The following is a 144,179-nucleotide window of genomic DNA, read 5'->3' on the forward strand; positions in this document are numbered from 1 at the left end:
AAACGAAAGTAAAAATATGGACTGTTGTTAGAGGAGCTATGGAGAAGAATGGATTGTAGAGAGTGGGGCTTCCCCTGTCTCTGTCCCTGTCCCTGTCCCTTCTTCAGTGGGTTGTGATGGTAGGGACCAGTGTTTCCAGGGCCCTGCTTTTACCTGGAAAGATCAGGACATCAAATAATATAACAAATGCTTTGAAAGTGATGAGAGTTGAAGTTTTCCATGTCATATAAAGGAATTAAAATGAAATTAAGTGGCGTAATAATAAACCTTAGGCTGTAGGGATAATAATTTCTCAGGCACCTATCAACAACAGAATGTAGAAGATAGCTTAAAACTAATTTTAGAAAACTAGTAAAATAGATCCCAACGTAGGGTTCTTATATCTTATTATCTGATCATTTTAAATGACTTTACAGCACAAAAGCAAAAACAACAACAACAACAAAACAAACCCAAACAATAAACAAAAAAGTCTAAAACTATAAAACCTAAACAATAAAAAAGGAGAAAAATGGCTTTAGAAGATTTTACAAGTTAGAACCACTTTTTAAAGAGTTATTTTATTTTTGTTACAAAGTCAGATATACAGAGAGGAGGAGAGACAGAGAGGAAGATCTTCCATTCGTTGTTTCACTCCCCAAGTGACCACAAAGGCCGGTGCTGCACTGATCCGAAGCCAGGAACCAGGAACCTCTGCCGGGTCTCCCACATGGGTGCAGGGTCCCAAAACTTTGGGCCGTCCTCAACTGCTTTGCCAGGCCACAAGTAGGGAGCTGGATGGGAAGTGGAGCTGCCGGGATTAGAACCGGTGCCCATCTGGGATCCCGGTGCATTCAAGGCGAGGACTTTAGCCGCTAGGCCACGCCGCCGGGCCCAAGTTTGAACCATTTTTGAAGCTGTTGTAAAAAATTAGAATAAATCTCTTGGAGAATCAGAGTTCTTATTAATCTGCGTTGACCTTGAACTCCTCCTGTCTCTGTTCTTCTTTGCCTTATTTGGCACAATGGGAATCCCACTTCTACACCTTGCACCTTGTGACTGCCCTGGGCTTCATGTTGGACTGGCTGGTGGCAGGTAACAGCAGGAGACTGGAAGAGGGGAGAGATGGGTGATGGAGTGTTTCTTCCTCTGTTTTCTCCTTGCTACATGCTAAAGCCCTGATACTGTAGGGTGTGTTTTGCACATTCTTTGCAGGTGTATCTCCCGTTGGGAATACCCTATCCATGATTCTGGCTTACCTAGGTTCTATAACACATTTTTACCACTCCATTTTATAACTGGGAGTATCAGGACTTCCCACGATTGCCCTCCTACTCACTCAATGCTGTTCCTCTGTTCTTGCATCACCCCCATAAAATAATCCTGTTATTAATTTTCTACCAAATGTCTACTTAAAGTGCATTTTGTTTCCTGCTGGGATATTGAATATAACCTAAACTTTTTAAAATAATAATTTTAATGGCAAATTTCATTAATTCTACAATTACATCCATGAATGGATGCAACCAGAATGTAGCAGTTTGTGTTTTGAACTGAATTCAACACATGTTATTAAGCGTCGTACGGATCACTTCGCTATTTAGTAGCAAAAAATCACGAATAATAGTAGTCAAGAAACAGTGGTTATCAGACTGAAGGTTGCTGACAGCCTAGTTAAAAGGCCAGTCCTTTGCTTATGCACAAATAGAATACCCACTGTTTATCATTGTATCAATGATAGATCTCCTGTAATTTAGGCTGTATATTAGGACAACATTCACTAAGTATCACATGTCTTTTAGACAGCTTTTCTGTCATACTATAGCATCTTAAGAAAATAAAGCTATAATAATAGTTCATTATTGACTTGTTATGGAGTTATCCTCAGGTGCTGACACTCAGTGTGGACTCCTCAATGTTGATACCTACATAGGTTCTGGATAACAGTTTGGGAAGGTTCAGAGATAAAATAGTTAAATTTTTAGTGTGTTACATTTTGAAATGGTTGGTTCTTCCCTAACTTCTTACAGACTTACATTATTCCTGAGTGAGTTAATTGCATCTTGCCATATCTCTTTTCACCCTTAACTACTGTGAAGAGAAAGATAACCATTCTTTTATTTGTTCTCAATAGGTTTTATTATATTGCATTAGGAAAGACCTGAACAAACAAGTTCTTCCTGATTTTTGCCAGAAAGAAATGCTACAGTCTTATTATATTTTTTAGCTTGACTTATTATTTTTGCTGAATGCTGTTGAGGAATAAATAGCTTTATTTCAAAATAACTTTATTTATCTTGGCATACATTTTGGAAATAGTTGGCTTTGTAGAGTACATCAGAAAATAGTCTTGCTGAAAGCTGGGAAATTGATAAATGCTTTACTGAGAACTTGTCTTGGGGAAGGACAGTTGCTGGGATTTCTCTGCCTTAGAACAATTTCGAAGTTTAAGCTACTATAACTGTGATTTCTGTAATAAAATGACGAGGATCCCAACACTCACTAGTCTCTGTGTTGGAGTGAAATAGAAGTGAACTTCTTTTGGCTGCTGCTCAGCTGCTCTCACCAGGCTAGTCCCAACAAGAATTCCTTTCAATTCATTTTGTATGACTACACAACATTACACTGTTTAGCTGGAACTCAACATTCTTCACCAATCTTTTAAAACTTTCAGCTGTTTCTAATATTTGCTCATTCCTACCGATGCTTCAGTGATAATATTTATCTCTCAATCTTTATGCACATTAATGACCAACTCCTTCCAAGGTCTATAACCAAGTTAAGAATAAGCAAAGTCTGTGAGGCTTTTGATAGTATTATCAAATTGTTTTTGAGAAAGGCAAACAACATTTGCTTTCCTGCATACCTCTCTAACATCATTTTGAATTTTTATCTTTTTTAAATGAAAAAAAATTAGACATCAGTAGAAAAGCTGTTTTCAAGTAATTATTAGCCATTTATATTTCTTTGTTCTCTCCTTCCTCCCCCACTCCACCCCACTCTGCTCCTTCCTTTAGCAGGTGTATCATTATCATGGGTACCGTAACTTGCTTCCTCAAAATCCATTCTCACTTTCATTTTGGAGGAAAAAATATCAATTGAACCTAGAGTTGTCATGTGCAAAACTGAACTGCAGCAGTAGCAACTACATCTCTCAACTGATCTTGCAGCAAGAGTTGGCCGTATCTCATATCACAGTCCTGGCGAATCAGAAGTTACTGGAGGTTGTTAAGAAGGCCTTTGGGGAAAGCCCTCTAAAATGGAATAGATAATCCAGGTTGTTTATTTTTACTTTCTTCTATGTCTTTCCTCTTCATTCTTCTTGATATAAGCCTGCACCACAGATCTTGCCACTACCAAGTGAGAGTGGAATGAAAGTGACTTCAAGCTGACACAATGGGAACAGCCTGGTAAAATTTTTACCTTGATGAATCCACAACAGACCAAATACCTTATTTTCACAAATATTTTGCATAAAAAGCAAAACCTTCCTAAATTGGTTGTTTTCTCAGGTGCAGCTGATTTAATGAACCTACCCATAATTAACTGTAGAGGTCATATTTTATTTACCCCAAAGCAGTCTTCGAAGTACATAAAAATTTAAGGATTATTAGTGAATAATTCCATTTTTATTTCCTTTTTTAATGGTTTACCTCAATATTTTAAAATTGAGTTATCAATTTTTTTAGTCTTTTGTTTTAAAGTTTCTGCCTTAGTGTAAAATTGGGGAAGACATGTTCCAGTACATGATTATTCAATAATATATTCCTCAAAACTGTGGCTTCGTGTATTTTTACATTAACAAACTGATGGCATTTCCATAATCATCCTCTTCCATCTTCATGGTAGACATTACTAATTGTGGCACTCAATGCGTGTTCATGGATGCTACACATTTCTTTTTACTAGATATCTTGAACCTTTTTTGGACAAGATGGAGCATAAATAAATAAATAAATAAAGGGACTGGTATACCACTACATTTAATAATATGATGAATATCACTGACAACAGATAACCTGATATTAATATTTCAGACTAGAAAAGCTGAGAGGAAAAAACTGTGTAGCTATGGTCTATCAAGAAAGTCAGTATAATTTCAATGATGATGTGCTTCAACTGACAAAACCTTCAGTCCACCTAAAGGAATTAGCAACACTTACTCAGACACACACATACCCTGTCTTTTGATTTCTTAGTTCTGTGCTAAGGGATATTGTTTGCACTATCTATGTGGTTGTGGAATGTCTAGGCTAGATCATTCCTAGATCAATTTAACCGGGAGAACTTGAGATGGGCTTCTTTAAAAAATAACTTGGAGATAAGTAATAGTTATCCACGAATCAGAAACAATAAGCATTGCCGCATAAGGAGTAGAAGAATCATTTTTAAGGTCACCTAAGAAACAAGTTTTACGAAAGAGGAAGATCATTGTGAATCCTCTAAATAAATCATCTAGAGTATGATGCTGAGAATGATAGATTTTTCTTCTTGACCTTTAACTTGGCCAATTTCCTTAATTTTTCCTTTTGTAACCTGCCAACCTATTGCTTAATACACAGGATGCTGATTTCTCTTACGATTTACCATCTAGTTCTTTGTAATGACACAAGTAGCACTGCAGGTGTAGCTGCATATAAATTTAAAAGTAAATAATTCTTAAAGGTATACATTCCATAGTTGCTTTCAGAGTTAATTTATATCTTGAGTCCTGAGGGGAAATGCCTAGACAACTTCTCAAAGCTCCTCTCTAGCCGTTGTCTGCCACTTGGCCACTACCTGAAGATTAGTGGCTGGCTGCTCTGATGTTGTCGATGGTGATACCGCAGTACAAAGTAGGAAGAAATAAATGGGACTGGGCTTCATTGGTTTAACCTCTGAAAGAATCATGGTGCTAAGAAGAGGGATTGTGGGAGGGGATCAATAGTTGACAAATGAGAAGAGTCTCAGTCAGTTGCAAAGGCATTTATTTTCCCATGACGTAGCAGAATAAATCACTTGTACAATCCAACAACTCAGGATTGTCTTTTGCAAAACAACACTCTGGTTTTCTTTGTTCAAAATCTTTGAGAACTATCATGCAGGTTTCCTGCCCTGCACTGTATAACTGCAAAAGTAGAGACATTACTATGCAACTTGATTCTGAAAGAGTAGTGAATCTATTATCGTCACCCTTACCTTAAATGAGTATTTACTGCAACAGACAGAATATGTGGCACAACAATAGGTATCATAAAGTCTGTCAAATAAAACTGACTTCTGTTCCTATCAAATTTTGCCCCCAGTAAGAAAGATGAGAGCCTAACGATTACACAATCTTTCCTTGGTTATTTTTAATGAGAAGAGTCATATTCTCATGTTTCTATCACATTTCTTATTTGTCCTTGACTGCTGGTTGCTTAAACCAACTTAAAATGTTTGGGAATTCTTCCACATTTCTCCTCTCTTTCCTCCTTCTCTCTTTCTCTCTCTCTCTCTCTCTCCCTCTCTCTTTCTCTCTCTCTTTTGCTGTGGACAACAGCTGAGAACAGCAGACAACAGTGTTATAATAAAACATTTGGGCTATATAGGTTTCAAGTGGCTAAATTTTGTGTTTTCTCATTCTGCATCTCAGACTGAAAGGACATGGTATCTTTATAATGCAGGGAAGAAGCAAAAGAGATCCAACACAACCCCACTGTTTATGATAAGGTTCCCCCTAGATAGGGCAAATGTCAAACCCATTCACATCCAAGTGCCTGACACATAATATGATCAAACTTAAAATTAAATGAGTGGGAAGATAAACCTCTCCATAGGATTCTCAGATCTGCTGGGTTGCGTTTGCTACCTAACAAGTCTCTAAGTAACTAATACAGTTATTTAAAGGAAAAGTATTTACATAAAGGAAAGTTTTTAATGATGACCCATAGAACAATGCTATGTTCTTAAGGGCCAGGATTGTGACTAGTACTCCTGAATAAACCAAAGGAGAAATCCAAATACTTTGCGGACTTGCCTTTTCTCATCTCTGCACCTTTGTGCTTAATTCCTCTTTTTTTTTTTTTGGTGCGACAGTGTCATTTGCTTCTCTTTCCTGTGTGTTGGAAAATGTCACAGCTAACAACCCCTACAGGTACTGCCCAAGATGAACTGCTTGTTGGTTCTCTTAAATTAATCTTAGGTTTGTAGTTTGTAATTTCTGTTTGATCCCAGACTTCGGCAAAATTAATTTGTTTCAGGTTTTAGGACACTCTGTTGAACCCCTATTTGTCACAAGATGGGTGACAAGAAAGCAGAAGGTAGAAGGCTGAAGGCATCCCATTACAAGCAGAACCCTAAGACCATTCTATTCACAGGGCAGGTGCAATGGCTCAACTCGCTTATCCTCTGCCTACAAGCACCAGCATCCAGCATGGGCGCCAGTTTATGCCCCAGCTGCTCCATTTCCCATCCAGCTTCCTGCTTATGGTCTTTGAAAGCAGTGGAGGAAACCCTGCCTCCAAGAGAGTGAGGGAGAAGAGGTTCTTGGCTCCAGACTTTGGATCAGCTCAGCTCTGGTCCTTGCAGCCACTTGGGGTGTGAACCAACGAATGGAAAACCTTTCTCTTTGTCTCTCCTTCTCTCTGTAAATCTGCCTACCCAACAAAAGTAAATTAATCCTTTTTTTCTAGAAAAGAATATTACATTCATGACTGCATAGTGAGCCTGTATTTATTTCACACATGGTTTGCTTAGGGAATCCTTTTGGTATATTTCAGTACCAGCCATAAGTTTTATATATCAGATATAATGACTTATCTTGTTACTGTTCTTTGCAATATTATAACCCCATAAAATTATATACTCATGGTTTTGCATCTTGTGTACATATGCATACATATAAACAAATGTCTTCATTTATGGATAAAGATCAGAAGGAAAACACAAGAAGCTACCTGTGAACCATCTCAGAGTATCTGGGTCCAATACTGAGCCTCGGCTTCTATTCCATTTCCCAGATCAATTATATCCTGGGGGGCAGGATGCAGTGGCTCAAGACCTGAATTGAACTCCTAGCCTGGCCTGGCCCAGGGCGATTGTAGGTTATTTGGGGAAGTGAATCAGAAGATGGAGCCTGTTCTCTTTCCATCTTTGTGTTTCAGATAAATTTTAAAAATGCTTCAAAAATATTAATCACCTCTGTGAATCTGTGAAAGAAATTTATGCTATAGTTTGCCTCTGGACATAGGAACAGAATAGCTATTAAGAGATGGAGGGAAATCTCCTACCATGCATTATGTCCCTACACTTTGAATTATGAATCCATGTAAATGCCACTCCAAAAATGATAAAAATTTATGCTCTTTTCAGGGAAGTAAAACAACCATGATTCTTGACTTTTGTTTCCTTTTTTAAAGAATCTGCCTGTATTTTATATGAATTGTTCATAAAATAACAGTATTATTAAAAATAATTCAAGATGAGGAGAGAAAAATTGAGATACAGAATGAGACTGCGACACACACAAAAAGTAGAGACAGAGATCTCTCTTGCTGGCTCACACTGCAAATGCCCACAACAGCCCCAGGCCATAGCTGAAACCAGGTCTCCTATGCATATGGGTGGGCAACCCCCTATTAGTTGAAGTATCATTGCTAGTGCCTAGAGTTCACAGCAGCAAGAAGTGAGGATCAAGAGTGAAGCTGGATATCCAATTCAGACACACCACTATACATAAGGCACCTTTCACAAAATGCTCATACCAAACCAATGTATAATCTTTACTTTTTAGAAACCTTAATCAGTTTTTTAAATTTTATTTTTGAAAAGGGAGGGAGAGAGACATTGATTTTATCCACGGGTCCAATCTCCACATGCCCTCAACAGCCAATGGTGGCAGGGACCCCAAAAATATGAGCTATTACCTGCTGCTTTGAAGGGTGCGCATTAGTATAAGAAGCTAGATAGGAAATGGAAGTGAGGCTTGCAGTTTGATTCCTGGCACTCTGATACAGGATGGGTGCACCCCAAGTGGCAGCTTAATTCACTACACCAGGAACCAACATGGTACAATTTAACATTATGAATGCATCACTGAAAAGGCAGCAGCTTTAGCCTGGTAATATGTGATACTTAAAAAGTATAGCCTGTGATCTTTCAGTTTGCTGAGTCTACTTTTCTTCTGGCAACAGAGCACATGAGAAGGTGCTAATGCTTAGGCAAATAAAAGTGTAAATGAAATTGTCACTGCAATGCCTGATATATACTCAAAGAAACAATTCAAAAAGATGAAGACGAGAGTGGGCGATGGTACATATGCAATATTTCTATTAGGTCATACCAATCTCAGATAACAAAAAAAAAAACTTCAAAGATTTGAAAAACAATGTCGAAGTATTTTCTTGACTCTCGTTGAGCAATCTAGATTGGGTTTTGGTTTTGAGTAATTCTCTCCCATAGTGAAAATTCATTTCACTTTCTGTGTTGCAGTGTATCTTTCAGCTTGTTCTGCTAAGAACTCATCATTCAGTAGTAGGGAAGGAATTGTTAATGCATATGTATGCAGAGTCCCTCCTAGAAGTGTACATACCTCTTCCTATCATACTCCATTATTTGGTTCTCTCCAACTAGGCTACACTGCATGAGAGTCAGCGACATGCAATCTAGTTGATCAGCCTCATTTTTGATATTATGATTTGGCTAAGGGTTGAGAGGTCCCTCACAAGCCAACATACAGGAGGTTGGATGTTAAAGTCTAATGGTAATGGATTGAAAGTGGAGACTTCGTCTAATCATGGCATCTAGAATAATGTGTGTAGGTCACTTGGGGTTTGACTCAGAAAGCAGTTTTCATGAGTAGGTAGTTCTCACAGAGTAGCTTCTCTGTCTCTGCTTCCTGGCTCTCCACCTAATCACTTCTGTGCCATCTTTTGGCTCACAAATATAGAATATAGAACATCTGTGATTTGGGGGAATAAAGAGGAGAAGGAGTGGCTTTAACGAGGCAGGAAGAACAGTAAGAACAATCAGGTTGTTGAACCTCATCAAACTTCCATTTCTTTAGCTGATAAACAAAACTTTAAACTCTAGATGATCTATAAAAAATAGTTCCTCAGTTTTAGGTTTAATTTTCACGGAGCTAATGTTCAGTGGGCAGTGTGTTCAAATAGAGCAGTGTCGAAATTTAAGAGAACTCTGGCATTATGTGGCTAGAATTGATTTTGAATAATATGTATTGCACTGGAGATTTTTCAAACATCTACTGACAGATTTTGATCAGGTACCTGCTTGTGACAGTTCATTTTTTGTGTATCAGCTCGGTGGAGCTAAGGGATACTCAGATGGCTGATAAAACATTTCTGGGTGTCTCTGAGGATGACAGACTAAAGAAAATGAGATATGCTCTGGTCAACATGGGTGTGCATGATTCATCCCACCGAGGGCCTGGATATAGCACAAAGGCAGGACAAGGGCAGATTCCCTCACTTGCTCTCTCTTTAAGCTAGGACATCTAATTTCTCCTGTTCTGGGACATCAAAGTTCCTTGTTCTTAGCTTTGATCTTGGCCCAAAGAACCTCAAAAGGTCTCCTGATTCTCTAGATTGTGCACAGCAGACTGTGGGCTCCCTTGGCTTCTGTAATTACATGAGCCAATTCCCATAAATCTTTCTGTTTATCCACTCATCTATCATTTATGTATCATCTGCATCCTGTCTACAGATTCTTCTCTTCGAATGAGCCTGATGCTCTTACATATCAGATGCTTTACCAGGTGCTATGGTGTGCACAAACAAATCAATTCACTCTTTTATGGAATAGATGGCCCAGTATTTGTAGAGCAGCTGAACCAGATGAAGAAAGGGGAAGATTAAAAATGAAGCAGATTAGGATATATTCCCAGATTTTCAAATCTCACAATATGGGATAGGAGATTATGTGAATATGAAATTATCCTTGAATATCTTCCTCAAGTTTTTTTCTGAAGGAAAAAAGCCACCTTGTTAGGTGCTTGCCTTCCAGGGATTTATCTGTTATTACGAATGATATTGAACTGAATTCACTGAAAGTTCTGAATGATCAACTTTAACTATAGTTTTAATGCAAGTAAAACTTCATTCTCGGTCTTATCAGCTAGTTAACCATTTAATATCATCTATAGGATGAAATAAGACTTTTGACAACCAAGGAATTTCACACAAAATTTATCAATTTCTATGAAAATAATTTTCAAGTGCTACAATCATGTGAAAACTTTGATGAGTCTTATGTTCTGCTATTCATTTGCAGCACTCTCATCTGTAATATATTATGGGACACACATCATTGGTGTAATACCTCTATTCTGACTATTTCCCTGTAGTTTTAACTTTTAAAACTTTGTGGTATGAGAAATTGTAATCTTGATGGCATTTCCCCATTTTCACACTTAATTTTGGTTTCTGGTTTATGCTTGTTATAAACACACATAGATTATTTCTATTGTCTTGAATACCTGGTTCAGTTTGCCTTTGTTATGTAATACAAGATTTGGCATCACGAGTCAGGGGAAATGCATTTCAACTGGGCGTACCACTGACACATCTTTGGGCATCATGGGGACTTGTCTGTTAAATGAGCGTATTGAGAAATAATGTAGGCTGCACTCTCTAAAATATTGCTCTGTTAATGCTGGGCTGATAACTTTTTTATTGCAAATCTGCTTATTAACTTAATTATAAATATTTGTCAAATGACTGAAGAGGAATTATGTACGACTGGTATCGTAATTAATTTGTGACTTTTAAAATTTAGTTTATACGAGCCAAAGTTGAAAGTCCTTTTGTTTGGTTGTTGTTTGCCGTTCTTGCCTGCTTTCTATGGAATAAAGCCTTTTTACCTGCTGAATTCTTTATTTATTTAGCAGAGTCACTAAGCCTTTCACTATAACACAAACCAAAAATACACGATCTCAAAACAATGCAATTAAAAATAATTCAGAAATTTAAAAGCGAGCTGCTCCTTTACCGTTGAACATTTTGTGACTGTGTACTAAATGAGCTTCCATAAAAGTCCTTCTCCTCAAATGCAGTTCTAAAAGGCAAAACTCGTTTCATACAAATGTGTGCATTTGCATGTTTAAATGGGTCCTGATTTATATTGTGCCAAGTACCATTACTGACAATTATGTAGGCTATGAAATGAAATTATGACTTAGAACTATATGTGACATATGTTCTACTCCAAATTAAAAATATGCCCAGGGAAAATTAAAAAAGAAAAATTCCACCAACCCTGCTAAAACCAAAGAACTGTATAAATTGATTTACAGTATCTTTACTTTCCATAGGAATATTATTTCTGCTTTGGAGCTTTTGATGATCAGATAGTTTTAAATCTCATTTCCAGTCATAACGTTTACAGCAGCCAGACTGACAGCTCACATTCCAGATCTCCTCCCTGATGTCATGCTATGTACCAGATGTTTTGGGTGAATTATCCCTTTACTTCATAATCTCCACAGCCAAGCTGCTGTAGTTAATATGCACACAGAAAAGTCTTACTGCTCAGCTGGTATCACACAGACACTCCCTCCTCTACCCCCAGCAGCAACCACACACGCAAAGAATAACATTTGTGAGGAAAAGAAACAAGGAGAACAATGCATTTTCACAAAATAAGCACCCTGAATCATGGGACAGATCTAGCAAATCCCTTTTATTTACATAGAAATGTGTACACATACTTTCTATGTACACAGAAAACTCTTACGTATATATACATATACGGGTCCCACATATTTTACAATAAATAGTATTTTACTCTTATTTCTAGGTGAAAACAAAAACATGTCTCAAAATTTTACTCACCAACCACAAAACTTACAAAAGCACCTGATGAACTCAGAGCAAATATGTCAAACCTGTACTACCACACACTAAGCCTAGTACAATTTTACAAACGACAAAACTCGAACACTGTGCAGATATTACCAGTAAAAAGAAAGGAATTGAGATGTAAAATAGAGAACAGAGTGGTTTGCTGTTTGAACAAGGTGGGAAGTGCATTTGTGTGAGTTAGGACTTACCTTACTTTAGTCCTCAATCTAATGTTTTACTTCTGTTGGCATTTTACAGACAAGAAGGGAGAAAGAAGTTCACATCTATTAATTAAAAAAAAAGGAACCACTCCATGAGTGCTGGGTTCTAGCAACCTTGTTTCTGCCTACCAAACCTTGCTATGCCAGTTCAGGGATTGCCCAATTACACCACGCAGGATTGCCATTCAATTTTGCAGAGATTGGAAGTGGCCTGACCGGGAAGCAACTTTAATTTGGATGTAATTTCAAAAGTCTAGTGAATGAAGTACCAGTATTGCTAGCACTTAATTAAAAATGTTTAATTTAGCCATGTTTCCATATAGAGTTTGATTCCTCTTTCAGTTAGTTAAATGCAAGGAATTGCTTAATCTGTGATGCTAGATACAATGAATTCAGTCAGCATCCTGGATTTTTTCCTGCCTCCACTTCTAATTCTTGTTCCCACTCCCAGCAAGATAGCAATGACTTTCTTCAAATTTTAGGATTACTGTACACAGATCTGTAAAATCACAGTATCTGATGAACTGAATGAGGTTTTAAGAGTAAGGGTGAAAGCAAGTTTTGCTATTTTTGATAACCTCATAGCACTGAATTTGACAAAAGGATTCAAAGAGTGTAGAGCTTTGTTACTGTGCAACAAGTTTACTCCTGATGTACCTTCCCAGGATTTATATTCGGATGAGCACACTAAGGATGGGGGGTCAACCTGAGATCAAATGTTGAAATCTCATTCTATCAACTCCAGCTCATGGGACCGTACTCAGTTCCACTGTGACACTGTCAGTACTCACAGGGATTCTGCAGACAAACCGGGCCCTTCCATCTTTAGTATCAACACTGGCACAGATGTGGGGAAAGCAACAACAACAAAAAGGAATTCAATGTCAGAAGCACAATTCATTGCGCAAAAACAGGTTTTTTTGGGTCACTTTATCCTTCAAGTTTTAAGGTAACCTTCCAAAACATATTTCAAAAGCTGGTTCATTTTCAGAACAATGTGAACCACATGCATCATTTGATTCCTTCTTGTTACATATGGATGGGCTCCCTTGATGCTTCTTTTAGAAAGACAATGAGATTTTTGGACGTTGGTCATCTGACATGAAACTGATGGTTCCATTAGCAGTTTGTTTCCTTAGATAAAGGTACTTAGGAGCAAAATAAACACATTCCACAACTGAAGATGTTTCTTGTTCTTTTTTGACTCAGAAAATCTGATAGAGAATGATGGTTCACTGCCCGAAACAGAACTGATCAAGTTTCACGGTCATCATTCTACTGAACACCTGCGTCTCTGTCATTTCCATCACTGTGCAAAGATTCAGCCAGAAGATAAGTATGGGGTCTCACTATGATAATTGTAGTCAGGACAGACCTTCTGCACCAGTTTGTAATCAACACTGTAGAAGGCAATGTAAATGCAAATGACCTTGAAGGGCTTGGAGCACAGCCAAGACACGTGGCTCTGAGTCTGCTCCTGGTAGCAGATCTTGGAAGGGTCGAAGTTGCACAGGGCTGTCTTCTTTGCCCGATCTGTTTTTTCATATTCAATGCGACAATTGAAAGACTTGGATTCCTTGGTCTCCAAGGTGGACTGAGGGGAAACTTCAAATTCCACCACTTTGGACGGGGGTACCAAGCTCACTGAGACATTGCCTAGGCCTGTGGAGTTATGTCGGAAGTAAACACTGAAGGTTCCATTCCCATGGTCGACAATTTTCCCTGTGATAAGGAGGTTCAGTTTGACAGTTTTAATATTGGAATGGAAGTCACCCCATCCAAACATTTTCTTAAATTTTCCTGTTTTCACTATTGGCCTCCGTTTAGTTCTGGCCAAAGGCTCTTGAACCTCTGTGATGTTAGCCAGCCAATCCCAAAAGTTTTCCATGTTGTCTGCATATGTCATGGGACCAGGTTTTGGCACTGGAGACTGCTTAACAAAGAGGCGCAGGGGGCTGATGATCCGCGAGTGCACCACATTGCCCACCAGTGTTCCTGGGGCATCCTTGTCTTCCCAGTCTAATCCCTCTGCGACAGGCACCACTTCTTTACTGTCACAGAAGAGCTGTTCGAAAGAAGAAAGAAAAACAAACTTCAGGTTAGGCTTTGAGCCTGCACGTGAACTGAAGTCAAGCACAAGGAAAATTCTTTCAAGATTATTCTAATTCTTGCTAAGTAGCATTTCACATGCACACATAGCTGGGCTCAACAACATAACAATATGAGTGCTTAATTCAAGTAAGACCAAACTGAGTACACAAATTTAAATGAAGAGATAAGGAAGAGAGTATTTCATTTTAATGGGCTTAGATGATTTTAGTCTTTCATTTCTTGACTTTCATAATTCTGTTTTTCCAGATTGGTGAATGTAGTACGTTCTGGCCTCTCATTTACAATCATTAAGTTTGTGAAGTCTTTTCCTCCAAGAACACTCTAGACGGCTTAATGGTGACATCAAACAGGTAAAAAAATGTGAATATGAGATACTGATAAGTCCATTAAATATATTTGGAAATATTCAGAATATTATTATATTCAAAGGCTTATGACATGATTTCATGGTTTAACGTAATTCCATTTCACTTTGTGTAACAAAAGGTTTCTGATGAATTTTAGAAAGTTTTCAAAAATTTATTTGAAAAATATCATTATGTATATAATTGCCTTCATAGAAGCAGAAATTAACATTGCAAAGTAGATTCTGGCTGAATTAGACTGCATGTGATTTGATATCTATCTGTTACAATGGAATTATGACCATTCTTAAGTAAGAGTTGCATGCACGTGTTTTCAAGTTTCTGTATATTTTGGACCAAATCATAGCCACTGAAACATAGCACTTTATTTGCATTTGATTTTTCTTTTCATTCTTTTTGTAGTGTAAGACTCCTCATGATGCATAAAAATCATTTAGTTAAATTAATATGGATCCTCAGGGAAACAGTCATTATATATGATGTTGCATAAAGTGAATATTTATAATAGACAAATTAGCAAGTCTTGATAATGGAGGTTTCTGCTGGAAGCAGAGAGAGCTTCTTATCTTTACTGGCGCAAACCACTCTTGCAATCATTCCATGGGAGCTGTCAGCATGACAGCAAAGAGTGGGAAGAGAAGTGAGGCTTTGTTTGCACTGGCTGTCTGGCCCCTTCAAAATTGGAAAAGTTCTTGGTAAAACTGGTTTTAGATTATTCCAAAAATTGTAGCTTTTATTTCAATATTGAAAAAACAGAAAAAAAAAGAGAGAACAAGTTTGCCTTGTACATTTGGTGCTCAACTGTATGTTAGAATTTGATAACCCAATGTTCATTTTTGTGTGTTCAACCACAAATATAAAAACACTCCTTACTATCAGTAGTAAATACCCATTTTTTTCCTTAAAATGTTTGCATTACATTACATAGTTTTCAAATTTTTTTCTTCTTGATCATTTTTCTTAATTCGGAGATTTTTTTTCTTCGTTCTCTCTTACAATATTGAAACATACGAACATTGAACTCATCATCCAATCATGAGGAAGTTTTGTAATCTTGTTAGGTCAGATATTCTTCGTTCATTTTGGTTGCATTATTATTTTTATTTATTTGGGACAATGAGTCAAAAACAAAATAGAGAGATCCCATCATTTGGCTAACCCACTCAAACTAAAAGGCTGGTACTGAGAGCCAAGAGCCCTGTGCCACGGGTGGTGCGAGCCCAACTTCCTGAAGCATCACTTGCCCACTAGCAGGAATCTGGAGGCAGAACCCCCACTAGGAAAGGGATCCACGTATTCTGATATGGAACAAAGGCTTCTTAGATGGTACACTCAACACTCACTTCCTGTTACACTTTAAAATTTATTTTATTGTATCTTATCCACTGATTTAGTTTTTGTAGGCACAAAGCACTTGATTTTCCTTGTGTAGAAAACTAGGTTGTTACCAGTGCATCTACTTCAAGGTCTTCATCTCCATAGGGGACTACAACAGCCCAGCACATTTTAGAATACGTGATAGACCCAACAATGAGATCCTTTTCTTATTCCCCATGACTTGTGCTGTGATGGTCCTGAGATTGCTCAATAAAATGATTATAAATGGTCTCCTATTAAACTTCTCTTTAAGATCCAAGGATTATCCTGGTGGTAGTTTGTGTGGTAAAAGAACATGACCAAGCACTTGATTCACCTGAGAAATGTGAGTGTAAAAAATCTCTAAGGTTATAAAACTGAGTTGAATGTAATTATTTGCTTTTACAAAGGCTCCTTAACTCTTCAGAGAGGATTCTCCACCTCAAAAACTGAAAATGAAATACACAGACCAGCTCCTGAAAAGCTATCAGACAATGATGTACTAGTAAAGGAGTCTGACAGAAAGGATAAGGATATTTCTTAATGTCCTTAAAAAGCTGAAACCTGCATCTACTCTCTCCACCTCTTTCTATGTTGTTCAGCTTTTCTGTTGTCATAAATCATCACATGAGAGCTGCACTGCCGAGAGGGGGCCTATCACAGACAGTGTGTGACCTAAGTCCCCAAGGCTTATCTCAATCTCAAAAGATCTACTCAGAGATGATTGGAGGCCAATGAATCATACCCATGTCTCGCACTTATCAATCACTACAACTGGGAAGCAGCAGAATATCGTGAGAAAAGCTTATGTTCAAAGCCTTGTATGACTTCTCAGGCCTCCAGGGAATTGACTAATTGATGGTTGAGCAAGTTCTTCATTGCTGCATGATAGATAAGTGATCAGGGGGCAGTCAACCCTCTCAAATTCACACTTCCATCAAAGGTTTCTAGTCTCCCCGTCTTCTGAGTCACAACCAGATTATGGGCAAGGATTAGCTCTCTCTGCCAACAAAACATGTCTGTGGAGCTTTGAATCCAGCCTACCAAGTAAGAAGTGGTAACTAAAAGTACAGTGAAGCTCCAACTACTCTCATCTCTGAATAGACAGCTTCCGTGACATGACGTACAGGAGTACAACACTAAGGCATCAGAAATTGTGGGTAAAGAACTCTGTCCATGGCAAGTTGCAATCTACCAAACACAGGACTAGATGGCCCCACTGACTTTTGTAGTTACTGGACTCTTCGTGCTAATTTCAGTATCACTGCTGTCTTTCGTCCCATCATATTACACAAATAATAATAAAAAAAAAGCATTTAACCATCTTAACTAGTCCAATCTTAAAATGGAGTTTTAAAAAGGAAAAGAGAGAAGAATTGCTGTGCTTTATCTCTTTGAACATTCTCTGATTTGAACACATTTATCAAAGCTTAAGTAATTTATGTCTTGGCAGGGTGTATCAATTTCACAAAGCACACACATTAGCTAGATACAATGATATCATATTCGTTTTTCTGCATCTTACAGAAGAGCTCAAAAAGATTAATAAAAGCTCAAACCTTCATCAATTAAAAGAAGCAGGTGGAAGGAAGGGCGTAGAGGAATAAGACTGTATTTTATCTCAGTTCTTTTGTTTTTAGAAGGGAGAAGCTGACACATTCAAATCATTCATCACAACAAGTGAAGTTGAATTTCACTGATAATTAAATGCATTTTTCCCAGGAGGCAGAGAAGCTGCAATGAATTTTATAGCAGCAGATGTGGGAACTGTCACGAATTATGAAAATAATTTATAAACTAAAAGCATCTTCCTCTGCAAACATATCAGAAGAGGTTTTTTCAGCTGTGTATGGATCTGCCATGTATTTCTTAAAACACATTTTATCTTTAAATGATTTTAGTTTATGGAGAAGTTGCATAGGACAAAGTTCCCATACACTCTGTATGCAGTATCCTCATTAACATCTAACACTACTATAATTCATCATAATTAACGAACCGATATTGATGCATTATTTTTAACCAAAAATCATACTTTATCAGATGTCCTTAATTTTACCTCAATGCCCTTTATCTGTCCCAGAATTTCATTAAAGATCCTGAAGTACATTTTTACATGTTGACTATTAGGTTTGCCTTGACCATGGCAATTTCTGAGGCTTTTGTTTTGGACCAATGGCATTCAATGCTTTGGGGAGTGCAGGTCAGACATGTTGTAGCATGCCTCTCAGTGTGGATTTGTCTGATATTTTTCTCACTGTGTGATTGTCTTTGGGGCTTGAAGGGGAAGAACGCAGAGGTAAAGTGCCTCTCCCATCATTTCATCATGGGTACATAACCAGCAACATGGCTTGTGAATGCTGGCACTGACCCTAATCTCCTGGCCTAGACTGAGAAAACATTTTCTTACAATCTTCTTTCACAATTCTGATAAGATTTGCAGACTTTTTAAATTAACTTCAATTTACATTCAGTTCAGTGGCATTTGGTTTAAGACTACTTACTTTTATGTTTTGTTCAGACATTTTTTTTTTTTTAGGAGACACAGTCCATCTGCTGGTTTACCTGCCAAGTGCTATAATCTTCTACCATCCTCCTGCTGCAGGGCCAGAGGCTGGGCTCTGAGAACTCCATACAGGTCTCCCCTATGGGGCATGGAAACCCAGGTACTTGAGCTGTCACTGCTGTTTCCCAAGATCTGCATTAGCAGAAAGCTAGCCAGGAACCAGAGCTGGAAATTAAGCTCAGGCATTCCCATATGAGATGTGGTCATCTTGGCTGCTAAGCTAGATCCCTGCCTCTGGTTATTATTTTTTAGTTGCAAACTCTCAAATATTCCATTTTTATCACTCTACAACATCACTGGATTATCTGAAATAGTCACCAACTACTTCTAAATTATCATAGCAATCTTCTGTGTCATAATATTCACCCTTATCATTAGTGTATTGTTACTCTATTTTTATTTAATATTTATTTAATATTCCCTCTCATTTCTGAGCATGCAATAAATAAAATAGAGTACTATAAATGTCTTATATAAAATTGGAAGTATTGGCAACCTGCATTAAAATAAACACCCCTTCTTAATTTAGGAGCCAGATCATTATATTTGATTCTACACACTCAGAATGTATCAACTATCAGATGGACTTTCTTGGCAGGTCATGCTATTAGCCAAAGGGAATGGTGCTAAGAAAGGAAACTCTCACACAGAACAACTCTATATTCATAGTGTTTCTCTTGAGGAAGCACCAGGAATTCTGCTTGGTGTACTCTGAGTTCTATGACAGTCCAATTTTTGCCATACTTTTGAGATAACTCTTCTTTATGTCCATTGTTGTGTTAGTTTTGCTCCTTTGCTGTCACTACGCTAACACTTCAAGGGGAAATTTTTTCTATGCATTCAGTGAGTGATGAAAAGGAAATGAAGACTATTTAAGACTTAGAATTTCTGGGCTTCAAAGTTCTACACAAAAAATCTTCACAGAATTAATGAAAAATGTATATAAAAGTACGCATTGATTTCAAATCTTGCCCAAAACAAGCCTATCTTTGAATAGCCTTTTTCAGTGGCCTTTTTGAAGTCCCTGGTTTCATGCCCTGAACAGTACATGTCCTGCTCTCCTGGAGCAGTCCTGACACATGGTATTTTCTTGAGGAGAGACCAAGGGAAGGGAACATCACCTCTGATGTCTCAGGTTGGTGTTCAACAATTCTGATTGACATGTTTGTTCTCATCTACTGACGCTTCACTTACATGGCACCTGGAGAGTAGGAGACACCTGGATTTCCCAAGTAATTCAAGCAGAGCCTGTTAAGCCACTGCCTCTAAATATGCTTCTCCTGGCTTAACAAAAGAAGTCTCAATAGTATGATCACATCCTGTTTAAGAAAACTTGAAGCCTAAAACAGTTGGGTAATGGTTGCACAAAGGAAGTGCTTTATTTTTTGCAGCATTAACAAGTATTGCTCCCCTGACTTTTGCCGGTTCCAACAGTCACAGTGATGCTATTGTATTCCCACACTGTACTTGCAAATCCTTGAACTGTGAGGAGAAGCACAGTGTCCCAATCAAGCCTGTGCATTGCAGAAGCGAATCTGTTGCTACATCCTCCTGTGGCTGCATTTGCCAATTAATAAGAAAACTGGTGCCAAAAGTGAAAGAATGAATGAGAAAAGCAGAGGAAGCCAACCTGGATTAAGCAAGGAAAAAACAGGGAAAATGCTTTCATTTATTGGAAGGTCTCAGGATCAGGAAAATAGGAGTGTGTGCTTGGCAGAGTCATTTAACCATCCCAGCAACCCGTACAAGTGATAAAGTGAAGAAAAGCAACAGGTAAGATTTCACCTCAAGAAAGCTTAGTAGTGGAAAGACAGTGCTGATAAGCAGGAGTGCAGGCAGGAATACTGGGTTAAGAGTGAGGAGACCCTCATCCTGTCTTACACAGCCCTCCACTCATTTTCTCCGTCATTTATTCAGTACACACTTTTCAAACACATGGCAGATGCCAGCCTAGCACTCCTGGAACTGGGAGTACATGGACATAGCGCCTACTTTCCTGCAATCTGAAGAACAGTGAAAGAAACATTAAGGAAATACTCATACATAAACAGTGATTCACTCACCTATCAATGTTGCATTTATACACCCCTATGCATACATCTGTAACAAAGGACTTGAAGAAGCTCATGGAAGGGAAGACTAGCTAGCCTATCAGTTAAAACTTCTACATTGCATATCAGAGTGCCTGGATTCCTCTCTGCTCCAACTCTTGACTCCAGCTTGTATCCAATGCAGAAGCTGGATAGAGGGTGATGGCTCAAGTAGCTGGATTCCTGGCACTCACATTGGGTGCTGGAATTATGTTCCTAGCTTCCAGCTTCAGGGCTTCCCCAGCCCTGCATGCTGTGGGTATTTGGGGATCATATAGGAACTGCTGTCTCTCTCTAACAAATCTGTAACAAAGTAAATAACTGACAGCTTGTGCTTTATTTTTAAAGATAAACTTATTTTAGTGGAAAAATATTTTGAAATCCACAAACACAAGAGACCTTCAAAAATTCCTAGAAAATATATATTATGAGAGAGAGAGAGAGAGAGAGAGAGAGAGAGAAACGAACCTCCCTTTGCTGTTTTCACTTTCCAAATGTCTGCAACAAATGAAGTAGGGCCAGAACCCAAGCTAGGAGCTGCCAATTCAGGTTAGTTATCCAGTTTGAGCGCCAAGAAATCAATTACTTGATACGCCATCATTATCTTTTAGGATCTACAATGGCATGAAATTGGAGATGGGAAACAGACCCTAGTATGCTGATGTAGGATGTATATTTTCTAAATCCCATTTCCATGAAATTTGAGGTTTTCTGGTATGTGGATGTGTGTGTAACAAGGAGTGGGAGGGCTAACTGAGTTAAGGGATTAGGGTAAACAACAGGGCAACAAGTGAATAGAATTAAGCAATAAATCTCTATTCGGATAAGAGCAATGAAATCCAAGACTCACCAATTGCTACCTGATAAATAATGAATTAGTGGCTAGAAAACAAATCGATCTTGGTATTTATATTTCTTTATCATCTGTTCCAAATTGTATATTGATTTGTTTGTAACCACTAATGAAAGTGGGATACATTGTAACACAATAGTGTTTCTAGTGGAAGGCTAATTTGGTGATTTTTGCCACACCATAATCAGACTGTACTGATCAGTGTGTGCTGAGTTTCTGTCAGCTGTAGTCTTGCGAAAGTGATGACCTTTCCCGTCCTTGTCTTCATCTTTCAACCTCCAGAGAGCTGGGTTCTGGGTAGGACAGTGAGAACTGTGCCACGATTAGAGTATATTCTTGTCCTATCACTCTTCATCATGAATGTCATATACATTAACACTGTTGGAAAATTAAGTGTGAAATGGATAAATAAGAATATTCTGAAATAATTTGTTTGACTTTATGTTCACAAGTGTCTTAAAAATACACTGACAACAACTAATGACCCTGATTTTCAAAAGAACTGATGAATCTTTCAACCAAAAGAGAGACCAACTTCTCTTGTTGTCACAATGTTTTAGAAATATCTGTTTTTCAAGATGTTTTCAGTCCTCTGTTTACAATGAACATAAGAAATTTACTGCTTATATTAGCTTACTATGTAACCTACACTTGCATAATACACAAGGTATAAATTGCACAGATCACCCACGATTAAGAAGCAAGAGCATGACTAATTTATAATGTATCAAAGAAACGTAGTCCTCTACTCTTCAAAGAAGAAACTTTAAAACTTCCAGCACTAGGCAAAATGGATTGAATGCCTCACACATGTGAGTTTATAGCAACTTTGTTAAGTTTTGCCTTGATAATAGGACTTGAATATGCAAAAGGGACACACTGATACAGTTCTGTACAAATATTTTTAAAAGCAGTCGGCTTGTTCCTCTTGAATTTTCTGGAAGCATTTATTAACTTACTAATGTTTGAGTGACAACCTCTGCTATGTTTGGAAGAATACCTGGCTTGCTTTGTGGGTTTGCACATAACATTAGTGTACGATCCATTATAGCTAATCATTAATTATTTCACTGGGAGTATTAATTTCATCCATGAACCATAAAATAAATATTATACAATCTAGAGGTAGCTTGAGGATCCCATTACATTTGAAGAATTACAAGATCAGTAATACAGGGTGAAATGAAGCATTGTTTTTGTTGTTTGCATAGAACTTACGTAATTGGATTCTTTAACAGCTCTGTCTTGTATACTGCAGTTAAAATTAAAACAACAACCTTTTTATCAGAAAAAAAAAACACAACAAAATCCCCTGTAACCATAATCAAGTTCAGCACCCTACTATTTTTTTTCCTTGTAAATGAATCTTAGAAAGCATTTTTCCTGAACTGAAATTTTATAGAACATTATCCTTGCTGACAAAACATGTATTTTCTGAACAACACTCCATGCTACATTGATGATTAGTTGTGTCGCTTTCCCTGGAATCATGCTTCTGGGGCTCCATTATGGAGCTGTCATAGCATTTTAAAAAAAGAATGACAGGAAACAGGAATGAAGAATGACAGACTCAAACATACACCTATATATTAATTGTGCCTATTAATATTTTGGGGGAATAATGTGGCACTGCTTCAAAATTCATTTTGCAAGTTGTGAAACAAATGATTGTTTAGGAGAGGAAAGGAAGCTAAACAGTGGGCGACAGCCTTTCTGCTGAGTGCCAAATTCCTTTTACCTTCCAGATATCTTTTAATAGCTACCCTTTACATTTTCTCTAAATTGATACAGGAACTAACAGGATACATAAATGTGAGGACAGAACTCTTAGCAGAAACAGCCAAAAAGCTAGATTGCAACGCTTGGCAGTAGTTTTATCGCTAAGGTTAAATATGGCAATCCTTATTTTATCTTGATGACAGTGATCTGGAAAGCAGGCAACACAAGCCTCTGCAAAAGAAAAAATATCAGCGCATACAATACATGATGACATGCAAAAATACCGTGTGTAAAACATGCACGTGCATGTACATGACCCTAGGTCTTTGCTAATACTTAGGGAGAATCATGTATAAAAAATTTAGAATTTTGACTCAGAAAACTAAATAAAGGGAGAGCTGTGAAATTATGAGTAGGTTGGAAATAAACATCACTGAGGCTTGTGGTTAAGGTGCTGCTAAATAAAATAGGCTACATTTCCTGTAAAACAAGGTCAGGTGACAGTGTAATTTAATTCAACTTTTACAAAGTCATACAAAGTGCTTTTCTGATGATACAGTGGATGGAGGCCGTAAATGAGTAAATGATTCAGCATGTTAAATAGCACCGTCCACTTTCAGCCACATGTTCTTGTTAACCCCATACCAATTTTTAGTGAGATGAGCTTTATCAGATAGAAACACATACATGTTTTAGAAATATTGTGTCCTGAGAGATAGCCAACCAGAATTTGGGTCTTGATCACACTAAAGTTGGCATTTAGAAACAAAAAATTAATTTGGGGAAGGGCAGTTGAGTGAGGGGTGGAAATGCGAGGTCAGTTTCTAATATGAGGGATGTTTGGGAGGGGTGTTTGGGATACAGGAATGAGGTGGGGCTAGTGGAGGCCCACAGGTTTTGTACTTTGCCATCAATTTCTTTTGATGTTTCAATCTTCAGGTATTACTAATTTGGCAGTTAGCTTCTTGTGCATGTGAAAGGCAATTTTACAATCAATTTGACTAGGCTGTAGCTCCCAGTTACTCAAGCACTAATGCAAGTGCTGTGTGAAGAAATTTTGTGGATGTTAACATCCTTAACTAGCTGGTTATTTATTTATTTATTTTTTTAATTATTTATTATTTAACTTCAGTAATTACATTGTATTATGTGACACAGTTACATAGATACTTGGGTTCTCCCCACCCCTCCCCAAACCCTCCCACCATGGTGGATTCCTCCACCTTGTTGCATAACCACAGCTCAAGTTCAGTTGAGATTTCCCCATTGCAAGCGTATACCAAACATAGAGTCCAGCATCTTATTGTCCCGTCAAGTTCAACGGCTTCTTAGGTATACCCTCTCTGGTCTGATGACAGAGCCAGCAGAGTATCATCCCAGTCAATTGAAAGCTCCAACATTAATTCCATAATGATGTAAATTTTTGCTGATGGTTATTTATTTATTCATGTTTATTCACTATCAGTACTTATTGCTTGTACTACTACACCAAACACTGGTAAATTTAATTGGTAATTTTTAAAAACATTTATTATCATTTTTTGGAAAGACCAATTTACAGAGAGGAGAGACAAAGACCTTCTGTCTATTGGTTCATTCTCCAAATGGCCATAATGGCCACAATGGCCACAATGGCCACAATGGCCAGGGCTAAGGCCATCTGAAACTAGGGGTATGCAGCCAGCTCAGGATCTCCCATGTGAATACATGATCCCAGGGCTTTGGGCCATCATCCATTACCTTCCCAGGTCATAAGTAAGGTGCTGTATTGGAAGTGGAGCAGCCGGGACACAGAATGGTGTCCATATGGGATGCTGGCACTGCAAGATGGAGGATTAGCCAGTTGAGGTATTGTGCCAGTCCCTAATCAATACATTTAAATGACACTGATGAGTTTAATTTTTTTCAAGGCTTTTAATATACCTAGAATAATATCTCACTTAGATGTAAACATTCACAATCTAATATAAATTTTCATAGGATTCTACCTAAATGTGCTGGTTTACACTCATCCAATACAAGTGTTCTTAAGATTGGTACCAGTTTATGCAGTATAAAATGTCCACTTAACGAACGTGTAAATGCATGTAAGTGATACACATGAAATTAAAACTTGTGTTACAATTATTCTTGCAACCATCACTCCTGACATTTATACTGAGAATGATAGAGTCTTCATAAATAACCTCATTGGATTCTTACATCTACTTTGTGGGAGATGTAGAACAAGAAATAGCCTTGGTGAGGTTAAGAGGTTTGTGCACAATCCAAGTATTGAAAGGTAGCAATAAATTCAGAAATCAGGGGTTTTATTCTTTTTAAGGTCAAGATGTCTTTTTCTCACTAATGTGTAAATGGGCCTGACACCAAAAAACATAACACAATGGAATAAAACATCTTTATGAATTTAAAAATGAAATAACACATTTGCCTAATAAACTAAAAATGAGATTTATTCTAAAAAAGAAAATTATTAAACTTAACATTCTCCTTGCTAATATTTAAATATTTCATTTGTACATTGATGGGTCATACAAACACTAAATCTTTTATATTACCTTTATATTTAAAGAAGACAAAAGTTCCTTTAGCTGCATAATAGTTAACATGCTCTGCCAGAAAACAAGTCTTGAGATTATTAAGAGTAAACTCTTAGTCCCACTCAGTGGCAACTTGATCTAGATTTCCCCCAAGCACTCTGAAGGGCAAGTTGCTGTTTCAGCACTTGTCCTCAGATTCCATGCCCTAAATCCTGGCTGGTTTCTGCCTGGGGCAGGCCACTGGACTCTGCAGCCTCTCTGCACACCACGAGGTCTCAGCAGAACAGATCTTTGTACCTCTGCACTGCCCACTAAGGCACCCTTCCGTCCTATCTTCCCTTCTGACCTTTCAGCCTGGGCTGAAAACGTTTCTGGTAACCAAAGGGTCCTCCACACGTCTTATCTGGTAACGATATCTGAGCTCCAGAGTACTGCTGAGACAGTCACCGGGCTCCATGGCCATACACCTAAAACATGTTGAGTACAAGTTGTCTAGTCACACCTGTGGCTTTTTTCTCCAGGGCCATTTGCTGACTCAAACTAAAGGGGATTTTTAGTTCTGAGTGTGGACTTTACTTAATCATAGGAGGATCTTAAGCAGCTACACTGAAATTTCCCTGAAGGAGGTGCAATTCTGTCTTCAGACTGCAGCTCCAATGGCTACCAAAGACCTCTAGCTTTCAGGCCTTCCTGGTCAAGTTTGGGTTTGAGAGTGCCCAGAATCACAGGAGCTAGTTCCTGGAAATGTAGCTCTGTAATACTCATCCTCTCTAGCCTTCGTGTCTGTATCTCTGGGGAATTCTAGTTACTTTAATAATGACATTCATGTGTGAAAATCTTATTTTCATGCCTTAGTTATGCGCCTTGATTTCCTGTATCCACAGAACCAAGGGTGTTACTGGGGTACTCGAGATGACTTAATCATAAATGTTGATTTATGTCAATTATCCTTCCATGTTGCTCTCCTGAAAGCATAGGTCCACATATTGGCCACACACAATTATTATTGCCATTTTTGTGTTTTTACTTAGCACTTCCTCTTGTAAACTCCTGATATCTTATTCATGTCCTTAATCTCTTTCACAGTGCCTGATTCACAAAAAGTTCCTAATAAAAGCTGAAAACCTAAACTACTTATAGTATGTTTACTTCCTGGACTGTTCACAGATCTTTAATTCCCCAGATTTTACTTTTGGCCACTTTTGAAAATGTTTTAAATCTTAATTAAAGTTTAATCAATAAGGCAGTCAAGTAAAAATAATGGAAATTGGGGTTGGGGGGGCAAGTCAGAAGTTGGAGGAATGGAACAGAGTAATACATAATGATAATTTAATAGAAGAGTAACAACACCTAAACCAAAACATTTGAAAAATAATATTGTGAACAATTGGTTACAATTATTAAGTAGCTTAATTTACAGGGTGTTACACAATAACAAATTCTATGACTTTCAGGGAATAACCATCCACCCTCTACAGCTAAGAATGCAGCAATCAGACATCACTGGAGTCCAGGGTCTCTCTATCTAGTGTTTTAGAGATAGGTTTCCCTTAATTGAACCATGGAAAAGTACACCATGTCAGTTTTGCACCTTGTAAAGTACAACATTAATTCTTCTCTGGTTGTGTAAGTGGTAGTTATAAATGGAGCTAGAAATGTTACAAACGAAAGGAAGGTACTGGGACCGGACACTGTTGTTACTCAACTGACCGTAACACTTCCTCCTACAATCTCCACCAGGCTGACACTCTGTTTGCTCAGCTCCTTGGCATGGGCCTCTTTGTCATTGGGCTGACAACTGACAGGGCCAGGTGTACCAATGGGGAGCTCTCCTTCAGTCAGCAGATACTTGGCTCAGAGAGTTTCTGGCTTCTTACTTGGCATCTACAATTATTTGCACATGAGATCAAAATCTCTTTTATCTGGCAATCTCTGAGTGCCATTCTCTCATTTCTCTCCCATCTGAACCTCCTCCCCACACTGGATGTGAAAGTCGTGGGGAAGGTCAAATAGGACGTCCCTGGAATTAGAAGATGGCTCAGGACCACAAGCAACAGCATAGGCTCTGCCAGCCTTTTATGTCAAGCCACACAGCCCGGGCTTGTGGCCCAGTGAATTTTGTAAAATACAAATCTAATTCCTAGCTTGAATCCTTACCTATGCTGGTGTTTTTGTACATTGAGAACATTGGAATTCCATCCACGACCCTGACACACCCACACAAACACACACACACATCCCATGTAAAATTTTCTAAAATTCCAAGATATACCAGTGCCATTTATTAATGAACAATTACATGTGAGTTCAAATGTGTAACATTACTCCTACAAGCAACAAGAATAAGGACGCTACAACAAATAAGGAAAGCATGAAATTAGAGGTCACAGATTTCAGTCATAATCAGTCTCACAACAGCTCAGGAGAGCTTCCTTCTGTAAAGTGTCCCTTCACACCCTGAGGCACACAGTGTTTCTCAAGTTCTGGGCCCCTACTGTTAGAGACAGAGCTGGTGTTTGTTTCATCAGGCTGAATTCCTTGAGACATGGAAGTTTTCTTACTCTTTGCTGTATTTCCAAGGCCAAACAGAAAACACATATCTTTAAGAAACGTACTTTGCTAAAAGCAGTGTGACCCTACCCACAAAGCTGCAACATCACTTTCCTTAATTGAGTACTTTGAATTGAATGACTTTCCTTAAAATTGAGTACAACGTGGTTAGGGCATCCAGTCGCAGAGAAACTATCCTGAAGAATAAATCTTTCCTTAGCAATGCCTGGGCCTCATGCAGTGACAGGGTCATCAGAGCTTGTTTCCTTTCGAATTTCCTCCTTCCAAACATATTCTCCTCCTGTTCCACGTAGCACATCTCTCAGTCTCCAACTCAGCACCTGAGTTCTTGAGACCATCTTTGTTTCCATCCCCTTTCCATGTAATCCATTTCTAATACCACTATTCTATTCCCATGTCTATCTTATGCCTATCTGCCTCCCTCTGCGTCCACTGTCCCCTTCATCATTGACGTGACCACACTCCTGGATGCCTTCAGAACCCCCTGTAGTTCAGCTTTATGCATACATGTCTGTGGTGTTCTACATGGAAGAGTGTTGTGAGGTTGCCACGTAAATTTTGAATTATTGATTGTGGCCATTTCTTGATTTTTTTCCCCATCAAGATGTGATAAAACCTAAGGCTGAACTATGGGAGCAATTCTGGTATGTCTACAGGACTGACCAACAGGAACATGTGACAGCTGTAGTGGATTGTGCTGCAAGCCTAATTATGCAGACTACAGTTTGGTAAAAGGAAGAAGTTTCTAATCATGTGGTCTGACCCTCAGTAGAGGAGCCTGGTTCTATGATAATATTATGGACTGATTGTATTCCCCCAAAAGACAATGTTGAAGCCCATGGAATTAAATTAAAGTGGAAATGAACATGCCTGAAAATTTTCTGAGCCAACAAAATCAACTAACTCTTAAAAATCCAGCTTTAACCTTACTTTAATTGCAAATGTAAGCAAGACTTAATTTGAACCAATTGTAGCAAGTGTTTGTACTGAAGAAAAACAAAACCTAACCACAGTCCATTAAAAGCAGACAACATAGCATGGCATAATCAGACCTTCCAACAAAGCAAACCAAAAATGGCAATTTTATAACTGTGATGAATCAAATCATTGGTTGGTTTTACCTCTGCATTCACTCAGTAAACACTTGCTTTTCATGTTTTGTCAGCAGAGCACTAAATCCTTCTGGTTGGCTGCTTCTCTACTCATCAAGTGTTACTTACTCATACAAACCCTTTAAGATTTTATGTTGCCTCATTTTTAAAAAACAAAGTTTATCAAGTGTCTGTGAATGTGACTTCACTTGGGAATAAGGTTTTAGCTGGTCTAACTAAATTAGAGAGAGTGGGTAAATCAGGTCCAATTCAACATGACTGCAGTCTTGGTAGGAGGAGAGTAGAGCGCAGGTGGAAGGCCATGGCGCAGATGGACAGTCAGGTGCAGTCTCAGAAGAGGATGGCAAATGGAGTCAGGCTGCCACTGCCAAGGGAGTCCCAAGACTACCAAAAGCTAGAAGACCCCAGAAAGAATCCTCCCCTCTAGGGTTTGCAGCAGCCACCTACGCTTTACTCCCAAACTCACAGCTCAAAAACTGTGAGAACAAATCCCCATAATGTGCTACACTGCATTCCCCCTATTACCTGTGTTTTCAGAAACCCACAACCAACTTCACTCTAAAATACTAACTTCTAACTTTTCTTGGAGACATTTTTTTTAGGACTCAGTGTGATGACTCAATGGTTAAATCCTCTGCAAGTACTGGGGTCCTATATGGGCACCAGTTCATGTCTTGGCTTCTCCACTTCCCATCTGGCTCCCTGTTTGTGGCCTGGGGAACCAGCAGAGGATGGCTCAAAGCCTTGGGACTCTGAACCTTCATGGGAGACCGGGAGATTCGGAAGAATTTCCAGGCTCCTGACTTCAGTCTGGCTCAGCTCTGGTCATCATGGCCATTTGGGGAGTGAACCAGTGGATGGAAGAGCTTTTTCTTTGTCTCCTTCTCTCCGTTAATCTGATCAGCCTTTCCAATAAAACCAAATAAATCTTAAAAGTGTGTGTGTGCGGGGGTATTGGCACTGTAATGCAGTACATTATGTCTCACCTACATTGTCAGCACTTGCTAAGGCTCTGACTGCCATATCAGCATCACTTATGGGTACAAGTTTTAGTCCCAGCTGCTCTGATTCTAATCCAGCTTACTGATAATGCGCCTAGAAAAGCATCAGAGGATTGCTCAAGTTCTTGGGTCCCTGCACCCATAGGGAAGATTCGAAAGAAACTCTATGCTCCTGGCTTCAGACTGGCCCAGCTCCAACAATTGTTGTCCTCTGAGGATTGATACAGCAGATAGAAGATTCTCTCTTTAAATCTTCAAAAATAGGTTTGAAAATCTATTAAATATTAAATATGAAATATCTTTTGCTATCAGAACTCTAATAAGGTTAAAATGCAAATATGTTAGTAAATTATTTGCTACATGTGTGGTAGAAAAAATCTTCATATCCTTTTTGTATGAAGAGATTTTACATTTCATTAAGAAGTAAAAATCAAAATGGAAACATAAGAATAAAAACACATGGTTCACAAGAAAAGACATACAAGTAGACAATGAATAGCTGTAGAGATAACTAAAAATAATGAAATGAAATTTTAAAACTTGGATATGTTCAAAAAATAAAAATAATAATATTTTATAAACATTAAATTGACATAGTTTTGTTTTTTAGCCTAGTATATCAGTATAGAAGTTTGGCAAACTAATGTTGAAAGTGTTTAGAAGAATTAATCAACGCAATTTTTCCCAAGAGACATTTGGGCATATCAATGAGTACCTGCATTAGCCCAACAGTGGCCCAACCCTCCGTGTCTAGAACTAACCATAAAGCAAAATTATGCCCAAGGTACTGGTATCTGTAGAGACTGGAGATCAATGAAATGTTCAACAAAAAGCTCAAACTTAGTACTAATCAAATAAATAAAAATAAAACAATACATACACTGTGACTATGAAATTAGCAAAGACAAAATGTGTGGAAATAAAACATTTGTTTCAGAATAAAATGAGAATATCTGTACTGTAAAGGAAATAGAATAGCCTCCACCCCCACCTAATAAAGCAATAGTTAGTAGAACATTTCTGGGACGCAATTAAATGTGCACAAAAAGCCTTAGAGTTCCTCATTCCTTTCTATGTAATAATTGCCCTAGGAAATTTTCCACAATACCAACTGCAATGTATGCACCATGTTCATTACAGTGATATTTATGCTATGAAATGTGAAAGCAACCAAAACCTCCGAAAAAAATCAAAGAACACGGCTGACTTTTATGCACTAACTTAACAAGCCTATTACCTGATATCGTAAAATGATACGTGTTTTAATGCACAGAGAATACTTATTACTATAATGCTTGGATAAAATAGTTGTGAAAATATATATAAAGTATTACTACAAATACCTTGTACATAAAAATGAATGGGATATTAGAATTAATATAAAATATTAACAGGTATAAATATTACTGATAATTTTCCTTCTGTTTTTATTACTGATAATTTTCCTTCTGTTTTCAAAATATCCAACAGTAAGCAGGTATTTCTTCTTTCAAGTAACAATGTGAAGCTAAGATCTACCCAAATGTAGCTACTATCTGCTGCAGAATCACTCAGTCATCCAGTTTGGCGAAACTGAGATGGTAACAAATTGTGGAATTCAAACTGCTTTGACAGAGTAAACAATGAGGCATTTGGTATGTTTAGACTTGTATATATGCTGTTTAGTATAACACCTGGAGCGTGGTGTGTTATAAATGTTGATCACAATGAATAGAAACATAAAATATTGAAAATGTATATAAATGGGTATTTGCACATAGCCATACAACATATACATAAAATGTAACGCACTCTCTCAAATCGATCAACAGTACGTAGCTAAGTTTCAATTATTTATGGAGAGAAGTCTAAAAGAATGCAAAGCCACTTTGTAGTTGTCAAGGAAGTAGAAATCTTATATATATATTATTCTTTTGTGGGCAGAAGAAAGAAAAATTAACTGTTGAACTGAAAGTGCTGCTCTGTACCCTGAGAGGAAAACAACAATGGGAGCCGTTGTTCTTTTTCCTCTTATCCAACCATGGCTGGCCCTAGGGTGGAGCTGTGAGAATACAGAAGGGAAAGAAACAGTGTAACTAGGATTACCAGTTGCTTTCTTATGAATAAGTCATAAAGAATCACCCTTAACAGAGTAGTCGAGATAAAGTGAGAGACTGCTTTCTTGGTCTTAATGTATAATCTAGCAGCAGCTTCCAGTGCCAAGGTTGGCCAACCTGTGCTAGGGACAGTAAGAAGAACAGATGAACAATTTGCAGAGGGAAGTATATGAACAGGAAGAGAGTGGGAGCAAGCGCCAAGATCCTTGGGCCAGGCCTCTGAGGCAGAGAAATGCTCGCATAGGGTGGGCAATTTCTGTGGACAATCAGGTCAAATCAGAACTTTGGGTCGCCCATTTTCCTATCTGATCCCAGGCAGTTTCCTGCTGAATGGCAAAGCACCAGCAGCGGAAATATTTCATGTGTATTTTCTTGATAATAGCAGACTTTAATTCCAAATTCAGCAGGAGGCCACATTAGATAAAGATAGAAATTGAGGCCTGTGTCTTCCCACATGGCCAGTCTTCCTCAGTGGACACTACACATAACAAATTGTTCGTGCACTTCCCAGTATCTCCTCGTGCTGGTCTGTGCTGCTGAAGGGCATCAACAAGCTCTGCTTCTCTATTTCCCAGTAAGCCAAGGAAGGCAAATGGTAATAACCTCATTTTGTAGATGAGAGATCAGGGTGGCGAGGGCTTAGGCAATGAATGCAAGTTTCTCCAGCAAGTGAGCCATAGAAAGTAAACAGAGTCCTCTGTAACTGTTAAAGGGCTGCATCTAGTAGTCCACATTAATCCAGCATCCAAATCATTTTTAACTGTATCTATGGCTTTTCTTTTAATTCAATTTTGTGTAGTAACAGTGTCTTTAGTCAAACACATACTTAGCTCTGTAAACATTTTAAAAATAAGCCTCTACAATTTTCCAATCTTTCCATCTACCAGCATCTGATTGTAACATTTCTGCTTTGCAGCAACAGTTTATGGCATTGCTAGCAATTACGGTTGGATATCAGGTCCCATAAATACTTAATGATATCATTAATTTCTGAAAGGGAAAAGGGAACCTTGATGGTAGGTTTAAATGGATAAGGAATTTATTTCCTCATATTTTGCACTGATACTTAATTTCAGCTGCTGAGATTGAAGTCCTCCTATCTGTGATTGATGAGAATTTTCCACAGCTGTAGCCATTTCTATTTTCCTTTAACTATTTACTGGCTTCCCTCCCCCCTTTGTGCAGGACTTGCAAGGTTGAGCACTCAACCCTATCAGCATAGCACCTGCTGACCATGGTGTCTGTAGGGTTTCTTAATAAATGTCCTCCCTCCTACTTGTTTCTTGAATGCCTGGGACATTTCACTTTACATTTGTTAAGACTGGTTCATTAAAGCACTAATTTTAAACTGTAATTATCTGTTGGTTCATATCAGCAGTTGAGCCACAGTGGCTTCTAACTGCAGGAGAATTTCACATCTGTTTTCATCCCCTGAAGCCTCAAGCAAGAGTTACCATGCACAGTGTGAAAGAGATGTAGAGACTGTTGCACAACAGACAGCAAAGGCAGGAAGGAAGAGTTGGAAATAAGGGAAATAGACACAATTGTAAAACTGTTCATAATAACAACTCCTGGGTTAAAAAAATCAAAAGAAATCAAATAGGAAGCATGACAGGTAAATAGGTATATTGTAAGGTGGAGAGGATCTTTACTGTGCAACATCTAATTCCAGGAGAATCTGCAATTTGCAGTCCCAAGGAGGTGGGAAGCGGAGCAGGGTGTATTATCCCTTGTTTTACAGAAAAGGTTAACGACATGGGTATTCGTATCACGGAGTGTCATCCACCAGCTTGGTCATCAACCTGCCTAAGGCTGGCAGAACTGAGTAGAGTTCTTATATTTAAGGCATAATTGTTCAAGAAATCAGTGGTAAAAAGGGTAATCTAAGGAAGATTGAAAGAGTTTTAAATGGATAAAAGAATAAAAAGATGGAGAGGAAAGATGAAGAGAACACACGTTCTGGTTAGAAACTGCTGCGTTTCTTCAGCACCCAGTGCACACTATGTTATGTGAAAGGAAGGCTGACGTGTCCTTATTAAGTGTTTCTTGCAGGCCTGATAACTTGGAACTTTGACTCTGGTGAGTATTACTTGCACCGTACAGATGAAGAACCAGAATTGAAGAGATCAGAACTTGGATTGGCATTTGGGATACTTTGCCAGATGAAGTTTTACTGCTTCCTGAAGAATGTATATCTTATATGAAAAGCAGGAGAGGGGAGAGAGAGAATCTCCCTTTTCCTGCTTCTACCCCAAATGCTCCCAACAGCCAAGGCTGGGCTAAGCCAAACTAGAAACCAGGAACCCAATTCCCATTACCTCACATGGTACACCCTAGAAAGAGCTGTAATCAGCAGCCAGGACTCAAACACAGGCACTTTGGTGTGAATGGAACACATCTTAAGAACTACATAAAATACCTATCCTGATAACATTTCACTTTTATGTAAACAATGCACACAATGGCACAAGGCTAGCTGTTGCAGGGAGCAGATCTGCCCATTATAGGAGAGGAGAGGAGAAAGTGCATCATGTTGCTCTGGTTTGGGACAAATGAAAAGAAGAAGAAACAGTGGGAAAATTCTCTGCAACACTGAAGCCATGTATCATTTTCTAAATACTATTTCTATCTTTTAATTCATTCCATACTTAGGTCCTAGTTTGAGATTACCGCATAATTCCTGCCATGACCCAGCCACTTCTAGGAACAACTGCAGAAGACCCACATTCTCTTTTTTTCACATTGTCTATTTCCCTTCCTGGGGGGAGAGGGGAGAATAGACATATCCAGCCTCACAACCACCCCAGGGTCCCCGATATGGGGCATACTCCGAAGGTCCTGCTCAAGTGGTTTTCACTGTTCAACAGTTCTGAATTGCTGTTGATCTTGCCACTGTAAGCACGATGAAATCCCTCCAATATCCACTGGCTGACACAGTCCACCTTAGTCTCATTTTGCCCAGATATTCACTACCAATGCCTAGCTGGGGTATTTGATCAATTTGTTCTGTCCGCCATCCTCTGTTATGGTACCAGGTGTCCTCTGCAGGCTCCAGTGTACTGCCATATTCTCCATGTTCATCTGGATATGCTATCTACTGCTCTAAGCCACTGAGGAGGCTCAATCTGACACACGCACTCCATGGTCAGACGATGAAATCTATAATTCTCTCCATGGTTGGAATTCTGAGTCCATTGGTTCAGTTGGGGGATCCCCAAAGAAATCTCATCTGAGGTGATTCCAGACCTGATTCTTATGTGTGCTTGCCAATACAGGGTCCGGCACATTCCATCGCCCAAATCAGCCTCTGCGCACACTGCTGGTTGCAATTGCTGGGTCACATCTGTCTCCAGCCCTGTATTCTACACAAACCAATCGGTGTTGTAGCCCAGCCCAATCTTGCCTACCACACACTCAGCCTTCATGTAAACCAGTGGGAGCTACAGCCTAGTCAGAGTAACTCCCAATAACTCCCACCAAGCCTGTCCTCTGCCCTGGTTCCCATGCTTGGCTAATATGTACAGCAGTCTGTCCCACATCCAATTCAGCTCTCATACATGTCAACGGGCACTGAAGCCTAGTGTAACCCAACCAGCCCCACTATCCAGCCCACACTGGTGCCAGCGGGTGATACTCTCTGTCTAGCCCCTAGTCCTGGGTCTCATGCTCACCAGTGGGAGTGACAACCCAAGGGAGAATTACCCATTCTTTCCCTAATGGGCCCACTCTTACTCCTGGAACTTGCACTCTCCAGGTGGTTGTGTATTTAGCTTGACAGATTTTGCTCCCCCTGCCCATGCCAGCATCCACCAGCTGATGCTGTGGCAAAGCCCAACCAACCCACACCCACTCTGACTTATGCATACACCAGCAGGAAGAGTCAACTCAGCCTGGTTTTCCCCTCACCCAGCTCACATGTAGGCCAATAGGTGTTGTAGCCCTGCCAAACCTGGTCTGCCCAGATCCCAGCACTCACACTGGTCAGTGGGAGTAATGGTCTAGCAGAGGAGCCATACACAGTTTCCCTACTGGATTTGCCAGCCACCTCTCTGCCCCATGCTGCTCTTCCCAGAGTCTCACGTATTCTCGTTGAGTGCTGCAACCCAATCTGGCATGGCCTGCCTCACCTCGGCATTTGCCAGTGGTTCTGTAGTTTGGTGTGGGTGGGCTGGGCCCAGCCCAACCAGCCACCAAATTCTGCCCTAATGTAAACTGGCTGGTATTGCGATCTGACCTGGCATGACCCATACACCTTTCTGATTCTCTGATTTGCCAGTGGGTGATATGAACTGGCCCAGCCCGGTTTACCCCAGACTGAGCCAAATATGTGCCAGTGGGCAGCATTACCTGGCCTGGTCTGGGCTGCTACCTCTTAGTTCTTGACCTCACCTGCATGGAATGTGTCCTGACAGAAGAGTTCCCCAAGCTCTTCCACCAGGATCTGTCCCAATGTCAGATCTCATGCACATCGGTGGATACATTGGCCAGCCCTATTTAGTCCACTTCCTGTCCTAGCAGGAATAGTGTCCTTTCCTGACTGGCTATCATCGATTCTGATTCTTATTGTTGGGTACTACTACTGTCAAGCCTGGTCCACACACAAACACAGCTCACACCTGGCTCAGCAGAGACAGAACCAAGCCTGTCTTATACCCAGCCTGGTTCTCATGAGCATCAGTGGGCGTTGGAGTCTAGCCCAGTCTTGCATACCCCAGACCCAGCCCACACTTGTGCTGAGGGATACTGCAACCATGTCCAGACCAGTTTGTAGCCCCCGCTCCTGCTCTTATGCTTACTAGTGGGAGTCACAACCCAGTCAAGGTGTCTCCTTAGCTCCCCAACCAGGCCTGTTCCCAGCCACAGATCTTGTGCCTTGCAATGGTTGCTCTGACCCAGTTTGGCATAGCCCCTCACCTGCTTTGGCCTTTGCCATTTGATGCTGCACCCTGACCTGACTTGGCCTGCCCCTAGTCCCAACTCTTTCTGGTGAGTGCTGCAACCTGGCCCTGGTTAGTCTGCTCTCATCCCTGGCTCATGCAAACTGGCAGGTGTGATAGCCTATCTCAGCATGACCTGCACTCCATTCTGGCTTCTGCACTTGCCAGCAGACTGACAATTCGTAATTCCCTATTCCTCCCCTTCCTATATCCACTTAGTGTGAATAACTCAAACTGAAGAAAAACAATGATTGAAACACAGGAACATATGAGGCCAGAGGGGCAGATGATTTCTTTGAAAAATATTAAAGATCTCAAATACTATACAAAAGGCTGTCCTTGTAAAGAGATTTCATAGACACAAATCTAAAGCAGACAATCACACTTCCCACTCTCCCTCCTTCCGTTTTCCTTTAACTTTTGCAATGGAATAATTTCGACTTGCTTCACAATCACACTTACTGCACCATAATGTTCAACAAACAACTCTGTTTCACAGAAATAGCACAAGGATTATACACAATAATCAAATTATAATATGTCAGTTTCATTCACACACATTGTGTGTGTTCTATATTAACTATCAAAAATACAGAAAACCTGATATTTGTCTTTTTGGAACTGGCTTATTTTGCAAAGCATAATGTTGTCTATTTAGGAGAAATAAATTGCATGTGTTAAGAACAAAAAGAATGTGGAAAGATCTTTACATGTTTGAGCAATAAGAGCCTTAATAACGGCTAAAGCAAAGAGAATGCAGAGAACAAAAAGGGCAAAACACTATCTCTATTCTGAGTACAGAATGAGGTAAAGCAAATGAGAACCAAATCCTGCCTAATGAGAGCTAAATCAATGAGCGTTCTATTGACAAATTAATTTGAAAATCTTTAAGGAAAAAAAAAACTATGCTTCAGTTCCTAATTATCTCCACTGGAAAGAGTGGGTCGCGTCTTCTTTCTTGTGTTAAATAACAAGTCTTTAACGTAAGAAGTTAAAGTCCATTTTTCTTTTAAAGCTCCAGGACCTGGGTATTGGGTTGAATAATTTAGCTATTTGTGTAAAACCTAATGTTTCAAGTCTCGAAGCAGGAAAATAAAAATCAAGATTTCCTGTAGATATAAGATGAATAATATTTAATGCTTCAGAGATTATCAGTAAAGGAAAATATTGCAGCCATACATACCCTCTGAGAGTTTAACTAATGAATGTCTCCAGCTGCTGCTGAAAACCGACAGTAGCATCACACCAATTTCAAGACAAAGCATAGCTGACAGATGTTTGAAGGGATAAATCGGGCTGCACAAGGATTAAAATAATAAGTCCCCAGTGCCTCGTAAAGGTAGAGGTGCCACAGCAAACAGTTACAACTGAAGGATGACTCCTGTGTATCATCACCGAGAATCCCAGGCGGTGTCTGAGTGGTACATTAGTAGAACCTGGCCCATATTCTAACCACATCAAGTCTTAAGTAGAAGACCTTTTATTATTATCTGTTTCAAAGGGAGTCCACGGTTTTCACTTCAGGTTGAATGGTTGAGATGAGAAAGCTAAATGCTAACTGAAGGGAGTAAATTGGATGACAGTGAACCCTTATGGCACAATGATACAACTTAAAAACACGGCAAATGGCCTTCTAATTCAGAGAGATGTACTTTACTTGTTGAGAATCCAGCATTTGTATGCTTCTAAGCATTCTTTAAAAGGTGAGATAAGAAGCCAGCATATGCATGCTTTCAAGTTTTCTTCAAGAAAGGCAGGTTACAGAGACCTTTGAAACACTCCAATGGTTGGACTTCAATTTACACCTTAGGGAATCTCTGAGAGTCTCAGGCTTTTCCTACACCTCCTCCTTATATTTGATTTTCTGATATTACCTATACTGCCTGGGCAGTAACGATTTGAACGCAGGCTTCTTTAGCCATCCCACCTTGTTCAGACTTCAGTTTGAGTCTCCCGAGGGCACAACCTGGGTCTGAGCCATCTTGTGCCTCTCAGAGTCTTAGATATTGCCCAGGACACAGAAAATTTGGTAAGAGTCTAACATTTTCCTATGTGCTTTGGTTAAATGCAAAGTGCATATCCATGGACTTGACTGAAAGAGGTCCTCTGGCTACAGAAGTATAAAATAGCCACATAGGAGATATATAAGACATCACACAGAAGCCAGTAACTGACACAACCTGGTCTCCTGAGGCCCACAGTTGCATTAGAAACAATTCTCCCTAAAGTATACTCCATAGACTTGCCCAGTCCAAGATGAATACTTCTGGGTTTAAAAACCTTTGTAGCAATCGGACAGATATTCCTACCTCTGGGCCAGTCTCACTTCAGATGAAAAGTTTCCACTTTAACCATAAAGCATCCTGCAATTCCCCAAACTAGGCCAGTGTGAATTCCTTTTATATTGTGGCTACATTTCTTTATATTCCCTTTTGAAAAAATAATGCCATTAATTAATTCTGCAGACATTGTTAAAAAATTTATATTGTAGAAGGAATGCAAAGTTAAAGACCAGAATTCCTGCTCTTGGAATTTACAGTTTTAATTCAAAGTTGGGGAGAGGGCAGTTTTAAAGGAAAACAAACTACTCCCTTTGTCACTGTGGCAAAACAGGTGATGTCTATTGCCAAGACAAGGAATGTTTATTGAATTCTCCCCGTCCTACAGACTTGGTTATCCATTTGGGCCTCACAATAACTCTGTGGTTTTACTAGTCCATTCATACCAAAGGCATTTCACAGACAAGGGAATCAAGGTCTGAGAGGGTAAGTACACAGTGCATGCTGTACAGTGGGGAAGCTGCTGGTCTGTATTAAGATGGTATGCTATGGAACAGACCAGGATGGAGTTCCTGGCTCCAGGTTTCGGTCTCTCCCAGACCTGGATGTTGTGATCATTTGAGGAATGAACCAGAAGGTAGAAAATCTCTGTTCCAACCCACCCCTTCCTCTATGGTGTTGCCTTTCAAACACATACATACATACATACACAAATCTTTAAAAGTGGGAAAATAAAATCTCTAGTTAGGAGACTTATACTCAAAAAGAATTACAAAACCCGTGGCAACTAATCAGAAGACATGCCAAGAGACAGGTGAACAGAGGACAGTCACCATCACAAACCAAGCCATGTCAGTGTGTCCTGGTTGAAGATCAACTCCACTGTCAAAGAAGAATGAACGTTCAAAGTCTCAGCTAAGAAGTTAGTGCACACTGTATATTGTAATCCTGATCTGGTGCGAGGAAAGCTGCTGTCACACCACAAGCCAGGGTCTGAAACATGGTGACATGACCCCAAAGTGTGTGAGCTTGACATCTGTGTACTCTGCCTCAAAATGCTGCGTGCTATCATTTCCCTCCGGTTAAATACCAGAGTCTATGAATACAGCCTAGGATTACATAAGCATTCTGGAAAGCCTAGCCTAGCTTTCGCCATATTGATGATTCACAAGTTTAGTTTATTTTCAACTAAAAGTTTTTCATACTTGCTAACCATATATCCTTTTCCTCTCGTTGTTGTGTTCTTTTTGTATCTAAGTCCCAGACCTTAAAATTCTTCCTTCTAACTTGCTTTTTTTCTGGATTTGGTTCATCATTCCAGCCTGCTGAAATTCTTTTGAATCTTCTCAGCCAACATTCCTCTTCTCTGTCTCATGTCATCAGATAATTTAATAAGTAAGACTTGTGTCTGCCCTTTCAGAATCTGACCTTGTCAGAAGTCTCCCTGGACAGTCCAGCTGATTACCATAGACACCTCCTGCGTGTCTTTCTAACTGAAGCCATTTGGGATGGCAGTCACAAATCTAGCTGTCTCAAGATGCCATGGCTGTCTTTTTGTCTAAGAGTGTCGTGTGTGGCACTGATTGCCCATGATTGCATTTAACTCAGTGTGCAAGGTATTAAAAATAAGTTTACATCTGAGAATTTCTTCTGTTTTCTGGCACAGAATAATAAGGAAATTTCATCAGAAAAACGCCAATGAGAAGCAGCCATGGCTTTCCCTGGTTTTCAGCCCCTCTTGCCACCTCACAATGTCCATCAAAGCCACACTCAAACTTCAGAGAAGTATCAACATGGATGAATTAAGATGTTTCAAAAATTTTTGCAATAAAACCTTGAGCCTGTGCTATGCCTAACATTGGGATGGGAAGATTGTGAACGATTTTATCGCTAGCCCAAATCTCAAAATAACTTCATCAATGAAGGCCAACTTATGGTGCTTTAACATGCCAAGTAATGAATGCTGGCAATCATTGGAAAATATTAAACCAGCCCACTTAGCAATCGTACAAAAATTTTCTACTACATCTCTAGACAACCCCTTGCTTCCTCCTCAGTCTTACTGAAAACTTTTGAAAGACAATAAATGACTTTTAGTTTAGAGCATTCTACATAGTAGGCTAGAAATAGGGCAAAACTAATGTGAAGTGTAGTGCTGATTATACTTTGAATGTTGTTCTAAATTAAGGAGACAAGTTGCTGAGAAATTAACTACTGTGAACTGGAAAACCTCCAATTAAGTAGTTGGATTCCAACCTCTCCTTGACTCAAAGGCTGGAGGACACTGCTCAAAGCAGAGGGAATCCAAGACTGAAAACAAGGACTGATGTAGACAACAATAACAAAACTCTGATTCATTCTCTCCATGTTGACAAAATATATGCTGTGCCCACAAACCTAAGCTGAGTCCACACACACACAAACCAATTTAAAACAAAAACGAGTGAGCATTTAAATTTAGACCAATTATGACAGCCAAAGCTGTGTTCTCTGGCATCCGACCAGCAAAAAGCTTCAGAAACTGGCACGTCACATATTCTTCTGGTCCACATGTGCATTGTAGCAGCAGGCAGTGGCAGTGGAGCTCATTCCAATCAAGGAGCAGCTATTTAGGTCCTACATGGCTGATGCTGAAAGTGGTGGCGGGTGCTGTGAGACAGTTCCATTTGAGAGGATGCTACAGCCCCCTCCCTGCTCTTAGGATATCATGGGTTTCTGTCCCAAGAAGCAGAGGGTGGGCCCTGAGCAACATTAGGCTCAAGTGCATTTTCTCTCTAATTCTTAACCCCACAATATCTTCTGCGATTTTTAAAAATGCTTCCATCATGCTAAAATATGTATGACAAAACGTGTTGTTAATCATTGAGCAGTTTAAGGTTCACAGCAAAGTGGAGTAGAAAGTGCAAAGGTTTTCATATATCCTCTGTTCTCACACATGCTTAACTTCCTTACTACAAGTATAATTTCTCACATCATCAACTACCTCTCTCACACAGGCACACTGGTTACAGTTGAAGGACCTTCATCAATACATCATCAATACCGTAAGTCCACAGTTTTGCTTAGGATTCGCTCTTGCTGTTGTATGTCTCATGGGTTGTGAAAGATAGATAAGGTTACTTCAAAATGTTAACAAAAATTAAATTAAAAGGTAAGATTATTTTGGTGCAATTTTTAAAATACCAAGCATATTGTTTCTCACTAACCACATTTTCCATAACTTTTTAGAAGTGCATCCATAAAATGATAGACATCCATCTTTACTGTAAAACAGTTTTATAGTCCAAAAATCCTCTTGCCACACCTACTTATCCATCACCTGTCCCCTGGTATCCACTGATCTATTCACTGTATCTGCAGTTTTGCCTTTTCCATAATGTCATCAATCATAGAATTATCCAGGGCTTAACCTTTTTAGAGTGTCCTCTTTCATTTTGTAATGTGCATTTAAATTTCCTCTGGATTTTCTCACAACTTCATAGACAATTTCTTTCTTTTTTGGTGTGTGCTGAATAGTATATTCCATCATTTCCATCATGTATGCCACAGTTTATTTATACATCCACCCATTGAAAGACCACTTGAGTCATGTTAGCATGCACCCAGAATGAACTCCACTTGTCAAAGATGAAATAGTTCAGGCATCAGTTAAGACAAAATGACATTGGATTAAATAACATCAAATGTGTTTCAAGGGGCCTGGTGTGATGACTCAACTGGCTAATCTTCCCCTTGCAAACGCCAGGATCCCATACTGGCACTGGTTCATGTCCCAGCTACTCCACTTTTCATCCAGCTCCTGTTTATGGCTTGGGAAAGCATTAGAGGAAGGCCCAGTGCCCTGGGACCCTGTACCCCGAGAGACCAGGAAAAGGCTTCTAGCTCCTGACTTCATATTTGCTCAGCACTAATTCTTGTGGCCATTTGGGGAGCAAACCAGCAGATAGAAGATCTTCCTCTCTGTCTCTTCTTCTCTCTGTAAATCTGTCTTTCCAATAAAAATAAATAAATCTTTTAAAAACGTGTTTAAACACATGGCTTTATAATATTGTAGAGCATCAAGAATAGCTCACAGATGACTTTTGATGAGTCAATATTTTTTAACAAACTTTTAAAGAAGAGAAATTGAGCATTTGCCCTCCACTTTTGCATGACTGTATATCAAAGCAACTGAAAAATTGATAAAGGAACATTTCGCTACACAGAAAAGTTTTAGCTAACAGGTGAAAAGGGATGACAAATAGTAATCTGTTTTATAAGCCCTAATGAATTAATACACCTAAAATGTAATCATCAATAATTGGTAACATCCAAAAGTAGAGACAACCATGTGTGACTTGATGGAAGTATGAAATTGTACGTGTGAAGAAAATTTGCCAAGAGAATAAATCTGAATCTTATCAAGCAACTATATTTAGCTATCAATGAACAGAAAATAGAGGTTGCAAAGAAATTCAGTCATTTACATGGTAGGAATAGAATCAGCATGATAAACTTCTGAAAATGCTACAGGTTAAATGACCTAGTTCATTCAGTAACAACAAAATGAAGGCAGGAAATAAAAATAGTAGGAGACCTTAAAAACAGAGCGTGATGTATGAACATTGTTTGGATCCTCATTTAACTGAAAAATCTATTAAGAATTTTGACAAGAGGATCTACATTGGTAAACAAGCTTTCTGCAATGGAACAAATTTAATTATGGGCAAAAAAAATGGATGAAGAAAAACAACCTATTTGTATATATACAATTGTGTTGGGAAAATGGGCACCTGGCGTGGTCAGGGGATCTCTGTAAACCCTGCTGCTTTCCTCATGCCCTGTCGTTGGCACTGCTTGTATCTGGCTGCTCCTGAGGTGTATCTTTTACAGTGAAGTGGATAATATCAGTAAAAAAATAAACTATTTCTACATGTACAAGTCAGTAGACAATTATACTGAGAACACCGTGCAACAATCATTGCAATCTATTTTCCAAACTTTTCCCTCATTCCCTACAAATCATCAAGCAAGAATTCCACATTACACATAACCTGGTATCCCACCCTTTCTATCTGAATTTGCTTATTACTGGTGTTTTATACAACTGGAAATGAAAATTTTTCCTTTGGTTTCTGACTTACACCAGTTAGCATAGTGCTTTTAGGATCTTTCCATGTTGTATGGATAAAATCAGCACTACATTCCTTTTTATGGCTAAATACTATTCAATTATATGAATATAGCATCATCGCCTATACACTCTTTTGTTGATGAAAACCTGCCTTGCAGCCATGTTTAGCAAATGTGAATCATGCTGCGATAATGACTGGTGTACATGTAAGTATCTGCTTGAGTCCTCGTGTTAAATTCTTTTGGGTATAAATCCAGAAGAAGAATTGTTGAATCATATGGTAATTCTATGTTTAGCTTTTGGAGGAACTGCCAAACTTTCCCACAGTGACTACACCATTTCACATTTTCAGCAACAATATGCAAGGGTTCCAAATTATAGTTTCTCTTGAGACCCAAACAGAATGCTTAGTTGGTTTGAGAGTTACCTTGAAATGACCTGGCCTACTGTTTAACTGGCATCCTTATTCCATCCCAGGTTCCATAAGATAAAGTTTACTATCAGCTATTATAATTTACTTACATTTCTCTGTGGGAGTTTACCTCTAAATCTTTTGCTTCTATGACAGGAGTCTCATTATTTTTCTAGGATTACAACCTTATTCACAGATCCTGCTTTTCTCTTGACTTAAGCTATACAACTCACCTCTGACTCCTTAACTTACGCAAATCACCCACATCTCACTGTTTCAAGCCTCACATCCAGCCACTTCTTCCACTTTTCCTCTTGCTTTCTTTGGGCCACTCAGCTTCTCTGGGTAGCTGTAATGCTCTCTTTGCACATGACTTAACATTGACCTTGCGGTTATCTTGCGAGGGCCAATTCCCCATCTGTTAAAGTCAGGCGTGATGCTCCTTATGACTTTGATCATGCACAATGGTATCACTGGTATAATTCTACTTAAAAATCTTAGCCAGAGAAAGGAAGGTGAATAATTAATGGGATCTTAAAAATATTTGTCTATGTATTTATTTGAAAGGCTAAAAGAGAGACAGAAACAGAGATGAGACAGAGAAAAAGAAATATAGAAAGATACTGATTGGGCCTGACATGGTAGCCTGGCAGCAAAAGTCCTCACCTTGCACATGCTGGGATTCCATATTGGCACCAGTTCTTTTTTTTTTTTTTATTTATTTTATTGTATTGTTGTTGACAATCTTTACATAGTTAATTACGGTTAAAAAAAAAGGTTCGGGGGTATAGGGAAGTGGGTAATACTATTATGTCTATATTGTTTCCATCATGTATCCGAGGTAAAGGGGAATATTGAAGGAGAAGCTTCACCCAGTTTCCTGCCCACCCCAAGTCCTGGATGTGGGGCATGTTCTGAGATATTTGCTGAAGTGGTGTTAATAGTTCTCCAGTTATGAATCGCTGCCAGTTTCGCTCGATGAGGTCGTCCACTGATTCATATGGTCCATCATAAAGTCTCCGTTCGCCCCATATTTCGCTGCCAACAATATACAGCTGAGATGAATGATTGACCTGTTCTGTCTTCTGTCTTTTCTTGGTTAGAGTTCTGAGTCCAGCAGTTCGATTGGGGAGAAAGAAACTTTGAGGTATTCCCAGACCAGATTCTTGTATGTTCTAGCAAGCACAAGGCCCGGCACAGTCCATCACCCCGATCAGCTGGTGGTTTCAATTGCTGGGTTGGTTCTGTTTTCAGTCCCGAGTTGCACTGGAACCAATGGGTGTTGCAGTCCAGTCTGGTTCTGTCCAGCACATACTTGGCCCTTACATCAACCAGTGGGAGCTGCAGCCTAGTCGGGACGACCCACAATAACCCCCACCAGGCCTGCCCCCTACCTTGGTTTGCCAGTATGTGTAGCAGACTAGACCAGTCTATCCCCTATCCCATTTGGCTCTTGTACTTGTCACTGGGTATTAAAGCTTGGTTCCATCTAACCAACTCAACCATCCAGCCCTCACGGATGTTGTTGAGTGCCTCTCTGTCTAGCCACCCCAACCCCCGTCCTAGTTTTCATGCCCTCCCGCAGGAGTAGTGACCCAAGAAGGGGGAACCCACTTTTTCCCTCCCAGGTCTCTCTCAGTCCCGGTTTATGCACTCTTTAGGTGGTTCTGTGGTTTGACTTGACAGAAGTCCCCAGTGCCAGCTGATGCTGCGGCTAAGCCCAAACATCCCTCACCCACTCTAATTTATGCTTGCACCAGCAGGGAATAATCAGCCCAGCCTGGCTTTTCCCTGATCTAGTCCACATGTAGCGCACAGGTGTTGCAGCCTTGCTTACACTGGTTTGTCCCCATCCCAGCCCATGCTCTCCGGTGGGAGTAGCTGTCCGGCGAGGGGACCAGCCCCTTAATCCCCTTGCCAGCTCTGCCCCTCCCTTCCTGGATCTCACATGCGCTGGTTGGGTGCTGCAGTCAAATCCAGTACAGGCAACCACGCCCTGGCATTCCATAATGTGGCACAAGTTCTAATCCCTGCAGCCCTGCTTCCCATCCAGCTCCCTGCTTGTGGCCTGGGAAAGCAGTTGAGGATGGCCCAAAGCTTTGGGATCCTGCACCCACATGGAGACCCAGAAGAGGCCTTTGGATCAGTGAAGTTCTGGCCACTGCAGATGCTTGGGGAGTGAATCAATGGACTGAAGATCTTCCTTTCTGTCTCTCCTCTTATCTATATATCTGACTTTGAAAAAAAATTCTATATTTTTTTTAAAAGAAAGATACTGATTGGTCTTCCATATGTTGGTTCTCTTTCAAATTTCCACAAAAGCTGGGACTGGACTAGGCAAAAGCCAGGATCCCAAATCCTTATCCTGATCTCATAAAGGCAAAAGCTCAAGTTCTTGGGCCAGATTTCACTTCTTCAGGGAGGTATATTAGAAGCAAAGGAGTCAGGGCTTGATTTGGCATTCTGCTATGTATCCCATGATGCCGGCATCCCATGAGGTGGCTCAAGCTGCAGCACGGTGCCATCCACTGTTAATGGGCATGCTAACAGACATGTCTTATTTTTTCAGCACTTACACCTTCTTTTCATTCATTCATCTGCTTCCACCGTGTTCAAGGCCACAGTTAATTGGTGGTAATAGCGTCCAAACATGCCTTTGTTTCTAAATTGCATTTCAGTTGAATCCATTATGTCTGTTGCACAGCATATCTCTTACCACGACTTTTTTTTCACTTAACCCATACTTGAACTCCATTCGATATGCCCAAAGCCTGATTCTGGCTATGCAGGTCTCCCACAGTAGTGCAATACGTCTTTCCCACTATTTCCTACAGAAGTTTCCTATATAGTGTCTGACTGCCCATGCTGACTACATTCGCTTGCATCTGGTTCATGGCTCTGTGTTTGCCATTCAGCACAGCACCTTGCCTAATGAAACTGCATATTTTGTTCTAGGCTAGAATTCCCAGGATGACTTTGGATGACTGGTCTCACAAAGTTTGTTAACATTTTACATACTTTTAGCTTGATTGGGTAAGCATCCATGAAGCCTTGAATGTCACTGTAAGGGGCAAACGTCTGGCTGACAAATAGCCTCACGTCAGGGTTCTTGGGGCAGTCACCAACATTAGGTTCTTACCCTTAGTTTCTTGATTTATTCAGTCTGACTTTGAACAGCCCATTCTGGATGAAATTCTCTCTGAGAGACGGATACACATTACCTGTGCTCATGGGACTGATGTGATACTGCAGAATATCATCAAATTAATTAATTGACAATGTCAGTTATAATCTATGTGATGGAAGCATGCATGTCACATGAATAAAAGTCTCTCTCCCCAGTGCATCGACTCACGCTCGGGACCAATTTATAGTACGAATGCATAGACAATGTGGAATCAAAATAAGCTGCAGATGGGATGAGAGCATCCCTTTGCCACAAGGATCACTGCTCATGTCCTTGAGCCCACTAGCTCACTGGCTCATAGCTTAGGAGCCCCTGGCCTCTTCCCATTTCTGGACTTGGGGTTCCTCTTCTCTGGGCAGAACATCTTCTTCCAGAGCATGTTTACTCCAAAGAGCAAACAGTAATTCACCACAGCATTATCCCCATCCTGAGACTTGGAATTAAGCATTACTTCACCTGAATTCTTCAGAAGTGTGCCATCTTTGGTTCACCACCAGACTCAATTCAACAACTGCTTGAGAAAAGGAACAATCAAAGGCTAAGATAGCAAATATGCTATGACAGATTCATTCTAATTCTTCTTTTCACTATTCTTACTATTAATGATTACCATAAAATAACTTTATCATTTAAAAACATTCACTTATTTGAAGGGTAGAACAATAGAGAGAAGGAAAGAGGTATAGTAGATAGATTGATTCATCGATCTTTCCTCTGCTGGTTCATTCCCCTAATGGCTCCAACACTCTAGTATTGGCCAAGCAGAAGTCAGGATTCAAGAAATCCACCCATGACATCCAGGTCTCCCATTGTCTGCTGCCTTCCTAAGCACACCAGAAGGTAGCCAGATCAAAAGCAGAGTAGCTAGGACTTGAACGGCACCAGATATGGGAGGCCAGCGTTGCAAGCACCAACTTAACTATGACACAATGACTGCCCAAGACAATTTTAAATATTGATTGCTGAGCAAAATGTTTCAAAAGGAAAAAACACATATCCCACTGGGTACAAAATGGTTCTTACATGTATGGCCTGTGTGAGGGGGATGCCCTCAGCTAGCAGAGCCTGTGTGGAGCCAGGCCTGTGTGAAACCCCGGGGCTCCCCAGAACACATCCAAACCTCCCTGGAGAGCAGGTGCACCCCATGTTAAAGATTCTGACCATCTTTTTAAAGGAGCCACTCTGTACTTGCCTGGGGGCCAACTGCCCAGCGGTGGGCTCTATAGTGCCACATGAGCAAGGAGCAAAACATTCCAGAACCCCCTTGCTCCCATACTCTGCCATAAGAGCCAAGCCACCCCGACTCCTCCATGGCTCCCTCCTGTCCTCAGGTGCAGCCAGGGACATGGAGGGGGACTCCATCCAACTTCGGGGTCAGGTACATGCACGTTTTCCAGGCTCCACCCAGCGGGGGAGATGCTGGCCTGGACTAGAGCGCACTGGATGGGTGCTTACAACGGATATACAACATGGCTTATAGTAGGGCAAGGGGCCAATCCATGGGGCTGCTGGGGGCTGCCACCTGCTAACAAATGCCAGGGGAACAGAAGGAAGAACGGCGCAGGGGTGATTCCAGCCTCTCTGTCCCCTGACTCCTGACCTGGTATACCCTACACGATTACTCCCAAAAGGCCTGCTGGTGGGGTGTGCTCAGGGGTGGCATCTCTGGTCACAGCATCCCCTGTCTGCCCAGGTCAGGGGGAGGAGAAGTCTAGGAGGTCTGTTTTTGACTGGTTTCTTTTGAAGGTGGCTGAAGGGGGTTGTGGCTCCCAGGTTATGGGAGCCCTGAGGTCTCCAGAGGGCAGGGGCAGTGCTGGTTGGGATGGAAGTGAACAGGAACAAGTGTGTGCATAGTTGCTGGGAGATTCCGGCTCTTCAATAGTTGAATACAGAAAAGCAGTCCTTACTGAATTTAAAGGGGTTCCTGCTGGGGGAAAACTGGATTAGGAAACCATTCAGCAATTGCACCACCACACCAGGAAGCTCTTCTTACTGGGAGTTGAAACTGGTTTGCTGGCTTCTGATTTTGGTCTGGCCTCTCTGGAGTTCAAACAGGAAGTATCAAACATTACAGGGGAACATGCTGAGTTATTTCATAATTCTTTCTGACTGAAATGGTCTGAAAAGGACCTATGCACAGTAGGAGCACCAAGGTTAAAGAAGTTTCCATGGAAAAGAACACAAAATAAAATATGAGTTATCTTCCCTAACAGCTTTGTTGTGTGGTGTTGAGTTAGCCGTTGTGCTCAATATTCATATTTTATAAATTTAATTGAGAGAAGGAGACATGAGAAATACAAACCCTTTTCTAAAATCTGGCTTTAAAACATCCAAAGTCAGTAATGGTTGAGCAGATACAGGCAACTTTCCATTTTCCCAGGATCCCAGGAGAGCATGACCATGATGTCTGTTTCGTGCTGAGGCCTTGGGTCCAGACAACAGGGCTGGGACAGAACAGGGTACCCCTGGGAGCCTTCCTCGGCTTTCATTTCCCACTGAGTCACAATGTACTCATCAGGGAAATCCAATGTGTTTCTTATCAAACTTTACTGCTTTCCATGTGAATTACTGAACAATCCTCCAGATAAATGATTTATCACTTCACGAGATAAATTTTACGTTTTTTTGTTGGCATTTCCCTATTCAATGACACTTGGCAAATTATGTTATACATATGTATATATTAAAAAAAAACTGCAGTTAGTGGAATAAAACAGACCAGAATGATCAGTGTGAAGAACTTTTTTTTTCTGGTTGCAAAAGTATAAAAGCTTAAATGTATGTCTTAACATAATAAATCATTCATTTATACTGTAATTACTAATTACTGAGGCTTCAAAATTCATACTGGAATGACACAAGTTTATTTTGTCTCCATACTTCCCTTTCTTGCTCTGTATATGTGTATACTGGCGTAGAGCACATGTTAAATAAAGTTCTAGCTTAGATCATTACTAGCATTAAAAAAAACCACTTGCTTATTTTTATTGGAAAGTCAGATTTACAGAAAGAAGGAGACGCAGAGAGAAAGATTTCTATCCACTGGTTCACTCCCCAAGTGGACACAATGGCTGGAGCTGAGCTGATCCAAAGCCAGGAGCCAGGAGCTTCTTCCGGATCTCCAGGTGCGTGCGGGATCCCAAGGTTTTGGGCCGTCCTCAACTGCTTTCCCAGGCCACAAGCAGAGAGCTGGATGGCAAGTAGGGCTGCCGGGACAAGAACCGACGCCCATATGGGATCCTGTTGCACACCAGGTGAGGAGGATTTAGCCACTGAGTCATAGCGCCAGACCCAATACTAGCAATTTTATTAGCTATTTTCAAGTATGTTTAATTCATTCTCTTATTCAATAACTAATAATCCACACTGATGTTAAATATAACCTCATTTAGCTGATGTTCATATCCTGAATTATAGGAAATGGATTAACACTTTTCCTATAACCATAATACTTTGCTGTCTCCAATATCCCCAAGAACTTGGAGACTTACTGAAGATGTTGTTCAGTGAGAAAATGCTGAACTCTTGTGACGCAAGGTAGGAAGCAAGCTGTGTTCATTCACCTAGAATTTGGAAATAACCCACTTTTCTGGCACTTGGCTGACAAAAACTAATGAAGAATTAAAGAACCAAGTCAATCTTCTAGGCTGATAATGTTAAACCAAACTACTTTCCTTCAACTACATTCTCCCACCAAATTATCTATTCTGTTAGACTGATTAAAGTAGAAAACCCAAAGAACAACATCCAATTCCTGAAAAAAAATCAGACTATACATGAAAAGAACTGGATTTCATATTACAAGCCAAATATTATAATGTCCAAGGGCATTTGTGTGTACATATATACATATATCTGTTTTTATTCAAAATTATTGTTATTCATTAACATCAGCTCTGCGATTCCTTTGAGAAACATAAAATAGAACCATTATATGTGTCCAATAGAACCAATAAATTTACTTGTAAAATTAGTTAAGAAGCTTATTAGCACATTTTTCTCACACTTTCAAATGAAAATCATAAAACACTACTGTCCAGCAAATTAATTTGGAAGTCAATTTGCAACATTAGAAAAGAGATGCTGGAATCATACAAGATACCAGAGAGAAATATTTTCACTATATTTACAAGACTGCTGCCTCGTTCCAGTTTATCCATATTTATCAAACAGATTATTTCATTTCTATGGTCATTTACTTTTTTTTTTTTCATCACTCATGGCTTCCCAGAACATTGCTAAGGGTTCATCAAGATAAGGACCTAGTGTTGCTCTGCGCAATTCACCTGCTGCAGGAAACATGGACTTTAGAATGTGCTTTATAGTGATCCAGAAACCCAAACCATGAGCTGTACAGAGCTGCAACGTGTTTGTCCTACTCTGCTTTCTCTCTCCAAATTTTCCTTAAACTTTCTGGCTTACTTCTAACTCCACACTTTTAATGCATGCAGTGAAAAGCATTAGTGGGTCTCAACTTCTTCCATCAAAGTAAATTTATCATTTTATTTCATTTTCTTTTTTTAATTATTTATTTTATTTTGATAATCTTTAGATAGTTGATTAGGCACAAACGGTCAAGGGCTACAGGAAAGTGGGTAAGACTATTATTTCTACATTGTTATTATTATTTTTTCTAGATCTGGGGTAAGGGAAGAGATAAAGGGAGAAGCCCCACCCAGTCTCCCACCCATCCTAGGTCCCTGATAGGGGGCATGCTCTGAGGGCCTTGCTCAAGTGGTTTTGATAGTCCAACAGTTCTGATTTGCTGCCAATCTTGCCATTCCAAGATTCGAAGCACGATGAAATCTCTCCAGAATCACTGCCAACTCATGGTTGTGATAGATATCGATTTGTTCTGTCCTCTGTCCTGTTGTGGTACCAAACTGTCCTCTGTAGTTTCAAAAGGACTGCCATATCCTCCATATGCACTTGGATTTGCTGTCTTCTGTTCTGTCTGAACCTCTTAGGAGGTTCAGCTTTGACACTTGCACTCCATGGTCAGACCACGGATCCTGCACTTCTCTTCATGGTTGGGGTTCTGAGATCAGCAGCTCAGTTGGAGGGATCCCCAAAGGAACTTTGTCCGAAGTGATCTCAGGTCTGATTCCTGTGTGTGCATGCCAGTACGAGGTCTAGCAGAGTCCACTGACGCAATTGGCTTATGCATATGCTGGCGGTTGCAATTGCTGGATCAGTTCTGTCTCCAGTCCTGTCTTCCACATGAACCAATGGGTGTTGCAGTCCAGCCTAATTCTGCCCATGACAAACTCAGCCCTCAGGCAAACTAGTGGGACCTGCAGCCTAGTCGGGGGAACTCCCAATAACCCCCACCAGGCCTGCCCCCTGCCATGGTTCCCATGCTTGCTAGTATGTACAGGAGATTGGTCCAGTATGTCCCATATCCGATTCAGCTCTCCTACATGTGAACGGACATTGAAGCCCACTGTCCAGCCCACACATATGCTGGTGGGTGCTGTTCTGTCCAGCCATGTCTGCCCCAGTCCTGGTTATTATGCTATCCTGTGGGAGTGGTAACCCAAGAGGGAGGTTCCCACTATTTCCCAGTGCCAGCCTCAGACACCTGATGCTGTGGCAAAGCCCAACCAACCCACACCCACTCTGATTTATGTTTGCACCAGTAGGAACAGTCAACCCAGCCTGGTTTTTCCCTGATCTAGCGCACATGAGGTCCACAGGTGTTGTAGCTCTGCCCAGTCCGGTCTGCCCCCATCCCAACTCACGCTTTCCAGTGGGAGTGGTGTTCCAGCAGGTGAGTCCTCCACATTTCCCCTACCAAGTTTACCCCTTCCCCACCACCCTTGGGTCTTGCATGTGCTGGTTGGCTACCATGGCCTGATCTGGCATGCCTGCCTCACCTCAGCTTTTGCCAGTGGGTGCTGTAGCCTGACCTGGCCTGGCCTGCTCACAATTCCAGTTCAGGTGTTGCAGCCTGAAGCCTAGCCCAGCCCAGCTGGCACCCAGTCTAAGCCATAATGTGTACTGGTATGTGTTGCAACCAGAATGGGCCCAACCCACACTCCATTCTGGTGCTTGGATTCACAGTTAAGTGATGTGAACTGGCCCAGCCAGGCTCACCCCTAATCTGTGTCAAATGTATGCCACTGGGTACAGTTCCTTGGCCTGATCTGGGCTGCTCCCTATCATGGTTCTTGAGTTCACCTGCATGGACTATATCCTGACAGAGGAACTTCCCAGGATCCTCCATCCGAACCATTCCCAATGCCAGATCTCACGTGCAAGGGTGGGTCCATGGGCCAGCCTTACACAGTCCACAAACTGATCTAGCAGGAACAATGGCCTTTCCTGACTTGCCTTCAACCCATTCTGGTTATTATTGTTGCATATTACAGCCCAGTATAGCCTGGTACACACGTAGACACAGCTCATACCTGGCTCATCAGGGGCAAAAACCTAGCCCATCCTATACCTACCCTGGATCTCAGGAACACCAGTGGGTGCTGGTGTCTAGCCTAGTCTTGGACACCCAAGTTTTACTTGTGCCAAGGTATGCTGCAGCCATATCCAGACCAGAATAAGGCTCCCGTTCCAGCTCCGTGCTTACTAGTGGGAACCACAACCCAGCCAGTGTGTCCCTTTAGCTCCCCAACTAGGTGTGTTCCCAGCTATAGATTTTGCAAATGGCAGTGGTTGCTCTGACCCAGTTTGGCCTAGTCCCTCACCTGTCATGACCTTTGCCTTTGGATACTGTAGCCTGGCCTAACCCAGCCTAAACCAAGTCTCACCACTCGCTGGCAGGTGCTGAAACCTGGCCCTGCTCTGTCTGCTCCCTTCCCAGTCTCATGCAATCTGGTATGTGCGATAGCCTAGCTAAGCTTTACCTGTGCTCCAACCTGGTTTCTGCTCTTGCTGGTGAAGTAAGGTTGGCTCTGCCCTGCCTGGTCGCCCCCCATCCAAACCCAACCCACACATCAGCGAACATTTGGAGTTATCCTGCTCAGGCTGCCCAACACTCAGGCCTGAAACACATGCTCACCAGCAGAAGCTGTGATCCCCAATTGGTTCTCCAAGATCTCAGGTTACTCCACTTGGTCCACTCCCTGATTCAGAGCTCACATGCTCCGGCAGGTGCTAAGTTCTTGCCCGGTATAGCCTGCCATTCCATCTTGGCCTTTGTATGAGCTGGAGGATGTTGCGGTCTGGCCCGACTTACACCCTATAGTAGAGTGCACGTGCAGGTGCTGCAGCCTGGACCTGCCCAGGCTGTTAGCAGCCCCAGCACCCACGAGTGTCAGCAAGTTTCACAGTCGTTCCTAGCTTAGCCCATCACCACCCCTCTTAATCTAACCGGTGGACTTGTATTTTCACAGGGTTGGGCCCATTTATGCCCTGTAGAATCTACCCCAAGACCTGGTTCTCTCACGCACTGGTTGGTGTCATGACCCTTCCTAATGTGACTCACCCATGTTCTGACACTCACTCAGGTGCTGGAATCAAACCTTGCCAGACAGGCCCTCAGCCATAGCTTTCATGTGGACTGGCATGTGGCAGTCAGCAATGTTCTATGCTAACAGCCCAGCTCAGGATTCCCATGTTGGCTTGTGAATCAATCTGACACAAACAGATTATATGGACTCTCCCTTCCAAATGGCCAAGTCTCAGTCCCTACGTTTGCCAGAAAGTTCAATGACCCCTGTTGTTGGGGGTCACACAGAATTCATCCCTCACCTACTCCCATATTGGTCATATCCACTGATGTCTTTAGGCAGCAATTACATACCCCAAAAACCCTATAGCTCACTGCTGATTGGCCAGCAGGCAGAGCCTGTCACCCATTGGGTGCACTAGCTACCCAATAGCCAGGACTCCTTCACCACACGGCGATGGTGTCCATGGGCTGAGTCCCAACTACTGGGTCCAACCTGGCTCGCGTTCTCTCCACAGCCTCCATGCTGCAGAGGGCTCCTTTCCCCCCAAGTCTCCCAGGTTGAATTCCCACCCTCTAGGTTCCTCCTGCCACAAGGTGGTGGCAGCAGGGTGAGGCCAGAGACCTAATTCTGTTCCCGAGATTCCCTCATGGCTTACTCACCATGAAGGGAGAAATCTCTCTGGCATCCCAACAGCCAGGACTCGCTTACCACGTGGCGACAGAATCCATGGACCAAGACCCAAGCATTGGGTCTGACCTGGCTTGGATACTCTCGACAGCCAGTACGCTGCAGTGGGCTGCTTTCACCCGAGCCCCCAAGGTCAAACTGATTTGATTTCATTTTCCACAAAGTTTCTGAAGTACTTTCATACCAATGCTACATTATCTTTACATGGAAATTTTTTTTTTGATAATTATTTCAGTGGCAGACAATGGATTATGATAGGCAGACTTAACGGATTTCATGTGTGGATGCTCCAAAAATCCATCATGTTGAAATTCTAACCCACAGTGGTATGATATTAGGAGATGGTATTTACATCTAGATGAAGTAATGAGGGTGGAGGCCCACTGACATCCTCCTAAGAAAGAAAACAATACAGCTCACTCTCCTTGCCACGTTCGGATTCACTGAGAAGACATCAAACCAGAGAGCACCATCCACAGGTACTAGTTCTTATATTCTCTGGCTTCCAGAACTGAAACGAATAAATGTCTCCTACAGCCATCAAATCTATGCTGTTCTTGTTACAGCAGCCTGGAGATGATTAAGGAGATGGCATTTTGTCTAGATATTGATTTATGTAATGTTGAGTAGCTTCTTATGAGCAGCTCCAGTTAATCAAATGATAGAGAACAGAGTGAAAAGCAGTAGGACACAGCGAAACACTGGACTAAAAGTTAGTCCCAGAAAAAAACTTAGAGTAAAGCTAACTATGATTAAATCACTCAATCTCTCAGGGTTGTTCAAAACTGAAAAAAATTTGCTAATATTCATCTAACTTCTAAGTCAGCAATTTTTAAAGAATTTATCCTATAAACCTAACTACACATGTATGAAATGACAGGATTGGTAATACTTCAGTGTTAGAGGAAAGCACTTCTTGCTTTGGTATTTGAAGTCAGTCAAGGAAAAACAGTTGAATAACTATGATATATCTTCAAACTAGAATACAATGAAATTGCGAGAATAATGAAATTTTTAACATATCGGTAAGGAAGAACCTAGAGGACACACTATTACATGAAAAACAGGTAAGATTTAGAAGAATTTATGCAAACATGCATCTATGCAATGACCAGCAGTGACATTCCCAGGTCTTTGCCCATATGAGAACCACTTGCAACTTCTAACAATATTGATGGCATACTGATTCAGGACCACCCATACAACTCAGAAAGATGAACAGAAAGCACAATGTTAAAAGAATGTGAGGAAATAATATCCAAGGCAACTTGAGACATCCCAAATATTATCCTTAGAAAAATTTAAAAAACCTATTGTATCTACAAAACCAATCAAGGAGTAGTTTGGGAAATTTAATTATGGTTGCAAAAACAAAAATGTCAAAAGGTCATCACATGCTATAAGAAAATTAAACATCAAGTTGTTGATGTCTGGAGAAGGGGATAGAAAACATGAGGTCACTCATACAGGAAGAAAAGCCAGATCAATTTTAAATTTCCTATTTGTAGCAATGGCTACTAAAGGAGACATGACTTAAAATCAATAGCTGAAGGAATGACTAATATTTTAAAGTCCATATTTAAACTATTATTTCATGTAACATTTTCAGTCTTGCAAGTTCTAAGCTTACCACTCTCACATGTTCTCTAAAACCATGATTTAATGTGCATCTAGAGCAGAACAAACCAAAGTAGAACCTTCACCACTAACCACAAGAGGAGCAGGTGAATACAACTTAAGAAACTTAAAACAACAACTTGGACCTTCAAATTTGGGATGGTATTCTTTGAATGGTTAGAGTTTAGTGCCTTAACAGTGTACTTGTTTCCCTATGCATTTAATAGCTTAACTTGATTCTGTAGTAAATATTAATAAGGGTATAATTTCATTAGTGCTTTTATGTTTGGTTCTGGGGTAGTACTGAGTGTGGTGGGCATTTCCGGGGTAAGCAAGCAGGTGGAAGATCTCTTTGTTGTCACTTTGTATTTCAAGCTGATATACATTAAAATATAGACATGATTTTTAAAAGGCAAGGAAGAGAAACCACATATTGAGAGTTTTGGGAAAGAGGGAGACTTTGGGTATTTATTTTGAGAATTTCTGAGTTGTTCTAAAATTTATAGTATTTAACATGTAAATATGACTCTCAAATTCAATATTCCTTAAATGACAAAGGCAATGTGGTATAAGATAAAAAAGCTCCAAAGCATACAAATGTCTAATATGATTTTGTTGAAATTTTTGATGTTTAAACACACCATTAAATATTGAAATTTATTTTTGGTTTTGATATCCAAACATTGCCAATATTATTTATGAAACAAACTATTTTCCATGGGATGTAAACACTCTCATTATCATATAACTTTCTACAGATACTTAAAGATGCCTCTTGGCTTGATTCTCTTCCACTGCTCTAATTTGTCTTGGGCAAATACCATTGTTTTTATTACATTAGCTTTAAAGTAAATTTCAATATTTGGTGTTATATGAACCACTTCATTGTTTTTTTAAAAGATTTATTTATTTTTATTGGAAGGGCAGATATACAGGAGGAGGAGAGACAGAGAGGAAGATCTTCCATCCAATAATTCACTCCCCAAGTCAGTCTCAAAGCCTTGGGCCGTCCTCGACTGCTTTCCCAGGCCACAAGCAGGGAGTTGGATGGGAAGCAGGGCTACCAGGATTAGAAACGGTGACCATATGGGATCCCGGTGAGTGCCAGGCAAGGACTTTAACCACTATGTTATTGCGCTGGGCCTCACATTGTTCTTTTTATTTTATATTTTTTGGGACGTCTTACCTTTATTAATTTTTTCCCATGAATTTTCATTTATCCAGAATAAAAAATACATCAACTGGGGTACATACTAGGGCTCGGTGGGTTGAGTTGTTGCTATGAAATATCCACATGTATACTGGAATGACAGCTAAGTCCTGGCTCTTCCACTTCCCATCCAGCTTCCTGATAATGTATCCTTGGAGGTGCAATTATGGCTCAAATATGAGTCTTGGGTAGTCACAAGGGAAATCAGGATGGAGGTTCCCAGTGTCAGCCTGGCACAGCCCTGTTGGTTTGGGCATGTGGGAAATGAAACAGCAGGTAGAAGTTGTCTCTCCTTCTCTATGCCTTTCAAATACATGACAAATAAGATTTTTTTAATTAAAAAACTGAATTTTGGGCCCGGTGGCGTGGCCTAGTGGCTAAAGTCCTCACATTGAACGCACCGGGATCCCATATGGGTGCCGGTTCTAATCCCGGCAGCCCCACTTCCCATCCAGCTCCTTGCTTGTGGCCTGGGAAAGCAGTTGAGGATGGCCCAAAGCTTTGGGATCCTGCACCCACGTGGGAGACCCGGAAGAGGTTCCAGGTTCCCGGCTTCAGATCGGCGCAGCACTGGCCGTTGCAGTTGCTTGGGGAGTGAATCATTGGACGGAAGATCTTCCTCTCTGTCTCTCCTCTTCTCTGTATATCTGACTTTGTAATAAAAATAAATAAATCTTTAAAAAAAAACTGATTTTTTTCTGAAATCTGTTTAGTGTAATATGAAATATAAAATATATAAAATATAAAAGATGAAATGTGTTATTAGTGTAACACAAAAATTAAATATTTTTAAAGTGCTGTATGGTTAGATCAACAGAGGTCAATTATCATCATTGGGAGGACAATTCAAAGCAGGCTTCCAAGTGATGGCATGAAAAACACAAGCAACATACTCACAAAATCCCATGTCTCACACATATAGAACAAAATCTACACTGACAAAAACAAGTATGCTCTCAACTTCCACATATGCAGATCATGACAAAGCTCAGGCACTCAGGGATGGCTGCGTTCACTGACCAGGGGTCAACATAAACCAAAAGAACAAACTTCATTAAAGTTTAGGCACCAGTTATGTGGCAAGGCCACAGGGTCAAAAGTGAGGCTAGACTGCCAGAGGATGACTGCTATGAAGACAGTGTGCAGGAATGTTCTTTCCCACAACTACACTTACGTAGGCAATTGCAAAACTGATGGCCCCAGTCACTGAGGCAGTGCAATTACACGAGGAAAGAAAAGGCTCTGCCAGGGAAGAGCCAGCAACTTGTGGAAGGAATTGCAATCCCAGCGAGATGAATCATAGTGGAAGATGGCAGAAGCCAGCACCTTAGCACTAAACTCTTCCCAACTTTCTGATTACAGAAACTTGGGATCTCTCAGTCTCTGTTCCTTTACCTGTGAATTATGGACAAAAGTGCTTTTGAGCAACACGACGGCGAGCACTAAACAACATCGAAAGCATCTTCAACAATACCTTGCATGACGGTATGCCCAGATGCACCTGAGGGGATGTGACAGCTCACTGGGGACTGCAGAGGAAATGTATTACTGAAGCAGAGAATGGAGGGCAGAACAGATTGGACAACTCTCCCAGCTAATGTTGACCGCAAGTGTCTGGGTGAATGGAGACTCACTGTGGAAGTTTAAAAAGCCCCTGTTAGGCTTACTCTTGCTCTCTAACCTTTCCTCTCTCCTGAAAAATCTGAGATTGATAAAAGCTTAAACTTCCCCAGATGAGTAATCTTGTCACCAAGTGTCTATAAATTTGCAAGATTTAGATGTAGCAGGTAGATATGAAAGTGCAGTTGGCTTTGCGTATTCTGCCTTTACTCAATCTGTAGACCCACCATGATGATGGATAGGACACAGCTACTTTTGCTTCACAGGCTACTGCTTGACTTTGCAAATGCAGCCTGACTAGGGGTTGACTTTTAGCTCATCCTCTTATACAACAGTGCCATAAATTAATTTTTCTCAGAAAGTCAATTTCTCTTGTCAATGTCCTTCTCAACAGATTCACATACTTTTGGAATTAGATGGGACATCAAAAATAAATACATATAAAAGGATGATATAGTGCCAGAGAAGAACAAGTGAACATGAAGACAGAAATCAGAATGTTTTTCTATGTATGTCAAGGAAGAGATGGATTTTGAGCACACAGTTGAAGAAGTGAGGAAACACACTATGAAGACATTTGGCAAGAAGATGACTGTAAGGCTAGAAAACAGTAAGTGCTGAGGTACTGAGACAGAGGAAAGCTGAGCTTGCAGACGGAGTCCTAAGTTGGTGTATAACACAAGCCTCTCAGATTTTCACGGGGATGGGAAGGTACCTTCTGACTTTCTTGAGAACTGAAAGCTACAGTGTGGAGTTTGGATTATAGGAGGAATGAGAAGAAATCCTACAGATCTCTCTAATGAATTGGAAGTGCAACCAAGAACTCATCTACAGCAGAGCCTGCTGTGCAGTGACTATGTTTATGAGCGGCTGTGTTCCAGATTGAGTTAGAAAGTGGCATGAAGGCCTGGCACCATAGCCTAGTGGCAAAAAGTCCAGCCTCACCTTGCATGAGCCAGGATCCCATACAGGTGCTGATTCGTGTCCTGACTGCTTCACTTTCTTTCCAGTTCCCTAATTGTGTCTGGGAGAGCAGTTGAGGCTGGACCAAAGGCTAGGGAACCTGAACCTGCATGGGAGACTCAGAAAAACTTCACATGGGCTCAGCTCTGGGCGTTTCAGCCACTTGGTGAGTGAATCAGTGGATAGAATATCTTTCTGTCTTTCCTTTTCTCTGTAAATTCTTTCCAATAAAAATAAATAAGCCCTTGGAAAGTGGAAGCGCAGCATTTACTGACAGACAGCCAAAACGTGATCTTCGACTCAGGGCAGTCTTCAAGAATAATAAAACAAAAATAATTACAGTGCCTACAAGAGCTCAGAATCATTTACTCCTTTCCACTGTCCTTGGAGGTCCTGCAGTTTCTGCAGCTCCAGCTACTTGACACACAGGCAACAGTCCAGAGTGACAACATCAGAGCTTAGTGAGTGCTTGCTTCCTCCAGTGTCCTGCTGCTTGCTTTCCCCGTGAACAAAATCAGAAGGGTGAAGCACAGAGCAAGGCCTGGCGAGAGGGCTTGTCAGGAAACATCTCCTTTTCCAAAACAGATCTGAGGAGAATCACCATAGAGTGGCACAAGAAACAAGCAAGAAAGCAAACAAGGCAGAAAGCCTTAATCCAAGCCACCTGAACGAAGCCTTGGGACGCAGCCATCCGTGGTGGCACAGGATGAAGTTCCAGAAAGGAGCAGTGAAAACATTCAATGAAAACAAAGACTACTGGAATATGGAGAGAGTTATGGTGACCATACTCAGCAGAATACTTGGCTATCTGGGGGAAAAACTCAACCCATTTGGCTCAACCCTGGCTCTGAAATCTGGGTTGATGAATCTGCCATTAGGCCTCTCTTCTCTCAGTGAGGTTAGATGTCAGCTGTCACAGGAACAACCTTGGTTTTCCTCAGTACGCTGCTTTTCTCAGCAACAAGCCTATGTATAACACCGAGGTCTTCCCCCTCTTAGAATGAGGCACCCCAAATACTCTTGGGTTTTATATCAAAACGGGAAAGTCACATCACTTTCAGCTTCCGTTTCTTGTCAGCGCTTTGAATGCTCACTTGAAATCAAACAGTTCTACTCTAGATTCAGAATCATGATTTCCACTTTTCAGAAGTACTACTGAAGAGTAAGGGAAGCCAGGTTGCTCACCCCAAGCCTCACAGCCATTGAATCGTGAAGCTGGAACAGAGCTGGGCTGAGATGTATCCCAAGACCCTTCTCCTCTGGTCTCAGCTGTCTTTCCTCCCAGTACCTTCTCCATCACTGACTGGTACTTCACATTCTCTGATCCCGTAGGTTACTTCACCATTAATCATTAGCTTTTCATCTCTTAATTTTTGAGAGTTTATATCAGGAAATGTTGTAGGCAGACAGAACATTTCATCTACTTTAGTGAATGTGGCACTCACTCAATATCACTCAGTTTTCTACTAATCATAATAGTGCCCTCAGAGTTGGTAGTATGTGACAAAATGCCTGATCTCAGGTAAATGCTTGAATTCTCAAAACTAATGCTACTGAATTGGATGATTGAGTTTATAACTTTTGTATAATACTTTCCTCATCTGTGCTTGTATCCATCTGTGCCACTGTAACACCAGGTCTGAGACTGGGAAATTCAAGCGCAACATTTGCTCTTCAAATCCTGTTTGTTGGAAAGGCCAAGCCCAGCTGTCTGACCAGGCTTGCTCTCTACAGTAAGTGGGTACTTCAGTTTGAATCCTCCGAGAAAAGAACAGTGCCCTCTACAGGGCAGAAGCGGGAAAGGCAAGCAAATCTAAGGCGGACCAAAGCTTTTTTCCATAAAATGTCCAAATCCCATTCACAAGGGTGAGAAGCCTCAAGGAATAATTGCTACTTAAAGACCTGATATCCAGTACTGTCATATTGACAACATCTGCATTTTTGAGGGGTCCATACAAGCCACAGCAATGTTCTCTGTGGGACAGAGCTTAGCACACCATTGCCTATTGTTGAAAGCTTGACCCTTTCATTCTAACTATTTTCTCCTTTAATTATTCAGTCATTTTTGGCTTTAAGAAAATCATGATGCTCATATGTTGATATGGACACCAAGAAGCTCATACGTTTAGTGGCACAATGGTGAAACTCCACTGTGTATGTGTGTGTGCGTGCTTAGTCCACACGCAGCTCAAGGACAGGAATGTTATTAATTACCTAATTAATTAAACAGCAATATAATGCTTATTCTTCAGCAGGCATGATACTACATGCTGTATTCAAATGTAGGCACTCATCCACAATAAACAGCACTACGCATAGCTGAAAATGAATCTGTGAACAGCAGCGATTATAATGGTGGCAGCACCTGCGGAGTTACTGAACTCTCCCTCTTGGGACTCCAGATCTCTGAACAGCTCACATTAACAAACGGTAGCAAATGGGGGCAGTGAGAAAGATGAGCCATGTCATAGTATGATGAAAACACAGCTTACATTAGTTTTAAAATGTAGTCAGAAATAGAAACACGGATCATATCTATGACACAGCAAGAGTTAAGAGGCCAGTTAATTACCAGAACATTTTATTTTAATCCCCTGCAAATTTTTAAGTGTGCAATTATTGAGATGATGTGCCACAAATATTTACAAAGCGGCAGATGTTTAATATTATATCTGATGCACTGTGCCAAATGGAGGCTGAACCAGCATCCCAATATAGATAAGATAGACCTATCTGTTTACCCATCTTCTGTGAACTTACTTATTTATCCACCTGTGCATGAAGATTCCATATCCTGTGGCATTTTACTACTATTCATCCCAGTCTAGGCTAAGTGTTAGCTCCTTGTGGGAGTGGAAAGGATGGAGAAAGGACATGAATCCACAGAGTTCTGATCCCTTATATGTTATGAGTGGCTAATTTTGCAAATAATTGTTGTCTTGAAGGTAAATGATTCATTAATATGTGCAAAAACTGTGACTCTGTTTTAGCCAAAATTCATGAGAGAAAACTTTTTCATATATAGTTTTAATATGGGATTGGGAGAAAATGATGTTTTGAGTTCATATTATCTAATAGTTCACATTTATATATATATACGTATATATATATTGCTTTTATTCTTCTTCTATATTATGTTTAATTTTATGAGACAATTTCATAAGCTCTGTAATTTCCCTTAGCCCTTCTTCAAATCCCCTTCCCCAGCTGATTTCCCCCATATTACTACAACAGTGTAGTCCTTCATAATCAGTCAGTAAGCCCATCATTCTGCTCTTTAAGTGTATCCTGACATTGTGGGTACAGACACTGGCAGACAGTCCACATCCTATTGTCAAGATATATCCAATAGCTTCATTGGGAGTCCAACTTTGATTTGGAAGTAGAGATGTATACTGCATCCTATCTTCACATCTGGATATGACAATCTCTATTACCCAGTTACTGTACATTCCCTTAAATGAAAAGCCATAACATAAACTCCACAACAGGAAAAAAGTTTCAAAAAATTTACAACACCACGGAGTTAAATAATATGCTGCTGAATAACCAATGTGTTGATGAAGAAATGAAAAAGAAAACCCAAAAGCTTCTTGCAGAAAATGATGCTACTTTAGTGAAGTATTTAATAAGAGAAAAGAAACTATTTTGAAGAAATGAAAACAAAAATAAAAATATCAAAACCCAAGAGCAGCAGCAAAAATAGTACTGAAAGGGCTAATGATTTTATAATTTGCATGAAAATTGCTTTATATCAGAGAGAACATATGGTATTTGCCCTTTTGGGATTGACTTAATTCACTGAGCATAATGGTCTCTAGTTGGGACCATTTAGTTGCAAATGGTAGAATTTCATTCTTTTTAATGACTGAGTAGTATTCCATGGAGTATTCCATTTTTTTATCCACTACTCCTTGAAGGGGTATTTGGGTTATTTCCGTGTTTTGCTATTGTAGATTGTGCTGCTGTATATACAGGATTAGAGATCCCTTTATCATATGCAGAATTAATTTCTTTTGGATATATTCCTAGGGGTGGGATAGCTAGGTCATACAGCAGGTTTATTTGGAGTTCTCTAAGCACTCTCCATTTTGACTTGCATAGTGGTTGTATTAACCTACACTCCCACCAATTCTGAAGCAGAGCGCCGTTCTCCCCACATCCACACCAGCAGGTGCTGTTAGTAGAGTTCTGAATGTAGGCCAACTAGTGAGGTTGGCCTAGATACACTGCTTTTTGAGCTTTAGTTTTTCTTCAGGTATTTCCCTCCCTTCCAATTATGCATACAATTGTTCTCTGTATTTCAGAAACAGTCTTTTCAGCTTCAATGATCAGTGGCTTTCTATGACAACCTCTCAGTATTTTTTTATTTTCTGCATAAAAATCACATAAATCTGTGTGCAATGAATTTTCAAATGCACAGGTAAGAAGTATTATTGTTTCAGCATGCTTGCTTCTAGTATTTATTGTCATTCACATTATTTCCATTTATATTCTTGTTTCAGGGTGCATGATTTTTTTTTCTCATCTGTGCTGTGATTTCTTGACGGTACCTCGATATTTCTGCATATTGACTTTTTCTCCTCAGGAGCATTCATAACACCTCCCAAAGTACAGCCAACTCAGTTTAATTAACATGACACTGATTTATTTTCCTCTAGATTATTAACCAAGATGCAGAAATTGAGTTACTAAACTTAACTATTACAATACTTCTGTACTTTCATTAAGATTTCTAGAGATTAAAAGCACTTAATCTACAGTGAACTAAATTGCTTAATTTGCTTCTTTCTGAATACACACACACACACACACACACACACACACACCTTTCCAGTATGGCACACTGAAGATCAAATCTGATTTGCTCCCTCAGAAATGTGTGTGTTTTTAAAGGATATTTTAGAAAAGTCTTCAGTTCATAGCAAAACTAAGCTGTAAATATAAAGATTTCCATTATACCCCCTGCTCTGTGCATGCACAACACCTCCCCATTACCCATATCCCTCTCCAAAGTGGCCTATTTGTCACATCTGACGATTCTGCATTGACCCATCTTTACCTAGAGTCCACAGCCCACATTAAGTTTCCTGCTTGTTGTGAATTCCACGGACTGGGACAAATCCATAAAGATATGAACCTATCATTATGGGAATCAGTAGCTTCGCTGCCCAGAAAATCCACTGCACTCTATCTGTGTATTCCTCACTGACCTTTTTATTCATCTTTCCCAGAATGTCGTGTAATTGAAATCCCACAGTATGTAGCGTTTTCATGTTGGCTCTTCCACTAAGTAATAGGCATTTAAAATTCTTTCATTCATTTTCATAGCTGGATAGCTCACCTGGCATTAAACAACAGACTATTGCATGATACCCCACAATTTATCCAAGGGCACTTCTAAGTTTTGGCAATTACAGATAATGCTGCTATAAGCATCTATGTGTAATTTTTGCTTGGAAATAGGCTTTTAACTCATTTGAATACCTATGAGCATGACCAACATATTGTCTTCAAAGCAGCTGTCCCATTTTACATTCTTACCAGCAATGAATGAGAGGTTCCTCTTGGTCCACACCCATAACAATCTTTGGTGCTGTCCGTGTTTTGGACTTGGGCCATTCTGGTAGGTATATAGCAGGATCCTGCTGTTGCTTACATTTTCCTAATGACATTTGACATGAAGTATCCTTACAATTTTTTGCCAAATGTATGTCTTCTTTTTCTTCTTAACATTTATTTAGTTTTATTGGAAAGGCAGCTATACAGAGAGGAGGAGAGACAGAGAGGAAGATCTTCATCTGATGGTTCACTCTCCAAGTGTCAGCAATAGCTGGAGCCAGTCCGAACCAGGAACCAGGAGCTTCTTCCAGGTCTCCCACACAGGTGCAGGGTCCCAAGGCTTTGGGCAATCCTCCACTGCTTTCCCAGGCCACAAGCAGGGAGCTGGGTGGGACGTGGGGCCACAGGGACATGAACTGGTGCCCATATGAGATTCTAGCATGTTCAAGGCAAGGACTTTAGCCATTAGGCTATCGCGCCAGGCCCAAAATGTACATCTGCAGCTAGATTAATTCTTTTGTTTATTTTTTAATCTGGTTGTGTCTTTCCTTCTTGTTGAATTTTATGAATTCTTTGAATATATTCTATGATAGTCCTTTATCAGAGGTACCTGTTGCAAATGTTTGTTTCCCAGGAAATAGGTGCTTTTTCTGGGTTTCTCATGTGGCTGTTAAAGGTCCCAACACTTGGACCATCTTTGCTGATCCCTCCACAAGCAAAGAGCTGGGTCAGCAGAACACCTGGAACCAATACCTATATGGGATGCCAGCCTTGTGGGCAGCAGTTTTATCTGCTATGCCATGATGCCAGCCCCAATTTCCTCTTCTTATAAGTGTAACACTTATAATGAATTAGGTTCCGTTCACTGGATTCCTTTGAACCTGACCTGTTAGGTCTGTGAAGGCCCAGTTTCCAAACTTGGTCACACTGTGAGGTCATCAAGATTAGGGCTTCAAGTATAAATTTTAGGTGACACAATTTAACCCATAACACTCCTAAGGCCAGGTAATAAAAGGCTAGACATTATCCACTGTGCACTGAGGACCTGAGCTGCTTTGTAAGAATTCTGAAACCCTAAGGCACCACAATAGGAGAGAGCCCAGGCAACAGGAGACACCAGGCATGAATGCTCAAGCGATGGTCAGGGGACTGAGTCCAACCCTGGAGTCTTGCTGGCAGACATGTCAGTGATGTGTGATAACTTCACAGGTTTTGGCTCGTGTCCTTCCCAGTTTCCCAGATGTCATGAGTCCTTTTTGCTGACAACTCATACGTCATGGAGCAGACAAGCCACTGCTGCTGCACCTTGTCCAAATTTCACATCCACAGAATCCACCATGAGTCCAATATCTTGCTTACTACTTTGTGCTGCTAGGGATTTGGGACAGTTTTTAGACAGTAATAGGTTAACAGGAGCCTCAGGTCCAGGTCCTGACACATGCCCCCTCTCTCTCCTTCCTTATGCTCTTTATTGTCATCTTTTGGCTTCCACCATAAACATCACTTCCTCAGAGTGCTCTCTTAGATTAACAATTTAAACTGTCTCCTTTTATTGTCTTAGAGCTCCCTGTTCACCTTCGCAGCTTCCATAAACACGGATCGTGACTGATTTCTTTTTATCTGTGCGGTTTCTGCCTCCTCCACAATACACCTGACTTTTTGAGAATAAGAACCGATTTCTTTTGTTTATCCTGCATAGATGTGCTCTACATGTTTACAATAGGAAGCTGTGAAATATCTGTTGAATAAATCAATGACTCTGGGTTCAGCATCATTCTGTTCTTGTTAAAAAAAAAATCACTGAAAGTAAACTGATCAGATTAAAGAGATCTGGTTAAATACAAGCAGTGCAATTTGAGTACCTGCTTTTGCCAGCTCTAATCTTGGAACTGACAGTGCAGTGATGATCAAGGAAACCAATATATAAATAGATGCTCTGGAGGAGAGCATTTAACTCACAACTAATCTACCTTTGGACATCATTTCCCCAGGGTGACAAGTGAAGGCAACGATTAAGATGGTTGAAATACCTAGAATAAAAGTGCTTAGCCACAGTCCATATTTGATGGCTGAAGCTGAGTTTTTAAGTTCTCTGGTACATACTAGACTGAGATTTACACTTGGGGACACCAAAGATTAAAAAGTTTACTAAACATGCAGGTAGACCTGCTAAAAAATATAGTAATCAACCCATAGAGAGGAGAGTAGGGGATCAAGGGCAGAATTGGAAACCTAGGACCTAAGTTCAGCATTCTTGTATGTGAAAGCAGAGCCATGAGCCATCACTAGGAGGGGACAACAGACTGTGCAGTCATAGACAAGTCCAGTTTTGCAGTTGCCAAGGATCGCTACCTTCTGAATTCACATTTTTTTTTTTTTTTTGGTCAAACCTTCACCATGAAGCTAATTTCCTCACTACTCACAAGATGTCCACTGTCTCTAGCTACACTCCCCATGCGAGCCTTCTGAAATCTGAAAACAGTCTTTACGCAGGTTTCTGCAGGTGGACAGGTAGGAGTGGGTTTGAGGTTGATGAGGCAACAGAACTAAAGACAGTGTGTTTACCCTGACAAATCGGTCACAATATTGGCTGGCTGTTCCTAGGAATCTATTTGCATTCAGAGCATACCAAAATGAAAACATTGCCTAGCAGGATTGCTGAGCTTACACACCTAGTCTGAGAAGCAGAGTTCTCTGGTTAGGATGCAATCACCTCAGGCCATTAAAAATGCCCTTTGAGTCCTTAGAGAAATTTGACCCATAGAAAGTCATGGAGAAGAGAATGCTTGGGCTCTTCTCAGTTGACCTGCCATACACACAGCCCTTGAAAAGAGACTAGGAGGCATTTAGACATCATCACAACTGCATAGTTAGGTAAAGGGAAAAAGCAGAAACAAGGATGCTTTAAATTGTGAAGAAGGGGATTCACTTTGGGTTTTGATCTCTGATGTTACAGAAGAGACTATGGGTTCCTCTCTGAATGAGCTGAGTTGAGGCTCTCTCAGCTACACTGACCCATCCCTGCAGCGTGTCTGCCTCAGGGCTTCATTGTGCTGCCTGCTGCTCCTCCCCGACTTACACCTTGCCAGACAGAGTCCACGTTGCAGCCTTTTTGACTTTCGATGTTTTCACTGCTCCTTGACCTCTTGTTCTGATGTACTGAAAACGAGCTCTTAACATTAGTTGTCAAATGTCCTGTCACGGTTCTACTATACATCCTCTTTATTCCCCTTTTAGAGCACTGGTTAGTGATATTAACTATTATAGTACTTTTGGTTTAAAACTCAAGTGTACACGTTACAAGAAAAAGTTCTGGAACAAATGAGAACTAGAAGGCATTTACAAAATAAACAATTGACCAGATTCCTCCATTTTCATGAAGTATGTGTGACTTCTTTCTCTTTCATCACTGCTTGTCCCACTTGCCTTTCAAAACCTTAAGTGTGTGTGTGTGTGTGTTTTCTTACCTAGAGGGGGGCACTTGAAGAAGATGAACTTACCGAAGTGACCTGTTCTTCTTGACATATGCATATCTACATGGTCTATAATAACATTGTTTTAAAGAAGAACTCCCCAGAGGAAAGGCAATCTGGTGATATGTGTGTATTAAAGAAAGGATGATGAGAAAGGACATTCAGCCTCACACTTGAGATACCCACTTTCACTTTTGGAATAACTAGGTTAGATTTTAGTCCTGGTCCCTGAAGCCAGCTTCTTGCCAAAGCAGGCTCTGGGAATCATATGACGGCTCAAGTATTTGAGCTCCCAAGTTAAATTACAAGCTCCCAGATTTGACCTGTGCCAGTCCTGGCCTTTGCTATTTGGGGAGCAAACCAGTAGATGGGAGCTTTCTTTTCTGTCTCTGTCTCTTTGTATCTCTTTCCTTTCCAAATAAATTTTTAAAAAATACATTTTCTTAAAAAAAAGTTCAAGATTAATCGAGGCCTACTCTTCTACTAGAAATAACTTTTTTCTTAAAGGGATGAGCCTTATAGATGCTTAGAGGTAACATATGACTTTAATCAAGAATTAACCACCTGAATATCTTATTTCTGTATCAATATACAGGGAATCCATTAATCAAATCTTCAGGTGACTCAAAGCTGGGAGACATTGTTAATTTTCCAGATGAAAGACCAAGAATCAAAAAGATCTTGAAAGATACAAATGGAAAAGTTGAAAGGAATGAAGAGAAATATGTACCCCTGCACTTAACTTTGCAAAAACTTTTGGGAGAAATTGTCATTTCATGTGAAAAACACATCTGGATACTAACACCAATAATAAGGAGACAGGGAATTCAGGAGAACTCTCACAATGTCTGGCTACCACATAAGTTCAGGTGTGATGCCAAGCCAAAAAGGAAGCTATTGTGCCTTGTGACTTTGACCACATCTTGATATTCATGATTAAATAATGAGTTGTATCCAAAACACAGTAACGAGCATCTGGAAGCATCCTGACATGTAGCTAGGAATGCTTCCAGATAATTTGCTGGTATGTATTAGGTAAACAGAGAACTTTATTTATTATTATTTCCCATGATATAGTCTTGTAGGTACAGGAATTCCTCCCTTCCTCTTCCCTTTCTGCCTCCCTGCTTTCCATTCCTGCCTTCCCCACCATAGTATCAGAGTAGTATAGTCATTTATACATAGCCATAGATTCGGAATTCCTCTATTTAAGTGTATCATGGCATTATAGGTATAGCCCAATTTAGAAAATCTGGTATCATGCTATCAGGGTATATTTGACTGTTTCATTTGGAGTCCTCATTTTATTTGGGAGTAGAGACATGTGCTACAACGTGTCCTCCTTTAATGATATATTAGTCTCCATTATATAGTTAATCTATGGGACTATGTATGTATATGTTTGGTTACCTCTCTATCTATTTATTTTGTATTTTGCATGAAGGGGACCTTCTATCAGGAAGAACACATGATTTTTGCCCTTTCTTGACTGGCTTATCTCACTGAACATAACCGTCTCCAGTTGGGCTCATATGGTTGCAAATGGTAGGATTTTGTAAAAGCACAAACAGTCAAAGCCCAAATAAACAAATGGGACTACATCAAACTAAGAAGCTTCTATACAACAAATGAAACAAAGTGAAGAGGCAACCAACAAAATGGGAGAAAATCTTTGCACACTACACAACAGATGGGGGGTTAATACCCAGGTTCCCCAAAAAGCCTCAGAAATTCAACAACAGCAAAACAAACAATCCTATTAAGAGATGGGCAGAGGAAATGAGCAGATACTTTACAAAATAACATATTCAAATGAGTACTACACATGAAAAAAGCACTCAGGTTCCCTAGCTATCAGGGAAATGCAAAAAAATCATATGAAGGCTCGACCTAACTCAGTGAGAATGGCCTACGTTCAGATCTCTACTAATAAAACTTGTTGGTGAGCATGTGAGGAAAAGTTACCCTACTTCACTGTTGGTGGGAGCATAGACTAGTGCAGCCACTGTGGAGATCAGTAGGGAGGATGTAAAAAGAACTGAAAATGGATCTGCTGTGTGATCCAGCTATCACACTCCTGGGAACGTATCTAAATGAAGTGAAATCTGCATATGGGAAAGCAACCTGCAACCTTATATTTATAGCAGCACAATTAACAATAGTAAAGGCATAGAAATAACTAAGATGCCCACTGAAAGAGGAATGGATGAAGAAACGGCGGTGCATCCTCCTTGTGGAATGCTATACAGTCAGGTAAAGAGAAGACTTAAAAATATCAGTGCTTTTTGGATATTAGAAGCAATGGCAAGTAAAAAAAGAATGAAGTATCCCAGGTAGTTATAATGGGCAGGTCTAGAAAGCATGGGAGGTACTGAGGAGCAAAATTCAGGTTCGGTGAAAGTCTGATTATGTATCATTGGGAATTCAGTGTGCAGGATCAGCGAAGTCGGAGAATACTGCATAAACTGAGCTTGCAGCAGGTCACAAACATCTTGAGAAAGATGTGTAATGAAGAGAGGAAAATCTGATAAAATGATTAAGCATAGAGAGATGTATCTGTGGGGGTTGGTTATCAGTTGTAAGTGGTAAAACCTTAATTTGGACTGTAGTAACAAAGAACACACCAAGTGAGAATAAAGACAAGAAAAAAAACTGTGGTAAAGTCATTGCTTGGGGTGAAATGGAAAGAAGGCTGTCTGATAACAAGCAAAAGCATAGTACCATTCTGGCAAATCCATATCCGTGGCTGTCTGAACTTGGAAATGTTGGCTTTTATGAGATCACCAGTCTCCATTGTGAGAATATGAAAAGAACTGAAGGCTGAGAATGATGTGTGTAGGAGGTTTTATAGCTGGGATCCTATTATGGTATCCCTGCTTCTCACCTCTTATGTGTCCAATCCCTGCACATTCTAATGTGTCATTTCAAAGACAGTCTGTCTCCTCAAAGCTTCAGCCTCTCTGGGACATTCCTTCCTAAGTCAAAAGCAGAGTGTTCAGGTTACTTGGAACTGAATGCGCCCTCCAGCCCTTTCAATTGCTGGTATTCTCATCAGTACCATCTATAAAATACATGATTTTCAGTCAACGAGTTCCTTTATCTCATTACGTAGTGTGTCATTCTTTGAAAGACATCACCAGTCTGACTGGTGGTTAATAACCCCATGCTAACACAAAGGAGCTGTGAAATTGCTTTGTGAAGAACATCTTCAATTTCATATGCAAATACAGTCCAGTATTGTAGAAAGAAACACGTTAGAATTAGGACTTGGGTTTATTTTCTCTACCTGTAAAATGAGAGTGATATGCAGCTTATAGGAGTGTAATTATGAAAATAAAAAAGAAATGCTTAGATAATGCATGACATTTAGTGGTTTCACCTAAAAGGTAACTGATTTTTCTAAATTTATTTTGGAAAACATATTTTCATCTTCTCTCATTGTGTGGAAAAATCTTTATCTAGCCCTTAGAGAAACACTTATTACATCAGTCCACAAGGATAAAAGACTTTAAAGCAAAAAAAAAAAAAAAAAAAAAAAAAAAAACCAACATTGTGGTTATTCAAAGGATTTTCATGGCACTGATAAATGGGTCCTTTGTCCAATATAGATTTCCTTGATCACTTCAATGCTCATTATAGAAGCACCTCTGGTCTATTCTCTCTTGCAGTTTTGTTCCTACAACAAAGAAAATCAAAGCACCCAAGTTCAATGCAAAGCAGTGTAACTCTGATCTAACTACACTGAAACAAAAAGTCAGAACTGAGGGGGCTGCCTGAATTCACTCCCTTTGCTCTTTGGTCAGTGCCACACGCACGAAGTATGTTATCATTCCTGCCACATGTACCACAACACTAGAGGACACAGAACAAGGTGAATTGAGACATGTTGTCTCTCATAAAGTTTTTTGTAGACAAACACACCTATTACATGGGCCTTAGAAACTGGTCTGTTTACAGCTCTCACAGACTTAATAGACATGATGAAGGCAGCAAGCCCCGAAGCCATGTTGGCTACATTAATTACTGAAGTCCTGAGAAATATGATCTATTGTTTTAAGAGCAGAAAGGAACAATGGATTAAAGTCCCCAATGTATGTAGGATGGGGCATATGTTTGTATATCATTGATTCCACGGGCAATGTTTTATTGTCTGAAGGACAGAAACTACAAAACAATGCTTGAATAAGAAACATAAAGTGACAACAATAATAACCTTCACCACCACTATGATACTACCACTACTAATAAAGTACATGACATTCAACCAGTAAGCAATCCCTGTATTGTACATTAAATTACCATACTAGGAGGCACTGGGGAAGGAAAAAGGACAAATGAACCTATTAAGACAGTTGGCAACACACACAGTATTTGACACAAAATTATGTTCACATGCATGCACTGCATATGCAGACACAGACACAGATCAGAAGAGAGAGAAATAATTACCAGCTGGGTTGATGGGGAAGGGTTTTCTAAGGAAAACAGCAATGAAATCTAATGAAGAACTGTATTGGAAATAAAATATGGGATGAGCCAAGGAATTAAAGGCACCAGAAAGCGAAAAAAGGAATGGATGAGGAAGGGAATGTCAGGTAACTCAATGTATATGCCATTCAGGGTCCCCACTGAGGCATCCTAGGAGGCAAGGCCAGAGGAACAGGGTGGGAAACATGTTCTTGAGAGAGTAGGATGCCAGGCTGAGGAGGTGTGACTCTCCTCTGCAGTTTAGTCAATGGGAAGCCATCTGCTCTCAAGTAGGGAAATAACATATGATCACATGGAATGGTGCAAGATTAACCTAGCGGTAGTGAGGCTGTATCAGGTCCTTTTTTTGGAATGAGGCAGGATCCATATGTATCTATAAAGAGGCAAAAAATATACATAAGCAAATAAAAAATAGTGACATTGAGCAGGATGGATAAGAACATACAGAGGAGAAAGTAGCAGAAGCTGGGTGAACAGATAGGAAGTGGGAAGAAAAAGTAGTTCTTGCTCCTGGAATTGCCTAGATGTATGGGCTGTGGGTTGTTTCTGGGAGCTCTGTGATAATTTCACCCTAATGTACCTATCTCTGCTTACCACAGTCCTTCGGCACCACAGTGGCACACCTTTGCATCCTGGCATTCTCTTATCTCCAGAAAAGCAGCAAGTAGGCTGGCATCAAGTGGGCATAAGCTCCTGTTCACCTGGTCAGTTGAAGGTGATGACCACAATGTAATGATGGAATAGAAACGAATGAGGATAGACTAGAATTTGATAAATAGATTTTAGTTATCAGCTTATTTTCAGCTTGCTGGTTGGATGTGTTATGAAACGGTACTTTGCTTTTTCTGTTTCCTCTTTTAATCATTATGTGACACAGGTATCCAACTGGTCTCAAACTTGACTTGTTTGCTTGCACATCCTTTCAGAAGATTATCAAAATGTGATGAGGGGTTCTAGTCATCCTGAAATGAATCTACTAATTAAATTAATTTTATCTTGGGTATATTACTCAGTCCAATTAAGTTACTAAGCTAATCACATCAGAATAAATCAACCATATTGTTACATAATCCCTTTTAATAAACAGAGTTATAATTATATGAAGGCAATTTTGAGGATACCATATGCTACAAAGCAGGGAACCTAATTTATCTCATTGATTTGGAGAGACAAACTCACTCATGTGTAATAACTTTCATCATCCAAAATTTTAATTCTCATTGCATTATAAAGTTTAAAGTCTCTTGCTTGCTTTATAGATCAAGCAAGAATTAGACTGTAGGGCTTGATGGAGAAAGACATGTTATGTTTCAGAACTGAAACTGTGCAAGAGGCCATGCTGTAAACTCTTGCTAAAGCAGTGCTGCAAACAAGCGTGGATTCAACCTGCACTTTTGAAAAACCAATGTAAGTGGAGATGTGAGTGGAGGATGAGTGGAAAAAACACTTCAAATAGATCTCCCCACAGCAGAGAACCATGTTGGGACAATCCTCTTGCTCCCCACCTCCTGCGCCACATTTCCTGGCAAGTAATAAGTGCGATATCAACTCCTAGTGGAAATGACTTGCTGTGAAATATAACAGAACAGAAATTCCACTGAGAGGCAATGAAAACACCTTTGTTTGACAACTTGGCCAGAGTCTCCATGAATGCTGTTGACTTTTCAGCTTTGTTGTGGATGGGACTACTGAAGCCTGTAAAGGGAATTAGTCCATGGTAGAATGATGCTCAGAGGCAGTTATCCTTTCTGGTCAGGCCAGCACTGGCAAAACCATGGACATGACTGGCCCAATAGTTGGAGGGCTGACAGTTACACAGACATTCATTAATTTAACCAATCAGATGGAGATGAGTTCAGAAATGGTATTGAGTTAGGCCAGTAGTCATTCAGAGTTACTTTGAATGACTACTGTAGAGTTAGGCCACAGTAGAGTTAGGCCAGTAGTCTTGCAGAGTTACTTTGATTTCCTGTCTTTTTGAAGAGACAGAAAGTGCTAGAAAAAAAAAACCATTACTTTTAAAAAATCATATGTATTACTAATAAAATTCTGAAGCTGTTCTAAAGGTCTCAATTTCAGGAAGATACACAAACTGACATCTCAGTTGGATACATGGTACCCTTGTTATTTAACTTGTCTGTAAAAGTAGCATTATCCAAAGTCTTAATATAAAATAACCTAGAAGTGAATGTCTTAACCAGCAAAACAAAAAAACCCTAGAATAAAATAGCAAAAAATGGACATAAGTGCAAAGTACTTAGTGGATTGGGTTCTTCTGTAGTGATCACATCTAATCCTATTCAGGATGACTACTAGAAATACCTGAGTATCACCGACACTGGCTTTTATTTCCTTTTTTCCATTACATAATTCATTAGATGCATACTGGAAAGAAATAGGGGATGCATAAGGCAGAGAGAAAGAGGGAAGAAGAGAAATAGTATATTGCATTTGATTTGGGCATTCATGGGAAGAATGCTACCAAGGCAAAAATTGTACTTTTGATAACTCATGGTTGCATCTTGCACAACGGGCAGCATGCTCTCCATTTACTGGGATTGCAAAGTGAGTCCCACTCCATCATCAGCCCACGAGTAGCCAACTGTCAGCATTCCAAAAGAACATAATCAATGCAGAATTTGGCTCCAACTGAATGAATTCATTATTGAGATATTAATCCCCAAAATAACAAATTTTGGAGTCAGAATATAGTTATTGACCCTCAACAGCTCCAGAGTTGGGAGTCTGACAGACTCACAGATTCGAGGTGCCCCAGAGCTAACACCTGATCTTAGCTTTAAGGGCTTTGGGTGGAGGCCTGAAGGAGATGAGGATTTTTCTTTTCTATAACTTACATGGCTTCAAATATTGTTGAATGTCCAGATGAAGGGCTTTTTAATACAATAAGGTGGAGAAGAGGGGGAAATCAGGTTGCTTTTGAATAATCAACAAATAAACTTGGACCTAATGGGAATTTTTAAGAATGCGTTTCTGACAGAAATTGTCTCAGTAACATACATTTTTCTGCTAAATATTAATTTCAAAAATCACAAGTGTCTTTATAGTCAGGGTGAGATTAGAGGTCTCTTCCCAAGATTTCCAAATACACAATGACTCCCCAGTGACAACAGTGGATCCCCTACACATTAAAGTACAGCTGCCGAAGGTATAAGCAGTATAAATGACTGAATAGCAAGAATCTTCTACTTGTCTGAAATTACATTCACTTTTAGCGAGTATTTGCCTGTGCTGTAGGGCAAAAGCAATTCACCTTTATTTGACAAAACCGAGTAGAAACAAGTAGTGATCTCACTTAAATCCTGACTCAAAATGTTCAAGACATCAAAAGTGTTTTCGAAGCTTGGATTCCAAAGACACCCAGCTGCCCTAGAGAGTGACCTTGAAAACAATGGATTACATCACAATACATATGGTAGTGATTAAAATAACAGCAAATATTGATTGGTCTCGGATATGGCAACCACAAGAGCAGCATTTTTTTTTAATTCTAAATTCATGTGTATTGGTATAATTTAGTGACATCATTTTTTATGTGAAAAACAATTGCCTGTGGAAATATTTGTAACTCATAACTTAAAAAAAAAAACCTGGCTAACAGAAAGCAATCACAAATATGTCTCAGAAAAGTATCACAGTGGTTCTATGATTGCTTATGACAAAATGTTATCCACAATGGTTAGTGTGAATTGATTAGCTCCAGCAAGTTAGTTTGCATTGATTGGATGAAGTTACCTAATACAAGGAGGAATGGACCTACATACATTATGAAATATCTCTTTGACACTACAGTCACATAGGCAGGAACCACCTATAGTAAACAAAACAAAAAAAAATCTGAAACTAATATCCACCCGCTGGTGACTGGATAAACAAAATGCAGTATATCCAGATGTTGAAATGCCAATCAGTTATAAAAAGGAATGAAGAACTGACACAGGGCTCAACAAGGAGAAGCTTTAAGGACAGTATGCTAAGTGAAAGACACGATAAACAAGCACATACTTTAGTGTGTTGTTTATATGAAATGTCCAGAATATGAAAATCAATAGAAAATAACATGGAGGTGATTAGAAATGGGATGTGAGAGATGCGATACAGATTCACTGCTAATGGATATGGGGTTTCTTCTAGGGGTGATGAAATGTTTTAAATTAGAAGCGATGGTGTACCACTCTGAATGTCCTAAAATGCAAAGAAATCATACACTTTGAAAGACTGAATTTAATGGTCTGTGATTTACATCTCAATGAAACTGTCACAGAAATGACTGAAACTTTGCTGTTACATTAATTATTTTATCATGTTTTTAAGTATCTTTCTATTTATGAATTTTATTAGTATAAGAGTGACTATGGCACAATAAAAACTACATACTGCTATGTGGGCATATATGGATTTGTTATGGCTAATACAACATATTTTTTTTTGCATTTTATTTTTTTTTCTATTTTATTGTATTGTTGTTGACAATCTTTACATAGTTAATTACAGTTAAAGGAAAAAAGAAGAAAAAAAGAAAAAAAAGGTTCAGGGGGATAGGGAAGTGGGTAATGCTATTATGTCCATATTGTTTCCATCATGTATCTGAGGTAAAGGGGGATATTGAGGGAGAAGCCCCACCCGGTTTCCCGCCCACCCCAAGTCCCGGATGTGGGGCATGTTCTGAGATATGTGCTCAAGTGGTGTTAATAGTTCTCCAGCTATGAATCACTGCCAGTTTCGCTCGATGAGGTCGTCCACTGATTCATATGGTCCATCATAAAGTCTCCGTTTGCCCCATATTTCGCTGCCAACATATAGCTGAGATGCATGATTGACCTGTTCTGTCTTCTGTCTTTTCTTGGTTAGAGTTCTGAGTCCAGCAGTTCGATTGGGGAGATCTCCAACGATACTTTGAGGTATTCCCAGATTAGTTTCTTGTATGTTCTAGCAAGCACAGGGCCCAGCACAGTCCATCACCCCGATCAGCTGGTGGTTGCAATTGCTGGGTTGGTTCTGTTTTCGGTCCCGAGTTGCACTGGAACCAATGGGTGTTGCAGTCCAGTCTGGTTCGGCCCTTACATCAACCAGTGGGTGCTGCAGCCTAGTCGGGGCGACCCACAATAACCCCCACCAGGCCTGCCCCCTACCTTGGTTTGCCAGTATGTGTAGCAGAAGACCCGTCTGTCCCCCATCCCATTTGGCTCCGGTACTTGTCACTGGGTATTAAAGCTTAGTTCTATCTAACCAACTCAACCATCCAGCCCTCATGGGTGTTGCTGAGTGCCTCTCTATCTAGCCACCCCAGCCCCCGTCCTAGTTTTCATGCCCTCCCACGGGAATAGTGACCCAAGAAGGGGGAACCCACTTTTTTTTAAAGATTTATTTCTTTTTATTGGAAAGTCAGATATACAGAGAGGAGGAGAGAGAGGAAGGAAGATCTGCCATCCACTGAGTCACATGAACCAGTACCTACATGGGATCCCGGTATGTACAAGGTGTGGACTTTAGCCACTAGGCTACTGTGCCGGGCCCATAATATACTTTTTAAAAATAGTTTTCTCTCCTCAAAGTGGGAGATGGTATATTTTCTCTAACTAGTACAAATAAATAGTCTGTGAACTGACGATTAATGATGGATCGCTTTTTTTTTTTTGTCAAAAATAAAAGTGAAAATGAAAAGGGCATGGCCTTTTCACAGGAAGAGACTGAAGGACAAGAGTGATTTATGTTGTCTTTGGTTTTGCTTCTACTAGTCCACATCACACATCAGAGGCTATAGAGATTGCCTGTTCCACCAGCACCCACAACCACCCACCAGTCCTTTCTCTGATCAGCTCAAAATGTCAGCATTGTGTAGGTATCCGTCTGATCTCAGCCTTCCTACAGTGACTGGGCCTTTCATCTGCTACTTCTTAGGGTTCCTCCACTGAGGGTGGGATACTGTGCTTTCTGCTTCCAGCTCCAGCAAGTGAGGACTAGTAAGTAAGTGAGTCCTGGGTGTCACAACTCAGAGGGCAGACAGCTGCTTCCAGAGACTTCCAGCATCCATACTCCTGGGCCATGGACAATAACCTAATCAGATGCACCTGGTGAGGCCAGGACTCCCAGCCAGCAGGCTTCAGGGTAGAAGTGCAGAAATGTATGCCCAGTTGTCAGTTCTCCATGTGTGGTTGGCCAAGTTATGGAAATAGTCACAGCTGCTGTGAGGCAGAAAGTATGAAACCTCTGCCCACACTGCTATGCCTGCTGCCCCAGAGACCAACAGGGCAGCTTCTCAAACTGCCCTTCTTGCTTTGATTGCAGCTGTAGGGGGACATGCTAGGCATCCAGTTCACTAGAGAAACTGAGTGAATGATGATTCTTAGGTTAGAAAATAGAAGTAGAATGAAGTATCTGTCCTGGAAACAGGATCAGGAAAGCCACAGAAATAACTTCTGAAAGGGTTGTACCAGCAGCAGTGCACAGAGTGTCAACTTATCTAAATTCTCCCCTACACATCACAGATACGCCACAGAACCTTTGTGCAAGTGACTATTCACGAGACTATTAGGCAAGAAGCTTCCATTTTCTGACACTGCCTGTGCATGTCCTTTGCCTTATTATTGTATTTTGGAAACTGGGTTATTTTCATCTTATCCTTATGTGCTTGAAGTCTTATACAAGAAATTAATTATATAATACTTTCTAGTAAAAAAAACAGAGCTATGTAAATGTGAAGAACAAAATCGATGCATAGATTGCGGTTTATTTATGCACTATAGTAATAGAAAATGAAAGATATTATATGTTTCAAAGTGGAATGATACCGGAAACATATGGTTGGGTTACACAGATGCAAATGGATGTTCAAAGTGTGATTGGCTTATGTAAATTCCAAACACATAAAAAAATAGTCCTAGATATATTTTTACAGCAATCTCTTAAAACTGAAGGTGACCAGAATTTCTATTTTATTTTAATTATTTAAGAGTCAGAGGGGGGCCTGGCGCTGTGGCCTAGCGCCTAAAGTCTCGCCTTGAACACCCTGGGATCCCATATGGGCGCCAGTTCTAATCCCAGCAGCTCCACTTCCTATCCAGCTCCCTGCTTGTGGCCTGGGAAAGCAGTCGAGGACGGCCCAAAGCTTTGGGATCCTGCACCCACGTGGGAGACCCGGAAGAGGTTCCAGGTTCCCGGCTTCAGATCGGCGCAGCACCGGCCATTGCGGCTCACTTGGGGAGTGAATCATCGTACGGAAGAACTTCCTCTGTGTCTCTCCTCTTCTCTGTATATCTGATTTTGTAATAAAAATAAATAAATCTTAAATAAAAAGAGTCAGAGGGAAAGAGAGAAGAGAAAGAGACAGAGAGAGAGAGAATTATTTTATGTGTTTGTTCACTCCTCAAATAGTTGCCATATTCAGGCCAAGTGTTGGAACTCAATCCTCAACTATACGGGTGGCAAAAACTGATGTCCTTGAGCCATCATCTTGTACCACTGCCGCCCGGAGTGTTCATTAGCAGGAAGCCAGAATCAGAAGTGGAATCAAACCCAGGAACTCTGATATTCCATTCACATGGAGCAACAATGCTGGTGGTTTTGCTCACTACCAGATGGTCAAAAATCATCTTCTACAGATACCAAAATCCTAGTGGTAGCACTAACAGTCATGGCAACAGGAGACAAGAGAGGCAGCAGAAGTGAATTTGTACTTCTTAAGTAGTTATCTGAATGAACTGAGTCAGCACTCCGTGTCCTTTCTAGGAACATGTGAACAGGCACAGAACACTGAGCCTGACACAGCAGGCTTGCTTACCAAACTGTACAGTTCCCATTATTTTTTACCTAATGTCAGAGACAACACTGGGTAACTATGGAGATCTTTGCTTGAATTCCATGAAACCCTTCTGATATTTGCCTGTGCTTGTCCCACACTATAACTTTAAGAAAGGACAAACTAATTGGCAGAAGCAGCACATACATAAGTACAAATACAGGGCTGTTCACTTTGCTGGTGGGTGCCTAGTGGATCTAACAGTCACTGCTGAGAATCTTCCTGGGGGTGAGATTGGCCAGGATTTTCCCTGCCGCCACATAGTATCTGACATCAGCCATAAGGAGAACTAAAGGTACCTGTATCTGATTTTAGGGTCAAACTACAGTGGCTCTGAGGGCAACAGGAAGTTTTAGTGACACTGCCCTGCCCTGCCCAGTATGCCCAGTGCCCAGCAGCTCAGCTGACCAAGACCATCCAGTATAAGAATTGTTAACCGTCAAGAAGATTATACACCTTTAATCAGAATGTGGACTAAGCATACGAAAGGACAACAACCAACCACTGCTATCAGTTGCTCAGATCCTACTCAGATCCTACCCTGGTCTCTCTCACTTGATCACATTAGCACCAAAAAAAATCCTGTCATGTTGAATTCACATCAGAGTTCTTTTTGCTGTATTTCCCACAAAGAAGGTCTCAGGATCACCCTTTCATGTCTTCTTCAAGTCAGTTCCCTCCCAAAGAAGTGTGTTTGGGGAGCAGGATGCAGCAAAAGCCAAGTGGCTTTACAATAAACCTGCTGCCTTGCCCTGGTTCTAAGTGGGTATCCCTTTTTTCTACCCAAACCTTTCAGGAATCTTCTTCTTAAATGTGCAGATGCCCACCAAAAGGAGGCTCATGGGATACATTACATTTTATCCTCACTTAAGGTTAACTACCCAGCTATGAAGGTAAATTTCATAATGTGAATTTCTCCTGTTGATGGATACATCAGTTGTTTCTCATTATTTTCAATCATAAACCAGACGGGGATGAACATTCCTGCATCTTTGGAATACATCCTGACGTTCAACAAGATCATAAAAGCTCCTGCTGAGACTGAAGGAAATGTGACAGCAAGATAAAACTGATGATCTTGCCCAGTGAACGTCACTGGAATACTGGTTGCTCCTGAGTTGACTGTTGCTGAATAGAGTCAAGCAGAGACACACCCTTACTTCTGCATTTTGCTTTAGTGTTGATTGGCTGGGACACTGGAGGGGACTACTGAACTAAGGTCCAATTGAATTGAAGGTCACCTTAAAGGCTGCCAAGGGGCATCAAATGGCATATGGAACTTCTGATTCTGCCTTGTCTCTCATGGCTATGAGATCATCCTGATATTAATGGACCTGCTCTGAAATGAGCCACTGTTGCAAAACTTCAGGAAAAGCAGTCAGGAAGTGATTATACAACTCAGCACACTCTAGAGTCTTTTATCTGAAATCAACCATGCTGGCTGGGCCCCCTTGGACCTGTCACAAGGGTCTGAGAAGCAGGGCTGGGGAAGTACTTCTCCTTCTAGAAGTCAACCAAGCTTTAACACAAAAAAACAAAAGCAGTAGCTCATAAGCCCACTATAAGATATCAACTGTTTCTCCAAAAATTGTCTATGCTGCCTCTTTTACTCCAGTCTGACTGACTTCTTCATTTATCTTGTCTTATGGTATTTATGTCTATTCACAATCTGAGATATTATTCGCACCTTCAGGTCTTCCTTTTTCTGATCATCATTTCTGGACCTATTTCTCCAGGATGGTTTTAAGATCTTTACTCTGACATGAAGCTTGAGGCTGAACAAGTGGCTTGTGACTGGATGCTATGGATTGTTTTATCAGCTCTGCCATTTGTCAGGTGAGCCATTTCATTTACTCATTCACCCAGTATTCTGTAAACCTTACCATGCAGCAGATGCTGGGCTAGGCACTTGTGACACTGCAGTGTTTGCTGACTGTGATACCCTCTGTTTCCTCATCAGAATCTCAGTCCATCTCAGAGGACTGTGGTGAGGACTGCCACAAAGCTCTCAGACCAAGGCTTGAGAGTGAAGCTCATTAAATGTTCATCTGGTACCATCCTTTGTATCCTCCACCTTTTCGTGCTGTGATAAGCCAAACCAATAGGCAACCAGAGCAGTTTCTGTGTTGCCTCCCATCATGTCTCCTTTTTGGATAAGGATTCACACTACAAAGAGGTGTTCAAAACCCATGGATGAACTGGAAAGGTTTCATACCAACAAAGATAGAAGATGCCTTCTCTGAGGGCGTAAAACACACATTGATGGAATAGACAGTACGAAAAACACATTTATTACTATTAGAAGCGATTGTCATATCTAGATAGCAGAACTAGACATTTCTATTTGTTTTTGGATTATCTTTTGGAAATCAATGATGGCATGTTACTGCAAACCTAGGTATAATGTCATCAATATACAAAAGAAAATGCTAGAATTTAGAATAAGGATGCCATGTTTTGTAAAAAGAAAATTATTCACTGTGGTCAGCAAGCTTAAGGATTGTTCTGTGATTTTACAATAAAGCTAAATAGAAGATTTAGATTTTTGCTTCTTTATGACGTCCCTTGCCAAATGTCCCAATTACTTAAGATTTAATTCACCTAACTCTAAACTATTAGACCTAATGAGTAGAGTTATTATAGATAACCCCTTATGTATCCCTTCATACTTATAATATTTTGTATGGTTTATTCTGTATTATCAATGTTTTTTAAAAACTCTCATAATGAAGGCAGAATGTATAAAATATTCAAAGGGTACGTTCTTAAAAAATGGGGTCAATTCCTTGGCCTAGCGATTCTGAGACCAACTGGGATGCAACATCCCATTCTACAGTGCCTGGGTTTGAGGCCTGATCTGCTCCTGATTGCAGCTTCTTTCTCACGTTTCCTGAGTGACGGCATGAGATGGTTTCAAGTGCTTAAGCCTCTGTCCTTCTTATGGGTGATAGGGACTCAGTTCTTAGCTCCTGCTTCACTCATGCCCAGCCCAGTATTGTGGGCAATTGTGGAGGGAACCAGCAGACAGGCAGCTCTCTTTTAAGCCTTTTCTGCCTGTCTCTCTGTCTCCCTACTGACCACATAAAATTAAATAGGTAAATTAAATAGGAAATTTAATATAACTTCAAGAATCAGGTTTTCCTGCACTTTGTCTTTCATCTATTTCTGCATTCTGTGCAGAATTCTTAATAAAAACCCACAAGTACAAAAATATTTAAGGTTTGGGTTTTTTGTTTTGAACTACAGAAATAAAATGAGAGGCCATTTTAGCAGCTCATTTGTAGGTTAGCAAGTTAAGCCGTGGCCTCTCAGAGTGTTGATTGCTTTACTTCCGATCTATCTTGTTTCTATTGTGCCAAGATAGGCAGCAGATGGATCCCTGTCACCCTGGTGAGAGACCTGGATGGACTTAGCTGCAGCCTAGTCCAGACCTGCTTATGAGAACCAACTGGGGAGAATACCAGTCAATCAAAGATTCCCTCTCTCTACCTCTCTCTGCGTTCCCCCATGTCACTCTGCTTTCTTTTTTTTTTTTAAGATTTATTTATTTTATTACAAAGTTAGATATACAGAGAAGAGGAGAGACACAGAGGAAGATCTTCCATAGGATGATTCACTCTCCAAGTGAGCCACAACGGCCGGTGCTGCGCCGATCCGAAGCCAGAAACCTGGAACCTCTTCCAGGTCTCCCACGTGGGTGCAGGATCCCAAAGCTTTGGGCCATCCTCGACTGCTTTCCTAGGCCACAAGCAGGGAGCTGGATGGGAAGTGGAGCTGCTGGGATTAGAACCGGCGCCCATATGGGATCCCAGGGCGTTCAAGGCAAGGACTTAAGCCGCTAGGCCACGCCACCGGGCCCATCACTCTGCTTTCTAAAGACACAAAAATAAATGTTTTTGAAAATAGAAGAGAAAAAATATAGTGATATTTTAAATTGCAAATAGTTAAGAGTACAATGTATTATGTGAGAAGAAAAGAGTACATTTCACTGATGAGAAGTATTTTCTTTATGGAAACACCACATTCTAAGTCCTGTTCCTCATGTGGGATGAATTCAAATGAGAACGCATTCCTTGGCAAACTTAAGACCCGTGCAAGCATTCCCTGGTATCTAAATCAATTCAATAATATGGAGTGCAATGCTTATGTAAAGAGTCTGTTTCGTTTCTCATCTCAAGTGATGCTTAGAAACCAGGTGAATCAGGAACACAAGGCCACAGGTAACCACCACCCATGATTCTCCAGGAAGAGAGGCGGCGTGGCACCACAGGCATTTCACTGAATAGGATGCATTCCACTTCAACTTTGTCCTCTTGGTTTTAAACAGAAAACACACAAGTGATACGGAGAGACATTCACGGTGACATGAGGTTCCTACAGGATGACAATAACAATGCAACCTTTCGTTGCTTTCAAAATACATGTCTTCTTATTTTGTCCCCTATTACAGTGAGGGCTGAAGGGATGATGCTTTTCACAGTTACCATTTACTAGGTTCAAAAGAAGCATTTTGTAAACCTGAGTTATGTTTGGCTTTTAGGATCTCTCATGGAGTATTAAAAGAAATTACTTGGAATATATAAAGACAATTTAATTCCAAACATGAATATACAATCCAAATATAACCTGTGGAACAGGCACATGAAATTAAATAATTCATCATTTTGGGGATATTAAAGTAGAAGTAGCTCACAGAATGAGAAAAAAATCTGTATGGCAAATAGGCAGATTTCAGAGTTACAAGCATTGTGGATCTAGTCCAGCCAACAGATCAATAAGCGTGAGCATTCTCCCCCATGAGTTTTTCGTTCACTTATTCACTCATTCATTCAACAGGCACTTCAGCGGTGCAACAGGCCAGAAACTACGCCAACGTTTTGAGATGAAAAGATAAACAAGACACAGTCTTGCCTAAGGCTCCAGTTGAGTAGAAATGTTCACACCTAGCTAAGAATTTTATCGACAGCAGTGAGTTCTATTGTCCTAGACTATTCTGTAGGTTCTCATACACTGTGGCATAGGACAGACCTTTGGCTAAAAACCTGGAAGGCCTGGTTGAGAGAGAATGCTTGTGTCCAGTCAAACACGCATCCATCGGAACAGCATTAAGATAACTGAAAAATTTTTAAAAAGAGTTCAGATCGTTTATGAAAACAATAGAAGAAACTAACCTGGAGCTAGTGGATGGCACTAAGATAAACAAATTCACTTTACTAAACATTTCCTAAAGCTGACTTTGTAATTCACAAGTATGACACAAAGTCCAGGGGGAGGGACTTTTCTTAAGTGTTAGGACTGTGGCAAGTCTGAGAATGCATTTGCTCGGTGAGTGTCTGTGACATAATTAAGGAAGTTAACATAAAGCTTCCTAGCTTTAGGAAACAGGCTTCAGAATCTGTGATCCTCAGTCTGAAGGTCTCCAACATGTTCTGCTGCCATCCGAGCACACCACTGTGCAGCTACAAATATGTTTCCTCATTCCAACCCTATCATCCAAAGACAAAAGTGTAATTCAAATTAAATTTTATTCTTACAATGGTAAGCCCATTAATTCACTAGGTTTTTCCAACACTGCAATTTTTCTTCCTAGCTTTATAAATTTTTACTTTTATTTATTTTTTAAAGATTTATTTATTATTTTTATTACAAAGTCAGATATACAGACAGGAGAGACACAGAGGAAGTTCTTCCATCCGATGATTCACTCTCCAAGTGACCGCAACGGCCGGTGCTGCACCAATCCGAAGCCAGAAACCTGGAACCTCTTCCAGGTCTCCCACGTGGGTGCAGGGTCCCAAGGATTTGGGCCATCCTCGACTGCTTTCCCAGGCCACAAGCAGGGAGCTGGATGGGAAGTGGGGCTGCCGGGATTAGAACCGGCGCCCATATGGGATCCCGGGGCGTTCAAGGCAAGGACTTTAGCTGCTAGGCCACAGTGCCGGGCCCACAAATTTTTATTTTTAATATATAGAAAGTTTATTTTTCACATGTCAGCTGGTTTAGTAGAAGTGATGAGGCTAGAGCTGTGGCACTCTGGTGCCAGTTTCCCTTTTATGTATTGTTCTGGTTCTGATCCAGCTCCTTGCTCATGTGCCAGGGAAGGCTGCAAAAGATGGCCCGAGGGTTTGAGCCACTGCACTCATGTGGAAGACCAGGATGAGGCTCCTGGCTCCTGGCTTCAACCTGGTGCAGCCCTGATTATTGTGGCTATTGAAGAGTCAACCAACAGATGAAAGCTCTCTCTTATAACTCTGACTTACAAATGAGTAAGTCTAAAAAATTTAAGAAACAGTCTTTTAAAATCATTTTTCCTTTTATCAAAGATTATTTGACTGTACTGTGTGGGTTCCCTTCTGCTGTTTCTATTCTGCTCCATTGATCTTCCTCTCTATCTTTGTGCCAGTACCAGGCTGTTTTGATAACCACTACCCTGTAGTATGTCCAGAGGTCCGGGACTATGATTCCCCCTGCTAACTTCCTGTTCTTCAGGATGGTTCTAGCTATTCGTGGTTTTTTGTGTTTCCAGATGAACCTTTGGATCATTGTTTCCAGTTCCGTGAAGAATGTTTTTGGCAACTTGATTGGAATTGCGTTGAATGTATATATTGCTTTTGGCAATATAGACATTTTAATGATATTGATTTTACCTTTCCAGGAGCATGGGATGTTACTCCATCTTTCTAGATCTTGTTAAATTTCTTTTTTAAGTAGTTTGTAGTTTTCCTCAAATAGGTCTCCTACATTTTTGGTTAGTTTTATTCCCAGATACTTCATGCTTTTCTCTGTTATTTTGAATGGTATCTTGCCTTAATTTAAGATGATATGATGTTAAGCATATCATGTTTTGTTATGGATATTATGTCATATGTAGTATATAAACTAAAATTGAACTGTGAATGGGGGGGTCACAGAAAGTGGTTAAGAAATCGCATGTATTTTTAACATGTTGACTGCTCAATACCATGTCAATTAATTCCATAACGATGTTAATTGTTGCAGATGGTATATTAGTGCTTTTATTTGACCGGGATGATACTCTGCTGACTCTGCCCTCAGACCAGAGAGGGTCTACCCAATAAGTAGTTGGACTTGACTGGATTTTAAGATGTTGGACTCTATGCTTGGCAAATACTTGCAAAGAGGGAATTTCAACTGAACTTGAACTATGGTTATGCAACAAGGTGGAGGAACCCACCATGGGGGGAGGGTGGGGGGGAGAATCCCAGATTCTATGTCATTACAACACAATGTAATTAATGAATAAATTTAATAAAAAAATAAAATCATTCTTCCTATCTTTTGGAAAATTTATCCAAGAAAATTGTAGGTCTACTGACATCATTCAGGGCATAGTACCTTATGCTACTGAACCTGTCACGCAACCTGCAGTGTAACACCATCACCCTCATCGGGATGAATCAGGCAACGTTAAGGGTGTACCATCAATTACCACAGAACACACTACTTCACTTACTGCTTTTCAGTCTTTTGGCTAAGATCAAGTACAGTACTTTTCTCACTGCCTCTAGCAAACTATGCCTCTTGCCCATACTGCCCCTTGCTCAACATCACATCTCATCCTAGTTTTAATTTTCCAGATGGCATTCTTTTTTTTAAGAATCTACTGATGAACTAACTTGAATTATTACCAGCAAACTACACAGTCATAATGGTCAGTATCTGGTTTCAAATGAATTGGGGACACAGAAGAGAGCTGGAAAGAATCATCTATGCAAAGAATCAATGAGTGTCTTGAAGAGGAAAAACTTGGCACCTGTGAGAGAGTACGTGCAGTATTTATCTTTCTGTGTTTGATTCATTTTACTTTACGTGATGACCTCCACTTGTCTTCATTTTTCTAGAGTGCCTGTAGTTCACAATCATGTATCATAGCATAGAAAGAACTGGAAAGGGACAGGCATCTGTTGTAGGGTGTAAGGCATTACGCAGGACTGCCCACTGTCTATATTAGAGTACCTGGGTTTGAGTCTCATCTCAGCCCCGCATTCTTGCGTGCTGCTAATGCACATTTTGGGAAGCAGCAGCGATATCTCAAGTAGCTGGATTACTTTAGAATCAAACTGGATTACTAGCTGCCAGCTTTGGCCTCTTCCAGCCCTGACTGCTGTAGGAAACGGCGGGGGAGGGGGGTGGGAAGAAGGGGATCCAGTAGCTGGGTGGTCTCTTTCTACCTCCCTGTCCCATTTTCCATTGTGTGTATGTGTTCTTTGTTTTTCTGATTTCCAAATAAAAATTTATCATAAAATTTATTTGCTATTTATTTTTTAGAAAAATAAAGAAAAATGAAGAACCAGTAAACTTCAAATACAAAGAAAGGATAGGGAAATGCAAAAGCAAGCTCTCTGGTTTGATTGTTTCAGCTGTGACTTTTGTATTGAAATATTACACTGTACTCAATGAAAATGTACACGTAATACATGGCAGTCAAAATTTTTGCATAAATTATAAAATTTAAAAAAGGGATCCATAGTGTCAATGGACCACATGCACAAATAAAAGCTCATGAGTACAGATGAAATCTCAGGGAACATACCACTGTCTGTCTGATACCCTGCGACTCTAAAAATTCAGATTAGAAAGTTAACATTCCGGGCCTGGTGCTGTGGCCTAGCAGCTGAAGTCCTCTCCTTGAACGAGTCAGGATCCCATATGGGCACTGGTTCTAATCCTGGTAGCTCTGCTTCCCATCCAGCTCCCTGCTTGTGGCCTGGGAAGGCAGTTGAGGGCGGCCCAAATCCTTGGGACGCTGCACCCACGTGGGAGACCTGGAAGAGCTCCTGGCTCCTGGCTTCAGATTGGCACAGCACTCGCCATTGCAATCACTTGGGGAATGAATTATCGGACGCAAGATTTTCCTCTGTGTCTCTCCTCCTGTCTGTATATCTGACTTTGCAATAAAAATAAAAGAAATCCTTAAAAAAAAAAAAGGTAACAATCCGAGGAGACAATTTTAGAAACCCGATAGCTATAAACGTCTGGTTGTCTAACATATCTTCGAAGTGAACTAAAATTTGGAATGTAGTACAATACACAGTGCCTATTATGTAACAGTATCTCAAATAATCATGTGCATTAAATTATGATTATTCTATGTCTTCAATCTTTTAGTCATGCTTTATAATAAAGAACCAATAAATTTTATTTCCATATTGGCTCTGAAATTATTGTGAACAATTACTTTATGTACCTGTTTAGAATATCTTAATAATTTTTTCAGAATCTGGAATATGACAAAGTCTCATCCTTCTTTGAAATTGTATACCTGCTCTTCAAAGAAAGATATAATTTGATCACACTTCCTTGCTTTTCTTCTCCACCATATAAAATTGACAGCTTTCCTAACAAATCACAATAAGTTCATTTACCTTATGGTTAAAATATTTGCTTATCCCCCTAATAATTCTGCTTAATTTCAAATTTTAACTTTTCTGTGTTGTTTTTATAGATTGCCTTCAATTTGTAATTGAAACGTTGTCAGGAATACTGACTTCAAATCATGATATTATACCCTAAACTGAATATTAAAGTTGAGTAACAGACACAATTGAGATTGTGGGTAATAAATCAAGGAGTATTTGAAATACAGAAATTCTTCTTTGAGTTTGGTCTGAAAAACACACAGAAGGATGAAATGAAGGCTCAAAGGGCTGAAAAATAAATTTGGAGAACAGAACAATAAGGAATGATTTAATTCTAGCTAGCGACGTGGCTTCAAAGGCCTCCGAGATCTAACAATGTGATAAGGAAATGTAAAGAGACAAAGTCCACATATGATTTATTTTCTGCTGTGATGTTATTTACTAGATACAGGAGCAAATACACGGTTTTCTCTCGGTGTCCAAACACTGCTCCTGTGGGGTCATAGTGGGTAATGGATGAAATGATAAAAGTAAGGCATCTGGTAGAGCTCCTGGCCCCTGGATATTTTAAAGTAAACTTTAATTTTATAAGTTTTAAATCGACAGAAAGTTGTGAAGATGGTCCCTCATCACCATATAACCCACATCCATCTCCTATTATTAACATCTGACATGGCTGTGATGCATTTATTATTATTCAACCAGAACTGATACATTCTTTCTAGTGAAAGCCCAGTTACTTTTTCTTAATGTCCTTTTCCTTCTCCAAGTCCCCATTGAGGCATTCACTCCACTCAGGTGCCACCTTTCCTTAGGGTCCTATGGGCTCTGATTTGCTCAGACTAATTTTGCTTTTGAAGACACCAAGCAGGATCTGTCCTGGGCAAATACATTTTGTAGATTGCTCCTCAAAATAAGGGGGGGGGGGTTTCTGATGTTTTTCTCATTATTAGACTGGGGTTACATGCTTGGGGGAGAAATACTGCAGAGCCAAAGAACCAGTTTCATTCCATAATGTCAAGGATAGAAAATGTCAGTAAGACATCGAGGTGCTAAGTACTTAACCTATCTAATCCTCACTGCTCAGCTAATCTGAGGTGGTGTGTGTCAGCTCCTCAACCCTGAATGTGCTTTTCCTATAGTTTTATATGGAGGGAAGCCACTATGCAGTGCACTTCTTTAAGGGGGGATTACACTCCTCCCTGATGGTGGAGCATCTATATAAATCAACTGCAATTTTGCCCGGCAGGCTTTTTTATTCTCCCCCACTCATACATTCAATTATTTATAACAGTAAGGATCCCTGGTTATGTAAAGCATCTCTTGTGGCTCACCATTCTAATTCTCCCTGAAGCCCTGGCAACCAGTGATCATTTTAGTGTCTCTACAGTGTGTCCTTTGCAGAATGTGATACAATGGACTCAGAAAGAGCATATGTGACCTTTTACATTGTGTTCTTTCACTTAATAACATGTGCTTAAAATTCATCCACATATTTTCATATCTTGAGAGTTCCATTATTTTCATCACTAGGCAATATCTCATTGTATGACTATATAGCAGGATATATCTTCACCTCGTTGACATTAACAAGTCCAAGATCACCTAGATTTTGTCATGGAAGCTTTTTTGTCCATGATGTAGGACCCGTGTCTAGGTATACCTGTTGCCCAAATGTTCCAGCATCATTTGTTGAAAAGACCGTTCTTTTTCTGATTGATTGTCTTGCTCATTTGTCAAAGACCAGCAGTGCCCTCCTACTTCTGGGCTCTACATGTCGCTCTATGAACCTCCATGACTCTTCTTATACCACTAATTCAGTATCCTAACTACTGCAGCTTAACAGTAAGCCTTAAAATTAGGTAGAGTGAGTTTTCCAATTTTTTTTTCATTTGTTTCAATATGTTGAATAGGCTGACACTCCCTCTTTCCAAATAAACTTGAAGCTAACTCATCAGAATTTCCGCGGTAGTTTTTTGTGGTTGTAACTGGTATTTAGTCTGTGTGCTAAGAGAGAAAGAGAGGACAAGTTAAGAATATTGACCCTTCCAATCATGGACTTGTATAATTTTTCCATCTATTTAGAACTTGTATGTTTTATTTCATCAGTGATTTGTATATAACTACTTCATTCTGTGCTATTATAAATTATTTGTTTATTCAAATGGCAATAATCCTTTTTGAGCATATAAGAAAGAAATGGACTTTGTACACTAACTTTGTACCCTGAAATTTTGCTACCACATTCAGTAGATGTCTTGAATCACTTCATTGGAAGATCTTTTGCTGATATTTGTGGATTTTGATAGATTTTCTAGTTATATAATCATGTAATCTGTGAATAAAGACAGTTTTATTTCTTATTAATATCAATATCATTCATTTCATTTTCTTCACCTTATTTCATTGGTTAATACATCAAACACAAACATTTTTTCAAAAATTTTGTTTAAAACACGTAGGCATGCTACTCTTTCACTGCAAAACCTTTCCTCTAAGAATGGCCTGATAAAAGAGAGTTATGCATCATATGTATTTCAGAAATCACATTTATCTCTAAGATTTATAGTACTGGGCCTTTTAATCACCCCCAAGATAGACATATTTGCAAAGTAATCTGGGGACAGAATTCTAAAATTGCAGTATTTTATTGTCTTTTTCTTCTTTCTATTGTTTTGCTCATACTCAATCTTCAGTAAATTTAATAGTAATTAGTTAACTTCTATTTAAACTCTCAGATATTTAACCACAATTTAACAGTGAAATCTCCTTTAGAATCATTTTTAGCCAATCTATAATAATAATAAATTACAGAAATCCAGCTAACGGTGGCAAAAATGATTTATATAACATGAAAAGAGACTTGACTATAGCGGCTTTATTGGTAAGAGCAGAAGTGTCTGGAAATGTTTCCACAAATGTATTCTAACACCAATTAGGTCAGCAATAACCTATACGGGGTATCAGTGTATCGATCCTCAATAGGATTAGTTAATACTTTTGACAGAGAGTGTCAAAACCAATACTTAGGGTAGGAGATTATATTCTTAACTTTGGACTAAGGAACAAATGAAGCACATTAGCTAACTGTGACATAGTCATTTTAACAGCTAAACTCTCACAATCAGCAAAGTGATAGAAAAAACAATATTCTTTTCCATTTTGTAAGCATGTCACTGTCTGCACAATGTGAAGCAATACTTTAGTAGAAAACAGCGAATGTGGGTTTAAACTCTTACTACATAAGAATACCTGGGAAAGTGAAGCAGCAGTTTCAAAGAATTATGTCAAGTAGTTTTCAGAGTTCTCCATTACTTTAAGCAAGCTATAAAGTTCTATGGGGCAAGAAATGCGCTTCATTCTTCTTTATGTTTCCCACTGTGATAGCTTTGTAATAGGTCAATTTGGCTAGGCTGAACTGCATTTCCTTTCTTTCCTGCATGCTAGGCTAGAAGGCCCACAGGACAGGACTGTTGTGAGACGTGGAAAATGCCACTGGGCAGATCGCGCTAGGTGTTGCCCATCGGACACATGGACATGAAGCAGCAGCTGGGTCTACAAGAGCTCCATATTCCCTTGAATCTGCCTTTATCTCCTTTGGCTCCAGGGTCAGGTGTGTGTGTTTAAGGAAACACACTGATGAAAGCCTTAACGTCTTCGGGATAGCCTCTCAGAGTTAATGAGCACAGACATAAGTTCTAGGGGTTCCAGTCTGCTGTTCACGCCCCCTTTTTGTCTGCGTTGTGGACTTCAAAACCCCAGCATTAGACTATCATATCCAGATGTGAAGATACAATGCAGCATCCATCTCTACTTCCAAATCAGTGATGGACTCTAAATGAAACTGTTGGATATATCTTGACAATAGGATGCTGGGCTATCTTGCGCTGTTTGTATCAGCAATATCAGGACACACTTAAATAACAGACTGGTGCACATATGGTTACTTATGAAGGACTATGCTATTGTAATAATGTGGAGAAAATCAGTTGGGGTTGGGAATTTGGGGAGGGGACAGGGAAATTACAGAACCTATGCAATTGTACCATAAAATTAAAAAATAATAATAAAATTAAAAATTTTAAAAAAACAAGGAAAAAACCCTCCAGCACTAGATACAGTTAATGTGCAAAAAGGCTACACCCTTATTAAAAATCCATCTGTGCACACACAAATAAGCTTCTCACAAAAATGTACTTATATTTATTTGTGTGTATGCATATATGCATTTTATGTGAGTATATATGTATGTATATGTATATGTATATATATATATATATATCTTTATCTAAATATCTGTCCATCTATCATTTCCCACTGGTTACACATACATGATGGAACTCTATATAGATCAATGAACTTTTCCCCAGAGTCAAATGTCTAAGTGGTAACAGTGGGAGTCCTAGGAGCACCATTGTTAAGATGTGGTTTTCAACCCACTGTGAGAATGAGAAATGGGACAGGTACAAGAATGAAACATGAAACAGGGAAGAATTCGGCAAGACTCACATATTTAGGTACATTTCTATCATTTCCTAATTCTACAGAATTAATTCCACAAAAGAAGCCAATTTCCTTTAGGATAGAATTACAAAAAAGTTAAAAAATCATTATTGAATGATATTTCTCCTTTTTAGAAAAAGCTGGCTGCTGATTTTAAATATTATGACCTGAGCTCTATCAATAAGCGTACTAAATAGCAGTACTAAGGGATCTCCTGCTTATTTTAAATCAACATGTCCCCTTCACAATGACTCATATAACTATCTTGTTTAGGGAGTGCTGTTCTTAATGAGGCATAATCCACAAAATGTTTTAGCCTTTTGAATTAGGGTTTTATATGATTTCAAGCAACAAAACAAAATACTGCACGGTTTGACATAATAGCCTAGTGGCTAAATCCTCGTCTTGCAACCAGCGGATTCCCACATGGGTGCAGTTTCAAGTCCCGCTGCTCCAAATCCCATAAAGTCCCCTGCTTGTGGACTTGGAAAGCAGTAGAGGGTAGCCCAAAGCCTTGGGACCCTGCACCCAAAATCTTCAAAAAATAAAAACAAAATCTTACCATAAGCAGGCACAGAATCAGGAAAGGGTACATTCTGAGATAGCCACCCCAGGGCTAGTCCAGGGGCTGCCAGCACCAGAAGACACTGTTGTTTCGCTTTACTGATTTTCAAATGAAGTTCTCTCTCCATGTTTGCTGCCTCACATTCACAGGATGGCTGCTACAACCCTACTTACACATCTAGACTGTGGGTGAGAAGGCAGAAAAGAGGCAAGAAGCTGGACCAAAACAAAACAAAACAAACAAACAGAAAACTGGAGATCATGAAAACCAAAGAATAATATGTGTCACATATATTATGTGGAAGTATTCTATGACGTGTTTCTAAGTAAGGTTTCAAACTCCAAATCAAAACTTAAAAGTTACTATATTTGTTCATTCCAAAATACTCAGAAGAGTAACAACTCCAAATCTATATTCCTAGGGTGACACAGCAAGGAGACAAACAGGCTTCCTCCCTATTTACGTGCAATAATAAGCCCATCCACAAACCATTCTCCTGTGTTCCTTGAATCTGTGGCCATTTCTCATTGGTCTATCTCTAAAACTTGCTTAGAAGCACTGTAGATGCTGCTTCACAGCTACGTTCCAGGAGCTCTATCTTCCATTGTTTCCCAGGCTGTAGCACACTCAAAGTCAGAACACTAATACATCACACTCATTCAGCAGACAGGCTGGGAGAGTTCCCAGTCAGACCAGAATGGACCTTTTTACTGAAGACAAATGCCACTAACAGAATAGTCACTTCTTACTGGGAACCTGGCTCAGGACAAAGGCCTGAGCTACCAGGACACGCAAGTACCAATGGCAGGAGCAGCCACCTGACGAAATTCAATCTTTCTGGGCAAGTTTCTAACTGATTAGTAACTCTGTCAGGTGAGGATCTATTCTGATGGGATTTTCAGGGGACATGAGTGAGCTGTACCTTAAGCCCACTTCAGCCTTCACCCCAGTATGAGCTCCTTCAGTCTATTCCAGTCTTTTTCTGATGTGCATTTCCCAATCACTTCAATTATGGCTTTAAATTCTTCTAGCGATGGCAGACCTAATGTATGTCCAGTTTCTTTGTCAGGTCCCCAGTAGCTAGGAACTACGGCCCAGACCCAGTCATATTTACCCATCAGGGCTTTTCAGCGTTATTTGGCTGCATTTCTTTATGGCTTGGGAATTTCTTTGATTTACTAATACATCTGTTGTGCCTCCTGTGAGTTTTGAGAACGAGCTGGAGCTTGTTCGGTGGCACAAAAAGAAATTCTATTCTGGGAGAGTCAGCTGGAACTCTGAAGGGGGTTTCCTGTGCCATGTGAAGCTGAGAAAGGAGGATCCTGGCTCAGGCTCTACGACCCAACTGTACCTTCCTCCCTCCCCAAAGAGAAAGTTGGGAAAGTAGTTTTCTGGCCCATGTAGATATCAGAGTTTTTAAAAATAGGTTCTGATGGAAGTACAAATTTGAAGTGAAATATGGTTTATTTCTTATATTGAAATGTATTAACTGGAGATACGGAAACACTAGCAAATTCAGCTGAGGAGGAACTCAGAGACTCTGAGATTTAGAAAACAGGAAAGGAGGGAGTTAATCACATGAAGTATTGGTAGATGATCTGGGAGTTTGTTGAGGGAATAACCCTAAATCCATAAACTCATCATTCAGATGATGGGATGGAAGAGATGGAAATCCCGGATTAGGCTGGTTAAAATCCAGAGCAGCATAAGGGTCAGGTACAGAACAAACTTAGAGAATTTCTTTCCCACATTTGATAATTTTTGTGCAGTCTATATGGAGCTGGGAAGTAGCCAGGCAACGCTGAGTCTCAGATGAAGAGCTCATCACCAATTTCTTCCGGAAAACATACCAAGCAATTCCAGAAATAAGTGCGAGAGGTATGACAGTAGCAGATGTGAAGACAAAAATCACAGCTTTGTGTCTTCTATGACACACCTGGTTTATCCATGGTACATCCAGAGATTAGCACCTTGAGTTACACTTACTACATCATCAACAAGGGTCAACATGAGACCCTGAAAAACACACGATCTAGGACATGTGTTCCATGCTTAGCGTTCACACCCACGTGGGCATATCACTCGCCATGGTCACAATTCACACATAATCCAAAAGCCTCTATCATTCTCAGCTTTATTAAAATAAAGCACAAAATATTCAAAGACCATAGCTTTTGCTCACCGTGAGCATTAATTAAATAGTTCCAACTGTATAAAATGGATAGTCAGTAATAAAACATTGCTCTTGCACAGGAGGCATTTCATTTAATAACATCTTGGAGACAGGTGGTTTTGGCTCCACATCAATATAAATCCAAAGACAAACACATCAAGGCCACACTATTGTGGAAGGGATTTCCTGGATTACTTGGTCATGTGCCTTTACCGGATCAACTCTGGTCTATTAACTTCAGTGTCTTACAATGTAGAAGATGGGTTTATAGTATCCCAACTATTTTTCTTGTTCACAACTCAGATACAGTTATTCCTGGATGGAAATGTAAGTCGCATCCCAAACAATCGAGGCTAGGGAACTGTGGGTAGAAAACACCTTCAGGAAATGCAGCTGTCAGCTGGGTCCCACTTAAAATAACAGTCTTCAGCCACTGCCTTTGCAATGAAAGCAAGTCCCTGATCTACTGGAAACACACTTATTTAATATGAACAGAAGAATCCCTATTCCCTACAGATCCATGACTGTCTCTTCAAATCGAACCTCCCAATCCCCTCCACCACACACTAAGTTAAACTGTGCATGTTTTCATATAAGGTGGAAGAGTATAGGGATGTCTCATTGCTGTAAGAAAGTTATGGTGGTCAGACATTTATTTATTTTATTAGGCGACGAATCAGATTTACAGAGAGAAGAAGAGACAGAAAAATCTTCTATCCACTGGTTTACTCCCCAGATGGCTGCAACAGCTGGAGCAGAGCTGATCTTGAGCCAGGAGCTTCAGACAGGTGGTCTCATGGGTGCAGGATCCCCATGCTTCATGCCATCCTCTATTGCTTTTCCATGCTACAAATAGGGAGTTGGATGGGAGTTGGAGCAGCTGGGACGTGAACCGGTGACCATATGGGATCCTGGAGCTTTCAAGATGAGGATTTAGCCAATTGAGCTATCACATAGGGCACAGATCTTTGAAATTTTTAATGTTTCAGTCACCAAATAGTTACCTTCATTATCACTGGAAAGCATCTTATACATAATATGATTGAAATTTGAAGACACTAAAAATGATAATGCTAAGACAGTGTCTTTCATATATAAACAACAACTAAATCTATTTTCTCATCAGAAATCACAGAAATAAAACATTAAACAGAAAAGTACTAGAGCATCAGAATATTGTACTAGAATCATGTGAGACAATTATAGCCGGTTCAGGATTGGTTGATGGTGACACTAAAAATCCAAGAGCTTAGATTTACTATGCTGCCCAAACGTCTTCCCTGTGATCTGTCACAGACTGATTATGGCACTCTCCTGCTCTGAGGTATAGGCTATCTGGAGAGGGACTAAGTGATTTCTCTCAACAGCTCATTCATTCATTCATTCATCTCAAGCATTTCTCTGATGCTTACTATGCAGCTGGCTGCAATGCTACAGGCACATACCCTCAGTCCATAGTTTTCCTTTGAGTCAAGTAGAATACAAAAGTACACAGATGTGCATTGGCGGTTACAATGTTGTAAGAAAAATGCTCTAACAGAGGTGTGGCCAGAGTATACTGCAGAATAGAGAGGCAGACTTAATATACCTCTGGGGGAGACATCTGAATAAACTGGAACTCTCCCTCAAGACCCGAGGCTCTCCTCTTTCTCAGTCACTGCTAGGTTAATCAGCACATCTGCAGCTCTCTCCCTAGGGGCTGGCTTATCGTCCACACACCAGGAGCCAGGCTCAAAAGCATCATCAATTCATAAAGCCAAAGGACATCTAAGAGACCATCTGGCACCAGGGTTCCCAAGCCTGGCTAGGCCTCAGCATCACCTGGTGCCTTGGCCTCAGCCCAGAGACACAGATGTAATATGTCTGAAGGTTCGGGAACTGCTCTGTCACTGTAGCTGTTCCACACACAAGTGTTTGGGAATCACTGATTTCAACTATGTCCATCTTCAAAAGGAAGAGCATAGAGGAAATTTCATATCTAAATTTAAAGTGAATTTGTCTAATGCTAATAGTACAGTAAAAGTGAAACATATGGGAAAGAAATTTTCAGATACTTTTCAAAATGTATATTCAAGGCACATGACATAAACTATATACAACAGGACTATATTTTTTAAAAGCAGGTCCAGAAGAAGATAAGCTAGAAATTGTCAAGAGAACTAAATTTAGTAAAGATACTTGTTGCAATTGAGCTACAAATTAGTTATGTTCTTCCTAGAAAAAAAAAGGTATATGGAAACAGTCAAGACTCTCACTCTTTAAATAGACATACTTAATTCTTCAGGATAAAGTATTTCTGTCCTTAGGAATACATTCTAAAGAAAAATCTGGTATGCTGCCATGCCTACAGTAAACACTTAAATTACCCAATGAAACAAACAAAGAATGTTCTATAATTGCCATTTTCTACATTAATATTTGATAGACATTAACAGCATTCGGTAAATAATGGCTTGTTTGGCATTTGCAAATATGGGCAGCAGCATTTAGATCTGTAACTTTCAAGGTAGAGACAAGACATCCAAGATATCCTTCTGCCAATGAAAAGATGTAAACTTTCACACGGTGGGAAAGGTTGTCTGTAGATGTGTATAGTTACAGGTGCAAGAGTGAGCCACCTTGCCTCAGGATGACACACACACACATGCTGAGCTTTATGCTCAATAGATATACAGGCACTAAGCATCAGCCCTGCTTCAGTACACTGGGATTCTGAGATGTTACCCAGATAAGTAAAGCTGTCATTCATATACAGCTCTAATTTCATTTAAAAAAATCATCTTTCGAGTTTTAGCACCAGCACCGATTCTATCACCGTATTTATTTTAAGGGGATAAGATGTAACTGATAAGCATCTTCAGAGATACATTTTCTTTATAAATTAAAATTTTCCTAACAGAAAAGTTTAAATAAAAGTGCACATTAGTGTATAACAATTGGTCATGTATCATTTATAAAAATCAAATAACTTATTAGTAATAATAACATTAATTAATGTATAGAAAAATCCATTTTTTTCCAAAACCAAAGAACTGCAACCTAGTTCCTAAGTGGTAAACCTAATAGTTTCAAGCCACCTGCTGAAATCTCAAAAACTGAATCAAATTTTTCACTCAAAACGACCTCTCCCAGGTTTGGTGTTGAAAACCTAATCTAAGTTTGTGATAAACTAAAGAGTGTTACCCTAGTAATCTTAATTGTAACACATTTATATTAACCAACCGTGTTTATGACTGCCATTTCCAGTTTACATTCTTCTACAATGCAATTTTTCTCTCATTACTGTATTTTAAAACATGCAAATTAAGTTTTTACTGAAACTTTCTGAGTCACCCCTAACAACTGATAAGATCTGTACCTGAGGCAAAATGAAATGCGTGACAGTTCCTACTAGGGAAGGACATCTCATCCAGGTAAAGAGTATCAGGGGGCTCATTCATCATTTATCTCCCCTAAAATGGAAAGTCTGTCAAAGAGAGATGTGTGCACTGAGCACAGACCCCGAGTTGGAACTGAAAGAAGTTACTGGTTGAACTGAACCGAAGGAAATTTGACCAAGTTAGAAAAAAGAACAAAGTATTAAGAAGTCAGGTCTGCATAAGATGCTGATCCCCTTCCCAACAGTTCAAGGACAAAGAATGTAGCTGAGAAGGACCAACGGGGTCTCTAGGTTCATCTCCGCACACAGCTACAAATGACCCACTGACATGAAGGGGGGCACTGCCCTTCAGATGATTGTTGCCAATGTCTAGAGCCATTTCTTGGTGGTCATAAGTAGGAGAGAGTGTCACTAGCATTTGGTTTAGAGATCAGAGATACCGTTTCACATCCTGTAATGCACATGTCATCCCTCGCCACAACAGGTAATTATCAGGTCCCAAAGGAGCAGGACTGTTGAGATTTATACACCTGCCCAACAGCGTGACCCACAGTTATCTCTTCTGTTGGAGTGGAGAAACATGGTCTCATGTGCTTGTCTTCACCCCAACCACATAACCCACCTCACTAGAAAGATTGCCTGTATTTTAAAATTTATGAAGTAACAACCATTTGTCAGAAGCATTAAAGAAAAAGAATATATTGTCAGCTCAAATACAAAAGCTCACATTCTTCATTTAAATTATAGACGTTATGAAAGCACAGTAAACAGTCAAGTTTACAGGGGAGAGAAGTAGGAAGGGTGGGAATATCATTATGTTCCTGGGATTGTATCTATATACCATACTGAATCTGCTAGAAACTAATTAAAATTGGCTTTAAAATAACAACTCACAAAGTCAAATTTATATAAAGATTGCTTGTTGACTGTATTATTTTCAATCTTCCTAGTATTTGGTAACTTTTATGACTATTTCTTAAAATTTCTTGATATTGCCCAGTGCAGTAGCCTAGCGGCTGAAGTCCTTGCCTTGAACGCTCTGGGATCCCATACAGGTGCTGGTTCTAATCCCAGCAGCTCCACTTCCCATCCAGCTCCCTGCTTGTGGCCTGGGAAAGCAGTCAAGGATGGCCCAAAGCCTGGGGATCCTGCACCCATGTGGGAGACCTGGAAGAGGCTCTGGGCTCCTGGCTACGAATTTTCTCAGTTTCAGCCACTGAAGCTGCTTGGGGAGTGAAACAACACAAGGAAGATCTTCCTCTGTCTCTCCTCCTTTCTGTATATCTGAGTTTGCAATAAAAATAAATCTTTAAAAAATGTTCTTGACATTCGCAAGTCCTATTAGTTTCTTGTCATGTGAGATAAAGAACTTGGCATTCTATTAACACTCCATTCCTATATTCTCTTTATCTCTAAACTTTTATTAATTCATCCTAGTTCCTCAGTAGTTTTATATTATATTCCACTTTAAAACTGTATTTTAAAATGTTGGGTAAAAACAATTTCAAAGAGTTATAAAGCTGAGCATATTTGAATGGAACACCCTGTACAACCACAGAAACAAATGCAGGCCATGTCTCCCAAATGCCAGAGGCTAAACTGCAATGGCATCCCATATCAGCCCTCCATCTTGCATTCCTGTCTTGCGTTGAAGTATCTCCAATGTTTTTCCAGCAATAACTCCTTCAAGATACCTGCATGGCCCTAGCATCATTTTTTGCCTTCTCTGGATTTCTTTCCCCTCTTCATTCTCCTACTTTCCCTTCTCCCCGCACCCACCTGAGAGACCCAGAAGTAGCTCCTGGCTACTGGTTTTGCATTGGCTCAGCTCCAACTTTTGCGGCCCCTTGGGTAGTGAACCAGCAGATGGAAGATCTTTCTCCCTGTCTCTCTTTCTCTGTATCAATCTGACTTTCCAATAAAAAATAAATAAATCTTAAAATAAAACAAAACAAAAAACGATACAGTATTTTCCTGTTAAAATATCAACAGGGAATTCAAAAGTCTATTTGTTTCTTGTGCTATTAGTACCTTTACGGGCAAGTTGTTCTGTTTTCTCTTTGTTCCTTGCTTCTGATGGTGTGTATGAAGTGTCTAGATAATCTCAGGTTTTGTGTCTCCGGTGCAGAATATCGTTGTCAATTAGCTGGCAGGTTGGAAAGCGTGTTCTGTGTCACTCTTCCACTTTAACAGGGTTCCTCCTTTAGTAGTGGTGCTGACTACAAGGTTTTTCAAAGGATCAGGCAACACTGATTTCCTAGGATGTCTAGAAAGTTTATAAAGTATCCCATCCCTCCAAAGCCAGGGTCCATAATCCACATTCACCAGGCTTACTCAACCAGCACTTGGCGAACTACAATAAAGTGAAACAAGGATTAGAAAAGGAAAAAGAATAGCTGGCATTTACTCACCATCTTAGATAGTTGACAGTTTCCTGATATCTAGATTGTGGATTCTGTTGTGGACACATGCCTGGGTCTCAAGTCTTCCCTGCACACTGATTCATTTTAATGAATTTCTTCATTAAGTCAGTGAAGAGTCACTTCTTGTTGCTTGCACACAAAGAACCTATGCTTACACAGGTGGAAAGGAAAATCGGACACTTCTTAAGGTAATGATGTGTGTCAGGCAATTTACATGTTTGTAACTCTGTGAGACAAATTCACCATTATCTTAGGAGGAAAGAAAACAAAATGAGCAGTTATTAGCTTGTCCATGAAACCAGAGAAAACAGTAGAATCCAAGTCAGTCTGACATCAAAAGTTGGGCTGCTTCCTTCACTCTCTGGTATTCGTGGAGAATTCAGGACACACGCCTGGCTTCAGTTAACAGTATGTGATGTATTTTGGATGAGAGATTTATGTATGGGAAATCCAGGAAGAGGAATTCAGTCAACGTGTTAAGAAAAGGAAAGTCTCACTCTTAATAGTGGAGTGGCATAATAAATCAAAGGAGAATTTAAGAAAGATGATTCTATGGAATGTGGATTGAATTTAGAGGGCTCATGTTGGATGAAGGCTAGCCAAGAGGCTGTGGTAGTCATGATATGGCTGGGGATCGAGAGGAAACAGCACTTTATAGAGGGATTTTGAAAAAGATGGCATAGCATTTTTTGTGACTAAAAGGATATTATAGGGGGTGAGGAAAAATGAGCCAAAAATGACTACAGGATTTCCACTTGCAACAAGGAAAGAAGAGTGAATGCATTTAGCTTTCCTTTCTTCCAAACCACAAGCAAGTGAACTAGAAAAGCAAGAAGCACGAATGCAAAAGCCTTCAAGAAAGAGGAAAGGATGCCAGAAGAGTTTACAAAATTTGAGAACTCTGTAAAAGACATAGAAGAATGACTCAGAACGATCGACAAACCAAGTATGCTGATCAGGCTACAACCAAACACAAGCAAAAGGGAGTAGCACCTGAACAGGAAGGTGAGGTTTATCACCACAATACATCCCTATCTATTACCAACTGTAGGACCACAGGAGTGGGGAAGCTTCCAGAAAAAGGCAATGTCCCCATTATGCAGAAGTGGGCAGGGCTTGGGATGCTCATATCCTAACCTGAGGACCACTTGGGATCTACTAGGGCATGTCTTCTAAGAGAAGGGAGGTTGTCTCCTAATCACCTGTCCCAAAACCATAGCTGTGGGAAACACATGTCATAAATTCACAGGTTTTTTTTAATTCAAGTAATAGTATATATAATTTTATGCTGAATAAATCTGAAGATTTAAAAACATGTGCAATACTCTTAAAATTAATAAAAGGGACTCAATAAGGATTAAAATAACCTGAATGCACAGCTTTAAACGAAACAAAATAAAAGCTCAAATGGATAGTGATGAGTTTCAACTAATTACCAAAGGGAAAACTATTTCCAATTATTTTAGTTTTTTTAAAAGATTTATTTATTTTATTACAAAGTCAGATATATAGACAGGAGGAGAGACACAGAGGAAAATCTTCCCTCCTATCATTCACCCCCAAGTGACCGCAACGGCCGGTGCTGCACCGATCCGAAGCCAGGAACCTGGAACCTCTTCCAGGTCTCCCACGTGGGTGCAGGGTCCCAAGGATTTGGGCCGTCCTGCTTTTTCAGGCCGCAAACAGGGAGCTGGATGGGAAGTGGAGCTGCTGGGATTAGAACCGGCGCCCATATGGGGCGTTCAAGGTGAGGACTTTAGCCGCTAGGCCACAGCACCGGGCCCTATTTTAGCTTTTAACTTCTAGAAATGTGATGGGTGAAGGCAGCAGAGGTAGGTGACGGGGAGGAAAGAATATGTTTTTCTAATTATGATCTTGACATAATCTTGATGCATAAACTTGATCTGTTTCATTTTAGTTATATTTCACATACAAATATAGAAGGAATGTTAATAAATAAGATACTAATAACATAAAACATGTATATTATTGTGTGTATTGAGACAGACGATTCCAACTTTGTGAGACCAGTTTAATACTAGGAGACCTGTTTATAAGTAAAAGACATAAACAGGTGGAGTATTAAAACTTATAAGATTAGTTGAAATGCTAAAGTGTATCTAAAATCAATTTCAACTCTGGATGTAAAATAATTTTACCATGGAGTATAAAAGTATGTTCTAGACTTGATAGATTACTAGAAACTAAAAGCACATATCATATCTACTAAGGTTGATATCTATGTTTAAAACATAAGTAAAGTTGGGGTGGATTGGCTCATGCCTCGCTGGGTGGGACACAAAGATTCGTCACTCCTCACCATGGTGTTGAGGATTTTCCTGCACACCCCCCCCAAAAATGTTCTGCACCTTAATTGTCGACAAATGTCTTGTTAGAGTTACAAGCCAGTCTAGATTATCCTAAAATCTGCCAAGATCAGCAGAATTATACTTCAACACAACAAATGGCTAAATACTAAAATGAAATAGACACGAGACAGCTGAATGGTACCTTATAGCCATTTTAAGGTATATAGCAGCCGGTCCTGTATATAAACTAAAATTCAAATGTCAATGAGCTAATCAGAGGTTGTGGTTAAGAACTTGCTTTTTTTTTTTTTTAACATACTGGTTACTCAAAACCATGTCAATTCCATAATGTTACAAATTGCTGTTAATGTTATATTGGGACTCTTAATTGACTGGGATGATAGTCTACCAGCTCTAACTTCGGACCAGAAATGGTCTCCCCAAGAAACTGTTCAACCCATCTGGACAATAAGTAGCTGGACTCTATGCTTGGTATACGTTTGCAAGGAAAGAATCTTGATTGAATTTGAACTGTAATGCTGCATCAAGGTGGAGGAATCCACCGGGGGGAGGGGCGTGGGGAGGGGTAGGGGAGAGGGAAGGGTGGGGGGATTCCCAGAGCCTATGAAACTGTCACATAATGCAAAATAATTAATAAAAAAATGAAGCATAGTTGTAGCTAACAGTTTAGCGGTGGAGAGGTGTGATATGAAGAAATGAGCTAGTAAGTCAAAGATTAAAAAGGATATGAATATTATACAGGAGAATGCTTTTCACAATAAAAAATAAATTCATAAAAGTTAAAAAAACATAAGTAAAGTGCCTAATTTCAATTTTATTCAACAATATTCTGAAGGTTCTATCTAGTATAGTAGGAAAATAAATTTCACATGAACAAAATATACAACAGAAACAAATATAAGAATAGCAAACAATATGATTGTCTAGACATAAAATTCTGCATAATCAAATAAAAATTATTAGAATAATACAGTTCAGAAACAGAACAGACATAAGTATGCAAAAATACATAGTTTTCCTTATATTCTAGCAAAAATCAATTATTAAAAATTTCAGGCATAAAAAAGATATCCATCAAAACTCCATAATATATAAAATATCCAGCAATAAAGAAATAGCAACTGTGCCAGAATAATACTGCGAGGAAACTGTAGGTGCTGAAAGGCTATTAAAACAAACAGACAGCTGAAAAACTTGGGATTTTTTTTAAGGGGCATTTGAAAAATTAAAAATCCAAATAGTTATAAAAAAAGCACACTTTACATTTATAGTAATATATATCATTCTAAAAACAGAAATATTTTCCTATAATAGATTGGCAACAATAAGAAAAATAATGAAAGAATGCTCCCTTTGGAATACAGTAAGCACAGATACTCGGGGATAATACTGCCATAACTTGACTCTTTTTGGAAAAATATTCTTATTAAAATGCAAATTGTATCTTTGCAGAATGGAACTAGTATTTACAATTCTAGGAATTTATTCCACAGGTATACTTAACATTATCAAATTTAAAATGTGAAGGAATTCAGTAAATGTATTTATGGCTTATAGATACCATACAATATAATGAATTTTCAAATGTACAAGTGCTCAGCATTGTCTAAAAATAGTCAGAATACATTATTGCATTTTCAGAAACACATGAGAGAACATTATGTTCTGCATGACATCATCATGATAGAAGCACGCAGACGCACACTCTCGGGAAAGCTATCTACTAAACCACCGAGAGTGCTGCTCTCCGAGGGCAAGTATGAAGCAGTAGAAAACAGCAAGCCGGAAGATGGCTACTTCACACTCTTCAGAATGTTTTTTTTAAATACATAGAAATGTGGGTGATGCCAAGACAAGCATTTGAGTGGAAATGATTTATAATAAATGGGTATCTGGGGAAGCCTGGCAAAGGGACAAAGCAAGGAGGAATAGATGAGAGAAAGGCGTGGAGGTGCGAGTCCTGCAGGGAATGGCTTCAACTGATCTTTCCAGGCCACTCCAGCACCTCAGTCACTCCTCCAAGCTGCAAGGATGCCTGGCCAGGGAGCAGGCCCTTTCACATTCTGTCTTCCTTTGGTTGAGGGCACTCCAGGGAAAATCAATGATACATACATTTTTTAGTGTATTCTTGCAAAACTCCTCTCCCCCAAAAGGACGTAAGTAGAGAAATAATAACATTTACTACAACGTGTTACTTTTATAATATTTATCTTTTTACAAACAGGTTACAAAGACAGGGCTGGCTTTGTGACGCAGCTGATGAAGCTGTTGCCTGCCATGCCTGCATCCCATATGGGCCATTCCCTTTCTGATCCAGCTCCCTGCTATTGTGGGAAGGCAGAGGAAGACAGTGCAAGTACTTGGATCCCCGCCACCTTTGTGGGAGACCAGCATGGTGTTCCAGTTTCCTGCCTTCAGCCTGATTCATCTTGTGCAACTGTAGCTATTCAGGAAGTGAACCAGTGGATGGAAGACACTTCTCTCCCTCTCATCTCTGATACTCTACCTTTTAACTAATTAACTACATGAATCAGCAGCTTTTTATAAGTAAGAAAAATAAAAGGCAGGACCAAACAGGCTACCAAGAATGCTAAACTGCACTTTATTGTTCTCAAACTATGCAAGCATGGGCACCTGTTAGCTAGACAACTTTGCCTATATAGCAACTCCTCTCGTCTACTCCGAAAGTAGGATTAAGTGGTTCTAGACTGCTTCTCTTGCTAATGTAGATCCTGCGGGGGCAGTGATGATGGTTCAAGCAATTCTCTCCTGCTTGTCTTTCAAAATCTGAGTGACTCAGATGAGAGTTGAGATACTAAAGGGATTCGCAAACCCTTCACTGATCCTAACTGGATGCCAATTTAATACAAAAAGTGCATTGAAAACTGGAACACTGCAACCTGGCTCTAGGAAGATACATTCTAAATAGAACTCCAGGCTATGGAACACACTCCAAGACTCAGTCTGTCCTATTTCACTTGTTTCATGTTACGGTAAAAACTTGCTTAAAATTTCCCCAAGAGGAGCAGATGGTAAGTCTAGTGGTTAATATGCTTGTGTCTCATATTATTATATTTGAGTTTGATTCCTGGCTCATTTCTTGCTCATGTAGATCCCGAGGGGGCAGTGCTGATGGTTCAAGTAACTGGTCTGGTCCCTGATCCTCATGTGGAAGACATGAATTGAGTTCCTAGTTCTGGACTTTGGTCCCTATCATTATGGGCATTTGAAGATTCAACTATTTGTCTATGATGAATGGGCTGACAATTTCTACCTGAAGAATTCTGCATACAGTGAGATGTCTCAAAAAATATTCTCCCAAAGCCATCATTTGGGGTATTGGTGATGAGTATCTAAAAAGATGGCATTCATTTTGGGTGTCTACAATCTGTTTCTTTAATCTTTGTTAACTTCTTTTTTTCACCTATAAAGAGGATGCAACAACTATAGTTTACTTTACCTTTCAGCGCTGACATCAAGACAAACCATAAAATCACCTAAGTGGAAGAATTTTGAAAAACAATGCAGTGCTTTGTACTAAGTTCCTAAGTGTAGTACAAAGACTTCACACATAAAAAAGAGGGAGATGATGATTTCAAAATCTGACTCTCTGAATGGCGGGAGACTTTTTTTTTTCAGGAAAGGTAGGTGTGTATGTGTGTGCGTGGCTTTGCGTATGTATGTGTAGTCAGATGTTCAAGTCAAAATGGACAACAAATTATGAGATGGCCTGAAGTCTACACAGGCAGGTAGGAACTGGGGGACAAATGAGAAAGTTCCCAATAATGAAGCAACAGGTGAATCTAAACCTATGGAACATGCACCTTTGAAAATTATTTCTCTTTCCTTTTCCATATCCTTGTTCCTTAAACTGCCCGAATCATCTCTTGTTTGGACTGGCCAAAAATGCCCACTGAAAGAGGAATGGATAAAGGACTTGTTGTACATCTCCTCCATGAAATATTACTCAGCCAATAAAAAGAATGACATTATAACATTTGCAACAAAATGGTCCCAAATAGAGACCATTATGTTCAGTGACATAAGTCAATCCCCAAAGGACAAATATCATATGTTCTGATATAAGTCAACCTTCATGAAAAACGCAAAACACACAGATACATAGATAAACATTTATATACAGGCATGCTCATAGATGAACCGTATAATGGAGAATAGCATACCGGGAAAGATATACTGCACTATGCATCTCTATTCCTAAACAAAAGGAGGACTCCCAATGAAGCTATTCAATATACCTTGACAATAGCATTCTAGATATTTTTTACCATTTTCTATACCTGCAATGTCATGATATGCTTAAATAGCAGAATACTGGACTCGTGACTGTTGCTGAAGATTACACTACTATAATAATCTGAGTGAAAGCAGTGGAGGGGGAGAGCGGGGCAAGGATGCAGGGGTGAAGCAGGGAATCCCTATACCTACAAAACTGTATCAAGGAAAGTAATAATAAGAAAAGATATGTGAATCAAACATTCAATAAACATTAGTTTTATCATTACTACAAGACAGTAAATAGCTCTCTACAGTTCCTATTCTTGCATACATTGTCAACTGAAAATACACAGATTCTCTCACTTACCAATTTTTTCCACTAGTTAAGCCTACACACACTTGAGGAAGAGAATTCTGGAATAGAAATCACATGTTATCTTTGACAGTCATGTAAATTACCATGTGTTTTTTTTCCTTCTCAATAATCTGTAGTATTTCTTATGTTATAGTTTTGAAAGAATAAACATCAACGCTGTGCAACATCAGGTCAAAGTGAAGAGAAGTAAAAATCATCACTGTACATGATAAGGCTTGATGATCATGATCTTGCATAGCAGAAACTTACCCAAGTGTTCTCAGTGATCTGTAGAATCGTTTTTTGTCAAAGCAAACAAATTAAAAAAGCAGTATCGCAGTGGCATTGTTCTTTTGTGGAGCTATTAGTGGTGTCACAGTACAACAGAACCCTGGGACCAGTCAAGTCTTTGTGTTTCACTCGTGCTTTCCCAGCGTAACAAGCCTTCCGGATTGTCCCCATCTCTGACGGTTCTCTTTTCAGCTTCTTGTTCGTTTTAATTTAAACACTTCTGTATGAACTCCTGAGGCCCATTAAGGGTACTCAAAAGTATTTTAGGTAAAAACAGGTTATATTCCATGGAACCACAGAAAAATCACAGGCTAGTTTTCCAGCTCAACAGCAATATTATGTTGCTTATCTTAATAATTAGAATTTGAGAGTCAATTTACTTTTATTTCAATTGAAGCAATAACTAGATGTTAGTAGTTTGCTATTTAAAACAGCGTAGAGGAGGGTAAACCCTGAATGCACGGTTTCAATTTAAATTTTATTGATTTTGTTGATTATATGTGTTATGTACTCATCAATTCCTTTACCTAGTCACTACATTTTCCTTTCCCGTAAGCAAAGATAACAGTAATCATTCTCCTTGACGCTACTTCCAGGTGTATTTATCATTTGAATGCGGTTAACTAAATAACCCCTATACGAAATTTATATTTCAAATAATGATATTTGCACGTAAGGTATATTTTAAGGTATAAAGTAACTAAAGGTGTAAATGCCAAAAGACAAATCCATAAGTTTGTATATTATATCTAACAAAGAAGAGATGTGAGGAGCAATTTTTCACTTACACTTGTCATTAATGATTTTATTGGATAGATGAGCATGCTGAGGCTGCAGAGTGACCTGCCCAGCACACACAGTCGCATGAGCATACATACTCACGCCTGCATACACTCACACACTCGGACCAGACCTATCTTGCTTTCTGCTACATTTCCCTGTTTGATCCAGCCTTAGAACAAAGTCTAAGAGCAAATGGCAAATATCTGCTGAACGTTCAATTTATCTAGAAACAGAATACAAGCCTTTCAGAAGACAGCTATGCCTGCCATTATCCAGTGGGAAATGACTGTTTGGATGGCTGTTGATCAAGGCTGTATGAGGGGAAATTGTGATTTTGAATGGAATTGTTAGCTTTATCACGTCTAAGAAATTAAAACACAGGAAAAACATTAAACATCATACTAAACAAATACTGAAATTACTAATATAAACACAAACCTCCTTAATAACTGTGTGATGCTATATAGCAAGGATGAATTTGAAATTGTACAACCTTGCATCACACATATGGATTTTATAGAATTCTATAAATGTGATGGCATCGATCATTTTAACTTACATTTTACTGAACTGAACATTTTATTACAGAACAAAGCTGAAATATAAAATTTATTGCTTAAACCAATGCTAACTTTTATTAACTTGAGCTAATTATTTGAATTCAAATTTAATCTTTTTACAATCCACATTTTTTTAGTTCAAGTGCAAAAGTCACACTTACAATGACGTCTGGCGAAATTTTACCTTATTTCACAAAGCAATGCTCATTTTGTTATTGATTTTAATTTATTATAAATATTAATTTCAAATGCTAGCTTCTTTTTGTCAGATAACAGGAAAAAGTAATATGCCCTATTTAGTCTTACAAAGAATATGTTGTTTCATAAGGATTTGGGAAAAAAAAGAATGCCTTCAAGATAGGTATTCAAATTTCATAACTGCCAAATAATCCTATAAATTAAATATTGCGATCTGTTAGAAATACTGGACACAGGCCGGGAAAACTAGGCAAGGATGGGTCCATGAACACATTCCTCATAAGCTACCTGCAACATATACCAATTCAACCAGTCAAATAGTGCCGTAAGATAGTTCCAGTTATTCCAAACAATATGATATGGCCAGTGACTCATTTGGAAGCTACTTCCCTGACTGTTCACAGACAAAACAGAGCATATTCACATAATTATGTTTTCCAATAAGCAAAAGGGAATCCCACGCTGAAGGAAAACACTGAGCATTATAAAAAGTGCATTATTCAGGCTACAAAGCACCTGGAAAAGTCACAGTACTGCAAAGTAGCTCCTCCCTGCCCCAAAATCATTTTTACAGATTTTTTCCCCTTCCAGATCAGCAGAGGGCATTGTCTTTTTTGAGTACAATGGATTCCAAAACATTTAAAAGCCTAGTTTTCAAATCTAGAAAATATGTCATCCACTTGCTGTTAAGATGTATTCAGCAAGTTCAGTGTCAGCTGGAAGGGTAGAAGCGAAGCCTCAGTCCTCCAAAGCAGCCAAATGAGGGTCTGTCCTTGTCTATACTCGCTGGGGTGGGGTGGGTGGCGGGAGTGGGGAGTGTTTCAGTTTGGATCTAACCTGCCCAGACACTCTGGTTTGCTTTCATATCCTATCCCCCTTGTGTTAGAAGGCTGGAAACAGCTAAGGCTGCTGAGAATGTAAACAGCCTTTTATTGTCCAAAAGGATGGCTGTGTAAGGCAAGGCGTGCTTATCACAGGGCTGCAGCTCCCCACCTCACTTACCACGGTAAAGTGCTACACACCACACACACACACACACACACCCCAACATTACAACCCCAGCACAATCCAAAAACAGATTAGAATGTGTCATAAGCTTCCTCAAAAACTAATCAATCAACTCATGTTGTACCATTAGAACCTAGCTCTAAAGAATGGTGTGTAATCCCTTCAAGAAGTATTTCCTATTCCCCACAGACCAGAGTGAGGTGGGGGAGAGAAGATGAGCATTTCCAATACAGTAGCTGACAGCAGAACTTTTCCCCCAACACATGCCCAAATGCATTTCCTCCTCTTTAGGAACCTAACACATGCTTATGAGGCAGTTTCGCGGTCCAGGGTCATTGAATGCAAAATGAATGAGCTAAGATTCAAGAAAATATTCAAAAGACCCCCCCAGAAGGACCTGATTTCCCCCCGGGCATTTCCTTAGACTGGCCATTTGAACGCTGCTGTGTTCACGCACCTTGTATTGCAATTTAGATTAAAAAAAAAAAAGTTAAAGCTGGCTATACTAAAGATAAACGCGGCATGCATTTTGGATGCCTACGGCCTTATACATATAAAATGTATTTTATCACGCAGTATTGCATGTAGCCAGGATGTGCTAACTCGTTCAAGGACATTTGGGAATATCACTGAATTTTCTTCTTGGTACCACATGGAGAAATTTCTTAAACTAAGAAGGAGCTAAGACCCATCCGTTGTCCCCTGACCTTTAGCTTCTAAACCTGCTAAGTGCCTCTGTCCTCACAATGTCAAAGATACCATGAAGAAACTTTCCTAAGTGACTTGATTTTCCCTCTAAAAGCAGAACGAAGAATTGGTCATGCTTGGGCTCTTTAACCTGGGTGTTTAACAGGGTAAAATCTTAAGTATGAGACATCTTAAGTAAGACACCATGCCGTCTTAGGAGCCCTCTCACTAGCTCCGTGTCCACACAGGTGCCCAAGGACGAGAAACCCATAGACAAGCGAATGAGTCGAAGCAGTCCTTAGGTAGGCTCTTACTGTAATAAAAGTTTGCTGGCGAAGGTTTTACTCGGGGGTTTCCCTTAAATAACCTAGCAGTATGCAGTCTGTACCGGGACACACTGGAAGGAGCGCGAGGCGCCTCTGGGCAAAGCGGAGAAACACCGGGAGCGCGGTTACCCAGGACGGCGGGCGCAGCCGGATTCACCTTTAAAATCTCTTCTTGTCCCTCAGGCGGGAAAGGCCTCCGAGAAGAGATCGCTGAGAGGGGCCCGTAGGTGCTCCGGCGTGGGGCTGGGCGTAAAAGTTACAGCTCGTGGTTTCTCCCCGGCGGAAAACCGTACCTCAGTCCCCAGCGTCTGACGGAAAACCGGGAGAAATCCCAAACGGCCCTTCCGCCCGAGTTTCCCCCGCCCCGGGGAGGCGCCACTCCCAGGCTCCGTGGAACAAGACTCGGGACGCTCGGCTTGGGAAGAAGTGTCTGCCGGCATTTGGGCAACACAGCACGTGAAAAAACAAACCCACCAGTTTGGTTTTCCTCAGACTGGGTCTGGCCACCCGTTCTCACCACGTCCGTCTCCTCCCGCCCCTTCACGGTAGGCTCCTCAGCAACCTTCTCCCTTCTCGGGCGTCTTCTTACTGGACACTTTCCGCCTACTTTTCTCAGCCCCGGCGTCCCACTCCCCGCCTCACCACTCTCCTAGCTGTGGTTCTTTTTCATTTCCGTCCCCCCAATTCCGCCCCTCAATCTCTGAGGTAATCAACAACTCCCTCCACTCTGCGCGCCCTCCACTGCCGGTCGCATTTCCCAAGCAGCCCCCTCAGCCCCGCTTCCGAGTGGGCCCCGGCGCGCGGTTTTCCCGCCGAAACGCGTGGCCAGCGCGCGGCTGGCGGACGGGCGCACTCACCAGCTGCAGCAAACCGGGGACCACGAGGAGGGGCAGCGGCCGCAGGCGCATGGTGCCGGCTGGCGCGGCGTTTCAGGAGCTGCGCGCCCTCGCCTGCCTCTCGCGCATCTCCACGTCTCGGGGCAGTACTGAAGACTCCGGGGACACCGCGCCGCACTTGCCTCCTGGAATCGGAGCAAGCGCCGCGCCGCGCCGGCCGGGTGGGCGGGCCGGCGGGAGGTGCCTCTACGGGCCCCCGCGCGCCCCACGGCGGAGGGGGCTGCTCGAGCTCCCTGAGGCCGAGACTTCGGGTTGGCTGGGGGGGTCGGGGTTAGGCGCTGAGGACTGGGGCCGCTTCCCGCGCCAGGCGGCTCTAGGGATCCCACCTCTCCAGCCTGCTCCCTGGCCGAGCTGAGCGCGCCCTGCCACTGGCGCCCGGGAGCCCCGCGAGGTTCAGAACCTTCTCCCGCCCAGCAGAGGGCCGGTGCGGCACGGCGGTGCCAGGCGCCCAGCCCACTGAATGGTTCTTGCTTTGGCTAGGGAGGGTGGGAGTCGGGCTGTGGAGAGGGAGGTGATGAGGAGAAGGGTTCTCCAGAGGTGAAAGCTCTGACAGAGCACCCCAAGCGTTGGGGGTTGGGGGTCTGCGGTTGCGTCCCGGGGCGGAGCGTGAGAGCTAAACGCCGAGGAGGTTAGGATGGGATGGTGGGCTGGAGCGTGGAAGCCCCCAGGAGATCAGCCTACTCCGCTGCCGCCCCTGGGCTGTCAGAACGGCGGGCAAGCGTTGCTAAGTGTTGCAGACGCCGCCGGGAAGACTTCAGGGGTTTGCGAAGTAATGGGGAGACTTGGAGGGATCTTGAAAAAGGATAGGCTCAGGGCTGTTAGAAACGCTGCGAGGAATAGTGGTCGCGGTTTACTTCAGTTTGGAGTGAAGTAAAGCAGCTTGGTGTTCGGAGAGCGACTGAGCTGCGCCGCGGGCCCTTCTGACTGTGCTCTAACCGAACGGAATAAAGAGAGCTTTCTGCAACCGCCCTCTTGGGGAGACTTGCAGAGGAGGTGGCTTGCAGGCCCGCAGGACTGCAAGCCTTATGCCCGAGAGCCTTGACCTCTGTGTTAATAATAGCTCTGTTTTGGAGACATCCTTAACCTTTAACTCTCTTTGTGCTGGACACCGAAGTACAAAAGTCACAGGCGGTGGGGCCGGCAGGCTCCCACAATAATGATGGTGGAGGAGAATTCGAGGCACCATCCATTCAACCTTTATTCAACAGATGGGAATTTTAAGGTCCTCAGAGGTAAATTTCCCCTCTCCAGGGATGAGACGCCAGGTGGCTGCTTTAACAGAATACGAAAGGCATGGCTAGCTCATACATCTGAGACGCAAAGCCCCTTCAAGAGAAATATGTTGAGGCAGGGGAGTTAAACTACCATGGATTTACAGTCTTAAAAAAAAAAACACAGGGCCCGGCGGCATGGCCTAGTGGCTAAAGTCCTCGCCTTGAAAGCCCCGGGATCCCATATGGGCGCCGGTTCTGGTCCTGGCAGCTCCGCTTCCCATCCAGCTCCCTGCTTGTGGCCTGGGAAGGAAGTCGAGGACGGCCCAATGCATTGGGACACTGCACCCGCGTGGGAGACCCGGAGGAGGTTCCTGGTTCCCGGCTTCGGATCGGCGCGCACCGGCCCATTGCGTCTCACTTGGGGAGTGAATCATCGGACGGACGGGGGATCTTCCTCTCTGTCTCTCCTCCTCTGTTTATATCTGGCTGTAATAAAATGAATAAATCTTTAAAAAAACACACACACACAACAGCAATAATAATAAAAAGAAAGTTGGATCTTATTTCTAGTACTATAGGAAATTTTTTCCTCTTTCTCTTTACCTACATCTCTCCCTCCTCTCCAGAACAAAAGTGAGGAGAGATTTGTTACAATTATTTAATGGTTCCTGGCCACATGGGAGACACAGCAGCTTAGATCTAGGTTTCAAAAGCAGAAGGGTTGATCTGGGTAAGAAAAATATTATAAGGCCTCAAAACGTTAATGAAAAGATGGAGAAGTTTATATGAAGATAAAATGATTCAAATTTGTGCATGAGTGGGAGTCAAGGGAAATAGATCTTATGAAAAGAAAAAAAATACAATTTTGTGGGTTCCCAAAAACTTGGACCCTACAAATATCTTTGCGTTACCCGTTGCATTTTCCTGTCAGCTTAAGTAAGCATCCCTGTGCTTGCTCCTTCCCTGGGTATTCAGAATTTGTGCAGATGGAGAGGGGCCTGGCTGCAGCCCTCAAGGATCCCAGTGTATGCTGTATCTGAGGTTGCAGGTAACCTTTGCCATTCAACACTGGTCTTTGAAAAGAAGGACGGACTAACAGGGACTGAGTACCCTTCTACACCGCTGGCCAACCAATGGGTGCACAGATAAAGCCCACTGCTACTTGTCTTCAGATTCTTCTCTGTGCTCCCAACAGACTCCAAACCCAAACTACCAAATCATGTGTGTATTCCCCCATCCCAAATCCTCTTTCACAAATCTTCTAGCCAATTTCTACCCCTTCTTGAAAATTACTTTGTCCTAGAAATATGCAATGATTTCACAAAAGATCTGTTCATTAACCTTTTACCCAACTTTGGGTTCCTGGATAGGGTTGCATTTATTTACAGCTGTTCTGTTGGAAACGAAATGAACCTAAGAGAAAGTCTGGCAGAAATAGAATATTCTGAAAAGGTGCAGCTAGAAGGGGAAGGAAGGCAGGTGGCTTTGCAGGATGCAGTACCTCAGTTAGTCTAAAGGTGTGGGGGAGGGGGTGTTGGCTTGAATCTCAGCTGACTCAGCCAGGAAACCAGAAGGTGGAGATCCCTTCTCCATTTGGTAGTTTGCAGTTCTGTTGTCACCACTTCTCCAGATCAGGAATACCTGACATAAACATGTCATCAATATCAGGAATGGAGCGGTTGAATTACTGAACTAAGCCACTTTTCTTTCAGTTTGTTCATATTTCTTAGATCATTTCTGTGCTTGTGAGAAATATATAAATGAACTGTAAACGCTTATGTAAAGCATGGAAATATCGGGTTAGACATTATGGCATGTCAGATTAAGTTGCATCTCATGTTGGAGTTCACGTCCTAGCTTCTCTACTTCTGATCCATCTTCATCTGATGACAAAAGGAAGGCAATAGGTAATGGCTAAAATATTTAGGTTCCCGCCACTCACGTGGAAGACTGGGATAGAGTTTCTGTCTGCTGGGTTTGGTCTGGCCCACCCTCAGTTGTTTGTTGACATATGGGGAGAGAACCAGTGGATGGAAGACTTCCTTTCTCTCTTTCCTTCACTCACTGCCTCGTTTTCTCCCCCCGTCATACTCCACTTCTGCTGTTCCTCTATCTCCTCTGCTATTCTGCCTTTTAAATAAGAGATCAAAAACCCAACAACTTGGCTTTCTGTCCTTGTGACTGTGTTATTATAAGGGATGAGGATACACAAGTGGAGGTATTGAGTTCCAAGGTAAAAGCTATAAGACATGAGATAACTTACATGTCCTGTAATCAGGTCCTGTCAAGGAAAAGCACCAGGGACCTCACCAACTTAAATGCACTATGGCTGCATTAGTTATAATGTGATGTCTGGTTACTGGTATCATCAAATTTTGCTGTACCAATTACAGGAAAGTGAAAGGGAGAGGTAAGGAAGGAGGAAGAAGTGTTTAATACTTATCCTTCAGAGCAAACAGTCAAACCAGGAAACACTAAACCAAAGTAATTTGTCACATGCAGTAAGTAAATAGCATGTAAATGTGTGTGCCATGAGGAAGGAAAGGCCAGTCTGCAGGAAGGCTTTGTGGAACAGATGAAATGTGAGGTGGTGTGGGAGAAAGCAGGAATGTCACTGCAGGTGGGAGGAGTAGCATGAGCAAGGACAGGCAGAGACATCAGGTGGCATGACTGACTGATGCATAATAAGCAAACTGGCTTGGTAAATGAAACTGATTGAGGAAAAGTGAAACAGGGCGGGGGTGGGAGGGAGAGTAGATCCTGGGCTACTCAGGGAATGGCAAGTCAAACAGTTCTGACTTAATTTACAGGAAAGAAAAGTTACACAGACAGATAAGAATACATCAAGAGACCAAGCCATGTAGGATGATCTTGAGAAGATAATGGCATGCGAAGATGACAGAGTAGAAAAGAAAGGAATGGAGAGGTGTAAGTTTAAGAGTCTTAAAAAATTTCCTTGAATAATTAAATCAAAAAAATACATAATTTCACTATCTCAGGGTTATTTTGAAACTTAGAAAATTAGATTAATGCTTTCTCATGTTACAAGAACGATTTTTTTCAGTGTTCAGGGAGTGTGGGTAGTCTGTTTTAGAGACCATTGGCAGAAAATGGGGCCTGTCAGTTGTCTTTGTTGTGTGATTCCACTGCAACTTGCAGGAATGTGTTCAGTGCTTTGGGAGTAGTTTGACTGACTTGTCTTGCCTGAACCCTTTACTGGTTTGTTGTGCATTTCATTTGTACTTGCTTGCCCATCCTTTACAGTTCTTTAACATCGTTACCAGAAAGTTGATAACAAAACAGAATGTTGTGTAGTATTCAGGGTTGCGGTAGATATGATTTTTCACCTTGCATTTAAAAAAATAGTCTCCAAAGGTTACCTGTCACTTGATTCAAGGCCCTGAAATTCTCAATATACTGCTCTTTCCAATTTGCCACTCTGCCTTAGGTCTTTTTCAACTTGCCAGCAGTTATAAAGTTTTGATGTAGTGAGCGAATGAACCTCTAGCTAATAAGAGATGTAGGAATGATGTATGGATCCTAAAGGCCAGAGTCTCTCTTATTATCATGATAAGAGTTTTAACTATGGCCTGCCTGAAGCATTGACCTGGCAATGATGTTAGCAGGGTGGGAGGGAATAGAAATGACCTGGCACATGGCTACTGTGCAGCCTTCAAGGAAGTGGGATTCAGGATTTGGGAACATGGCAGCACCTATCCTCAGGATAGGGAGTATTCCTGTGGAGGTTTTCCGTGTCAAACTTGAGCATTAAGAAACTGGTGGGCTTAGGGAGGCCAAGCTTTCATATCAAAATTCCTGTGGAAAGGCACTCGAATTATTGAGTATTTTTGAATCATCAATGATATATGGTGCTGTATTGCTTTGAGTTTTAACCCCAATTTTTCCAAGAATTTCTGGGGCTTTACACATCTCTGAGGGTCAGCCTGAACATTGATATTTCTCATGCAGGAGATGTTAACACAGAAGTGTTCGTTTTTTTTTATTTTTTTTTTTTTCTGTTTGATTAGATTTATTTGGTGAATTACATCATGGAAAACCTACCTTCCTTACTCTGATGCTTTTGTACTAAAGCATAGAAAACATCACATGCTAAGTGATATGCAAATAAGGTGAGCCAAGTGCTCTGTAAATGTAATTGATGGCTTGGAAAGGTTTCACAAAAGTGAGAACAACTGACTTGGGTCTGGCTCCACAAGAAACATTTGCTAAGCCTGAAAGCAAGTGCAGAAAGAGAAAATTAGGACATTATAATGTACAGAGATGTGAGACTTTGTCATGTTGGAAGGAAAAAAATAGTCCCTTGCACACTTCACCTAGGGCTATACAATAGGAATGAGGGAGTGTGAACCAATCCCAAAAGGTTAAATATCACATATTTGCCTTAATTTGAGATGAAAGATGTCAATCTGGAAGATAGTACCTGTATATTGTAACACAGAACTGTTCTTAAAAACTACTGCTGTAAAAGGAACCTGGGTATTTTTTCCTTCTTGCTTCCATTATTTTCCTCTTTTTCTTCCCCTACAAACTGTAACCCCCAATAATTGTACACTAAAGCTTTTGTTTTAAAATTTGTATTTATTTATATTGCAAAGGCAGATATACAGAGAGAAGAAACAAATAAAGATCTTGCATCTGCTAATTCATTGCCCAAGTGGCTGCAACAGCTGGGGCTGAACTTTTCCAAAGCCAATAGCCAAGAGCCTCCTCCAGGTCTCCCACACGAGCGCAAGGGTCCCAGGCCTTGGGCCATCCACCTCTGCTTTCCCAGGCCATAAGCTTGATGGGAAGTGGAGCAGCCAGGACATGAAGTGGCGCCCATATGATATTGAGCCATTACTTTGGGTCCCTACACTGAAACTCCAATAGAATATCATTAGTTTCCATGTGTATTCTTTTTCTATTGGGTGTCTCAGAAGAGAACTGGTCATTTTTTGGTAGGTATTTTGCTCTTGTCTTCACCTTCATTGGCTACAAAACTACCTCTTCACACTTTTCACCTAGATGTTTGGAAGAGGCAACAGGAGTGTGTCTTTATTTGACACTCCTGTCAGCATGTAAGAGTTGGACCAGAGAACATCGTTCAGGACCTCCAAGGCATTTGAGAATATGTTTCTGGTGTTAATATTGCTTCTCCACCAGATTAAACTGGTTGTCATAAATTTGCCATTCTTTCCATGAGTGCTCCTGTACATTGCCTGTGCACAAAGATTTAACTCAGTACTCACCTTTCCTACCTGCACATCAAATATGACCGATTAAATTGCTAAGGAATTGTTTAATCGGCTTGCGCTGTTGCTTCATAGAGGGAGACAGAATGAGGGAACAGGGCCACAGACAGAACATTGAGATCCCAAGATCCCCGGTCCACATCAAGACAGGTTAAGAAAGGACCCTGGGAGACTAAAAGGCTTACTCTGTGTGTGGTGGGGTCCGGTGGAGCTGTGGAGTGCCAACTGCACGTATCACACTGCTGATGAAAGAGCCAAAGGAAGCAAAACACATTTACAAATCAAAAACTTAACACCTCAGGGCAAACAGCTACAAAGGAAGGAGTTTGGTAGCCCAAAGGAAATTCAGAAGGGAGGGGTAGTTTTAGGCAAGTTGGGGCTAAATTTCATCATTCTTTGGTGTGTTATTGAGTCATTCATCCTGAGTTTTGTGGGCCTGGAGAAAACTGGGAGTCAGACCTTGGGGAGGAGAGAGTGGAAACCTATCCTCTAGGAGTGAAGTTTTCTAAGAACCTGACTCCCTGTCACCTGCATCACCAATTTGCAGCAAAAGGAAGCTAACATTGTTTCTTTAGCTTTTTCAAACTGTTTCTTTTCTAGATGCTGTTCTCCCTTGATAGCATTTTTCTTTGCTCAGGTGCCTCCAATTTTGCTTTGATGAGTCCTTGAAGGATTCTCATCTCCCAACTTCTCACTCCTCTGCTTTCTGCATCGGCTAGCACTCTTCAGCTTTTTAAATGGTGATTCATACCTACGGTGGCAGATGAACCTCGGTTACAACATGTGGATGATGGTTCAGAATCACATAAGCAGTTCTTTACCACTTCCTACTCCCAAAGAACATGGGGTTGCTCCTTATAAGTCAAGAAAGTCATCACTTGTTAAAACCTAACAGCGACTATGCCCACTAGTAGGTTGAATTACGCCCAGGTGTTACCCATCTGATTTAGATAATTACAATTGATCTTTCTGTTTGTGTGTTTGTTTACAGTCAGGTTTTAAATTATTTAAACATTGTCTCTTGAAATGCCCATAGCTTTTTAAATGCACTTTGGCTAAATCGTTAAGTACGAGGAGGTGTTCTAGTAGGGGGTCTTCATTATTTCTGTGAATCAGCACTGGACTCTTACTCTGTGTCCTCTGTGGGTCTCCTCATCTCTCAGGTGCTGCTCTCATGTTTGACTTCATGCAAGCCAATAGATTTAACAACAGGTTTAACAATATGCAGGGAAATACATTTTGCTATTTAAACTTTCTACCTTCAGACATACATTGTGTTAGGAAATACACTTGTGGGATAATTTTTCTGTTCCCGAAAAAATGTCGGCTTACATTAAGAGGCCGCTGGGATTTACTTTTGAAAAATCCCAATTTCTAACCATTTAGGGGCTTCTCTTTTCCTCATCTCCTGATCTGGCATGAACTTGTCCGATGATTCCCTTGCAGACTAACAATCGTGTTGATTTGCTGTCTCTATGTATTGGAATATCTTGAGTGCTATCTACTGGCAGAATGTGGCATTGCCTCATAAGTGGTGAATTCAAGCCCTTTTACAGGTAACTATGTGAGGGCTTAGTACATGCAATAGGTTTTAGCACATCAGGGCATGGCTTCTTGCAAGGGTGATGTCACGTCTGGAGATTACTCCTTTCTTTCGTGTGTTAGGAATTACACACGTGTAAGTCGAGAGCGCTGAGTAGGCAGTTCCACTTGTCCTTTCTTGAAACGGTCACTGACAACTGGCTAAAATTTGATTTGCATTTTGCTAAGTTACGTAAGTGGATAAAATTCAGCCATTAATTTACAATGAACTTAGCTAGACAGAATCAATCAATAATCCTGTCTATGTGTACATGAAGGAAGAAAATAGAAATTTTTTTCAGAGACCTTTTCCAGTTAATTTATGCTTATTGCTAGGAAAATATAGATGCCATTTTAAGTATTGACCAAATCACTTAAAACGGATATTTTAAAGTTATTTTAATATATTCTTATTTTTTTATGTAGAAATAGTAACAGAGAGGGCAGGAGAGAGAGAGAGGAAAGAATAGAGAGAGAGAGAGAGAATTGGCTGGCTCACTCTGCAGAAGGTGAATGTGGCAATGGCCAGGGCGGGCTGAACTCAGGACTTCATTCCGATCTCTCAGATGGGCAGCAAGGGCTCAAACAATTGGGCCGCCTTCTGCTGCTTTTCTTGGGCCATTAGCAAGGAGCTGGATCAGAAATGGAACGGCCAGGACGTGAATCATCACCCATATGGGTGGTCTGTGCCGTAGGTGCTGGCTTTCCCTGCCTTGCTACAGCATAGGTCACCAAACAGATAATAGTAAGCATGAGTTAAATACATCCATTTGATGTTAGCATCCAGTATATCCTAGGCTTTCCCCATGATTTCTCCTTTCTAAGTAATACATAAATTATCAAGAGAAGCACATCATGCCTTAATCAGATTTGCAGAAAAGAGCACATCAGAACAGAATACAGAATGGGGAGCAATTGGGAACCAATGGGAAGTCAGAGGGAGACACTCAAGAAGCATTGGGATCTACTTATCTTAGCAAAATGAGCACTTGTCGCACTTAGGACAAATACTTTCACAGGAAGAGCCAGGACAGGAGATCGCTATTGATTATTGGGAAGTAACAAAGACAGGGCCTAATGTACTGACATTAATTTAAGCAGAACTCCAGACAGTGAGGCTTTACTTAGCAGAAACTTCATGCAAGCCAATAGATTTAACAATATCCTAGGAAATAAATTATGCTATTTAAACTTTTAAGCTATTAGGATACAAGAATGCCTTTAACCTTAAAACTTTAACTTGTTTTACGTTGCTGGCTTAGTCAGTTGGAGTAATTTTATGTGAGCACACATACACACACCCACACACGCATATATATAATTGTGTTCTGTTTTAGATTACAATTTTGGAAAATAAAGCAATCTGATTCTGGAACTGTATGATATATTTATTGTTATTTGTAGAACAAATATCTTGATACAAGAGATAAAATAAATTAAAATACACAATTATAAGTTTAAACCATTATGTCACAGCAGTAAAATATTTTAAATATTGAATTTATAAGTAGAAATATTAGTAATACTTGATTTTCATCATTTCTGTATTGGCCTTTCTGTTGTTTTGAATTTAGGGACCAAATGTATATTTTCACAAAAAAACCATCACAATAGTATTGTAAGGCAGATAGTGCCTGAAATTTACAATAGGAAAGGTAAGGAATAGAGGAACCAAGCATTTCACTCAGATCACTTAGCTCTCCTGGGATGGAACTCAGGATGCAAACTAGGAAATCGGGAGCTTTCTCTCCTGATGACCACTCAGGCTGTATGACTCTGCATCTTGTAAGATGTCACATTCAGAGCTACCCAAAGGTCTCTGCAGTTTTCTTTTATAGTGACTGGCAGAAATGGGACAAAACTGGTAAGTGTCCTGAGGAAAGGGAAAAGGACTACCTGGCACAGTGCTTGACGCTAACTGGCATCCCTCTAGTGCTTGTTAAATCTGAATCACAACATTTTCAAGCAGAAAGGAGACAGGTTTAATTTTTTCAGTTTGCTAACAGCCCCTCTGATGAATTGTTCCATCAAGCTGGGAACCACATTACCTTGTATCTTTTTCTACATCCAGTTCTTTGTTAGAATTGTTCAATGAAAAGTGCGTCTTAACTTTTTAATTGGAGGTTTTGTAGAACCTCATTTTAGAACTTTGAAAAAGAGATTCAAGTTATACTTTGAGGGGCCCAAAGTGAACCATGTAATACTCAGGTCTTGTTGAACATAAGATAAATTAAGTAAGGTCCTAGAATGATCAGATGTTTGGATTTTTTTTTAAAGATTTTATTTATTTTTATTACAAAGTCAGATATACAGAGAGGAGAAGAGAGACAGAGAGGAAGATCTTCCGTCCGATGATTCACTCCCTAAGTGACCACAACAGCCGGTGCTGCGCCGATCCGAAGCCGGGAACCTGGAACCTCTTCCTGGTCTCCCATGTGGGTGCAGGGCCCCAAGGGTTTGGGCTGTCCTCGACTGCCTTCCCAGGCCACAAGCAGGGAGCTGGATGGGAAGTGGAGCTGCTGGGATTAGAACTGGCGCCCATATGGGATCCCGGGGCGATCAAGGCGAGGACTTTAGCCGCTAGACCATGCTGCCGGGCCCGATGTTTGGATTTTTTAAACATCTTTTGTGTGCCAAACATAGTAGTAATTAACCTAAAATTTCTCAAAATCTTCAAAGACTTTTAACTTTGTGTTATGATCATATTTTTCACAGGAACAAGAGCAGTATTAAAGAACATTAAAAAAAATTATTTATTCAGGGCCTGCGTGGTGGTGCAGTACGATAATCCTCTACCCTTTGGCACCAACATCCCACATGGGCACTGGTTCATGTCTCAGCTGCTCCACTTCCAATACAGCTCTCTGCTTATGGCCAGGGAAAGCATTGGAAGATGGCCCAAGACCTTGGTCCTCTGCGCCCACTTGGGAGACCCAGAGGAGGCTCCTGGCTCCTGGCTCCTGGCTCCTGCAGCTATTTGGAAATGTACCACTGGATGGAAGACCTTTTCTCTCTCTCTGTCTAAATATCTGCTCTTCAAATAAAAATAAATATGTATTTAAACAATTATTCATTCATTTTATGAAAAGGACAGAGAGAGAGAAAAAGAGGACTCACACATCTGCTGGTTGTGTCCCCAGATACTTGTAACTGAGCGACCACAGCCAGGAACCTGTAACTCAGTCCCTGGCTCTTCAGCGAGTCTTTGAGGCCAAGCACTGGAGCCATTACTGCTGTCTGCAAGGACTGCATTAGCTGAAATCATGTGTGGAACCAGGGCTTGATCCCCAACATTCTGACAGAATACAGGGGTCTCAAATGGCGTCTTTAACCACTGTGTCTGCACAGGAACATTTCAGATGTTCATGAAATGGGGAAGTAGTGAAGTTAGCATTTGAATCACAGTCTGATTACTTTCAAGACATAGACTCTGAGTTGCATAACAGCTATTTCTTAGTTGTATGTGTTATGTCTCCTTAGAAATTCCATGGTGTGAGATAAAAATTAGGTGATATTCAGGACCTAGGAAACTTGAAGGAGATGTATTTCAAGTTGACAAAAAGTTTTTATATGGTCTTTCAGACTGCATGACAGGAGCAGTTACATGTAACACTCTTGTGATTTATTAAACCTATTTTAGTTGGGTAATATATATAATATATACAATATATAATTATGTAAGATATGTAATCATATATAACAAAATATCACATATATATTCATAGCACTCTGTTGGGCTTTTCTGTAGTGTTTTCTTTTAAAAAAAAGATTTATTTTTCTTTTATTGCAAAGTCAGATATATAGAGAGGAGGAGAGACGAGAGAAAAATCTTCCGTCCCATGATTCACTCCCCAAGTGACTGCAACAGCTGCTACTGCACCCATCCAAAGCCAGGAGCCAGGAGCCTCTTCTGGGTCTCTCACATGGGTGCAGGGTCCCAAGACTTTGGGCCATCCTTGACTGCTTTCCCAGGCCACAAACAGGGAGCTGGATGGGAAGCAGGGCTGCTGGGCTTAGAACCGGCGCCCATATGTGATCCCGGCACGTGCAAGGCAAGGACATTAGCAGCTAGGCCAAGGCGTCAGGCCCTCTGTAATGATTTTTTATGGTCAATTAATCAAGAAGCAATGTGGAGTCAGTTATAACACTGTGGAGTATGTTACTTCCGTTGACTTTTTAAATATCACTCAGCTTGATTAGCAAGAATTTCATCTTTCATCTTTCATTTCTTATCCCAAGTCATTCTGAGTTGGAGACTGTTAGAAAAGACTAGAGATTTTACAATCCACGCTGCTGTCTACAGTTCTGCAGTTGTCCTTCTCTGGGTTCTGTTGCTTTCAGTGTTGTTGCTGTGTGGCCTGCTGAGTGGAACTGGAAGGCGTTATGTTAAGTGAAATAAATGAAGTGCAGAAAGACAAGCGTCATATGACTTAATTCATATGTGGTGATCTTATGGAAGTCAACACTAATACCGGTTACTAGAAGCTGGCGAATATAGAGGCAGAAAAGAGATATTTGTAAAGTTTCTGTCCTGGACACTAAATTATATTTAGTTATAAGTAAAAAGTTCTGGGGCACTATTACATGATAGAGTGACTAAGATAATGTAAGGTACTATATATTTCTCTGTACTGTCACCATTAAAAATGTTAAATATTTAAGGAAATACATATATACATATACATATAATTGGACATTACATAACATATAGTTGTATCAAAGCATCACGTTATCCCATAAATACGTACAAATCTTTTGTGTGTTAAATTTTAAAAAAATTATAATCTACACAAATTTGACTTTTTCACTATTCAGACTGCTGTAAATGATTTTCATAGTTAACAAATATGAATGACTATGATAACTTTTTTCTAGACATTTTGTTTTCCTAGGATTCATAATTGTTTTATTATTTAAATTTCTATGCAGTTGTGGATAAACCAATCACTACTGTTCCTCCAACTGTTTAAATGTCTTTGTCAGAGGCTATCAGTAATCACGCAGCTTTAGCTTTTGGGGGTGTTTCTCTGGGAGTCTTTGACCTGCTCCAATCTGTGCTAGTTTTGTCCTTTGCTGATGGATGAATTGCACGTGCATCTTGGGTTTATAATCTCCTTCATTTTGCATTAGTTCTCCCAATTCCTGAATGCCATGACTTTTTTTTTTCTTTTTTTTCTCTTTTGCTTTTCCCAGCAGCTGCTGACTAGGAAAAAATGTGTGTGGGAACGGAAGTACTGGCAATACTGACAAAAAATTTAACAGTTAGAATGCTTTGTTAGTTTGAACGTACATGTAAGTTGTCACATTTTTTCTTTCTTTATTTTGAGGGCTTTGCTCCTCTGTCTTCTAGATATTGGTGCTATAATGAACAATTTCCAAGTCATTTTGAGTTAAATTAAAAAAATATATTTTTGGTTTCTTATTTTGGTTCACATTCCATCAATGACTTAGGTTTTCTGTTTATGTCTTGCATTTCATTGATGCTGTGCCTTTCATATGGATTTGTGGTAGTCTTTTGTTCTGAAACTCCAAAAAATGGTTTCATGCTGAATATGCCCTGTGCAATGTTAGAAAACGTTTTTGAATGTATTTTTTTATGATTTCCTCCATTATCTTTCTATTTTTTAGTTTTTTGAAATATGCCAGTCATTCATATCTTGATCTTCCTGGATTATTTTCTTAACTTTTTTCCAATTCTGTATCTCAGCTCCCTGTATTTCTTCCTTTACTCATTGAAATGTTTTCCAAACCTTCAATTGAATTCTTAATTTAATGTAATACTACTCTTTTTACAAAGCTATTATCCTGTTGGAAATATATATTCTTTTTAAAAATATTACTTTATTGGGCCCGGCGGCGTGGCCTAGCGGCTAAAGTCCTTGCCTTGAACACCCCGGGATCCCATATGGGCGCCGGTTCTAATCCCGGCAGCTCCACTTCCTATCCAGCTCCCTGCTTGTGGCCTGGGGGGGCAGTCGAGGACAGCCCAATGCATTGGGACCCTGCACCCACATGGGAGACCCGGAAGAGGTTCCTGGTTCCCAGCTTCGGATCGGCGCGCACCGGCCCGTTGCAGCTCACTTGGGGAGTGAAACATCGGATGGAAGATCTTCCTCTCTGTCTCTCCTCCTCTCTGTATATCCGGCTTTCCAATAACAATAAAATCTTTTAAAAAAATATTACTTTATTTCCAAAATTATTTTCTCTCTGCATTGTCTCTGTCCTTCCCCTACAATTGTTTTAATGTAGTAAACTTTGACCTCCATCTTCTATTAAGGAATTTCCTAATGGCAAATAGGTCTTTGCTTACCTGCTGGTATTGAAAAATACGCCACCAAAAATCTGACTGTAAAACCCTGTGCTGATGTGTCAGCTGTAAAATTACCAAAAGTTGGATTTGCTGGGCTATTTCCTCACCGGACTCAATGACTGTTTTGTTTTGTTTCTCATTTTTTAGCACTGTTCTCTTACCATGATTAGGGTGCTCAGAGAAGATTTCTCTTCTCCATCTGTCATGAACTCTGTCTGCAAACCTTGCTTTTGTATTTGAGTAGAGTTGACTACTGATACAAGGCTGGAAAATGTGGTGTCAGTGTTCAGTATATGAACTATCGTGGAATCTCTTTGTGTTTGTTATGCATTCCCAAACTTTCAGGTTATCTGGTGCCTGATGGTCAGATATCCAGATAACTCAGGATGTCCAGTACGGAAACTCTGTTTTATAATTTCTAAATGAAGCTAGGGGGTAGGTTGGGGAAATACTGAATACCCATTTATTAATCAGATTTTCAAATGTTCTTTGTTGCTGGTTGCATTTATTTAAAAGATTCATTTTATTTGCTTGAAAGATGGAGCTATGGGGGTGGATGGAAGAAGAGAGAGAAAGAGAGAAGGAGAGAGAGACATCTGTTATCTGCTGGTTTAGTCCTGAAATGGTCACATTTGGCTAGGACTGGGCCAGACCATGCCAGGAGCCAGAAGATTCTTCCTGGAAGAATTCAGGACTCAAATTCATGCCATATGGGATGCCAGCATTACAGGTGGTGATTTTACCTGCAAAGACATGATACACAATGCTGGCCCCTCTAGTTACGTTTTATGAGATGATTTATCTATTTTTTTTCATTCCCAGGGCATAATTATAGAGAGGGAGAAATATAGAGATCTTCCATCCATTGGTTTACTCCCCAAATGGCCTCAATGGTTATATAGCAGCCAGGACTTAAGCCAGCACCCATATGGAATACATGCACCACAGGTAGAGAACTGGCCTACCATGCCATGATGCTGGCCTGTTGGTTATATTAAAAAAATATTTACTTGTATTTGAAAGGTAGATTTACAGCGAAGAAAGAGATAAACAGAGAGAGAGAGAGAGATCTTCCATCTATTGGTTCACTCCCTAAATGGCCACAGTGTTCAGAGGTGAACCAATCAGAAGCCAGGAGCCAGCTTCTTCACGATTTAACACGTGAGTGCAGGGGTCAAGTACTTGGGCAATTATTCACTGCAGAATCGCAGGCAGGATTGGCCTGATGCACTATCATCAGGCCCCTATATATTTTTTTTAAAGATTTTATTCATTTTATTACAGCCAGATATACCCAGAGGAGGAGAGACAGAGAGGAAGATCTTCCGTCCAATGATTCACTCCCCAAGTGAGCCACAACGGGCTGGTGCGTGCCGATCCGATGCCAGGAACCAGGAACCTCTTCCGGGTCTCCCACGCGGGTGCAGTGTCCCAATGCATTGGGCCGTCCTCGACTGCCCCCCCCCCAGGCCACAAGCAGGGAGCTGGATGGGAAGTGGAGCTGCTGGGATTAGAACCGGCGTCCATATGGGATCCCGGGGCATTCAAGGCGAGGACTTTAGCTGCTAGGCCATGCCGCTAGGCCCCCCTATATATTTTTTTTTTTTAAGATTTTTCATGGAAAGGCAGATTTTAAGAGAGTAGGAGAGATAGAAAGATCTCCAAACGACTGTTCAAATGGCTGCAACAGCCAAAGCTCAGCTTATACAAAGCGGGGAGCCAGGAGCTTCTTCTAGATCTCCCACATGCATGCAGGGTCTCAAGGCATTGGGGTTCCCTTTGCTGCTTTCCCAGACCACAAACAGGGAGCTGGATAGGGAGTAGAGCAGATGTGATGTAAAGTGGTGCCCATATGGGACGCTGATGCTTGGAGGTGGAGGATTAGCCAGATCAGAAAAAGTTCCAACCCCAGTATCCTACATTTTTAATAGGTACCTGAAACCATCTTTTCTTGAGCATTTTCTGGGAAGTGCAAATCTGTTTCTTTCCAGCTCTAACACACCAGCTTAGGATTCAGCTTTCTCAAGGCTATTAAGGCAGCTATTGGAAGATAGGTATCTCTTGTCTGTTTGGGCAGTAGGGATTTATTAGATGAAGCATAGTTTTTAGTTTGTCAGTATTTTTTTCAAATTATAGAAATCATTTATGTTCACTTTGAAACATGAAGTTCAATAAAGTTTTATCTGTAATGATTCATTTAACCACCTGTCTGTAGCCATCCACGTAAGTAATGATCCAGCATTCTCAATCACATCCAGGCTTTCCGCTATTCCTCCATACTACTTTTTGGTCTTTTGCAATCAATAGCTATATAAATGACAGTTTATATAATATTTTATAAAAGTTTATTTAGGGGCCCGGCGGTGTGGCCTAGCGGCTAAAGTCCTCGCCTTGAATGCCCCGGGATCCCATATGGGTTCCAGTTCTAATCCCAGCAGCTCCACTTCCCATCCAGCTCCCTGCTTGTGGCCTGGGAAAGCAGTTGAGGACGGCCCAATGCTTTGGGACACTGCACCCGCGTGGGAGACCTGGAAGAGGTTCCTGGTTCCCGGCTTCGGATCGGTGTGTACCGGCCCGTTGCGGCTCACTTGGGGAGTGAAACATCGGACGGAAGATCTTCCTCTCTGTCTCTCTCCTCCTCTCTGTATATCTGACTTTGTAATAAAGATAATAAAAAAAGTCTTAAAAAAAAGTTTATTTAAAATTTTTTTGGTGCTGCTGATGTGCAAGATCCACGTTTTTAATAGTATCAGCTAACATTGAATTATAAGTAACTAATTATGAGTTCATTAAAAATCAAACATATTCTGCCATATTCTAAACTCTGCTCAGTGCTGGAAAGTCAGAGTTTTAAAAGAAAGAGATTCTTAGTTTTTCTGTTGTTGGTTTTGTGGGTTGTTCCATCTTTTCTTTTCCTGCTTGGAAGAGATCCTTAAATGCCAGCAGCTCAGTTTGGTTCTCACTGTTTTAAGTTCCTTAAACTGTGACATTGAGAGGCAATTAATTTTTTATTCTAGTCAGAATTGCAAGCTCATGATACGCAATCTCCCAGGAGGCACTGTTATAAATTACCAGCCATGTTTAGCTCATGAAATCAAACAGATACCTTAGATCAACAAGTTTTGGGTGATTTCCAGCTGTAGTAATGCTTGTTCCCAAATCATCCTCTGTAGTTATTGGTGGAAAAATCAATGAGCAGCTCACTAAGATATGTAACAGGTGAAAAAGCATAAATCAAAAGGAAAAAAAGTTTAAGAAATTCCATATGAAAGACAGCTAATCACTTGCAATATTATTTTTATTGCTAAATTTATACTCCTTCTTACTAATTAGCATGCCACCTTTCCTTTAAAAACTAAGCTAACAAGATACTTCCTGAGTTCAGTAAATTTTAGCATGAGGCTAAGAGGAACAGGGCTTAGTTGTATGGTTGTCTGTATTGTTCCACCACCACAGATATTAGCTCTTCCAGTGTCAACGTAGCCTTTTTTCTGTTGCCTACCTCTGAGAAGCATAGAAGTGGAGGCCTCTAAATCATTTCTTAATTGAACAGCTGTGTTGTCCCTACCTGTAGGACAGAATGCTCAAACCGAGAGGGTGGGCTGGGAATGCCAGGCTGCTAGCCCAAGAAACACACAGACACAGGTACTTGGTGAAAGAGAATGGCCATGCTCTTTATCTTACTCCTCATATATATGCCTTCTTCTCTAGGGGAGGGGGGAGGGGAGAGGTTTCCTGGAACTAATAATCTATATTGAAACAGGGGAGGAACTAATTATTTGAACAGGAACAAGGGTGGAGGCTCTGTTCCACTTGCTTTGCATGGGATGTTCTAGCCACAATATCCTGCTTGCTGTGGCCCTGCTTGCCCAAGGTAGGCTTTGCAATGTAGCAGGTTGTCAGGCAGGCCAATAAGTCTAAAGCCCATAAATCTGTAGCTCCTAATACTGTGTCACCATTATACTGTACTCAACCCTAACCTTTGGAAAACCAGATTGTGAAGCAATAATTTGTAACTCTGTTTGCACTATAATCTCAGAGGAGGAACTGGAAACCTCAGATGCCTGGGCTACAATTCTGCATACAAAGACTGTTAGTGATTCTGCTGGGTGATCAGTTCTTAGGAGCTCTGTCTAGTATCATGAACTTGATGGAGGAAGCTGCATCAGGGCTTTCCAGGGAACACATTGCTCAGGTTAATAGGATAAAAGTCAGATCCAAGTTCATTATGACAATGCAGAGAAAGGATACAATGCCTTTAGCAAATGCTCAGACTAAATATTGGTTTAGTATGTCTTAAAAAAGAAAAGAACGACAGAGGTACTGCTGTGCAAGAAACATGAGGGAGGAACATATCAGCCATTCTTACTTTTCCAGTAGCTATGATAAAAAAAGTGAGAACATAAAGGCAGAATTAATTTTAATAATAAACTGTGCTTAGTTCGATTTATCACAAATATTATATAATTTAATGATACTTATTTATAATATCATTATTTATAATTTAATGTTCTAATTTACATTATTGCTTCATGCCATGTCTTTGATACCCAGACTGCATGTTAATATTAACAACATATCTCTGGACTCACCCAATATCAGGTGCTTTCTGGTGGAATGTGTTGAGCAGCGTTCATGCTGAACTGTCCTGGTTTTAGCAGATCCTTTTTCTAAAACTATTAGCAAGAAATCAGTTGCACTCCAATGGAAACAATTATCCTAGTAAGAAATATGACTTTCTCCATGGTGATTTTGGTCTTAAGGAAAATGTTTTGGGGAATTATGGTTTCAAAATGAAGTAAAATTGCTGAGAAAGGAAGAAAGAGTAATCCAGGTATTACAGCACCATGTAATTGAGAAGAAACAATTAAGAGAAAAAAATTAGAAAAATAGAGAAGAAAATAATTAGCAGTTGTATGATATTTACCATGGGTCAGGTGCTGTTCTATACATTTAACAGGTTTCCTTAATGTTTGCATGACCTCCATGGGGTAGGCTGAGTCCACAAGCCAGGCTAGTCAAGGTGTGACTGGTGGCTATCCTCCAGATGTCTGCAATAGAATTGTCTTGTGTGAGTACAATTCTTATCACCCTTTTACAGAGGAGCTTTGCCCTCCTTCTTTACACTTCAGTATTCCCACTGGTCTCTACTTTTGCTCTCTGTTACTCATTGATTTGCTTTTGTTCTCATTTGGATCAGATTTAATTGTTATTGTCCTATGTAAAGGAACAAGAAGGCAACAAATCTGATAATTTATCCTCAGTCTCTGCCTCCTGCCCTTGGTCTGTTGATGCTTCCCACTGTGACTTTAAGCTGTTGATGCTTCATCTCGCTGCACTATTCTAGGATAAGACATAGTATTAAACCAGCAGTTATTCATGACTCCTAAGATTCCCAAACAAAAAACAAAAAAATGATGAGAAAATCCAAAAGCAAACAGAAGCGTATTTCAATGCAAAGTATCAAAGAGTTGACTTGTTGAATTGGTTATATCTTGAGTGCAGCAGGAACTTCAGGGCTCCCTCTTGTTGGCACTGTAGGTGGTTAACCCAGATCAAGCTACAACAGAAAGGCAAGAAAGATCCTTGACTTTCAGAGAAGATTGGGGAATGTGTTAATAGAAAGTATCTTATGCCAGTACATCTTCGTATGCTAATTTGTAAGTAGTTGTGTTAGACACTAATTTAAGGATAAAAAAATGGAATCTCTTTGCACAAACTTGCACCACCAAAAGACAGGTTCTGAAGGGTACATCACAACCATTTCCATTAAACACATCCTTTCATTCGCATCCTTGTGAGTCAAAGGGTTCTGGTGAAATGTGTTCTGTGCTTCTAAGTTACTACATCCAGTCAATGGATTTTACCAAACTGTGTTGGAAAATTAAAGAGAGAAGGAATAAGTGAGTATTTATGCATTGAAGAATGGATAATCTAAAGAATAAAGAAATTTGTAAGCCTCTAAAAGCATTGTAGTGCGCAAAGAAGAAACTAAAGTTTCCTTTGTGTATTCTTTGTTCTTTTTTTTCTTTTGAAGATTTACTTATTTTTATTGCAGAGTCAGATATACAGAGAGGAAGACCGTCTGTCCAATGACTCACTCCCCAAGTGACTGTAGCGGCCAGTGCTGCGCCGATTCGAAGCCAGGAGCCAGAAACTTCTTCCAGGTCTCCCACACGGGTGCAGGGTCCCAAGGCTGTGGGCTGTACTCCACTGCTTTCCCAGGCTACAAGCAAGGAGCTGGATGAGAAGTGGGTCCATTGGGATTAAAACTAGCTCGCATATGGTATTCTAGTGTGTTAAAAGTGAGGACTTTAGCCGCTAGGCCACCGCACCAGGCCCCCTCTTTGTTCTTAAGGTTGAAGATTTTAAACCAATGTACACTTAAAATTTTCCACTGGGGGGCTGGCACTATGGCGTGGTGGGTAAAACCACTGCCTGTGTTGCTGACATTCCATATGGGCACTGGTTTCAGTCCTGGCTGCTCGTCTTCCAATCCAGAATCGTGCTAGTGTGTCTGGGAAAACATCACAGGATGACCCAAGTCCTTTGGCCTCTGTATCCCCATGGGAGACCTAGAAGTAGCTCCTGGCTGCTGGAATCAGAGGTCTAGTTTGTAGCCATTGTGGCCATTTGAGGAATTAACCAGTGAATGGAAGCTCTCACCTCCCCTTCCAGTAACACTGCCTCTCAAACAAGTAACTAGATTTTGTAAAAAAAAAAAAAAAAAAAAATTACATTGCATTAGAATACTGCTTACAGCCTCAATCAATGCATTCATTCAGATAATAATGAAGTGTAGCATCGACTAGGAAAGGGGGTCAGTCATGGTGGAGGAGCACCAAGAAAACTCCAGGGATGGTTTCCCTGCCCCTCCCAGATATAGGTGCAGGGCTTTACCGAAAATATACTCAATTTCCATAACTGGCCAACCACAAAGTTCAGTATGACTTGTAAATAACTTTCTCATTCACCAAAGCCTTGCCCCCACCCTACTCAGCACTCTGGTATGTATGTCAATCCCAAAAAACCTCCAAGGATGCGACTGCACTGGGCCAATGCCTGTGAATCAGTGGACCTTGCCCAGGAGTGCGGCTAATAAAGACTCTTTGCTTGTTAGCCATCTACCTCTCTCTCTTCTTTTCATGCATCGACCCTATTTCAATACTCCAATCATACATTAAAGAGTACAAGCTCCTGGGCTACCACAAGGAGACAATGGATGATCAAGGTGTAGGGCAGTCATTAATTCTCCTGTGACATGGATCCCTGATGTTCAAAGGATACCACTGCACATTCATCCAGCCACAATTTGAGAAGATTTGAAAACAAATTGTGCATGCACTGAACATGTATGGGTGGGATGTAAAAATATAATTATTCCTTAAAGAATGCAGTATATTATCTATTTGCATAGCATTTAATTTGTGTTAGATAACATAAGTAATTAGAGATGATTTGGAGTATGGGAAAGGATATATGCAGTTTTTTTACTAAGCCATTTTGTATAAAGATTTGAGTATGTCTGGATTTTTGTGCCCATAGGGACTTCTGGAAGCAATCCCCCATTTGATACTGAGGGACAGTAATGTAGAACTGTACCAAAGCTTAAAAGCAACAAGTATAAGTAGAATGTGCTGTATTACATAAGCTAATTGGTACATACTGCTGTTATTGGAGTATTTCTCTAAAACTCACCCTAAAATGTAGTTGTCAATGCAATGGTATTGGGAAATGAGCCTGTTTAGCTTATTGGGGCTCCACCTTCAGGATAAATTAATGCTGCTATCCTGGAGGTGATTTGGTTGTAGTAGGAGTGGATTGGGATAAAGGCAATTTGGATTTTTCCAGCTTTGTTTTGCTCTTGCCCTCTCATGTGCTTCCTTGCATTTTGTGCCTCTTTCCATGTTACAATACGGAGAGCCAACCCTTATTATGGGTGGCATCTCTATCTTGGACTTTCTAGCTTCCAGAACTGTAAGAAACATTTTTCCTTTCTTTAAAAGTTACCCAGTCTGAATTCTACATGTAGCAACCAACAATGGACTGGCACAATTACAGTGCCTGAAACAATGGGAGAGTGTATTGTTCTCTATAAAAAAATTCAGTCTACTTAGGAGTAGACAAATGTACAAAAATGAAAATATGTCGATGCCAAGTACAGAATGAGAGACACCATCAAAAACTGACCTGGAGAGAAAGCAGTGAGTTGGTTTGATTTATTCACTCCCTGTGCCCTATTTGCTCATTTTCTTCACCCAGCATAGAGGCACACATTTGGATAATAACACACAGTAAAAATTCACAAAGCGCTAGTTGTTTATTTCTCCTTTCAGTGCCTTGAGTATACAGACAGGGTAGGGGAGGTACAGGACACCCAAGGAGCTTCATGGAGAGAATGGGAGAGTTTGAAGGGCCAAATGGAGATAAACATTCCATACATGAATAAAGGTGGAAATGGTAGAATTAAGTGACACTGAATAAATTGATTTGCCTGGAAGAGATATCTGTTAATATTGTAAAGAGAAATGCTTGATAATATTTCAGGGAACCTTAGATGCCAGGCTTTTTTTCCCCCTAGGCTAACTGCAGCATTTCTTTGTAACTGCACTAATATACAATCCCTTCAAACTTGGGAAACCAAAAATGTATAGGAGACCCCTTTCCCAGGCCTTCCCTTTCTCATTTTCTTTGTGTGACAGTTGCTGAAGGACTGTAGGCAAGCATGTAGAGAAGCTGTCTGCTTTGGATGGCCTAAGGCCAGGAAATCTCTCAGTCCAGCTGGGGAGCCCTAGTCAGAACAGATCGTCTTTAAATGCACAATCAAAGCCAGGTCAAATGTGTTCCAGAACAGACTGGGCAGTGTGAAGCCAAATTTGATAAATTGTGGTGAGTAGTTGGCTGTAAATTTGCCTCTGTCTGCTTCTCCACACAATGTCTTGGGAGTGGTTTGTGTGTTGATTTTGGGGTGAATTTTCAAAGCAGAGTTTTGGCTCATCCTACAAATATGGCCAATAATGCCTTCCTGTATGCTCACTGAATCCCCAGCTGCAAGGAGGTGGCAATTAACATAAGCACTTGGTATTGTCTGGATGGCCACAATTGGGTGCAGTCCAATTTTTGTGATATTATCTGGAAATAACTCAATTACCCCTTCACCTTCTCTAATTGACTTTTTCAATTTCCTTTTTTAATCTCTGTGCTGTAATTTGAGATACTGAGGTTTTTTTTTTGTAGATACTATATGGATCCAAATTCTCTTCACTTTAAGCCACTTAGAATGTTTTTTGTTTGTTTGTTGTGATCAGTGTCAGGAGTAGTTACTTATGTGAGAGCTGCAGAATCTGATTTTTGTTGCTTTAAGAGACATAGCCGGGGGGAGACTGGAAGAAAAGAGAGAGAGAGAAAGCAAAGAGAGCGAGAGAGCGAGCCAGCCTCCATGGGCCAACTCCTGAAATGACCACGGTGACTGGGACTGGCCAAACTGAAGCGGGATCAAAACTGGGCACTCAGTCCAGATTTCCTACTTAAGTAGCAGGAACCCAATTACTTGAGCCGTCACTGCTGCCCTTCGGGGTCTGCTTGCAGGACGGAAACAAGTCAGGAAGCAGAGCTGTGAACTGAACCCAGGCACTGCAATGTGGGATGTGGAATTCAACCAGCATCTCCACCACTGGGTAAAACACCAGCTCCCGGAACCAGGTTCTTAAGTAAACATTCTTTCTATTATTTCTAATATGTTTGAAATTCAGATTGCTAGAACTACAGTGATATATGTCAAAACATATCCCTCCTCCCCCAAACGGTACTTTATTCAATTTAAAAAGTTTTTTTGCTCAAAATTAGTTAAGCTGGGATAGATGAATTCGGAAACCTGGCGTGTACCTTTCCTAACTGCTGGGAGACTCTGGCAGGCCTGCTTTTGGATCATTAGTAGTAACTAAACCCTGGCTGCGCTTCTCTCACCCCAGGCTAATAAATTGATATTTTGGACAGCTGCTACTGTTTTGATTGTAGCATTTAAAAACTACACCAGCTTTAAAGGCAGGGAGAAAGAGAATGATGTATCATAAAACAGAAAGAAAATCACATAAAAAGCTAAAATCAGCCATGTTAAAGGTTGTAACAGAGAGCAAATAACCTCCCCCAAAATATTTAGAATATTGACGTTTTTACAAGCACGAGTATAATACCATTCAGAGTTTTTATTTTTTACATTTGTGAGTTTTCTTAAGAATGACTTTTATTCTCACCTACAAATATTTGTGGATTCTTTTTCACATTGTCTATAACATGCTTATATTTCAAAATCAGAACAATGGTATGTCACATAAGCCATTAGGGTTGTACAACTTCTAATGGATTTGGCAATAAACATTAGGTTATTAACTGTTTAGTTTGACAATAACTATATGCCCTACCCAAGAAGCTGGGAACTGGGCGCCAAGTTATGACTAAACACAGTTAAAGCACTTGGGGCGAATCACTGAAACTTTCTGAAGATTAATTGTCTAGAATCAAGGAGGCTGAGCTAGATATGTGAGAGATGTTGACTGTATGTGGCCATGAAAGGCTCGAGATGTGTTGAGACTAGTCTGAGATGTTTGGCAAACGTAAGAGGCACTTTGGAACTTGAAGACCTGATAGAAAGAGTGTGAAATCATTTTTACAATGCTTCTATGATAATATTTTGGAAATAATAGGTGAATTATATTTTATAAATGAATTCTACTCATTTCTTTTAAACTTTTAATATTGCTGCTAAAAAAACTTAAATGTATACATGCAATTCACACTTTAATTTTATGGACAGATTAGAGAATTCAAGTATTTTCAATTTATTGATTTCACAAATCCTTTCCACTCATTTGTTGTGTGAGTCTACGAGTATGTTTAAACAATGTATCAAGATATGAAGTGGGATCAGAGATGAATCATATTGTTTTGGGATGAATGTGAAAGCAATCCACGGATTGAACTTTGCTTAATAGGAGCAATGTAAGCTTGCGTAAGTACTTGGAACTCTGAGGAAAATATCTGAAAACAAGTTTAAGGGAAATTATGGGAACAAAACAGGTAGGAAAAAGGAATGATCCTGGAGGACATTATTCCAAGTGATGGTAGCCCTAACCCAAGCAACACAAACTAGGTGTTCTCATTGATATGTTCAACACCCAGAAACAAGAGTTGGTTAAACAGTGTTTTCCAAGGTCCAGGGCAGAGAGGTAGGAATGGGAAGAGGTTGGTCAAATGTAGGCAGTTAGGACTAGGAGGAATAAGTTCCCAAGATCTATTATACAGATTGGTGAGTATAATGAATGACAAAATACCCTTGAAAAATTTTTAGAGGCCAATCATGAATGTTTTTATGACAAAATAAAGCTTTATATGAGGTAAAAAATATGATTATCTTGATTAAATTATTTTATGATATATACCTTTTTCAAAACATCATATTTTATGCTATGGTATATAATTTTCTTTGTCAGTTATGCCTTAGCAGAGAAAAATAAGGTATTTTAGAAGAAAATGAATGATGACATTTCATACCTAACAGAGCAGATGCTCTCTTACATGACTTGCACATAACAAATTACTTTGATTAAATCTACTTTTTGCACAAAACCTAGTGAGGTTAACGCCCTCACATGTGCTACTTGTTTCTTTTATGGCTAATCAAGTGCCTAAGGAGTTATGTCCTTATCAAATGAAACCTCTGTGTACAGGAATCAAAACTGTTTATTTCAGCATCAAGAAAATTCTACAAGAATTTTGTACTTAGCTTGCGTCATTGTGTTGCTAAGAAACTGTGGGAATTGTGAAGGATGCAGTATAAGATGGGTTATGTTAAAAACAAAAGAGGAGACTTTTGAGCACTATTTGTCTCATCCCAAATACCAAATCATTTATTTACATGGATGCATATTGAGGTGATTTTTTTGCATAAAATTTATTTGTACAGATTTCACGTACGTCATATGTACAATTTTAAGGACATAACAATACATCCTACCCTGCCTTCCATCCACTCTCCCTCCCTCCTTTATTCTTACTTTTGGTCTGCTTTTTTGTGATGATAAAGAGTTGCTTTTAAATTGTGAATTTTATCCTCCACTAAATAGTTTAATGAATACATGTGCCATGTAACATCTGTTTTATTCTTACTATGTATAAATATGATATATATTATATATAAATGAATATATATATTCATTTTTCTACCTGTTTTGTTTCCATAATTTTCCTTAAACTTGTTTTCAGATATTTTCCTCAGAGAGTTCCAAGTACCTATGCAAGCTTACGTTTCTCCTTTTAAAGAAATATATATATATTTTTCTAGATTTTTCACAATTCCCTGCTGTGAATCCTTTTTAAAAATGTGGCTAAGTATTGTGTCTGTTACCATCCTGAGGTTCTTTGCCTCGTTTGCAAATGGAATTTGACAAAAGACCACTGTGTGACTCACACAGGTTTGCTAGGGACTCCTGATTGCACAGAAGGGATGATGGAGAGGGCGTCTGGCAGGGTCGGGATACGTTTGCACTGGGCTTTGTTT

The 144,179-nt window shown here is 40.3% G+C and overlaps 1 protein-coding gene across 1 annotated transcript; it reads right to left on the minus strand.

The window, feature by feature from the left end:
- Window positions 1-12,683: 12,683 nt before the first annotated feature.
- Window positions 12,684-117,392, minus strand: NXPH2 (neurexophilin 2). Its single transcript, XM_058664193.1, has 2 exons — window positions 117,228-117,392; window positions 12,684-14,081 (listed from the first exon to the last, which is right to left on the minus strand). Exons 1-2 carry the CDS (start codon window positions 117,276-117,278, stop codon window positions 13,338-13,340), a joined length of 795 nt encoding a protein of 264 aa, XP_058520176.1. The 5' UTR covers window positions 117,279-117,392; the 3' UTR covers window positions 12,684-13,337.
- Between the last annotated feature and the right edge of the window lie 26,787 nt (window positions 117,393-144,179).

Source organism: Ochotona princeps, chromosome 5 (assembly GCF_030435755.1).
Source record: "Ochotona princeps isolate mOchPri1 chromosome 5, mOchPri1.hap1, whole genome shotgun sequence".
In the NCBI taxonomy this organism is placed as follows: domain Eukaryota; kingdom Metazoa; phylum Chordata; class Mammalia; order Lagomorpha; family Ochotonidae; genus Ochotona; species Ochotona princeps.

Bases quoted from the DNA above. Each gene is read 5' to 3' on its own strand.
- NXPH2 (XM_058664193.1), bottom strand. From the start codon at position 117,278: ATGCGCCTGCGGCCGCTGCCCCTCCTCGTGGTCCCCGGTTTGCTGCAG. The intron at 14,082-117,227 runs GTGAGTGCGCCC...TCTTTCGAACAG, and splicing joins TCCCCGGTTTGCTGCAGCTG to CTCTTCTGTGACAGTAAAGA.